At 34.8% G+C, this 144,179-nt stretch overlaps 1 protein-coding gene across 1 annotated transcript; it reads left to right on the top strand.

Moving 5' to 3' along the window:
• The first annotated feature begins 38,285 nt into the window (after nt 1-38,285).
• LOC140155391 (uncharacterized) lies at nt 38,286-143,714 on the top strand. The gene is made up of 3 exons (XM_072178220.1): nt 38,286-38,718; nt 133,347-133,432; nt 140,018-143,714. Exons 2-3 carry the CDS (start codon nt 133,349-133,351, stop codon nt 140,837-140,839), a joined length of 906 nt encoding a protein of 301 aa, XP_072034321.1. The 5' UTR covers nt 38,286-38,718; nt 133,347-133,348; the 3' UTR covers nt 140,840-143,714.
• The last annotated feature ends 465 nt before the right edge of the window (nt 143,715-144,179 follow it).

Below are 144,179 nucleotides of genomic sequence, written 5' to 3'. Positions count from 1 at the left end.
TAATTTGACCCTAAAAAGACATCAATAGCTCACCAAATACTGAGCAAATGGTCAAAATACTGATTTTTAGAATTTTACTTTAAAATGGAGGTTTTTGGTAAAAAATGCATTTCTTACCTTTAAATTCACTATTTTTTTGAAAAATAGACATTTTTGTAATCAGAAGAATATTGTCTCTTAGGCTAAACACACAGAGTTGTATTTTAAGTCACATTAGAGATTTCAAAACATTTGAAAAGCGAAAAAGTATTAAAAATGATTAAAAAACATGATTTTTGCCCAAATTTTGTCTTTTTTCAACATTAATATTACCTTATATGAAAAAGATTTCAAATTGATTGTCAGGAACAGTTGCGTAGCTTTAATTTGACACCAAAAAGACATCAAAAGCTTACCAAATACTAATGAAATAATCAAAATACTGATTTTGAGGATTTTCCTATTAAAATGGGGGTTTTGGTAAAAAGTGAAATTTTCACCCCATGGCCAGCGCTTTGGCGAGTAAGAAATTGATTTTTGAATTTTGTGGAAAATTCTGAATAAGATAGACTCTGTCAGAATTTTGGAACCCGAGGGGTGATTAAATCGATGCTAGCTGAGGGACTATTACATTTTAGAACTGAAGAGGGCTCAATATTGTTTACAGGTTATATTGCGTAAGACAATAAAGGGCGTGAAATGTAAGAAGCAGGCTCGTGCTGTACAAAATTAACAAAGTATGGCATGTCAAACCTCAGTGTGTAACCAGCGAAGAGAGCGATTCATCATTAAGAAAGATTAATTAGAGGAAAGAAAAACAGTCAATGTAAATTTTTAAAACTAAAGAGTAAAGCTGATCTATAAAAGAACAAACATATTATAGCATACCGCAACTCGGGAAAAATCTCGGTAGAGTTCAATGTAATAGAAAGAAAGCATGCACTAAGTGTATGTGACAAATCCAATAAAGGCTAACATTACACAATTCAATACGATTACAATTGTAATTTGAATTGCCTACGGAAACATGATAGTTCGACTACTTTAATAATTAATGTCAAAACATTTTTGTCGCCGAACCAGGAACTGGGAAACGTACACTCGTGATAAAATTGCATCTCGGCTATTACACGTATTCCAGTCAGGTTAGCTCAATCAGTAAGGCATATAATTGCGGTACTTTTGGTTTTGACGTCGCGAGTTCAAGTTTCGTCATAGTCCCTGTTTGTTCTCGTCAATATTTGAGCTACCTTGGATGGGCACGAAACTAACTGCTTATCTATCTCGGTTACCCGTATGAGAAATCGGGGAGCTAATCCTGTGATGGTTTATTGTGGTATGTATATGGTGTGCGCTTCTTAGCTGCAAAATCTTGATTGTTGCTTAATGATTATATGGTGTGTCTTGGGCCACAGTCAGTATTCTTCGACTATATTAATTTTATAATACGTATTTATAAATACGCACGTGACCCATGGGCACGACATACCAAGACCAGCAAGCATGACCAAATCCCTATGCCACTGACAAGGAAAGAAACTCTTTAGATAAATATCATCAAATTTAAATATTGATTGAATAACAAAATTATTACACATGAGGGAATTCGAATTTGTAATATATTATTTAAAACAACACTTTGAAAGTATTTGCCGACGGAAAAATATTTACCGACAGAAACGTTTACAATATAATGCAATTTTGCTACATAGTCAGTCTCACGTTGTTTAGATTCAAAATTATGTACAGGAAGACGACCCGTTATATAGAAGGTCACTTAAAGACTTACTGTCTACAAACTGTTATGGCAGCGCGGAGGTTGTCACATGCGTATTTATAAACACATATTTATAAATATAGTTGAAGCATGACAGTGCTCAGCGAATTCGTGTCAAATGTGTGGATTTATGCCTGTGCTCACCAACAGGCAAACAGACGAACAATCACGAAATCGATGGTTGAGAGCCAGAAAACTGTGACTCTCAACCCTCAAAATGATCAAATCATTAAGACAAAAATTTATCAAAATGACCGTATTAAAATGCGAAACAAGTTTATTTTTACCATTTTTGTTCAAAAGCAATGAGCTTAGTCTCGTCACACATGTTTCTTCTGGTTTTTTATAATTATTTAATGAAAGCAAATAATTCCATGTCCTTCTAGTCAATTTTAGTTAACTCACATCACTATCATTTCCCACAACTGCGTTTCTTGTGAAGTAGTTTTTTTAACAAGCGATATTTTTGTAGTGCAATCCCCAATGCGCGATAAAGCTGATACCTTTATCACGGACGGGTTTACCGTGAGGGAAATAACACTGCGGATAATAGAGGATCAATATCTATTCACGCGGGGCAGTTGTCTTACGCCTAACACCTCATGGGAGTAGGATTGTAAATTAACTCTTTACTACCCAGGACAATTTAACTCGTATTCTATTAGGTGTTTTCAATTAATTTAGATTTTCAATTTGAAAACTTACCACCTAACTTAAAGCTAATCAATCATGAAATTCTCTTGGTATTGTTTGACATAAACTGCTTTCCAGGGAGGAATTCTACATTTAAAGACTTACATTGGAATCTGTTCAAATCAATCCAATTTTGAAAGTAAGCTTTACAGTATTGCGTTTGTTATCTATATGTCCCTGAGAGCCCTGTTCCCCCCGTTCGTCATTACCAGCTTAAATGGGTGAAATTTAATTCAAAGGTTGTTGAGAATATAATTTATGATATCCTACGAACAAACCCCGACAAAACTCAATTTTTTTCATGTTAAATTAACTACAAGGAAACTCTCAATGAAATAATAGTTAATTGTACTTAATTGAACACACAATTTGGTGGCTTGCACTCAATCATATGTTAAAGCATGAGTTTATAGTTTGTTACGTAAAAGATAAAATTATAGACGGTGTGAATTCCTTTTATACCGTATTCTGTTAAACCTTTTTTGTTGTCTATTTGTTGGTAATTGTTTATTAAGTTGTAATTTTCGAGGAATAGAACTATAAATCCTTTGCCGAATTTGGGCAATAATGATAACTTTAATTCTAACACCCTTAAGGGCTGGGGTATGAACGTTTGGACAGTATTTATTGTGGGACATTAGAGCACAGTAGACATATCGAATTGCATTCTGAATACGAAGAATGTCATTCTGATATCAAATAATTTTGATTTTTGAAATTCGAAATTTAATACACATTTTATGGCAAATCATTAAAATTGATATTTTTGATATTTAACAGTACTTGAAGTAAACTTTATAAATCTGATGATTTATACTTAAAGTGTATGTAGGTGAGATGAAAAGCCGACGATCAATTGAAAATGTTGACCAAAACACCAAAACACCACTTTTGGGGAAAAAATCCATATCTTCAATATGAAAGGTCAAAATTTTCAATTGACCGTCGGCTTTTCCTCCCTGCTACATACACTTTAAGAATATGTCATTAGATTTATATAATTTACTTCGAGGACTGTTATATATCAAAAATTGAAAAATATCAAATTTTTATAATTTGTCATAAAATTTGTATTATATTGTGATTTTCAAAAATTATTTGATATCAAAAAGACATGCTTCGTATTCAGAATGCAATTCGATATGTCTGAGGTGGTCTCATGTCACACAAAAAATACTGTCGAAACGCAATAAACGCTCATTTTAGATCCCTTAATTACTGATTGTCCTTGTACATTTATCAAACACACAAGTATTTCTGATGCTGCAAATATTAGTATTGTATGGTTCATTTCATTGTTCATACACTGTTAGATAGCGAGAACCAATCAGAGCAAGCGTTAGAAAAATCCAAACCATGCATTGATTGTGTCTAATTCACAGAGGAGTAAGATAAGACAGAGCGCGTACCACCAGTCAAAGTCCCCGTGTATTGTATGCTACCAGTTCTCGCATATTCATGATTGTTCGATCGTGCTGTGTCTAACAATCACGCCAGCGCTGCGTGCCTTCGCGTATACGCGATAGAGCGTTGCGTGCATTCGCGATTACGCAATAGACCATGAAAATACGCGATAATTGCGTAGCAGTCTCGCCTGTCGCATTTCATGGAACAATCGGCCCTCATTATCGGATGAGGCGGAGACTTTGACTGCTGGTACGCTCTCTGTCTTATCTTACTCCTCTGTGGTCTACGCGCAGTGTTTTCACGCGCGTTCGCGTCTCGTAAGCTTGATTCATTTTTCGGGCGGGTTGATGCATTTATATTTGGTTCTATTTTCCAATATTTTTAGTGATAATTTTGTTATAAAAACAGCAAATATCACGTGTTTGTTTTCTTCTCGTGTATGAAATAGGTTACTGAACTTGTATTACTTGTTGCTTGAGAAATTAGACAAAATAATGCACTTGCGCTGATGTTGATGCGTCTAATGCAAGAGCCCCGTAATCAACCGTATCATTGCGTATTTCTGATGCTGCAAATATTAGTATTGTATGGTTCATCTCATTGTTCATACACTCTTAGATAGCGAGAACCAATCAGAGCAAGCGTTACAAAAATCCAAACCATGCATTGATTGTTGATGCATTTATATTTGGTTCTATTTTGCAATATTTTCAGTGATAATTTTGTTATAAAAACAGCAAATATCACGTGTTTGTTTTCTTCTCGTGTATGAAATAGGTTAATCAACTTTTATTACTTGTTGCTTGAAAAATTAGACAAAATAATGCACTTGCGCTGATGTTGATGCGTCTAATGCACTCCCCCTTCGGGGCTCGTGCATTAGACGCATTAACATCAGCGCGCGTGCATTATTTCATGTCTAAAAGGTACATCATGTCGAACCTTTAACAGGAACCAATGAAGAGAGAAACTTATCATAAAGAAATGATAACCGAACATATTAAAAACTAAAGAGCCAAGCTGATCTATTAAGAATGAAAAGATTAACATCACGGTAGTACAAAAAAACCATATAAGTTTATGTAACATTTGAGGCAAACATTAATCCAGAACGATTACAATGGTACTTTACCTTGCCTGCAGAAAGGTACCTACACAATGATTTGCCTACTTTAAGTATTAATATAGTCGTCGAACCAGGAGCTGGAAAACCTACACTCATGGTGTTTGTCGGTTTATAAGATATTACAAAATCGAGCTGAGATAAACATCGTCTGCGATACGTTTCATTTTTGGAGCCAACATGAGTTCGTCCGATATTAAGCTATAACCAAAACGTGTATTTTCTTATGAAGTAACTTATTTGCACAACCAGCTACCTTCGACTATATTTACAAATACGTATTTATAAATATGCATGTGACCCATGGGCACGACATACCAAGACCAACAAGCGTGACCAAATCCTTATGCCAAAGTTGAAAACAGACAATTTTGCTGCACAGTCTTGCATTGTTTACCGCTTTTGCATTAAAATGTACAGGAAGACCACTCGCTATGTAGAAGGTGACTTCAAGACTTACTGTCTATAAGCTGTTTATGACAGCGCAGAGGTGGTCACGTGCGTATTTATAAATAGTCGAAGCCTACTGACAACACTTACGATCATTAGTTTACCTTTAGTTGCAAATGAATTTGTTGGGATAGAGATACTTTTCTATTAAGGGAAGGGTGACGGCTCTAATTAGCGCTTGTCATGTACTATTGTGTGCAAAACTATTTTAGTGTATTTTGCCGCGTCTTAAACAGTATTTCAGGTGTATTTTATACAAAACAATCAATAAATCAGTGGTACAAATCGAAGCCGTGCGGTAATTGTGGTAACATATCAAACATAACAGTCAAGTCATTAACTACTCCCACTTTCATGATTTTATCAATCGCGTTCAAAGTATTTTATGGGGTAAAAACAAATCGTAATTGTTCCCTAATTTAAGTGGATCGTTAGTATGCATGTGTATTTTGTTGTCTATTTGTGCGTTGGTTGGCAATTGTTTACTCATAGCTCCAAGTTATAATTATTCAGAAATAGAGCTGCAAATTGGCAATAAGGAGAAAACAGGCTGACACCCTTAGTTATGGGTTGTCCCTATACATTAATCAAACACACATTTACAAACATCAGAATGTGTTCACATAATCGACCCTATTATTGCATGCTGCGTGTTTTCCTGTATAGTGCAAATATTAGTATTGTATGGTTCATTTATATATTATTACTAATTATCTATATAAACATTTCGATTCAATTGTTTTGAAACCGTGCTCGATAATTAAATCATTTAATTACATTAAATGTCATATTTTGCTTTGTATCACAATATAAATATTTATTGCGAGTCAAACGTGTTATTACAGGACCAATAAATTATATAGTTTGAACGATTATACGAAATTTCGCTCATGTTTAGAAAAGGAAATGAAAGCAATTTTTGTTTCTACCACATGTGTTCGTTAAGCTTACGATGTAACTTTATTTGGTGCAAATTGGCTGTTACGATCAAATGTTTTCGGTAAATCCCATAAGCCTTTGTGAGTAGACCCGAGATGTCGTCATTTGACGTTACACCGATTCGTACTAGTTCAGTTTTATGTGGAACTGACAGAACATCGCGGGTATTTTGCTTGGCGTATCCCAAATTATGCGACAAAATGAGCGTAATATGTCCCATACAGGATGCACAGTAAGTTTTTTCCACCATTGTACATTTAACCAATCATACGGTGTGAAGCATTGTAATGTCATACCTTATAACATGGAAAAATAAACCTGTGATTGTAAGACAATGTATTTTATACCTTCAGTGTTAGAATCCGGGGCTCAATTTTATGTTTTACCAGGTATTGCCAGGGTTACTAATTCAAGTCAACTATCATCATGCTAATGTGATTTTGTCATAATCTTGAATATTCTTTGCATCCCATCGATACGCCGTGTAATTGTTTTTAAAAAGGATTTAAATATTTGATGTTCGTATTAGTCAAAGTTTAATATTGCAAGTGTGTCTATAGACTTGTGTAACTATATATACTCAAGATTTTTATTATTGTATTATTCATTACGACATAACACTAGAACTTTAGAAGCACAACACTGAAACTTCTTCTTGGTAAGCTGTTTAAGACACACAAGGTCGTGAAGTGCCATATGGCTTCAAGCGCTATTAAACAGATGTCTAATTAATACAAATTTACAAATCACATTGCATGTATAAAATATACATCATGTCAAATCTTTAAGACGACCAAACGAAGACAGACATTTATAATTAAGGAAGAATAAAGATAATGAAAAACATACGATATTTAGAAAGAGAGAGCCAAGCCGATCTGTTTAGAATGAAAAGATTAGCAACACGGTAGACTTCAATGGAGTACAGAGAAAACATGCACTAAATTTATGTAACAAATCTAAAACAAGGCTAACATTGCACAATTCAATACGATTAAAAGTGTTATCTGTCTTGCCTACGGTTTTACTACTTTATTAATTGTTAATGGTTATTGTCGAATCATATTCTTCGGTGAATCAGGAGCTGAAAACCGTACACTCGTGATGTAATTGCATCTCAACTGATACACATTCTATATTTCGATCGGTCTATATTAAAATATTCCAAAATCAAGCAAAGATAAACATCGTCCTCGATACGTATCAAGTTTGGAGCCAGCATACGTTGGTCCGCTAACATGCTATAAACAAGACGGGTATTTTATCATATGTAACTCATTTGTACAACCCTTAAGATAACCAATTTAGCTTTAGTTGTAAGTGTTGATTTGTTGGGATAGAGATACAGCTCCAATTAGTGTTTGTCACGTCCTATTGTGTGCATTACTAGATTTTGTAGTACACAAGACTAGATCTTGTGTAATTTCCCACGTCTTATCCAGTACTTTCACGCCTACTTTATATTTCTGTACTGCCACTGGCATCCTATGATTGCAAAAATAATGACGTACTTTTTTATCCAGACAATCGGAGATTTGGTTATTATACGATCATGACAGGGAAAGGTACTTCAAAATAATTGATTCCTTCGAATCGTTCCGAAGGAAAACTAGGTGCAATTAAACATATAGATTCCTGAGGTTTACCTCAAAATATATAGAGATATGTATACCAGGAAATACCTACATTATGTGAGTAAAAGAAAAAGTATATAAAACAGGTAGATTTTTCCCAGGATTATTATGAAACTTCGCATTTCAAGAATTGACAATGCGTGTTTTAAATTAGTAGGATAACATCATAATTATTGTGCATGAAACAAAATGTAACATACGTGAGTATCCTATTCCACTTCATCTTTAAAAAAAAAAGGTATTTCAAAGAAATCAAAGTATTCTTTTGTGTTAAGATACATTGAAGCTTCAATTTTATTGTAGCACAAAATAAGTTAAATAATAATACAATCCTACGGTAAAACAAGGTGATGCAATGTGAATGTTTTGCAATAAGTCTCTCGTTAAGTTTTGTTTAAGATGGAATTTGTATAGATGAAATATCAAGTTTATGTATATAATTGGATGCTCTCGACTTATGTTTCCTAAGACTCATTTTTCACACGTCCTTGTGTGCAGAAATATATCTACATTTCACTAATTGCGAGTTCAATATTTCCACGGCGTCCCTTTATGAGCTGACATTATATATTGGTATCTTTTATTCTGTTCCCTTTGGGCTTATGGTCACCATACCTACTAACCCGCAAAGTGTGGTTGCTCCATTGGTTCGAGAAAGGTATAGTTAAAAAATGATTAATTATAGAAAAACTGTGCGAATATTATATCAGAAAACTTTGCTGGAAAGTGATAAGAAAAACACATGAATGTGTGTATGTTATAACGCACTTGGACCCTCAAGATACAATCATGATAAGACTATGATTAGATCTTCCGTCGTTATTGCGTAAGTAAATTATGCAATGCTAGTAAATGAAGGTCATTGAAGACCATAGATTAATACAGGTGACTTTGTGCTCAAGTGATACTGAAATGCCCATTTGGATGAGAAACGAGAAACAGTGGGTTAAATGATGAGAACCCTTTTTATTCATGCATGTCTGCTTTTTAGTTTGTGTTTGAAGGTTTTGTGTTGGGTTGGGTTCAACTGTGTCTGTTTGTGCGTGAGATGTGAGATTACGCCAATTGGGCGCATTTGGGGAAAAGTACCCTTAAAAGCTCCCAATTTGGATAAACTTGCGTGCAATTTGATATTGGTATACTGATGGGTTGCAAAAACAGCAAAAGGTAGGTATAGAGAAAATCAGCATCCAAAGGACTGCGTGACACATCCCCGTACAACATTTTTGAAGAGGCCTCAATCTAAGATACAAAACGGAACATGAAAAATCGGAGCACGCCTCTTTCATACGATTGGTGAACAAAAGAGAAATATTCTACCGGGCAGAATTTAAGAAACATGATACGTTTATTAAAAAAAATATGGATTAGCCTACTATTTGCAAGAATATACATTCAATTTGTTATTAAATCACGTGAATAAATGCAATAAGTTAACTAGCTTCGCCGTGGATTCACTAGCGTCAAGTCTCCGGTGTATTTACACGGATCCGTAGTTTGTCTGAAATTCCGTAGTTGTGTTGACTGATGCTTAGCGTCAGTTGTCTTTAGCAAATAGCCGTTAGAGAACAGGAAAAGTTGTGTTAACCATCCCCCTTAATTTCCCGTGTGGGTGCAAATCATTGAAGGTTAAACGATGTTAAACTTATTTCATACAAACTAACAAGAGTCCTGCTTGCAACATCCCCAAGACACACGTAATATTTACATTTTCTATTCCAAAACATTCAAAAGTTTTTATTTTATCTCCCAATTAATACGCATTATACCTCTTCGCGAATGAATGTTTATATATGAAACCAATAATACTATTGAGAATATAAAATTGGGACACTACCGTATTTCAAAAAACGTTAACTGTTTTAAAAAACGTTAACCAATGTATATGACAGCTTTGGACAATATCCGATTGAATCAGCTTAAATGATCTAGGAAACCAATAGATGTCTACCCAGAATCCTTAATAAACCCGAAGTTGAGATTTAAAAAAATATAGTATGTGTACTGCTTTGCAGAATTTTTAGGATGGATATCTAATTGCTTTATAGTCGTCCGCTGGGAAAGATGGTAAGCTGTTGATTTGCTCTCTATGGTAGATTGCACACTAATATATATTATCATATACTGCATAGACTGACGAGTTGAATAGAAGGTAGCAGAAAAGAGCATTACGACCATGTGACAGATTCACTCTAACGCCCCGCTCTTGTTGAGGGAAGGTTGTTCAGCTAGTACCCACACTGCTTATTTGACTCCCGTTTAATCCAACGGGGTTCGAACAACCGTCCCTCAACAGGAGCGGGGGCGTGATGAATGCAAGTATACACCGTGTTACTAAAGGGTAACATTGCACAATCCAATACGATTACAACTGTAATTTGCCTTGATGGTTTAACTGCTTGTTAATTAACTAATTGGTAATGTCAAAACATTTTCCACGGCGAACCATGAACTGGAAAACAGCTACTAAACAATGGCTATTGTACATTATAAAAACCAGGTAAGATCAACATCGTCCGCGATATACTCGTACAAATCATAATTGGAGTCAGCATACGTTCGTCCGCTAATGTGCTATTATACAAAACGTGTATTTTCACATATGTAACTCATTTGTATGACCCTTAAGATAACCAATTTAGCTTAACTGTTGTGGTGAATTTGTTGGGATAGAGACGCTGTTCTATTAAGGGAATGTAGGCCTGGTGACAGCCCCAATTAGTACTTGTCACGTATTTTGTGTGCAAAACTAGATTCAGTGTATTTTGCCGCGTCTTTACCAGTATTTTACGTCTATTTTATATCATTTGTACTGCCACTGAGCATCCTATGATTGTAAAAATAATGACATACTTTTTGATTCAGACAATCGGAGATTGAGCTATAATGCGGTCATGACAGGAAAGAGTACTTTAAAATGACTGATTCCTTCAAATCGTTCCGATGGAAAACTTGGTGCAATCAAACATATAGATTCCTGAGGTTTCCCTCAAAATATATCGAAACTGCGCCACTTTCAAGAATTGATAACGCGTGTTTTAAATTAGTAGTATAACATCATAATTGTTGTGCATAAGACAAAATGTAACATACGTAAGTATCCTATTTCCCTGTATCTTTGAGTATTTCAAACGGAAATCAAAGACACATTGAAACTTCAATTTATACAAGGTAGGATAAGGTGACGCTGGTGTGATTTGTTTTGTTTCAAAATTCTCGCAATTCTGTTTTCTGAAACATGGACTTTTTTACAGATAAAGATCAAGTTTTTAATTGAATGCTCTCAGCTGGATGTTGTGTGCAGAAGGAAATCAGCATTTAACAATTTGGATGCTCTTTGAGATACTACTTTCAGAAGGAAGAAAAGTGTAATGTTACCACCCTAGCCATGACACTTCAATATGATTACCCTTCATGAATTGATATTGTTCGCACCGACCCAAGGCCAAACACACTTCAGAATGCACAACAAAACACACTGTTTGTATTAGTTAACAACATTTGAATCTTTAATGAAAGTTATGGTATGATTAGACAACATTCTTGCGTATACTATAAACAATAATAAAGGCTAACATTGCACAATTCAATACGATTATAATTGTAACTTGCCTTGCCTACGGACACAAATGATGGTTAACTACTTGTTAAAATGTACACTCGTGATATAATTGCATCTCGGCTGTTATACATTTTATTTTTATCTGTCTATAATAAGATATTCAAAAACCCAGGTAAGATAAACATCGTCCTCGATACACTCGTACATATCATAATTGGAGTCACATACGTTCATCCGCTAATAAGCTACAAACGAAACGTGTGTTTTCTCATTTGTAACTCATTTTGTACAACCCTTAAGATAACCAACTTAGCTTTAGATGATAATGTTGGGGTGAATTTGTTGGGATAGAGATGCTGTACTATTAAGGGAATGTAGGCCTGGTGACAGCTCCAATTAGTACATGTCACGTATTATTGTGTGCAAAACTAGATTTAGTGTATTTTGCCGCGTCTTTACCAATATTTCACCTCTATTTTATGTTTCTGTACTGCCACTGGGCATCCTATGATTGTAAAAATAATGACATACTTTTTGATTCAGACAATCGGAGATTGAGCTATAATGCGGTCATGACAGGAAAGAGTACTTTAAAATGATTGATTCCTTCAAATCGTTCCTACGGAAAACTAGGTGCAATCTAACATATAGATTCCTGAGGTTTCCCTCAGAATATATATGATGTTCTGTATACCAGGAAATACCTCCATTATAGGAATAAAAGTAAAATTACATAAAACGGGTAGATTTGCCAGGATTATGTCGAAACTGCGCCACATTCAAGAATTGATAATGTGTGTTTTAAATTAGTAGGATAACATCATAATTGTTGTGGATGAGACAAAATGTAACATACGTAAGTTTCCTATTTCCCTGCATCATTGAGTATTTCAAACGGAAATCAAAGCATTCTTTTGTGTTTTACACAATTGAAACTTCAATATATTATAGCATAAAATACTTAAAGTTACATAATAATACAAGGTAGGAAAAGGTGATGCTGGTGTGATTTTTTTTGTTGCAAAATTCTCAATTCTGTTCTCTCAAACATGGAATTTTTTATAGATAAAGATCAAGTTTAGATAATTGGATGCTCTCTCTGGATGTTGTGTGCCCGGGTTGTGTGTAGAAGGAGAAGCATTTAACCATTTGGATGCTGTAAGAAGGAGGAGAATGGAGCATGGCCATCAAAAGCCAAGACATTTCGATATGATTACCCGTCAAGTGTTGATAGTGTTACGGATACCAACGACCCAAGGCCAAAAATCGCGTTCATTTTTCTTGCGGGAGGATGCATTTATATTTGCTTGCATTTTCCAACATTTTTAGTGACTCACTAAATAGATTCATCAGGTTTGTAGATATACAGTAAAATAATTTTCTTTTGCACAAAACCAAAATATTTTACTCACTTGACGGTTCCGCCTATCATGGTCGATAGGCATCATCAGAATGATGTTGGATGATCCTTTCTTCCGGTAGGACGTATCCCGACTGTAGAGGGTGTATTTACAGCCAGGAGAGGATCATACACGTGACTCGGTTTCCCCGGTGGTGGCTAATTTATATTTAGAGTTCTTAGAACAGCATGCCTTAGCCACAGCTCCGCTAGATTGTAGACCTAGACTCTGGAAAAGATACGTCGACGACATATTGGAAATTGTTAAGGAAGACCAGGTCGATAACCTTACCAGTCACCTAAACCAGAGCGATCCAACAGGTAGCATAAAATTCACGTATGAAAAAGAGCACGAGGGCACCATTCCATATTTGGACACTCTAATAGTCAAAAAAGCAGATGGCTCGGTCAAGCTGTTAGTCTATAGAAAGGTCACCCACACTGACCAATACCTAAATTTCGACTCGCACCATCCCATACACCACAAACTAGGTGTAATTCGCACTCTGTTAGACAGAATGAACAGTGTTGTAACGGAAGACGAGGACAGAAAACAAGAAGAAGAGAAGATCAAGCAGGCGCTCGGGCGTTGTGGCTATCCTAATTGGTCCTTTAAGAAAGTGAAAGAAAAAATGGTTAACAAACAGAGCAAGCCCAACACCAAGAAATATAGTAGCGATCGGACCAAGGGATTTGTCGTGATCCCGTACGTAGAGGGACTCGCAGACAAAGCCAATAGGATCTTCCGAAAACACGGAATTGCCACTGCTATGAAACCTAACACCACGCTCCGAAAAATGCTGGTTCATCCCAAAGACAAAATAGACCCACTTAGCACAACTGACTGCGTTTATGAAATACCATGCGCAAATTGTAATCACTCATAATGTTGGTGAAACGGGAAGAAAATTTGAGACTCGTCTAAAAGAACACCAGAAAGAGACAGACAGGGTGTCAAAAACCAAATCAAATTACACCCGGCAAACCCGAAAACAATCAGCAAGTGAACAATCCAAGTCAGCTATAACAGACCACGCAGTGCAACAAAATCATATCATCAATTGGGACAATGCCAAAATTCTTAGCAAGGAGTGTGATGCAAATGCCAGATATGTCAAAGAATCAATATGGATCAGGAGACGAGGACCCAATGTCATGAATAGAGACGAGGGGCCCACTACCTTAGTCACGTGTATGATCCTCTCCTGGCTGTAAATACACCCTCTACAGTCGGGATACGTCCTACCGGAAGTAAGGATCATCCAACATCATTCTGATGATGCCTATCGACCATGATAGGCGAAACCGTCAAGTGAGTAAAATATTTTGGTTTTGTGCAAAAGAAAATTATTTTACTATTTTTAGTGACTATTTTGTCATAAAAATAGCAAAAATCGCGGGGATTTTAGTCGTGTATGAAATAGGTTAATAAATGCGTATCACTTGTTGCTCGAGAAATTGTACAAAATAATACACTTGTACTGCATGTTGATGCGTCTAATGCACTCCCCCCCCCCCAATTAATGAGTTGATAGTGATACGGATCCCAACGACCCAAAGCCAAAAAACATTTCAGAATGAACAACAAGGCACACTGTTTGTATAAGTTAACAACATTTGAATCTTTAATGAAAATTATGGTATGATTGGACAATATTCTTGAATATACAAAAGATGAATGCATATCAATAAATCTCAATGATAATTTTACTATTTAAGCTTATCCGGCAATCTTCTTTTTGTTGTTGATTACAAAGTTCTCGTGCACTCAATGTTCTGGACGACTGATGTATAGCCTGATTCAAACTTCTCCTGAGAAGACCACTGTTCAGCGAAGTTCACTGTTGAGATGACAATTTCCAAAATGGTGCTACTTTTACCAATCACTCACTATCTTTAGGCTTTGTTCCACCTGCACCACTTACATTGACAGATGTGTTTTTTTCATAAAGTCGACAGCAGAATATATTCCCCTTTTGGGAAGAGAATAGCACTTCTTTATACTCGAAATCTCCTTTGGTAAGTATTGCTGGATTAATAGCACGTTATTGGCTATGCAAATTGACTGGCGCTCAGGTACCTTTCTTTAAACACATTAGAAAGCCTACACAACTTTCTTGATAAAATCTGCTACCAATATCTTTTGCTTTTCTCTTTTATACCAAACTAGCAAAACTGTAAAAATCCATTCTAACAAAAGCTCATTCTATCACATTCACCTTCGCCCCTTAAGACACAATCATGACAAGACATAATCATTCTGCAATATGCTGGAAAACAAAGGTCATTGGAGGCAATATGGATTATACAAACTAGAACGGTTCTCGGCTTTCGCGGTTCTCAGCATTCGCGGTTCTCAGCATTCGCGGTTCTCGGTGGGTTTGTGGTATAGGGTAGGGGAACCTTGTGTGATCCTGGATGGTGTGTTTTATTGATTGGTTTATGTCTTTGTGCTGTTTTGGCCCGTATGTGTTGTTTCTGTTCAGAACCTTGTGTGATCCGAATGTGTATTGTTTTCTTTGTGGTATTTGATGTGTTTAAATCTATAGGCCCTGTTTGTCTGCCTGTGTGTCATGATCAATCCAATTGATCAATAGCTCCGCTTATCTAGCGTTTTTAATCGCGCCATTTGTTGCGTGGTCTTTCAGCGTCCCGCGTGTCTAAGCAAGCGAGACGCGACTCTTTATTGTCTAAGTATTGGATAATGACACCTCATTGACTCCCTCTCCAAGCCTAAACCTCGAACCAAATTATCACACTGTGCAATTAGACTAACCAATGCAAGAAACATCATATAAAGTCTGCACAAAAAGTAACTCAGCTGTTATAAATACGCATATAGATTCAGAACTAATAATTGTTTTCACAATATTTTAACATAGAAAGAAGGATGATTTATTTACACGCATTTTGATACCCAATTCGTCAAATGTCGTTCAATATTAACAACACAGTAGTGCTTTTACAGAAAACTACCCGAATTTAAAAGTTGCAGTTTACAGCGATCAATGGTTATAATGCCAGCACTGTAAACACGTAAAGCCCGCCATTATCTTCGCGCTTACTTCAAATCAATACAAATAACTGCAACTTTTAAATTGGGGTATTTTTCTTTCAAAACACTGCTGTATTGAACAAAATTGGACAAATGGGGTATCAAAATGCGCGTAAATAAATCATCCTTCTTCTTAATCCTATAATTTTACTGCCTTCGCGGTCATAGCATATAGCAGTCAATATTCGATATTTTTTATTCCTATATAACTTTGACAAGAGTTTGAAGTACTAAATTTTAACTCTTGGTATACCCTCTAATGATCACAGAACCATCAAGAAATGTTTTCAAAATTTAAAAAAATAGAAATTACGGTAATAAAGTTATGACTCAATTTAAAAATAATACAAATTAATTAATTAATAGAAAATATCTCAGCTTCCTCGACATCTTTTTCAAAATTTTAATAAATAGAAATAAAGTTATAACTGAATTTTATAAATAAAAAATAATTTAATGCGGCCTCAAAAAGGAAGCGGACGGGGACCAGTAACATGTTTTATTTTTTTATTAGGCCTTGTCGTCTCAAAAAAGGAAGCAGGAGGGGATGAGAAACATGTTTTATTTTTTACTCGGCCTTATTATATTTACCGATGCTATTAACAACAGCATGAGACATGGAATTGTTTGTATTTGTGAATAGACAAAATATTTTTAAGGGTAGGCCTGGTATAGCTGTTGCATCAATTGACACTTCTATCGCGTGTTGCCTTTCCAGAGTTTCTGTTTGTTTGTACACAACCATTAACATTCATGCACCCTTAAGGGCTGGGGTATGAACGTTTGGACAGTATTTATTATAGGACATTAGAGCACATCAGACATATCGAATTGCATTCTGAATACGAAGAATGTCATTCTGATATCAAATAATTTTGATTTTTGAGATTAGCAATTTAATACACATTTTATGGCAAATCATTAAAAATTGATATTTTTGATATTTAACAGTACTTGAAGTGAACTTTATAAATCTGATGATTTATACTTAAAGTGTATGTAGGTGGGATGAAAAGCCGACGAACAATTGAAAATTTTGACCTTTCGTATTGAAGATATGGATTTTTTTCCCAAAACACCAACAAAAATTAGGTCTTTTGGGAAAAAAACCCATATCTTCAATATGAAAGGTCAAAATTTTCAATTGACCGTCGGCTTTTCCTCCCTGCTACATACACTTTAAGAATATGTCATTAGATTTATATAATTTACTTCGAGGACTGTTATATATCAAAAATAAAATTTGTATTATATTGTGATTTTCAAAAATGAAAATTATTTGATATCAGAAAGACATGCTTCGTATTCAGAATGCAATTCGATAGGTCTAAGGTGCTCTCATGTCCCACAAAAAATACTGTCGAAACGCAATAAACGCTCATTTTAGATCCCTTAACCCAGCGCAAACATTGTAAACTTTATCAAGTGGTAATGGTGGTGTGTTTACTTTTAGAGCCAGCACTAGTAGCTGCTAGTCTCCTACAAAGCCAGTTTCTGTCGGTCCTAACAATCGTCGTTCCTACCAAACATGTTTGTTCGGGATAGCCACACACAGTCTGGCCCGAGACTAAGCCATCACAAGGAATGATAAATTGCCTAAACGATAAATAAGCAAATAGCCTAAACCCTTCCAATTTCGATTTGTGAAGCCGTGTTTTGAAAACCAAATAATGATGCGTAAAAATCCACTCGTGTCATGACTGATCTGCTTCTCTTTTTTGGCGTTTTTCTCATTAAATTAGGGTCCCGTTTAAATTCAAAATAAACTGGTGTCTAGATGTAATCACAGTTAACACACCAGGAAAATTATAGAATATACAACAACCTAGTTACGCCTGTTCAGTGCGAACAAGCATGACCTGGTCGTATCGCTTAGATGTGATTTTCCTCACGGATCACACCAATAATGTAGTGCTCAAATGATCAACAGGATATGAAACGAGCCTTCGATTTATTTGGTTAAATACTTCGTTAAATGATTAGACCTTTTCAAATTCTTAAACAAAAAGATATACACTTGTGTGCTTTATTGTACGTTTATGTCATTGCCTTGTTATGCCAACATTCGTGTGGCAATTATGAACTGAAGCTATTTCTTTGAAAATAAATCTGGTTCTTATTTTGATGTCTCCCAAATCTTAAAAGTTTTTATCTAATGTGTATAAGACATGAGCCATTGTATGGAAAGTTAGGTTAGCCATACAAATTAACTTGGCATACCATATTAGACGAACACAGGAGCCAGAAACTAACAAGAAATGATAGAATTATTAAGACAGCTATTCGTTAAAATTTACCATCTAAAAGATCAAAGTAATATTAGTTATTATTTGTTGTATTCATGTAATTTTCTTACATATTTAATATTGTATTGTAAATGTTATCCAAATTATACTCACCGTTCCTCAGATATGTATATTTTCATGTTACAAATACATTGAAAAGCCAAAACGTTTGATACTTCTTTTTGCCATTTTTTGTTTGTTTAAAAGCAACATGTTTCTTCTGATTATTTTACTTTTAAAACCAAATAATTCTACGTCCTTCTAGCTAATTTTGGTTAACTCACATCACTTTTATTTCGCACAACTACGTTTCTTGCGAAATAGTTTTTAACAAGCGATATTTTTGTAGTGCAATCCCCAATGCGCGATAAAGCTGATACCTTTATCACGGACGGGTTTACCGTAAGGGAAATAACACTGCGGATAATAGAGGATCAATATCTATTGACGCGGGGCGGTTGTCTTACACCTCACATCTCATGGGAGTAGGATTGTAAATTAACTCTTTACTACCCAAGACGATTTAACTCGTATTATATTGGGTGTTTTCAATTAATTTAGATTTACAATTTGAAAACTTACCACCTAACTTAAAGCTAATCAATCATGAAATTCTCTTGGTATTTTTTGACATAAACTGCTTTCCAGGGAGGAATTCTACATTTAAAGACTTACATTAAAATCTGTTCAAATCCGATTTTTAAAGTAATCTTTACAGAATTGCGTTTGTTATCTATATGTCCCTGAGAGCCCTGTTTCCCCCGTTCGTCATTACCAGCTTAAGTGGGTGAAATTTAATTCAAAGGTTGTTGAGAACATACTTTATGATATCCTACGAATAAACCCGGCAAAACTCAATTTTTTCATGTTAAATTAACTACAAGGAAACTCTCAATGAAATTATAATTAATTGTACTTAATTGAACACACAATTTGGTGGCTTGCACTCAATCATATGTTAAAGCATGAGTTTATAGTTTGTTAACTTGTGAAAAAAGATAAAATTATAGACTTATAAAATTATAAGTTGTAATATTTGAAGAATAGAACTATAAATCGTTTGATATTGATGAGAAAGTAAAATCCTGAAAATTTGAGTTTCATACTCTATTTCGTTTTCTCGTGGCATCAATTTGAAATTTAGGGGGGTCAGCGTAAAAAATGTGTCACAACGCAAAAGACGATGTTTGGAGGTCCATAAATGTATAAAGGGAACCCCCAACAACTTTGAAAAGTATGTATCCTGGGGTACTTTTTTTGTGTAGAATTCACATCTGGCATCAGAAAACGTGTAACTCCTTTACTTTAAAAGATATAGGGCCCTCCAAATGCAACTTCGTCCATCCAGGACCAACTTCAGGGGGTCAGTAAATAATTTTACTGTCCATTTTTGGCCAGTCAGAGCCCTTTGGTAGGACAATACTCTTATCTCATATTGAGCCCATTAGAATACTTTTAGCTGAGATATTACCCATGCAAATCTCCAATTGTACTGTATTGTCAGGATTACTTCAGGTCTAATTTCTAATCTTTGATACCATTTGCAAGCTGCATCCCCTGGATACACCATGTATGTTTGGATGTCACATTGTGTCTATAAACATGTATACTAAAAATAATTATCATTTTCTTATTCATTACAACATATTTTGTTTATTATTATACCGTCATTATGTAGCTCATTGTACAAATTGAGTAACCAATATTTTGTACTGAGCAATTAGCATACCACTGCAACTTCTTGGTAAGCATTGTAAGACATGCAGAATTCCAGAAGCCTGCAAGTGCTTAAAAAAGTATATCTTATTAATACAAATTTACAAAGCACATTCCATCTCTAAAAGGTACATCATGTCGAACCTTTAATAGGAACCAATGAAGAGAGGAACTTATCATAAAGAAATGATAACCGAACATATTTTAATATGTTTTAGTTTTTTAAAAAACTAAACAGCCAAGCTGATCTATTTAAGAATGAAAAGATTAACATCACGGTAGTACAAAGAAAACATCTAAGTTTATGTAACATTTGAGGCAAACATTAATCCAGAAAGATTTCAATGGTAATTTGCCTTGCCTGCAGAAATGTACCTAGGCAATGATTTGCCTACTTTAAGTATTAATATCGTCGTCGAACCAGGAGCTGGAAAACCTACACTCATGGTGTTTGTCGGTTTATAATAAGATATTGCAAAATCGAGCTAAGATAAACATCGTCTGCGACACGTTTCATTTTTGGAGCCAACATGAGTTCGTCCGATATTAAGGTATAAACAAAACGTGTATTTTCTTATGAAGTAACTTATTTGCACAACCAGCTACCTTCGACTATATTTACAAATACGTATTTATAAATATGCATGTGACCCATGGGCACGACATACCAAGACCAACAAGCGTGACCATATCCTTATGCCATTGAAAATGAGAGGCACCCTTTACATAAATTCATCAAATTTAAGTATTACTTGAATAACAAAATATGAGGGTTTCGAATTTGTAATTATGTTATCAAAAACAACATTTTATTCTTACAAGTATTTATCGACGGAAAAATATTTATCGACGGAAACGTTTACAATATAATCACAAAGTTGAAAAACAGACAATTATTTTGCTGCACAGTCTTGCATTGTATACCGCCTTTGCATTAAACTGTACAAGAAGACCACTCGTTATGCAGATGGTCACTTCAAGACTTACTGTCTATAAGCTGTTATGACAGCGCAGAGGTGGTCACGTGCGTATTTATAAATACGTATTTATAAATATAGTCGAAGCCTACTGACAACCCTTACGATCATTAGTTTACCTTTAGTTGATAGAGATACTTTTCTATTAAGGGAAGGGTGACGGCTCTAATTAGCGCTTGTCATGTACTATTGTGTGCAAAACTATTTTAGTGTATTTTGCCGCGTCTTAAACAGTATTTCGGGAGTGTTTTATATTTTTGTGCTGCCACTGGGCATCCTATGATTACAAAAATAGCGACATATATTTTGATTCAGACAATAGGAGATTGGGCTATAATTCGATCATGACAGGAAAAAGTACTTTAAAATGATTGATTCTTTCAATTCCTTTCTGAAGGAAAGTAGGTTCAATCAGACATATAGATAAATACGGTTTTTCTCAAAATATATAGTGTTCTCTATACCAAGAAATACATCCATTAGGCTGCGATCACATAGAAGTATACTATTCGGGTATACGGTGCACGTTTTACAGGTGCACGCGTATACACCTATCCGACTTCGCCATTACTGCGGTGTCCCCGATGTAAAACTGCGGTGTCCCGAGGTCGGGGGTTCCATCCATTATTTATTGTGTGCTATACAGAATTGTACCCGGAATTGTACACAACAGTGATATTCAATACACAATCATGAGTATTGAATTACGAATTAAATCGCCCGCTCTGGTACATCTGTGTTGCCGTCAATAGAGGGCCAAATACAGTAAACGCTTCTCGGATTGGTGTATATAGTTAAATCGAGCAAGGCAATTTCATAGTACCGGGTCACATAAGTCTACGATCGCATAGAAGTATACTATTCGGGTATACGATGCACGTTTTGTAGGTGCACGCGTATAGATTAAATCGAGCAAGGTAATTTCATAGTACCGGGTCACATAAGAGCTATTCGAAAAGGCCGTATACCTGCGTATAGTATAGTATAGTGGGAATCGCGCGTGTTCGATTTTAGTGCAGCGTATACCGTCCAAATTTTAAAAACCTAAACCATATGTGGGCAAATTCATTTTTTTAATAGATGCACTATCTAATTCTGCACATTATGACACCTCATTGAATGCAATGTGACCTCAAGAAGTAAAGTTACAAGCATTTGATAAGACGAAGAAAATGGGTAAACTGACATACTCGCTATTCGCTATACGAAATACGCTCATTCGATCAGGCTGAGTTCACATAGTATACTCCTATATGAACTCAGCCTGATCGAATGAGCGTATTTCGTATAGCGAATACCGTATACCGTATACTTCTATGTGAACTCAGCCTTATGCGAGTTAAAATAAAATTACCCAAAACAATCAATAAATCAGTGGTACAAATCGAAGCCGTGCGGTAATTGTGGTAACATATCAAACATAACAGTCAAGTCATTACTACTCCCACTTTCATGATTTTATCAATCGCATTCAAAGTATTTTATGGGGTAAAAAACAAATCGTAATTGTTCCCTAATTTAAGTGGATCGTTAGTATGCATGTGTATTTTGTTGTCTATTTGTGCGTAGGTTGGCAATTGTTTACTCATAGCTCCCAGTTATAATTATTCAGAAATAGAGCTGCAAATTGACGAATTTTGGCAATAAGGAGAAATACAGTCTAACACCCGTAGTTATCGGTTGTCCCTATACATTAATCAAACACACATTTACAAACATCCCATTATTGCTCGGTGCGTGTTTTCCTGTATTAGTATTGTATGGTTCATTTATATGTTATTACTATTTATCTATACAAACATTTCGATTCAATTGTTTTGAATCCGTGCTCTGTAATTAAATCATTTAATTACATTAAATGTCATATTTTGCTTTGTATCACAATATAAATATTTATTGCGAGTCAAACGTGTTATTACAGGACCAATAAATTATATAGTTTGAACGATTATACGAAATTTCGCTCATGTTTAGAAAAGGAAATGAAAGCAATTTTTGTTTCTACCACATGTGTTCGTTAAGCTTACGATGTAACTTTATTTGGTGCAAATTGGCTGTTACGATCACAAATTTTCGGTAAATCCCATAAGCCTTTGTGAGTAGACCTGAGATGTCGTCATTTGACGTTACACCGATGCGTACATCGTTTTTCAGTTTTATGTGCAACTGACAGAACATCGCGGGTATTTTGCTTGGCGTATTCCAAATTATACGACAAAATGAGCGTACTATGTCCCATACAGGATGTGCACAGTAAGTTTTTTCCACCTTTGTACATTTTACAAATCATACGGTGTGAAGCATTGTATTGTCATACCTTATAACATGGAAAAATAAACCTGTTATTGTAAGACAATGTATTTTATACCTTCAGTGTTAGAATCCGGGGCTCAATTTTATGTTTTACCAGGTATTGCCAGGATTACTAATTCAAGTCAACTATCATCATGCTAATGTGATTTTGTCATAATCTTGAATATTCTTTGCATCCCATCGATACGCCGTGTAATTGTTTTTAAAAAGGATTTAAATATTTGATGTTCGTATTAGTCAAAGTTTAATATTGCAAGTGTGTCTATAGACTTGTGTAACTATATATACTCAAGATTTTTATTATTGTATTATTCATTACGACATAACACTAGAACTTTAGAAGCACAACACTGAAACTTCTTCTTGGTAAGCTGTTTAAGACACACAAGGTCGTGAAGTGCCATATGGCTTCAAGCGCTATTAAACAGATGTCTAATTAATACAAATTTACAAATCACATTGCATGTATAAAATGTACATCATGTCAAATCTTTAAGACGAACAAACGAAGACAGACATTTATAATTAAGGAAGAATAAAGATAATGAAAAACATACGATATTTAGAAAGAAAGAGCGAAGCCGATCTGTTTAGAATGAAAAATTAGCAACACGGTAGACTTCAATGGAGTACAGGGAAAACATTCACTAAATTTATGTAACAAATCTAAAACAAGTCTAACATTGCACAATTCAATACGATTCAAATGATTATTTGTCTTGCCTACGGTTTTACTACTTTAATCATTAATTGTTAATTGTTATTGTCGAATCATATTCTTCAGCGAATCAGGAGCTGGAAACCGTAAACTTGTGATATAATTGCATCTCAGCTGATACCCATTCTATATTTCGATCGGTCTATATTAAGATATTCCAAAATCAAGCAAAGATAAACATCGTCCTCGATACGTATCAAGTTTGGAGCCAGCATACGTTGGTCCGCTAACATGCTATAAACAAGACGGGTATTTTATCATATGTAACTCATTTGAACAACCCTTAAGATAACCAATTTAGCTTTAGTTGTAAATGTTGATTTGTTAGGATAGAGACGCTGTTCTATTAAGGGAATGTAGGCCTAGTGACAGCTCCAATTAGTGTTTGTCACGTACTATTGTGTGCATTACCAGATTTTGTAGTACACAAGACTAGATTTTGTGTAATTTCCCGCGTCTGATCCAGTACTTTCATGTCTATTTTATATTTCTGTACTGCCACTGGCATCGTATGATTGCAAAAATAATGGCATACTTTTTTATCCAGACAATCGAAGATTTGGTTATAATGCGATCATGACAGGAAAAGGTACTTTAAAATACTTGATTCCTTCCAATCGTTTCGAAGGAAAACTAGGTGCAATTAAACATATAGATTCCAGAGGTTTACCTCAAAATATAATATAGTGTTCTGTATACCAGGAAATACCTATATTATGTAAGTAAAAGAAAAATTACATAAAACAAGTAGATTTGCCAGGATTATATCAAAACTTCACACTTTCAAGAATTGACAATGTGTGTTTTAAATTAGTAGGATAACATTATAATTATTGTGCATGATACAAAAGCGTAAAAATACGTGAGTATCCTATTTCCCTCCATCTTAAGGTATTTGAAATGGAAATCAAAGTATTCTTTTGTGTAAAAAGTAAAAACACGTTGAAAATTGGTTTTTTTTTAGCACAAAATATTAAAATAATAATACAATCTTAAGGTAAAACAAAATGATGCTGGTATGAATGCCTGGCAAGAAGACTCTTGCAAAGTTTTATATAACATGGAATTTGTATAGCTAAAATATCAAGTTTATGTAATTGGATGCTCTCAACTGGATGATTCCTAAGACTCATGTTTCGCACGTCCTTGTGTGCAGAAATATATCTACATTTCACAATTTGGTTACTAATTGATATTTCAATATTTCCATGGCGTCCCTTCATGAGCTGATAGTATATACTGGTATCTTTTATTCTGTTCCCTTTGGGCTTATGGTCACCATACCTGCTAACCCGCACAGAGTGGTTGCTCCATTGGTTCGAGAAAGGTGTAGTTAAATAATGATGAATTATAGAAAAACTGCGCGAATTTTATATTAGAAATCTTTGCCGGAAAGTGATGAGAAAACAAATCCTGTGTGCCTGTCGATATCTAGAATAGGCGCTTGGGCCCTGAAGATACAATGCATGATAAGACTGTGATTAGATCTTCCTTCGTTATTGTGTAAAAAAATATACATTGCTAGAAAACGTAGGTCATTGAAGGCCATAGATTAATACAGGTGTCTTAGTGCTTTAAGTGATACTGAAATGACCAATTGGATGTAAAACGATGAATAGTGGGTTAAATGATGAGACTTTTTCAAATTCCTGAACAATAAAGATAAAATACACATGCATGACTGCTTTTTAGTTTGTGTTAGAGCATGCGAAGATTTAAAAATCCAATACTAATTTTTCCCCGGCTCACATTCAGTCACAATAAGTTTGAGATGCTCGGGACTTGAAATATTTTCACTGATAATCGCGCCATGCATCAACATTCTTATAACATAGTTTTACAATATGTTTTTTAAATGGAACAAAAAGGTAAAGATTTTGGGGTACTTTTCAGCGATTTTAGTATATCGATGGGTGGGTTTTCAGTGAAGAATTGGGCGCATTTGGGGGAAAGGTACCCTTAAAAGCTCCCAATTTGGTTACATTTGCGTGCAATTTGATATTGGTATACTGATGAGTTGCAAAAACAGCAAAAAGTAGGTATAAAGAAAATCAGCATCCAAAAGTCTGCGTGACACATCCCCGTACAACATTTTTTGAAGACCCCCCCCCCTCCCCGGTTTTAATGGTAAGCCTCAATCTAAGATACAAAGCAGAATATGGAAAATCGAAGCACGCCTCTTTAATACGATCGGTGACCAAAAGAGAAATATTCCATTGGCAGAATGTAAGAAACATGATACGTTTACAACAAATATGGATTAGCCTACTTACTTGAAAATATTTGCAAGAATATACATTCAATTTGTTATCAAATCAACGTGAATAAATGCAATAAGTTAGCTAGCTTAGCCGTGAAGTCACTAGCGCCAAGTCTCCGGTGTATTTACACGGATCCGTAGTTTGTCTGAAATCCCGTAGTTGTGTTGACTGATGCTTAGCGTCAATTGTCTTTAGCAAATAGCCGTTAGAGAACAGGAAAAGTTGTGTTAACCATCCCCCTTAATTTCCCGTGTGGGTGCAAATCATTGAAGGTTAAACGCTGTTCAGAGTCTTATTTCATACAAACTAACAATGGTTCTGTAGGCAACATTCCCAAAGCACACTCAATATTTACATATTCTATTCCAAAACTTTCTTTTTATTTTGAAAAAAAACACTGAAATAATTATACCTCTACGTGAATGAATGTTCATTTATGAGTCCAAATTATACTATTGAGAATATAATGTATATAACAGATTTGAAAAATATCCGATCGAATCAGCTTAAATGATCTAAAGAACCAACAGATGCCTTTCCAGAATGCATAATAAACCGGAAGTTTGTTTTTTTGGATGAATATCTTATTTCATACAAACTAACAAGAGTTCTGCATGTGACATTCCCATGACACACTCAATATTTACATATTCTATTCCAAAACTTTCTTTTTATTTTGAAAAAAAAACCTGAAATAATTATACCTCTACGTGAATGAATGTTCATTTATGAGTCCAAATTATACTATTGAGAATATAATGTATATAACAGATTTGAACAATATCCGATCGAATCAGCTTAAATGATCTAAAGAACCAATAGATGCCTTTCCAGAATGCATAATAAACCGGAAGTTTGTTTTTTTGGATGAATATCTATAATTAAAGACAGAGATAAAAAGAATTTATCGCGTCTGATGTCACTGTCAATTACGATCCTTGATTGGTAGACACATGTTAATCAGCGCGTAAAGGAAGACCGATCTATCTGGTGCTGATCGGAGAAAAGGAATAGCAGCAAATGGCGAAAAATTACGCACTTTTACAAGGCAAAAAGCAGCTTTTTTATGCATTATGGACATGGTGCCTTCGGTTAAGAAAGTTTCCTACTATAAAGACCTAACTTTTGAGATGGTTTGCATGTCGAAAGGTGCAAAATTAACAATAAGGCGCCCGGTTTTACATCAGCGTTCAGCAAGTCATCATCACGACACTTGTAAACAAACCGTGCTCGAGTTTGATTGACAGATGACGTCAGACGCGATAAATTCTCTTTATCTTTGTCTTTCATTATAATTGGTTTATAGTGGACGCACCAAATCGTCCGCTGGGAAATATGGTAATCTGCTGATTTGCTCTCTGTGGTTGATTGCACACTAATATTATCATAGACTGACGAGTTGAATAGAAGGTAGCTGAAAAGAGCATTACGACTTTTGGACATCACCAGGTTGTACAGTAAGTTCAAGAATTAAAGATATGCAAGGGCGTGGAGGGTCAGAAGTCTACAAGCGTTTAATTAATACAAATTTACATAGCACATTGGATGTCACAACACAGTGTCATCGCCCCGATATCTCCATGGTAGAAATCGCCATGGTAGGTTGAATCCACAGCCACGAAAGGTCATTTTATTCCGACCTTATGAGACGCATACAATTAGCCAAGTGACCTGACTAAGGCTACTGTCAATAGCCGGGGTAATTGACTTCTCGCTGTGTGAGTAAGCTTGTATACGACATTGCGGTCAATTGTTATACTGACTCCACTGGAGTAGTGCCTGCGCGCTGTAGTCCATACAAGACCAACGCAATATAAAATTAGCGATTTTGGTCAGATTTTGAGTTCAAGACTCACGGCCGTTTCTCAAAGCGCAAACTAACGACTATCATATCTGTTCAACACGTATTTTCAAGTGTATGACACCAGATCTGGTTTCTTGAGACGAAATCATTTACGGGAGATATTCATCATTTTCTAACCCGGTATCCGAAGATTTTCGTCTGATATCAAAATCGTGCATTCACGTGTATCGATCCCGTGTATTCATTTTAGTGTCTCTACTGCACCAAATAATTATTAGCCAGGCGATGTCGGTGTGTGTCACAAAGGTACATCACGCTGAACCTGAAGTAAGAATCAACGGAGAGAGAAATTAAACATTACGGAAGATTAAACAGGTTATTACAGTCAATGTAATCGTTATTGAGGACAAAATAGTCAAATGAGACAATAATTGAGAATGAAAAGATTAGCATACCATAACTCGGAAAAAATTAGAGAATAACCGAATATAATGAAAACATGCTCTATGTTTATGTTACAAGTGCTAAAGGCTAACATTGCACAATCTAATACGATTACAATTGTAATTTGCCTTGCCTTCGAAAACATGTTGGTTTAACTACTTGTTAATTAACTAATTGTTAATGTCAATTGTTAATGTCAAAACATTTTCCTCGACGAACTAGGAACCGGAAAACGTACACCAGTGATATAATTGTATCTCAGATTATATTTTTATCGGTCTATAATGAGATATTAAAAATCCCAGGTATTAAAGATAAACACCGTCCGCGATATACTCGTACATATCATAATCGGAGTAGCATACGTTCGTTCGCTAATATGCTAAAAACAAAACATGTGTTCTCTCATATGTAACTCATTTGTACAACTCTTAAGATAACCAATTTAGCTTAACTTTTGGGGTGAATTTGTTGGGATATAGACGCTGTTCTATAAAGGGAATGTAGGCCTGGTGACAGCCCCGATTAGTACTTGTCACGTATTATTGTGTGCAAAACTAGATTCAGTGTATTTTGCCGCGTCTTTACCAATATTTCACGTCTATTTTATGTTTCTGTACTGCCACTGGGCATCCTATGATTGTAAAAATAATGACATACTTTTTGATTCAGACAATCGGAGATTGAGCTATAATGCGGTCATGACAGGAAAGAGTACTTTAAAATGATTGATTCCTTCAAATCGTTCCGATGGAAATCTAGATGTAATCAAACATATAGATTCTTCAGGTTTTCCTCAAAATATATGTGGTGTTTTGTATACCAGGAAATACCTCCATTATGCAAGTAAAGTAAAATTACATAAAACAAGTAGATTTGCCAGGATTATATCGAAACTGCGCCACTTTCAAGAATTGATAATGCGTGTTTTAAATTAGTAGGATAACATCATAATGGTTGTGCACGAGACAAAATGTAACATACGTAAGTATCCTATTTCCCTGCATCTTTGTGGATTTTAAACGGAAATCAAAGCATTCTTTTGTGTTAAGACACATTGAAATGTCAATTTATTCAAGCATAAAATACTTGTTACATAATAATACAAGGTAGGATAAGGTGGTGCTGGTGTGATTTGTTTTTGTTGAAAAACTCTCAATTCTGTTTTCTCAAACATTTGTTTAGGTAATTGGATGCTCTCAACTGGATGTGGTGTGTAGAAGGAGAAGCATGAGGAGAACGGAAAATGGCCATCAAAAGCCAAGGCATTTCGATATGATTACCCTTCATGAGTTGAGAGTGTTACGGATCCTAACGATCCAAGGCCAAAAACACTTCAGAATGCACAACAAAACACACTGTTTGATTAAGTTAACAACATTTGAATCTTTAATGAAAATTATGGTATGATTGGACAATATTCTTGCATATACAAAATATTAATAAATCTCAATGATAATTTTACTATTTACTTATCCGGCAGTCTTCATGTTGTTGTTGATAACAAAGGTCTCGTGCACTCAATGTTCTGGACAACTGATGTGTATCCTGATTCAAACTTGTCCTGAGAAGACCACTGTTCAGCGAAATCCACTGTTGTGATGACAATTTCCAAAATGGTGCTACTTTTACCAATCACTCACTTTCATTAGGCTTTGTTCCACCTGTACCACTTACAATGACAGATGTGTGGTTTTTTTTCATAAAGTCGACAGCAGAATATATCCCCTTTTGGGAAGAGAAGAGCAATTCTTTATACTCGAAATCTCCTTTGGTAAGTATTGCTGGATTAATAGCACGTTATTGGCTATGCAAATTGACTGGCTTACAGGTACCTTTCTTTAAACACATTAGAAAGCCTACACAACTTTCTTGATAAAATCTGCCACGAATATCTTTTGCTTTTCTCTTTTATACTAAACTAGCAAAACTGTAAAGATCCATTCTAACAAAAGCTCATTCTATCACATTCACCTTCGCCCCTTAAAGACACAATCATGACAAGACATAATCATTCTGCAATATGCTGGAAAACAAATGTCGATTTATTTGGTTAAATCATTCGTTAAATGATTAGACCTTTTCAAAATTAATTGTGTGCTTTGTAGTGTACGTTTTTGTCATTGCCTTGTTATTGCCAACATTCGTGTGGCAATTATGAACTGAAGTTATTTCTTTGAATATAAATCTGGTTCTTGACGCTGTATTTTGATGTCTCCCAAATCTTTAAAGTTTTTATCTAATGTGTATAAGAAATGAGCCATTGTATGGAAAGTTAAGTTAGCCATGTCATACAAATTAACTTGACATACCATATTAGGCGAACACAGGAGCCAGAAACAAAATGATAGAATCATTAAGACAACTATTCATCCAAATTTACCACTGACCTTCAAATTATGTGGTATAATCTAAAAGATCAAAGTAATATATTAGTTATTATTTGTTGTATTCATGTAATTTTCTTACACATTTAATAGTGTATTGTAAATGTTATCCAAATTATACTTACCGTTCCTCAGATATGTATACTTTCATGTTACAAATACATTGAAAAGCCAAAACATTTGATACTTCATTTTGCCATGTTTTGTTTGCTTAAAAGCAATATGTTTCTTCTGATTGTTTTACTTAATAAAATCCAATAATTAAATGTCCTTCTAGCCAATTTTGGTTAACTCACATCACTATCATTTCGCACAACTACGTTTCTTGTGAAGTAGTTTTTAACAAGCGATATTTTTGTAGTGTAATCCCCAATGCGCGATAAAGCTGATACCTTTATCACGGACGGGTTTACCGTGAGGGAAATAACACTGCGGATAATAGAGGATCAATATCTATTGACGCGGGGCAGTTGTCTTACACCTCACATCTCATGGGAGTAGGATTGTAAATTAACTCTTTACTACACAGGACGATTTAACTCGTAATATATTAGGTGTTTTCAATTAACTTAGACTTTCAATTAACTTAACATTTAGTTTCATCGTTTATTTGAAAACTTACCACTTAAGGGGGTACTACACCCCTGGCCAATTTTGTGCCTATTTTTGCATTTTTCTCAAAAATTATAGCGCATTGGTGACAGGTGAGATATGCATATTATAGGGGCAAAGACTACAACTACTGCACTGAAAATTCAGCAACTCAAGGCAAGTAGTTATTGATTTATTGATCAAATATTGGTTTTCCCTCATTTTTGACTGTAACTCCACAACAGTTGTCTGTGCTGAAATAAAATTTCCAGTGCAGTAGTTGTAGTCCTTGCCCCTATAATATACATATCTTACTTGTCACCAATGCGCTATAATTTTGGAGAAAAATGCAAAAATAGGCACAAATTTGGGCAGGGGTGTAGTACCCCCTTAAAGCTAATCAATCATGAAAGTCTCTTGATAATTTTTGCCTTAAACTGCTTTCCAGGGAGGAATTCTACATTTAAAGACTTACATTGAAATCTGTTCAATTCAGACCGATTTTTAAAGTAAACTCTACAGTATTGCGTTTGTTATCTGTAGGTCCCTGAGCCCCGTTTTCACTCCTTTGTTATTACCAGCTAAAGTGGGTGAAATTAAATTCAAAGGTTGTTGAGAACATAATTAATAATATTCTACGAACAAAACCACCAAAAAATTCTTCTTTTTTTTCATGTTACTTTAAATACAAGCAAACTCGCAATGAAATAATTAAAACTTAGTGCCGTACTTAATTGAACAGACAATTTGGTGGCTTGCACTCGATCATATGTGACGTGTCATGTCAAAAGGAGACACGTTTGGGCAGGTTATCAATGTTGAGGTTTTTACATATCTTAAATATAGAGATATTTTGCTCCACAACGCCGTTTTCTCCAATGAAATCGGACATTCCAAAGCAAAGATATTGAGTCCGTAAGTTATAGTATTATAAAATTAGAAATTGAGATATCGGCCTTTAAAAATATTATTGACACTGTTGAGAGTAGGAATTACCTTCAAAATGTCTTATAAAATACAAGATGCCAGTTATATTCCGGTTTGAAACTATCAGACAATGTTTTAAACATAAATAACATCACAAATTCGCAACAAACCCAAATTGTGAAAAAATCACCCCGGGTAGATTTTTGGCTATTTCTCCATTTACGATCCTGGTTCTATTTGTGCTGAGGTTGGCAATTGTTCATTCATTGCTCAAAGGTGTAATTTTTGAGGAATTGAACTCTATAAATCGTTTGCCAAATTCGGGCAATAATGAGAAATATAATCTGACACCCTTAATTACTGATTGTCCTTGTACATTAAAATTATAAACATCACAAATTAATTGACCCTATTATTACTTGTTGCATGTTTTCCTGTATAGTACAAATATAAGGATTGTATGGTTCATTTCATTGTTATTACTATTTATCTATATAAACATTTCGATTCAATTGTTTGAAACCATGCTCTGTAATGAGGTAATTGCATTACACGACATATTTCGCTTTGTAGAATATATTGTCACAGGTTATTACAAAACAATATGACTGTCCCGATCAATTTTACAAGCTATATGATTATAGATTAAGATTTTTTGTTTGTTTTAACCCATGTATCAAGTAACAATTGTTTAAGCTTACGATATAACTTAATTTGTTTCATATGGGCTGTTGGTATAAAAAAAAAAGATTATGACGACTACAAGACGATCCTTCAAAATCGTATGTGTACACTAAAAGCTACTAAAACGCTCAAATAAACGTTCAAATGGCTTATCGTAAGTGCATCCTTTGCACTCATTTTAGTAAAGAAATGTTTGACCTCCCACCTTACCCGGGGTAGGATGGCCAAGGATATGATTTTGAAGAGGCCCGTTTATTTTCATTTTTGCTCGTTTAAAAAACAATTCCGAGTGTTGGACACCTAAAAAGAAGAAAAGCAGATTTCTGGAAACTGGAACGCTTTTGGAGAGGCCCATCTCTGCCAATCGAAACAAAAATCAAGCTGTTTGAGACCATCTGTGTCATGGGTAATCACCAAGGATATGGAAAACAAGATTTTGCAACGAATAAAAATATTCAATATTTGTTTTATATAACTCATATAAAAATTCTTTTTCTTCCACTTAATTTTATAAATCACTAGAAAAACAAAATAAATTTTAAAAATATTACAAACTGTATTTATTTTAGAAGCGACACCCATACCTATAATTGGCGGATCGGGTAGTCTCCGTGCGCGATATACAGTCACGTCTATGGCAAGCTAAGCGGCTCAGAACGTGGGACTAGCTACGCGTAGCTTCTTTCTCGTTACGTGCAGCTTATCAACCAATCAGATTCGCGGTTTTAAACACGTGGAGCTGATGTAAACATCCTCTCTCACAAATATTACGTTGTTAATTTTTGTAAATGAAAATATCTGTAGTATATCAGCAAAAAATGTTATAGGTGCTATTAAAGTAATATCTGAACAGAATGATGATTGTTCTATATTTAGGGGCTATCATTTTCTTCGGAAGGGATCCCAAATATAGGGGTCATACTTTTTGGAAAGAAAAATAAGGGGGATTAAAGTAATATCTGAACAGAATGATGATTGTTCTATATTTAGGGGCTATCATTTTCTTCGGAAGGGATCCCAAATATAGGGGGTCATACTTTTTTGGAAAGAAAAATAAGGGGGAGGGGGGTCATAAATATTGATAATGACAAAATGTAGGGAGTCACAAGATGACTACAGATAGTGTGTTTATTGTATTCAAAAAGACTGATTTCAATATAATTTTAGCCTGTCTAGGGGGTAAGGTGTATCGGTGGTGGGAGTCGGGGGTCATAACATTTTGATGCCGAAATAGTGAGGGCTGCAATTTATTGACGCCGAATTTTTGTAAATTTAGGACCCCCCCCCCGTTCCGAAAAAAATGATGACCCATTTTACTCTCTCCATATTTACACAGTGGCATGTGATATCGCTTTCCCTGCAATATCTTTACACAGCGCTTTACATCAGTAGTAGTTGTTGTTTGACCTTCATATCCCCTGCACCGCTAATACAGCCCGAGTATAAAGTTACTTGCTATTAAACACGGTGTAAACTTGGAAACACTAAATAAATATGCTTTGTGTCATTTTAGCCAGGCATTAGCAACATGTTCTCTTGACACGTGCTGTGATTTGGCCTCCTTTACCCGTTCGTTATCTGTGCTAATTCCGTAAATTAATTACAAGATAATAATTGTGAAAGAGGATACCTATAACTATACTACGCGCAGCTAACGACCCAACCACGTGATTAAATTTGACTATTTTGATTGGTCAAACAGCTGCTCGTAACGAGAAAGAAGCTACGCGTAGCTGTTCCACGCTTTTGGCCCCCTTGGCTTGCCATACACGTCTGTCATGGGTGCCATGGTAGCTGCGCGTGAGTGCAGTGGAAAAAGGACTATTGCACGCCGGCGCGGAGTGCAATAGTCTTTTCTATTAGTAATTGACCAATCAAATGATAAGAATTTTTGTATTTTGTATGAGTTATATAATTCATATTTAAGCAGAAAGATGATATCACCTTTATCGTCATTCAAAATGAGAAAACGTGACTGTATCGTTTTTATTGGAACATTATCCTCTGCTGCAAACTGTCACGCGTTAGAGAACATCCCGTTTCTGTCTTCAGGCAATGTTCTCTTTTAAAGATTATTTTAGACTAGAATCGCTTAACCGGAGCGATTCCCATATCGCTTGGTAAATGTATCATTAGCAATTTTCAAATAAATCGCAAGAGTTGTCACAACATGAACATGATGAAGCGGAACAGATGATTTTAACCATTTATTTTACATTAATAATTAATATTTTGTAATATAAGTTATATATGTATATGACGTTATCATGGTTATTTCACTTGTTTCGTTCTTTAAACGGTGTTAATTCATACAGACGAAAATAATACTTTCTTATATCTTTGATAATAATAGACTAGTCTGGTCTTTATTCTGTCCAATAGCAGGAGAAAACCCACGATTGTTTCCAATTAAGGCAGACCTATAGATTTGTTTATCTGATTAATTTTTCAGATGATAATAATGGGCTATAATAAGTATAAGCTAACGGCAAAGTATTAATTGACAAAAAAAAGTCACGGTTCAGGTGACAATTTGTATTAAACGTGTGAAAATGTTGTTACGTAAATTACGTTGTTACGTTACTAACACATATAATATGCATCATAAGGTGCCAGATTCATTTCGTAATAATAATATAATGCCTGTAATTTGTTGGTGTAAAAAAAAGGGTAATTCATAAAATATGTTGTCACTTCCTGTTTCTTTTGTTTCTTATTTAATAAGGATTCATAATTATGACGAACCGTCCTACTAAATCATGTACGCGTGATAATCGATGACATAATTGTCTTCTTAAGGCAGGACCCTTTTCCTTAAATCCGCCACTGCAACTTTAAGAACGAAATTAAAACAAAAATAGGAAGAAAAGGGACAGAAAGGGAAATAATGAAAGAAAACTAGAAGGACAAAAAGGACATTTGATTCCCTCTATGATTATACCGCAGGGGATGATGGTATTCATCTATTATTTAAATACGTATTGCAACCATTCCTGTAAAGTTGTATTCTATAGGATGATAAATAAATAAACTTAATTATAAGTTATTCATTTGATGTCCATTTCGGGTCAAACCACGAAGCAGTGTATTGAATCTACGATCTGTTTTTGATGACATTAAGGCGATTTATTTCTGCATTGTCCACTTGGACTTATTTACTGTTTATCGTAATAATAATATCGTGTTATAAGTAATAATTCATGTAAGTAAAGATATCATATAAAAATTAGAAATATTTGTCACCTGAATTTACAATTGGGTGTGAAAAAACACAGTTTTGATAGTCCTGCCGGGAGAAAATGTAAGATAGAAGAGGGTTAAGGGGGTACTACACCCCTCTGGTAAATTTGAGACTATTTTTGCGTTTTTCTCAAAAAATAATAACACACTGGTAACAAAAGTTACTTTTATTATTGTTATATTATTGGGGCTGAAGTTGGGGCTGAAGTTCAGTGACTCAAGACAAGCGGTTCAGTATATATGATAGGAAATGAGGTACATCCTAGCGGTACCTTATTTTTATCATAAATAACGAACCTCTTGTCTTGGGTCACTGAAATTCCAGTGTTGTAATTGGATTCCTTGCTATTCCTTCCTATCATATACATAAATTTTGTTACCACTGTGTTATTAGTTTTCGAGAAAAATGCAAAAATAGACACAAATTTATCTAGGGGTGTAGTACCCCCTTAACAGAATTACATATTGTACAAACTAGAAAATTGTATTCCAACTGACCAGCAGGGAACCAAAGGATGGATCCAAAAGGATAGTTACACTAACAAAGGGTCAATGTAAAAGCAGCAAAGAAGTGACACAACATACAATGGGGTAAAAACAAATAAATACACAAAATTAAAAACCCAACGTTTCGAAAAGACTAAACCTTTTTTTGTCATCGTTGTTAAACTTGAAATGTGACTCGAAATGATTTGTCCTGTCTTGTAATCCTAATAAAGATATAATCTGATAGAATTTGGAACCCGTTGGTTGACCACTTATGTTTCTACTGGTGACCCACCAACTATTTATAGGTTAATAACTGCGCATTAGTTATTTGGAGGGCATTGTGAAAAATCTAAACATTTTGCCTTTGGAACGGAGGGATATTCCGAGGCTGATGCAAAGTTATTAACCGCATTCATAACCGTCATTTTTAACTCATCACTCAACCAAATCTCAAGATTTTATTCTCTGAAATTTGTTGAAATAAACAATTTTTATCAAAACGTATATTTCGCCCTTCAAAAAGTCGAACAGGCTAAAACGGAATTACCAATTACAGCACTGCGCAATCACGCTATGTGCAAATATGGTAATTGCGTGCGCGTGAAGTGTTCCGGCGCAACAGATGCACACACGCGGAAGTCATTTTACCGCGTAAAACATACGCGGAGGTCATTGATGGATGTCAATAACCTCCGTTCCAAAGGCAAAATGTTTAGATTTTTCACAATGCCCTCCAAATAACCGATGCGCAGTTATTAACCTCTTAGTAGAAACACGGAGAGAAGAGAGGGTAGCGAGTTTACAGGGTAGTACAACGTGGTAAGACGGATGTCCTGCCTATGCACAATTACTTACAATGATTAAATAGTCAAACAATCGGATTTTTAAAATGTGGAGGTAGTCCTCGTGACTCGTGATGTCATTGAAGCAAGCTAATTGCTCACGCACATATCAATGACGTCAAACTTACGTCACATGCCTACAACGCATCAAGTCTTATCGTCCTTGTGGTGTAAGGTGCGCACCCCGTGGGCTTATATCCTATCAGCTTCCTTTACGCAACATTACACATACAATTGCACTTGCTATTAGTTGCTTGCCTTGACTCATTTTGGTGTGCTCAAAACTTGTCCAGTATTAAATAAAACATGTTGACTTAGATGTTAAAAATAAACGTCACCCCACCCCGTCTCTCAGCTGTCAAATTCTATTTTCATCCGAGGTTATACTTAGACACTAATAACATGAACAAACTGGTTCAAATAATATTAACTCAAGATTTACAATGCTTTACGTCACCGTTTAATGCAATACCATTTTGGATGATATTGGAATTTTACAGACAAAAAAAGACACTCAAAGAGGGCGCTCATTCAATTTTCACGATAGAAAAGTCTGAGTATATAATACTCGTATTTGGCATGCCAGTTTCAGCAGCATGATTGACCATTTTGAGTAACGGCTTTCAATCCATCATATTATACGCCGCCCCCATGCCCAACTTAATCCAACCACAAGCATCCAAGTTATCCAAAACCTCATGCCTAATGGTATTTTATAGCAAAAGTCATTTGGACGTTGAATGCGCTGGGCATAACGTAATCCAGTGATTGAGTGCTAACATCAGTTGCATCAGTGTATGGTTGCTTCAAGTGGCAGTGCACACTCCCAAGACGCCGCGCATGGTTTGGGACTAAACACCAACAAGTGATTATTTTTTTCCTTTTTTTTTTGGATACTATTGTGTGTGTGTCTTTTATTATTTCGATTGCGAGCACACACACGACTGAAGAGCACTGTGTGGACATTAATATCAAATTGGAACTAAGAGGCTTGGCGGCCAGGTGACGAACGCGGAACTAAGGTACGTCCAATAAAACAAAAGGTAGTCATATCTTAGGTGGTAATTGTTGCAGATTTTGTTGCTGGTTCTTTATCACATTTTCGTACATGGGTCAGTGAGTATCGGAATGAATGTCAAAATTAATGTTTGGCTCAATGTGCTTTCATATTTTGAATAATTATTGGGTTTAACATGTTGGTCACATTGAAGGCTTCACAACGCCACGTTCCACTCCTTGTAGTACTCTTTTGTTTATTTTAGAATCGTTACCGAAAAATGAATTGCAATTAGACGTAGATCGATTTTCATATTTCGTTTCAATATTCTGGCAATCTATAGTACATTTATCAATCCATTAGTACATCTATAGGACATTTTCATTGTCGTTCCAAAGAGGATGACAAGCTTTTGCACTACTTTTTGCCCGTGTCACTTGTTCTACTCGTTCCAACAATTCATCTATTATTCTTTATCAAACATAATAATTGCTTCACCCAAAATATAAGACAATTTCTAAACACATTGCTCCCAATGTATTGTAGTAACTAACGAAAATTATCATCAGATATGATAAAAATTGGAATAGTTCAACCCTGCCATGCATATCAGTCACCTGCCTGTTCCGACGTGTGTGGTAATGGAAGTAACTGTTCGTTCACCAAGCAGCATTAATACAGTGTAAAAGTTCGATTTTCCAACTCATCAAAGTCATACATATTAACTTTAGTATTGATATATCATTTGCAGGTCAAGGTGGTGTTTCATGCACAAACTTAGATATAAAAAAAACGCAAATAAATAAAAACGAAAATTTATCATTCAGTAGAACTGAATAATGTTAGTTCATTGGTTAATAGCTAAATAATCTAATTTCGCATTATTCAGGTTTCATATAATTACCGTACAATATTATATAGCCGTGTTCATCAGTTCTTGATCAGTTGGTTTTAAGATAACTAATACTATTAAAGGCCCATTCAGTGATTTGCTCATCCGGACGATCGTAAAAATCATCAAAATTCAGATGTTGGTACCTTTGTCATTGTCATGGATGTGCTAACATAGCCTGCGAGTAGTTCAACCGAAAGCCGTAATTTAGATACTGACAGTATCTAAATTAGATAAATGTATTTGAATGGGGCTTCAACTTCGTCAGTATTGCTGTTTTCTTCGTTTTTTGCCAAATTTGTCATTTCAAAAATACCAAATGACAATTTGAATGACTTATTCTTCACTTTTAAGCAATTTATAAACAATTTTAATTTTTTCACACTTGCGCTGGGATCACTGAATGGGTCTTTAAGTACAAGCTATATCACAGTGTATCAAAGATACAAATGCGTACAAATTAAAATATGGAAATGGCATACTTTTAGATGTCTTAGTCATTTTTTTTCAAAGGTTCCCTTGTCATTTTGGTATAGCTTTGCACTATAATGGATGCATGAATGTTTTTTATGTAATCCTTCGACATTGCTTTTCAAGACTGGTGAGTACAATTATTTTTAGCTCAAATCATACCTTACGGCACTTTTCAAAAGTGATACACTCAGATTAACTATTCTATTCTTGAAAATCTTTACATAATATCAAATGGGGTAATTGGTACCGCCACTTGATATAAGTGGACCAATTAATTACAACCATCCATCGATACTCAGAAGTCGAATCGAAAACTACACTTACATGAAAACTAAGTAACTACTGTTAATCTACTCAATTCTAAATATCTCAAGGCCATTTTGATTTATGAAATCGAATACTTTAACGATACTACGATTGCCACGTAATTAAGATATCTGTAGCTTATTTCGACGCATTAGCACCCGAAGGTCACACACTACATCAGTCACACCAAACGGATCGCACACCATTAGACGTGATCATAGAGGAATAGATTTACTTACTGAATAATAAAATAGCAAAATAGCAAAGTACTACTTACTCAGAAGTGTTTAGGAAAATGCAAGAAACGTGCAAAATTGATTAACTTGAATATTAAAAAGCACCTAATAAGAAACCCAGTTAGTATAATGAATGTCGTCTTTACATGCGACGGGGCTCTAGACAGCAACGAAATCGTTATTTCTCGTTTAATATAATTATCGTCAGCAATTAACCCATTTAATGGATAGAATAAATCTTCTTACATTTCTTACATCTTTGAGGAAATTTGCCATTCGCATTTTGGATTACGATATCCGGAGTAATATTTCACGTGAACGCAGATAAGTTTACATTTTTAACTCATTTTACTAGCAAATTCAGGGGCTATGAAAATAGCTATATAAGCCTTACACTATATACTATATAAAAGTGACTTCTTCAATCTTAATAAGCAATTTGATAACGTCTTCTCGTAGTAATCAAGTTTGTAATAAAATCAAAAGTAAATATTCACTTCATGAGTTAAAGTTAAACAATATGTACAAAACATAAGCAGTACTTGAGCTACGGTTTTTACTTTTCAAGTAGACAATAAATTTGAAAGCAATATAACCTGTTGCTTATGAATTAATTATATATGCGGTAGACCATGAAACCTGAGGAATTGCATTTGCCGTGTTCAGAAGCGTTAAATGTTGTCAATTTTGTAAATGGTAATCGCTGATATAGGTCATTTATCTATAATATAATATTGTAAGCACTATTTTGCTAAGCACTGAAGATTAATGTTGTGTGATATTCATTTGAATCGATGATGTTCATGAATGGGAGCCGCATTTTATGATTTTATGATCTGGTGCACATTTAATAGCAACATTTGGACGCTTTCTTTCTCGTTCTTCTTTATCTATTTATTTCTCTTTCTTTCTTTCTTTCTTTCTTTCTTTCTTTCTTTTTTTCTCTTTTTTTCTTTCTTTCTTTCTATGTTTCTTTCTTTCATTGGTTTTTGTTTGTTTGTTTCTTTCTTTCTTTCGTTTCTAGTTTATTATTTATCTATCTATTTATTCATTCATTTCGTTAGTTTAGTTTAGTTTTCGTTAGAAAAATGTTCAACTCTCCTCTAAATCCGAAATTATTATTATCATTTATTCATTACACAACAACCAACCAAAACCGTCCAAACCTGTAATAAACCTGGATAAATAATTTCGAGTCAAATAAAACTACAATACTGGTAATGAATATCCAAAGCCCAATTATACAGTAGATTGATGAAGAATTAGTTGGTAAATATCAGCGGCAAACTGAGTCTAAACAGATTATTTAGAAATAACATTTAACAACGAGGACAGGAAAGAAAATAATATATCTGTCACCGATTTATACTTTTTTGTTGCCAAATAGTTTCTGCCAAAACGTCACAACAAGCTAGCAACTAGGAGTATGAGCCAGATCTAAACTCGCTTGAAGCGACTGCGCTGGAAATTGATTTTAATCTCGAGTGTTCAAATCCAATCATTATTATAGCAGGTGAATGTGATGAGTCTAAGCGTAATGATAGGAATCGACTAGCTGTGACTTTAGTTAGGGTCATACCTTCTTCATTGTTGTTGCACGTAGCTTAGATCATTTTAAATCGTGCAGTCAAATAGTAAAACTGTGTTAAACAACCCACCAGTATTGAGTTCCACCTTAAGGTTTGACACTATTATAAAGTGTTGCGATCTGGTAGTTCACAGCATCTTGCGAATGGTAGTCAGCTTTGGCAAAAATCGCATTGCTCATTTCATAGCGAGTGTGTAGAAGAATTCAAATATCACAGATATACTTTTGTAACACTTACATAAACGTACATAACTCGTTAACAACGATAAATCAAGCAAGGTTTGAAAGTATATGGTTTGTAGAATGAACTTTTGCAAAACATCAAAGTGTTATTTGTCAATAATATATTGATTTACATAATGAAAATTGATATTTTTTGGCTGCTTCGACCAACAGTACCTTGTCTACCCTTAACATGTTTATTTCAACTTGTCTTTAAAGGAAAAAGTGAAAAAATGAAAATATAACCAACCCTCCAGAAACTAAACCCTTACCAATAATTACCCTTACGGAATATTTGACCCATCGCACCACTAAATCTTAATTAAAAGATAATGGTAAAAACATGTATGAAAATGTGTTCTGATCATATCAAATTACTATTTTAAATCCGCAATCAAACGACACTTCAAACATGTTAAAGCATAAAAGCAGCTTTATAACGTTTATTAAGAAATGCGGATGTTCATTTTGTGAGACAACTGGTGTATTTTTTATTCATTGAGTCTCATCTTCTCTGGATTTATAATAACATAATAATATCTGTCATTCTTATATATCATTCTTGTCGCTATAGAAGCTACAGATATGATTTAGAATATTGTGCTTATTTTTTTCATCTACGGTATTATGCTTTGCAAGCTTAATCTAGATATTCGTAGATCAGAAACTGTTGAATAATATTTTTGCATTCAATGGCCAAGTTGCGGATTTATCTTTTTTTTTACTTTCAAAGATCATAGTTATTAATCCAAATGTGGGCATTCCCAGCAAACACAAAAACGTTTTAAAAACATTTTAAATAAGTTATATTTTGGATTTTGGTTTAGGTAAAAACGTTTTAATAACATTAAAATGTCGGGTTATATAAAGGTCATGATAACGTTTTAAAACGTTTTGTATGAAAACACACTACAACAATATTTTTAAATGTTTTCAAAAATGTTATTGTAAACTATTTTTGCAAACGTTTTTGCCAAATATTGTGTCAATACTTAAATAACATTATGTTAAAATATTTGAACCCAGCAAACACAGAAATGTTCTTAAAATGGTTTTTTCAAAACCTTTTAATAACATTTAAATGTCGGGTTGTATAAAGGTCATGAAAACGTTTTTAAAACGTTATTGAAAATATTTTGGGCAAACATTTTTTGCAAAATATTTTTTCAACCCCAAAATAACATTCTGTTTACAATGTTTTGTATCAAGTTTTCAAGAATGTTTTTGGAATGTTATTAAAACGTTTTATAACCTTTATATAACCCGACATTTAAACGTTTTCTGACAACCTTTTATAACCTTTTGCGAATGATGTCGAAAACGTTTTGTGTTTGCTGGGTTTGCTGGGTTTGTTGTTTAGCTGATCATATTCAACTTCCTTCGAACTGCAAGTGAAAAGAAACATGACTGATATTGCAGCTGTGTATCAACTGTTAAGAAAGAGGATTAAAGAATATAACCATTGCCATTGTCATGATTATGTGAGCCACATTTTCTCTCAAATCTTTGATAAACTATGATGAACAGTAAAAGTGCCCACATTTGAGCTAAATTTATACTCTTCGTCTAACAAAAGGGGATGTAGATGCTACCACTATAATACTCCTCCAGATTTTCTTCCAGACGCCGTAAAACGCTTAAACAAAGGGCCAAACGCCTCAATGTAATTGTTCGACCATCGTTACGAAGATTCTAACATATTTACTTTGAGCGCAAGTTGAGAAAACAAACTTTTAACAGGTTGCTTTGAACTTTGAAGCGAAATCAATACGACACCCGTATTTGCTGTAGAGAAAGCAAAGTATATAATTGCTATATTGAATATCTATTCAGTGATTTGCTCATCTGGAGATGAAAATGAAAATTCATATTTTATTACATTTGTTAGTGCCATAGATGTGCTAACATAGCCTGTCAGTGGTTAGACCAAAACCCATTAAAGACAAAATAAGTAGATTAGAGAAATTAGATACATATGCATTTGAATGGGGATTTAACTTAGTCAATACTGCTGTTTACCTCGTTTTTTTTGCCAAAGTTTTCATTTTCAAAAATTCCTGACAATTTTAATGACTTTACTTCACATAAAAAATATAAATAAAATATTATTTTTCACATTTTCGCTTGGATCACTTAATAAGCATTTAAACTATTAAATGACTGAACATATAAGTATTCATTCTGTAACTCATAGTTGTCTTTAATGGTTTGCAATATGAAATTTAACAAAAATGAATAATGTAGTCAAGAGATCTTATTCAAAAATGCAGAAGTATTATACCGCAAAGAGGGAAAGTGTAGAATATACGGATTGTTTACATATTTTGATTCGAGTAAAATGATACCACTACCAGTAATTCTAGCGTTTTCATCATGAATCTACGCAGACCCTCCGGTCATTCTCAGATGTACAAAGAAATTATCAAACAAATCATGTTCAAAATCAATTTGTGGCAACTTTCATTAAATAAAAAGGAAAGCGTTATTCAAACATTTAAGTTCATTGACTACCTATCAAAAAGTTATATCTTTAAATAAAACTATAACAATCTCCGACAAATGTATTTTGATCTTTTTTGTTGTAATTTTGATTGCCGAGTTTGATTGGTACTGAGTATGTCGCTCTTTGGGGTCGGGAAAGAAAGCAGGGGACGAATTGTGGGGAAAAATCGTTAGACGTATTATGGATACTCTGTTATGTGAAGCGTTGTTTGGCTTTTAGAGACATGTGGCTAAATTAACGATGATATAACTCGATACATCTTGACAGCTAGTTTGCATTATTAAAACCACGAGCATAATATACTACAAGCAAAAGGTACTTGTGAGGTATCGATGATCAAATTATATGTGAACGGTCATTTTGTCATTTTATAGTAATAGATTCACGGATTTTGTTCAAATTAAAATTGTGGACAAATAGGACGGTCTTGAGGCAAATTCTTACAGCATCCTGGTTGTGATACACGATGAGTAAAAGGGAAGATGACCAAGAGCAAAACGTGACAGTCAAGATTGGATTAAGAATTTTCTCTCGCGTGGCCCAAAGGATGAAAGTAAACTACGGTATACACTTTAGTGACGTTCTTTAGTTTAGTTTATATTTCTTCAAATCTGTTTCTGACTTAATCCTTCTTTCCATATATAACTGGATAGTTATAAAAAGCGTCTTTTAAGCCTGCCTTTATCGGGCTTAAGCAATTTGTTGGAGCAAGGTCCAAACTATACACAGCTCACTTTGCTTTGTCCCGCTCTTTACGTAACAAGACAGGATATTGTGAATATTGTCTGCTCCAATTTCAAAGGGCAACAATAGCTTAAAACACAAAAGGTAATAGTTATATATAACTGCTGTTGACAAGCAACATTGTCACAAATTGTCATCAAGAAAATGTCATCATGGTTTATAAGTTCAACTAAATTAGTAGTTAGACGTACAATTGACAACATAGTGGTCTAGGTAATGGTCCAAGATCTGCTTGAACATGTTTGTACTCTGTTACCAAGAATAGTTGCGAACACTATCACAAGAGTCACATACCAAATACTATATAGACAAACCTTAATGTATGCAAATGTTTTTAATAAAACTCCCCATTATTGCAAATGTTTTTCATAAAATGGTAATTCCCACTGCGTTCCATATTACCAGGAATTAATCCATAAACAACACCACACTGACCAACCAAAAAGTTACCAATGATTTTTTTAATAAAAATATTTTTTTAAAGAGGGATTATATTGCAGGTACATATCACTTGATATAATTGGGATAAATATGTTACAAAATATCACAAATTGTAATGTATGAGTATGGTATGGCATTAAGACTTTGCATCGGGACTTGAGATTGGAATTCCAATTTCCTTTCTCACGAAGTATAAAGGGCTACGAGTAAAATTGTACAAATGCGCTTGGGAGTGGCTTTTCTCCTTTCTCCTTTTCCTTGCATATTCTTCCATTTCTTGCTTTGTTTATCAAAGCTATCTGGGCCAGCATGCATCTTATTAGCCTACACTGGCTGTCCAGGCTTGTGCATTTTTATTGTATGAGCTTGGAACGGTCCATGTATTAGTATGTGTCCCTTACGGACCAACCTGGGTAAACAAACAAATAAACAAGTGTTAATTCACCTAGATATCTAACCAATTTAAATTAAGAAGCGTTATATTGTAATAAGCTGTAGACAAGATTTTTCTATAGCCAAAGGTCGTGCAATGTTACAATGATTGTTATTTATAATACGCATTCAAACCGATTTTACTCAAGTATGTTTAAATTACGAGGAATAAATAAAAATAACAATATTACCATGATGGGAATTTAAGCACAGTTAAATAATAATGATAAGTCGAAAACAGTTCACGTAATATGCATATTATAAAAATGTAAAGTGATATTTTTGTTCCACATATTTCCCTTTAAATTTCCCTTTGTATGTAACAAAACTTCAGAACAAAGCTGTTGCTATGTTTGGTTGTTTTATTGATACCATTCCTACCAGTATTCTAATTGATGAGCAAAAGGGCAGATAACCCGCAGCAGCACAAAACGTGACAGTCAAGATTGGATTAAGAATTTTCACTCTCTTGACCGAAAGGTAGAAAGTAAACTGTTCACTGTAGTGACGTTCTTTAGTTTAGTCCATATTTTATCAAATCTGTTTCTCACTTAATCCTTCTTTCCATATATAAGTGGATAGTTATAAAAAGCTTATTTAAACCTGCCTTTATCGGGCTTAAGCAATTTGCTGGAGCAAGGTCCAAACTATAAACAGCACACTTTAGTTTTCAGCTCTTTGTGTATAACAGGACATTGTGAATATTGTCTGCTACAATTTCAAAGGGCAACAATAGCTTAAAATGCAAAAGGTAGTAGTTATAATTATATAACTGCTATTGACAAGCAACATTGTCACAAATTGTCATCAAGAAAATGTCATCATGGTTTATAAGTTCAGGAAAATTTGTAGTTAGACGTACAATTGACAACATAATGGTCCAAGATCTGCTTGAACATGTTTGAACCCTTTTACCAAGCACAGTTACGAACACTTTCACAGGAGTCACACACCAAATACTATATTGACAAGCCTTAATGAATGCAAACGTTTTTCATAAATCTCCCCATTTATTCTGAATTTATTTGACAATGTTCAACATTGGTAATTCCCACTGCGTTCCATATTCCTAGGAATTAATTCATAAACAACACCACACTGACCAATCAAAGGTTACCAAAGATTTTTTTTAATAAAAAGATTTTTAAAAAGAGGGATTATATTGCAGGTACGTATCACTTGATATAATTGGGATCAATATGTTATAAAATAGTGGCACAAATTGTAATGTATAAGTGTGGTACGGCATATAGTGTTTCATTCACCTAGATATCTAACCAATTTAAATCAAAAGCATTTTATTCTAACGTTATATTGTGATAAGCTGTAAACAAGATTTTTTGTAAGCGAAAGGTCGTGAAAAGTTACAATGATTGTAATTTATAATGACCATTCAAACCGATTTTACTAATTTATGTTTAAATTGCGAGGAATAAAATAAATGACGGAAATTTAAGCACAGTTAAATAATAACAAGTCAATCAGTTCACGTAATATGCATATAACACCTATTTTTCCATTATAAAACTTGAAAGTGACATTTTTTTTCCACATATTTCCCTTTAAGCTGTATGTAACAAAACTTGTGATACAATTGATGAGCAAAAGGGCATGACCCACAGCAAAACGTGACAGTCAAGATTGGATTAAGAATTTTCACTCTCTTGACCGAAAGGTAGAAAGTAAACTGTTCACTGTAGTGACGTTCTTTAGTTTAGTCCATATTTCATCAAATCTGTTTCTCACTTAATCCTTCTTTCCATATATAAGTGGATAGTTATAAAAAGCTTATTTAAACCTGCCTTTATCGGGCTTAAGCAATTTGCTGGGGCAAGGTCCAAACTATAAACAGCACACTTTAGTTTTCAGCTCTTTGCGTATTAATAAGACATGACATTGTGAATATTGTCTGCAACTATTTCAAAGGGCAACAATAGCTTAAAATGCAAAAGATAATAGTTATATATAACTGCTATTGACAAGCAACATTGTCACAAATTGTCATCAAGAAAATGTTATCATGGTTTATAAGTTCAGCAAAACTGTAGTTTGACGTACAATTGACAACATAATGGTCTTATAATGGTCCGAGATCGTCTTTAACATGTTTGCACCCTGTGACCAAGCACAGTCGCGAACCACAAGAGCCACACTCCCAATGCTATAGACACATTTTAATGTATGCAAAACCCCCATTATTCTTACGGGGAAAGCCTTTCCCTATAAATTAAGAGAACAATTGTACTGTCAGCCTTTTGGTGGTGAGAAAAGAAATCCTAAATCCAATCTAAAATGCCACTGAGGCTGCTTATATCAATTTTTCACCTGAATTTCACCTATTGTGTTAGGATAACTCTGTAGTCGTCATAAAGCTTCTACCAATAACTAATGTACATCACGTACAGTTCTCCTGAAAGCTTACATTTTACCAAAATATTTCATTAAACCAAAAGTCATCTTGATGCCTTAAAATTGTCTTATAATATATGACAAAAAAAGAATTTTCATACGATTTCGAGTTTGGAAATATTTCGTAATGCAAACCTTTCACACGAGAATTGCAGAATATGAGATAAAATCACCAGCTGTGCCTGAATGCATGACGATAATGTCAAGAAGCTGGGCTCATATTTAATTAACTTTTTTGCCGTTGCAATCTCCCAATTTTAAATGATACAAATCAAACCGGAACAAAAGAGATCAAGAAAAAGAACGGGAAACATTTAGCATTATATTGCTATCGCACCTTAAGGGTAGACGATGTATTTTTGGTCAAAACAACCAAAAAAAATTGATTTTCAATACCTAGATTAATATATTATTGAAAAATAACACATTGATGTTTTGCAAAAGTTCATTCTACCAATCATATACTTTGAAGACTTGCTTGATTTATTGTTGTTAATGAGTTATGTACGTTTTACAAAAGTGTTGTTGTTTCAGCCCTCTTTACAACATAACTCAAGAACCACAAGAACTCCAAAAGTATGTTTATGATATTTGAATTCTTCTACACTCTCGCTAAGAAATGAACAATGAAGTTTTTGCCAAAGCTCACTACCATTCGCAAGATGCTGTGAACTACCAAATCGCAACAGTTTAAAATAGTTGCTAACCTTAATGTCCTGACATTCTGTACGCATTCGCTACCACTTGGGAACAAATTTCGGGACAGGTTTTTTCTTCCTGATTATTGTATGCAGGTTTATTACCACGTTTTCTTACATTCTGTATCGCAAAGAGAAGAATTACTGTCATTCAAATACTCGCAATATCAATAAAGTCAACTGACACAATATTCTTTAATAAACAGGCCTAGATGCGTAGGAGAATTTGCGCAGATTCTTGCAACAAAGTATTTTCTGAAATTGTTTGAATTTTCCATGTGGCCATTATTTATCTATGTATAATTCTTTTTTGCCATGAGTGCATTTTGGGCTATATAGTGTAACTTTACCTTGGTTTCTAAAAAGAAATATTTATACATAACCAAAGTTGTACTTTTTGGTTTATAATATTCAAAGTTTTAAAGTTTGGTGGTTCTGAAAACAGCCGATCATTCTGTGGTTAGAAAACCTTTTTCTGTCTCTTTTTTAGAAACTTGACGGCTCTGAAAAGAGCCTTGTAAACAATTAAACAATGACCACTCGTAAATAATGACAATTTTGATTGATTATCACACGTTTTGACCTCCTCAATATTCATAAAACAAAAGGAATAATCCAAGGGGAGCCGAAAACATTTCCTTCCATGGACACTGAATACAGGCCAAAATGATTTTGCTGCAACTTTGAAATCTTGGGTTACTGTCATTCAAATGTACGCTGTGACATCAATATTGCGATCGTTGCAACAACTGAGGTGCCATAATGCGCATAAATAAATACTGCTTCGAATGCATATCACAAATTATTTTTGGTATGTGTTTATATAACACCATTTCATTTAAATTACCTGATGCGGCACGTGCTTAGAAAATACAACTCAAAAGTAAATGGAACTATATGTTTATATTGATAACTCGCGTAAGTTTTAACGAATTAAGTAATCGTGTATTGCTGTAAAGTAGACTGATCATCAGTGCATTTGCCACAGGCCATTCCTTTTATTTATTCAATACTTGAGCGCGTCAGTTTAGAAAACCATGTTTTATGTCATTGTATTATGATTAATTATTACATTTTGGTTTTTCACATTCCGATATATCTACATACCACAGCTCATGCAAATCTTTTAAGATACCATTTGTTATGCTAAGTAAAACATCTTCCTAATCTTTGTCAATCGAGACAAACGAATTCTTTTTTCCTCTGTGAAATGTAGTATTTTCAAAATTTTGCACATCAAACAAAGCTTATACCTTCTTGAAGAGTTGAAAGATATTGATTACTTATTACACATTTGAATATCATATTAAAAACATATGCATCTCAAGGACACAGCATAATGTCGTATAAATGATAACTAACAACAGTTTGCTGTATCCCTGCTTACAAGATTATACAACAGTTTGAGTTGAATCTTTGATTTACAATATAGTATGTAACGCGCAGACAGAGAAAAATCAGGCCTTTGAGTATCATAAACAACATTCTGACACTATGGTAGCGTATGGTTCTCCTTTTTAGACATATTGGTCTCTTTCTTACATAAAGCCTGACCCCAACTTACAGCCCCAGGCATTTGGTGCGTCTCTGACCAAAATGGTCAATTTATATATGACACCAATTGTTAATCTGTCATAACAAGACATTCATTTTACAATCTTTTACTTTTTGGTGTTATTCGGGTACATAAGCGTCAATGTGTTAATTTGACTTGGCATAATCGAGACATTGAATGCGGTAGCACGACCCAATAGGAGTATATCATTGCATCCCATAATGCAATGCCTGATATCAGCTGTAAGCGAACATCGATTTTTACCTGGTCAAGTTTAAATCTACGTAGAATACTAACTGAGGACCTGATTTGGAAGGAAACTCCTGAGGAAACCCCCATCAAAATGTGTTTATAAACTGGAGTATGAGTAGCAAAATTATGGTATTGGGAACAAAAAATCTTCAAACCTGCCATTAAATCAATTTATCTCGCGTGCAGTCAATAGCATTATTAACAGTCTCCATCGAAGAGAATTTTGTGCTCTCAGCCTCCGTGCAAACATAGCGTTGAGACCATTCTAGGGCTTAAAAAACGCAGTGTCAGACAAATCGCCATATTACGGTGACATTTTATTTAATGTAGTGCCTGTGTAAGAGACTAGTAGTTATTTAGATTTAATACCGTTCTGACACGCTATAATCCAGCAGGTGTAAGGGCCGCTACAGACCTTTTAGCAGGGACGAAGGAAGAGCCTCGGGGGCCCATGGATAAAGCAGCAGTGCGGACCGTTTCTTTCTTTCTTTCTCTTTTCTCCCTTATTTCATTTTCGCTTTTGCTTCGGGCCCTGAACCCTCGGGGCCCCTGGACTTTCACCCTGTCCACCCACTTGCTACTCTCCTCGCCTTTTATGCTGATTTCATACTTTCTGATGCTTATCGCTGAGCGGCGTAACGCTTCATCAACGCAGAAAGTATTAAAGCCAATGTTGCATGGCATGGCCAAAATTCGTTTCCTGTTCTTATGTATACGTCAGAGCGGCGCCGCTCCCGAGTTGACTTGAATTAAACTCCTAGCGATCTGCCGCATTGGGCAAAGCGCTGGAGTGATCGATATATCAGCTTGCCGCTGGTCACCGCTAGCATTTCTGGTGCGACTGAGCAGTAAAGCAAAATCGACATTACATTAGTTTAATTTATTCTCATTCTATTTCCAGTAATACTTAACTTCTATGATAGATTTCCACCAGCCAGCAAGTTCAACCTTACTTTTAATAGAACGGGAATAGAAAAGATTGATCTACATGGACTCGCACATTTATACGTGTCAATATTAGTAAGCGACTATACAATTACGAGGGTCGGTAAACATTAATTTTGTATGACAAACGATGATAAATAACAAAGACCTGGTCATTACCACATTCAATAGGGTTAGTGTTTAGAACAGTTATGAATTAGGGTTAGAGTTAGGGTTATTGTAGAGCGTATCGAACAAGATGAGTAGAAGTAGTGATATAACAGGATTAATTACTTTTAGCGATAGCAATTTTTGAATGTATTGCCTTACGCTGTAACTCTACATCAAAGAATGTGCATAAAGACCTTGATCCTAATTCTATGTAAATTCCACATTATGCTGAGTCAATGTACGATTCACTCGTATCTCTACGATTAGTGTCTTGAAAAGATCGGTTTTGTATTCAATCTATGATTGCACATATACACAGATATGACATGTGATGAATGCAATTATATTACAGGGCAGTACAGGGCAATACATTCAAAAATCGTTTTCACCTATCGCTATTGTAATAAGCCTTTTTGAAATATGGCGGGCACAAAAGGAGAGTGCGTACTTTGAAGTGAGTAATCTTTTGTATGCTTCTCAGCTGACATAAGATTACTCACTTCAAAGTACACCCTCTCCTTTTGTGCCCGTCATATTTCAAAAAGGCTTATTAATCCTGTTACATCACTACTTCTACGGCAAACAGGTATATGTCCGCTAGTGTAGTATTCTGTAGTGGTTGATCTGTTGATCGATCCGAGTGGGTACAATGGTACGTGTAACGCAGTGTATTGTGGGATGTAGTGAACAGCTTCTTTGGGCACGAAAGTTCTGTACTCTCATCACTCAAGAGTCATGATTGAAATGTAGTAACATCACGTAAATGTGTATCACTACCATGCGTGCCCAAGGCTCAATGCTTTTTTTGTTGGTAGAACAGAGTGGTCCAAAATAAATGTTAATTTTCTTCCAAATATTATGTTAAGCCCCAGAACCACTACATACATTATTACGTATATGTCTGTATTCGTTTGATAATATATAGTTTCGAAATGTGTTTATAAAAATGTTCAAATCTCCTTTTTGAAGTTGAAATTTGCTGCAATTTAACGACAATATTTGACATTCAAAGTTCAGTAATAATACAGAGTTTGTGATGTTCTTGTAAATGTCTTATGGTGAAACTTTGAAAACAGTGTATTTCTACTTTAAAATATCGCAATATAGGTTTTTTCGTAAACAAAATTGAAATTTTTCAGAGCAATGGACAGTTGTTCACGATCATGAAATATTGACTGTCTGGCGGTCATGGTCATATACAATAAGCAGATTGCGTGACTGGGTAGCAGATAACAACAATCATTGCCCTGCTCGGACCCAAAAGGTGATTCGCTGTCGAAGTAACATAATATTCAGATTAACTACTACAGCAATAGATGAAAACAATTTTTGAATAGATCGGCCTTTACTACCTGTGCAATAGATCGAATGCAATACCCGGATACAATACCGCTCTTTTCAACGATACTAATCTTACAGGTGCGAGTGATCAGCATTTCTTTGACATCCATGGTTCAATGCATAGGAACCGCGTGAACGTTGTAGTGCAGGGCGATCTATTCAAAATTTGTATTCATCTATAGATCACGTGTCACGGTTACAAAAATGGCGCGAAATTCACTGCGCAGTCATCTTTATCCGTTAATCCGACAATGTCCTTGTCCCGGCCCTTGCATTGGCCTATTGCCCTTTGGCAGCTTTTAAGTTGCCAAAAGCCAATTAAAATTGAGAAAGCGTAGATGTAGATGAAGAAAAATTGAACACTGCACATAAAATCCGACATTTGAACGCAGACATGAGAATATTCGCCACCGGAAGTACACTTGTGCATTTTGGGATAGGTGAAAAGGCCCGTACTACACTAGTCAACTTTTAACGCACCCTTAAGACAATTTGTTTTGCCTGATTAGGAAGCAAATCATTCAATCTTTCCCTATATCAAATTTGTCTATCAAGTCATCAAGCAATCATTTCTTCGCTGTGCATTATGTTAACAAATTTTGCCGCAAATGTTGATCAGATAAGAGGACTATCAAAGTATCAACGATGCTCTAATTATTTCTCCTGGGAACCTTTTTGTTTTTATACTTAATAGAATGTCTCGACGCACTAACTCATTGCTAATAACCTCTATATCATTGATCTCAGTTTTGAATTGGCGATTACTGTACAAATCACGACAAAATCTTAAATTTCCGTCTTTTCTTTACCTACGCAGAGCCCGCGTGAAATAGATTTACCCTATTAAACTGTCCCCGAGCGATTTTGTTCATGTTTTATACCTTACATGCGCAGCAAATGGGGTTAAGGACCATTATGAAGTGCTAGTGATGTAAGTACATAAGTAAAACAGGATATTTGAATATAATAAATAATGACTTGAACGAAGGCACTTTCATGACTTCTCTCTAGTCCGAAGAGTCGCTAGTCCGAAAACCAAATTTAGTTCGCTAATCCGAAGGCTCTCTAGACCGAATATAGAATAAGGGTTATGGTTAGGGTTAGTGGTAAGGTTAGTGTTAGGGTTAGAGTTAGGGTTAGGGTTATGGTTAGCGAGCCTTATTCTATATTCGGACTAGATAACCTTATTTATTATTCGGATTAGCGAACCCTCGGACTAGAGAACCCGATATTCGGACTAGCGAATGGTAAATTACGTGTTCGGACTAGTGAATCTTCGGAGTAAGGAGCCTTCGGAATAGGGAATCTTCGGACTAGAGAGTTGTCACCGTTTTGCCTAGGTCGCTACTTGCACTCCGAATCGTATAAAGAACTACGTGTTAGATAGAGACGGTTTCGACGATTTGTAGTAATAGTTATAAGCTTTAAAAGTTACCTTTAAAGAGTCACCTGACCACCCGGTGGGTGATCAAGTGACAGAAGATCGTCATAGATGGCGGGCAGGTCATATCCGGCATCCCTGTTGAGTGTGGGTCTTTGGGTCTTGATCTCTAAGGCTTCTCTGATTTTTCGGTTCCAAAAGGTATCCTCCCTGCCAATAACATCTACATTGTCCAAACTGATATTGTGTTTGTGACTGGATGTATGTTCACCGACTGCTGTCAGCGGGGCAGTGACTCTAGTATGTTCCTTGAACCTGGAGGAGTGTAATCACTACGCTGAACGAAGACGCCGTGATGGCGTCGTAAACTACGTCTTTGCTCAACTCAGACTCTGAAAAGGTAACTTTTTAAGCTTATGTCAATATGATAGAGTCCAATATCAGTCTACATGCTGCTAGTAATGATTATGATAAATTTTGGCAACATGTCTTCTAGAGTACTGCTGATAAGTGATTATGAGAAACAGTTGAATACCCAAGCAGCGCTTGGATGGATTGGTACAACTAATGGTTAACACCCTACTCTTTTCAAAACTGTCTGTGCGCAACATTTACAGGTATGGCTCTCTGAACACTCTCTTTAATGGTGTGTTGTTCATGGTCGTTTTATACGGATGATGTTGTTGTTCACGAATGAATGTTCTTATACATGTTTATGAAAGGCAAAGCATTTAAAACTGTTCAACAACATTTACTTTTGTATGATGTTGTCCTTGCTCCTAGTATTACCTAGTTGGTTTCTAACACCTTGGGCTGGAGCGGATATTAATTTAGAAGAGCTGCGAATGCACTTGCATTACTTACATTCCAGATGTCAAATCTACATCATACGTAAACAACAAAGAGGCGTTTTATTTGATGGCCGTTTTTCTATACTAGTATATGATGTTTGGAGAGTGAAACCGTTGAGGGCGCTATAGGCTCCATTTTTAGTTATATTAAAATCAATTTCCTAAAAATGCCACAAATTTTCACAATATGCAATAGTCTGCTCTTTCAATAAGATATGGTAAATATGGCCCTACTAAAACCAGAACCAGCATGTAAAATTCACAATAAGCAACCAAATGTTAAATAAGGTAAGGCGTCATTCGTGCAATGAAGGTCTCATTAAATACGATTAGGGTTCATTTTTAGGGTTACGATAGACTGCTTTGAAGGTTCATACGTTCCGGTAGTTAAAATAACCAAGAAAAATTTTCAACGGCAACGAAAGGCAAATAAATAAATATTTACATGCTAATATTTCCGATAACTAACTGTTACCATCATCAGGCAGTAATGACTGGCTGGCTGTCTTCTTCCCACTTTGATGATTTAGGTATTTCTAGAAGACAGTCGTAAATTCTTGGCAGATCTCGGTCCCCGCATCTGTTTAGCCTGACATGTTTCTCCAGTCTGATGGGTATGGATTCCTTTATCTTCCGATTGAGGAATTTGTTTTCCTTATTCACAATCCTTATTGAGGAATCCAATTTCTGACCAGTGTTCTTGAGATGTTCTGCGGCGTATGTTCTTTTCCTCTGTGATGTATGTTCTTTCAAACGATCTCCCAGAGCCCGTGCAGTCTTACCGATTTACACAAACTTTCACAGTACGAGCACGGAATACGGTTTAGCACACCTGACTGATCTAGTGGCTTTATCCTTGGAAGCAACAAACTGTTGGCGGCGTGTGCTAAACGGTTTGAAAACAGTGTGGAAAGGAGCAACACCTGGTTGCTGGATTTGCTAATACATTACGATTGTCTTCCAGAAACACCTAAATTGTCCAAGTATAAAGAAGACAGTCAGTTAGTTATTACTGCCTGAGTATGGTAACAGTTAGTTAAACGAGCATACTAGTAACTGCCTTCAGTTTCCATATTCCATAAAAAGTTATAAAAATGTTCTTGGTTATGATAGAGGTTAGAGCTTAACAGGTGGATTCCGGTCATCATTGATGTTGACAGTTGGTTACGGTTTACATTTAACTAGGACACGAGGTGGTGTCCCGTCTATAGCCCCTATAACGAAATAATGAATAATTGACAATTTATTTCCGGTCAAACCATACTCGGGAAATGGGAATCGTTAGAAGAAGAAAAAACGTTTTTCTCGGTTTAATCACCTCGACGAAACTTGAGCACCTTGCCTTCGGTTTGATGAAATCCAATACCTTCTACACCTCGGAAGTCAAGTCGTCTTGACAGAAACAGCTTTATGCTCTGCATGCTGGCCATAGGATTCAAAATAAAAAGTCCAAGTTTTGAGATATTTTCTCAAAATATCAAGAGCTATCTTAAGAACCACTGGACTAATACTAGGCTCGATTGTACTCATTCTAATGCATTTTCCATGCTAATTCTAAATATGGTCATGAAAATTTACAATTCTTAATTTTTTGATTTAAAAAAAAAAGTTGAAACTTGTCGTCTGCATTCAACACCCGCGTGAAGAGAGTTAACTTTATTAATCCGTCTTGGCAATGTCGTCAAGGTCAATTCTGTCTCTAGAAAGGTGATTCAAATATGGTTAGTTATGAGAATCTTTAATTTAGTTACATGATATGATAGTTATTTGGCATAATGCGATCAAGCACAATGCGTCAGATGGTGTGTCCCATTCAAATCATATAAAACACGGAGACAAAATGGCGTAATTGCCAATGACATAAACATGAACCAAAAAGTAATTACCCCCTTTATTACGAGACAAAACTCAAAATATCTGCATCAAATTAAAAAAAAACATACATAGCAAAAACAAACCCAGGTTAATTCTGCAAATTTTTATACTTGTCAACATTTGTAGCAATGGTGACTCCTTCATACGTTACCCTAAAAAGCTACTCAAGTCAGTGTACCATTACATTGGATGACCGGCAGTGATCATGATCAGAGACTGCCAGGCATTGCTATTTCAGTTTTAAAAATTTGATGCATAGATGTTGAGTTATTATCTCATAATAAAGGGGGTAATTACTTCTTGGTAGATGTTTAGTTCAACTTATACATTCACCAACAATAGGCCAAAGGTAGAGTTTTTGTACCCAATACATTAATGACATTCAACTGTCGTTCTATGTATGTGTAACTATACAAAGTGTAACAAACAAGTCCCAACAAATGCGGCGATATTGAAAATCTGTTTACAACAATCCGTCAGTGTTTACATGTATGAAAGCTACATCTTTTAGCCATAATTTGCAGGAAAACATAGTTCATTTGATAAAACAGTTATAAAGATATCACCACGAATGTTTAAATGGTTGTGAGACCAATTATGTAAGTTTTGTACAGGCCACGTGCGTCCTGCGACCGTTTTGACATCCGAGAACATATAATTTAAACTGCTTCATAAAATGAGCTCTTATCTGCTTTTTTACACATTGTAGCAAATCAATGTGGCTTTTACGTTATGTAAACACTGAATTTTATCTCCATTTTGTTAGAGTCTGTTGTATGGGACACCCTATGAAAGGGTTAAGGCGTGGTGCTAAGGTTTTCATCCGAGACACTAAAACGTTCGTGTTTACCCAAATGACTTAAACTTATCGTAGATCCACCACCTGTTTTCCCGTTTTGCGGGGGCGCACTCACTTTATAACGTCATAGCGATCTTACATGGATTATGTTTGACTTTTATTGTCACTGGATAGAGGAGACTATGGTGGCAAATATAACATCAAATGATATTGAATATATACAAATATTGAATGTATATAAGCACAATCATGACAATGGTAAGAATATTTTTATGAGGTGAAATATGCACTGTTCCATTCACCGAGGCTTTGCCGAGTTGAATGGAACAGTTCATATTCCACCGAATGAAAATATTCTTTCCATTGGATGAAGAAAAACATTCAATATTTGTTTTATATAACTCATAATAAACTACCAGGTAAAATAAAATAAATTAAAAGCATATATAAAGTGTATAGTTTTAGAAGCGACACTCACATCTATAATCGGCGAGTCGAGGTGGTGACCGTGCGCGCTATACACCCGCGTTAGTTAGCGTTGCTAAGGTAGCTGCGAGTTAATGCAATGGTAAATGGACTATTGCACTCACGCGGAGTGCAATAGTCTTTTTCTGAAAATGGCAAATATAATCAATGGTAATTGACCGATCAAATGATAAGAATCTTTGTGTGAGTTATATAAAGAAAAATATCAAGGGTCGCAACAATAAAATATCAATTTGTTGTAGAAACTCACACAGAAATTGGATATTTGGTGCACCATTATACCTCCTGTATCCATCAAGACTTTAAATACTACAATATATTTAATCTAAAAAACATATTAGGTCTACTACTCCCTTTTAGTGATAAAATAACAAGTGTAGAACAGACATGAAAGTAAAAGAACAGAAACTGTAAAGAGTTTTATTCCGTTTCAAAAATAAATTATTTGTATAACAACTTGCGACACCAGGAAATACATTAACGTGCCATGTAGAACAGTATTACAATAACATAATGTAATGCTGTAAGCAAAAAATGAATTGAAAAACAAAACACGATTCTCTTTTTGTATCAACGTTACCTTTAACCTAATACAGTAAGTTAACCTTCGCTTTAGTTAGTGATTATGTGATACAAATCACAAGCTACAAAGTGATTTTAACGAATGAGTAAAACAAGAGTAATTTAAGCAAAATAGAAAATGAGAATTCTATAACGGAAAAGTATATACTACTTGTACTTATTCATCTAAGTTTTTAAGACAGAATCTGTCAATTTTTGTAAGATATAAACTTTTGCTAATCTTTCACCATCTTGCGGTAACATTTGGAAATGATAAGATATTCTGTTGTATGCGTTGCTCATGTAATCCGATTATCTCTACGTATTAGCCCTAATCCCATTTGAGTGTACTCCAATAGCGTGCTTTTAAAAACTATTCGTAGCTATAAATAACAACATGTATTACCTGTAAAGCCCGCGCTTTCACTCACAAATCGCTTGGAGTTTAAATTTTAAACCCACACAAATTTATCAAAAGATAACAAAATATTAAATATCTCGGTTTAGATAAGCTTACCATGCTGTGCCAGCAGTTTTATGAATATGAGAGTATATCATAAAAATAACGTTTGATATTACGACGTGACTCTTTGGTACAATTTAAATGATTTCAAAAGTATTTTTACAGATACGCATGTATGGGGATGAATTGATTAATTTCACATACCATACTCATTTAACAATTACTCGGAAGTTGTAATCAGTTGCTACAGGCTTATATTAGTACACGTATCAACCAAGCAACGCGTCGGTTTTATAAGGGGATGTGCGATGATTATGAGCCCTGTGGAAGGGTAAAATGTGGGGCAAGGATTTTTGACAGGCCCAGAGGGGGCAAACAAATTTCGGCGGGCCGAGAGGGGGGGGGGGGCCAATTTTTGGCGAGTCACTTGAAAATTTACCGCCCCGGCTCGTAATTATTGCACAGCCCTAATGACTGCAAATCGAATCAAATTTCAACTTCCCAAAATATACAAAACGCTCATATTTTGAAAGTACATAATTTTGACAAATCAATGATTTTTCGGGATCGAGCTTTCAGAATTACAAACTCTATGATGTTTTGCTTTAATTTGGGACATGACTGTCTAATAAGCCTTAGTCTACTTATTGGCGACGCCGTTGTATCAGACATTAATGATCTGTATAGGAAAACATGAATGTAAATGACTCATTTAAATGAACATTGGTCATGAATTATATATCATAAACTATACATGTATATTTAGTACACTGTTATAATCTCAATGTGTAGCCAAAGTATCACGACAGCTATCATGCAAAGCCTTTTTATTTACAAACGCCCACATGAAGACTATCGTTTTTAACTATTGTGTCACAAGAAAGGTAGTCTTTTCTCAAAGTATAAGAATAAAGACATTGGGGAAATAAACGTTTTCTTCCCTTTAAAATCCATGGTGTCTAGTATATCAAAACTACTATTGCCAATTGTGTGTAACTAAACCTCCTATCCAACTCTTTCAGTCAGTTACGATACTTTCCATATTCAGCGTATTAGAAATAAACATCTCAAAAAAGGAATTACACCCCCCCCTGCCTCCATTAAATAATGGCCATTATTCAAAAACGGGCTATTGTATTACAAATCTGTAAAATGCGTTGGAAGCTGAATTTATGTCTGCGAATTTTGACACCTCGTTTGATACAATAGCCCAGAAAACAATAAAACACCGGTCAATTTAATGTAGTGAGGTCCAGATTTGAAAGTTGCACTTACAACAATACAAAACACTTAGATATCATTACACAGATTTCCTTCCATTATACTGAATATAAATCAATAGAATTTACAGCAACTTTCAAATATTGGGTTATATTGATTTAAATGTACGCTGTAACGTCAATATTTAGTCAATTGCTACAAGTGAGGTGTATAAATGTGCAGAAATAATTTTTTGCTTCCAACGCAATTTACAGATTTGTAATACAATAGCCCGTGGTTTAATAATGGCCATTATTTAAAGGGGATAATTACTTTTCTTGAGATGTGTACTACGAAATGTAACAAGTAGCAAACGCCGATGTGTCATGGCATGGCTTGATTTCATGAAAAAATCAGGGCCCACCTCCTCCTTTATATATCTCATTGGCAGAACAAGAATATACTGAAGTTTTGTGATGGTGATTTTGAATTTTGAATCGTGAATTGATTTTAAGGGATGGGTTTATGGGTCAAAACATCAAGTCACAAGAATATCCACGAATAGAATCGGAAGTCGATCGGAATTTTCAATTCGGTGATCCAGAGATTGATATTCGGGCTTTCGGACATTGGTCAGTGCACTTCTATTTTATTTTGAGACTGTTTGCGTGATGTAACGCACGTGCAGTGATTGTAAAGGCCAATTTTTGAACTTGAAAGGACTATAGACGAAGTGTAATGGACTAGGAAGAATTGTAATATCTAGAAAAAACTTTATCCGACTAGAAAGAACTGTGAAGGACAAGGCAAAAATGTAAAAAGACAAGAATGGTCCAGAAGTAACTAGAAGGGAATGAAAAGGGTTAAGAAGATCCGTAACGAACTTAGGATGATTGTAAAGACATAAACTAAGTATAAATACATAGTATGATGTATCAGTGCACTTCGGTTATATTTAATATAAAATGCGCTTTTATAAATACGCACGTGAATCATGGGCACGACATACCAAGACCAGCAAGCGTGACCAAATCCCCATGGATTGACTACTACTATACAGAAAAGCATTTAGGAATTCTGTAGATAAATATCATCAAATTTAAGTATTAGGCCTAATTGAATTATTGAATTATTTCCGAATTTGTAAAATGTTATCAAAAACAACATTTTGAAAGTATTTGACGACAGGAAAAAATTCAACAACGGAAACGTTTACAATATAATCACAAAGTTGAACAAAATAGACAATTTTGCTGTACAGTTGTTCCGCCTTTGCATTCAAATGTATAGGAAGACCACCCGCTATGTAGAAGGTCATTTCGAGACTTACTATCTATAAGCTGTTAGTGTTATAGCAGCGCGGAGATGGTCACGTGCGTATTTATAAAAGCGTATTTATAAATATAACCGAAGTACACTGAGTATGATGTAAGTATGTCAGTCTAAATATCCTAATGTAAATCTCAATATGAATGTCAATCTCCGTCCGGGATCACCGAACTGCGATTTTCACTATTGTAGCTTGTTAAAACACACATTTATCTCCGCGAGTCACTTATGTGGCTTTTATCGAGCGAATAAAGGTATCCACCTGAGCAATCCTCAGGCCTTTCACGCACCTCACAACTTTACAATATGAATCAGATGTAAAATGTTCTATAAATACTATCTTGCTAGTCCTAAAATTAACAATTTTAATCTCGAGTACGTGCAAAGAATACAATAAAAGTACAAGAATGTAAGATCTGATTAAATATATTTGACTGTAGAACTATTGCTTTTATGGTAAACCGCTATTGTATCAATATTCATAGAGGAAATACCCGAGGACCAACTTTCTTTAACAGCTATAGTTTACACGTAGGTGGAGATACGCAGCTATGACCATAGTCTGAGACATTATCTACGTAAAAAACAATCTAAAATTGTTTTTTTATCAAATTATCACAACTTCGTCTTGATCAAAGATTACTCTGGTTTATATTAACTATTTTAAGTCGGCGTTCTTTATTTTTCACTTAGCACCATTTTCAGTAAACTGGGTCAATAACAACAAACAGTGCCTATATACTAATGCTACGATAATAATCAATAGTCGTCATATTTTAATCTGCTGCCAAAATATCGCAAATGTTACAACATGTTTAGAATAACAGCAGTGCTTGAAACATATCCTGTTTATCACAACAAGCCAGTATGACAATTCTGTATGAGAACTTGCGACTGGCTGTTTATGATAGCTCACAATAAAAAATACATTTTGTTTTTAAAGTGTCATATCAAATAACATAAAACCCATATTAAGCAGTGACCGCATCCAAATGTTTGATATTGCGTAATATTGCGACTATGAAAACATAAACTGCCATAAGGGCAGATTCTATTCAAACAGCAATGACTGTAGACTTTGCAAATTACACTTCCTTAAGGTGAGTTGGAGCCTTCAGGTCATATTTTTTTACAGTTGAATAATACCGTAATGAGTCAAGAAAACCATTGTTCACATTTATATTTTCATAATGTAGTGCACTTATTGAGTTATAAAAAATAGAAATTTAAAAATTTAACCTCTTGTATTGAAGATATACAAAAACCAATTTGTGTCTCCAATACGAAAGGTCTACATTTTCAAATAATACAAGTTTACTTCGAGGACTGTTAAATGTCTAAAAATCAATTTTTGATAATTTGAAATTAAAAAAAGGTATTATATCGCGAATTAAAAACAATTATTTGATATCAGAAGGACATTCCTCGTATTCAGAATGCAATTTGGTGTGTCTGATGTGCTCTCGGGTCCCACAAAAATTTGTGGTTATTGTGGACGTAAATCACTTCAATCAATTCTCTTTAGTCAATCATTCGGTCAATCACTAATATCTATGCTTATAATGTGTTTAGCACTAATTTGTGAAGCTCTTTAAAACCCTAAATTATGAAGAGCAAACCTGAATCGTGAGCAGGGCCGTAAACGTGAGCTTACATGAAATCTGAGCAATCGTCCATCGCAATGATGATAACACTCGGCAATTTCAGTCCACAAAATAGAACGCCTTCCTCTCGTCAACCAAAAATTTGACTTCCCTGCCATACTTCCGTTTCCGGTGGGGTTTTTTCCTTCATCTTTTTTGCTTATTGGATATAAACTGCAATGTAGACAATTTTGAAATTTTCCTTCAAGCAAGGTCGTGTGTTTGTGTTTAACATGTTTATATGAAAGGAAAATGCGAACACACAAAAGGCGCAGAAAGGATGTAGAGCGGCAACCATAACTAATAAACTGCTCCTCGAAATCTTTTTAGCATCGGTTTTTGTTGTTGTTGTTGTTGTTGTTGTTGTTGTTGTTTTTTAAACAATCGTGCCCCATTGCGTTTATATGGTCTTTGGTAGGATGCGTAGTCCCGTTACCTATACTTAATTTGTATATTGCCGGTGTGACGATTAAGCATTGATCAGTTATGATCTCCTGTAATAACGTCTTTCTATTACATGTAGTATATATTTTCACCGCCGTTTATTAGTGGAAGCTGGTGGACTAATGGAGAGGACATTCCACTAGGAAATCGAAGGTCGGGGGGTTCGAGTCCCGTGTCTGTACATTACCTTGGGTTTTTTTCAGTTGTGATGTGCACCGGTTGGGTTTATGTTGTTGTCTAATTAAATTATAACACCTTGGTAAATTATTACCTGGTAAATAAGGCACCAGTTTTTTAATATAATCTTACAACCAAAGTAAGGGTAGACTTCGAAAATCAGGGTGAACATAATGTGCGCAAGGGTGTTCTCTTTCAGTATTAGATAAGGGGCGGTGAACATACCGTTACCAGAATTGCTTACTTGTTTGCTTGCTTAGGTCGACTCTTGTAATGGCTCTCCAAACTGCTCTGTCTAGCAAACACTTTTTGATGTTTGGTCCTGTTAGTCCGTCCTGTATCCTCTGCCAACATCTTGACGGGTGTGTTGTTCAGGATTGGTGAGATGTTAGCTTGACGGGGTCTCAACCTCAAAAGCAACTAACATTGCAGTAATTTTTCGAAAAATAAACCAATTAAGCGCGGAAGAAATATTAAACCTGCTCCTTCTTTTTCGTGTTTGATATATGCATATGAGCCTTCACTTATATGGAAGACTATTATCAAAATTATTCTCAAGGTCAGTCTTGCATATTTTATACAAGAGTAAAATTAATATATCTGAGTGAAATATTTGAGCAAATTTTGAACAATTTAAAATTGTTACTTATTGATAATCTGATAATGCTTATTTCTTTATTCCTATGTCCTTGATCAATTTTAAATACATTGTAACATAGTGAATCAATAACGTACTGATTAGTACTGGTACCTAAATAGTACAAAAATGGAATTATTAAAATGCAAGAATTGCATCGTCATTGAATGAGAAGAGAATTGGTAGGCTACTATGGATATTGTACAACAAGGAAACACAAAAAGTACTTCCTATTATGTGTCGGAGCCCGTTCCGCTCGGCCACCGTGCTCCCAAATTATTTATATTGCTTTAAATGATTTGTGAGCGTACACTACAAATGAGCCGTAAAGTCGGCAAATTGTATTCTGAGTTACAGTGTAAAATCTGCGTGAAGGTACCTCAATTTGTGCGACAAGTTTCTCATTTGATAGCGTTTACACCAATCAATAATCCTATTGCTGAAGAGGATAATAATCTTCTACCTATTTCTATAGAATCCTTAAATAGTTCTGGTCTTTGTTTGCTTTGGTTAAATCCTGTTCAAGTGGTGGTTTACAAAGCATTGTATTTTGTGTAGGTATGTATAACCAATTAACAATGAGAGGACATTCCTTAACCTCGTTGACTTGGGGATGATTTGAAATGACCGCAAATTATTACTGTATGATTTTTATTATCAGTAATGTGGAAAAAGAGACACATCCAAAACCGACAATAGGTACCATTTTGTTGAAGAAGCAGAGTTTAACAAACCATAACCCCGCTTCTGGTTTCGTTTGAAGTCAAATAATATACCACTTTAAAGCTTATGATATCTATTTTCTAAACACAAAATAAAACAAAATTGACCGGGGCCGACTTTACGGCTTATTCGTAGTCCGGTCACATTCGTGAAAATGATGTCCACTCGGTAGTGAGTTTCTTATTTGATACATTTACAATGTTAACCAATGTTAATATTGCTCTATATTGGCAGAATGTATGTTATTATTACATTGCTTTATACACAATCTTTGTTAAACTTCATATGTAATCTTTATTAAAAATAAAACATGGTATTGTTATTTGATTTAAGGTCTCGCTTATTTGATTACCCTATATTAATGGGAACTACACTCATGCGCAGAATGTTTGATTATTACTCCGGTCCATTCAATATAGGAAAGTAACAACACACCTATTCAGCATTACAAATTTATTCCACAAAAATAATATTACTATTAGGTCTAATAAAATAATTTTTAATATGACAAATGATGAAACTGTTTTTCTATGTACATGGTGTAGGCAACAAAATATTGTTTCGTTAGAGCGTGTTTGTTTCTATTTTATAATCTTCTAAAGATATCGCTGGGTAAGAGAAAAAAGGCCCTATCTGTAATAGCTGCGCTATAGAGTGTATGCAATAAACCAACCGGAACGTTATAACAATGCGGTCGATTCACACTACGATGCGCCTCCAGCGTTTGCTGGAGAGAGGTCAAAATACGCAGTGCATAATGGGAAAATGTCGACATCCAAAGCCCGCGTAATACGAATACAACACTGGAACATAATGTTATTGTGTGCTTAAATGTCAATTTAATGATATTACACACGAATGCGCATATCTATTTTCTTCTATTGATCACACGGAATCCTTCGTGGAGCTATTTTCAACATTATTATAATCACACTCTCCTGAAAATCCAATGGTGGTTAGAATGGCGATGTCGACCCTGAAGGTCAAAAATTGGACTAGCAAGAGCAACGATGTCATGAGTGACGTCGTATTGCATACACTCTATACAAACATTTCTGCATTCTATATTACATGTACTATTCATCAATTATGACTCACTTCAATATATAAATATGAACACGAATTTCCCTGAGAAAAATCGATTAAATTGAAACAAAGATATTTTTAGATATAATTTATTATTAAGAATATAATGAGGCTGCGGCATTAATTACATTTTCCTTGTTTTGTTTTTTTAATATTAAAATCTCTACAACCAGCTAATTTGACATCATTTGATATTCATATTCATTAATCAAGACAACGCATAGTGAATAATATTGCTAATTATGCTCTAATTGGCTGAGCACTCATTCAATTAATTGATCTCAAAGGACGTATACCTTCAAGAGTTCACTCCATCATTTATTCTCTAATGCTTTTGTCTGTCTTCTGCACTTTTATCATTTTCATTTTTTTTTCATCTTCTTAACAGTAAACCATGTATTTGATCATGGTATTTGATGCATTCTTTTTATATGAAATTGTTATTTTAACCTGTATAACATTTCACAGACATGTCGAAGAACATTGTTTTATTTTTATGTTGAGCATGGATATCATAATTAAATAAGGAATATTTGATAGTATAATTGGAATACTTGATCATAATGAGCATTCATAGCATCGATACATTAGCAAAAAGTCTGGGCCTGCCTGCGTCTTGTTAGTCTACTGTAGTACACCATTTTAATTTATCATCTTCTAATCCCTCTGACCATGGAAAATCCACCAATCCTGTTCTGATCCAACAGTTAGCTATCCATCTTTTTTTCTCTGAACAGGGCAGTCACTTGTGAATGTGTTATGTTTTATGCATGGAATGGTATTAATTGTTTAAAAAGGGAATGCAGAGCAGTCTAGCATCTTGTATCAAACATCACACATTAAAGTGACAGGGTTTTATTTGGATAGTTAAGTGGCTTTAAGCTGCTTCCTATTCAATTGCTACGTATATTATGTGACGCCATTCAGCAAAACCAGTCAATTGTCGAACTTAAAATGTTCTTTTTCTTTTTCTTTTCATTCTATATTGTACTTTGTTCCTCTCGTATGATTGGTCTTATCTTGTATGAAACTTAACAATGCAAAATCAACGCTTAACACAATATGGTCCAATCAGGTTAAATGAGGCTATGTTTAAAATTTATCTATTGTCGTCATCAACTTCCCCGGTACTAATCGTAATATTGATGAAATACTGACATTTCCATCATACTTGGTTCCAAAATAATGAGCTTTGTAATGATATTTGCCTGTATTTATAGCTTTTTGCTTTCATATTTTTTCGTATATCTCAATTGTGATATTGTCGCATTTGGCCTGATAGGATCAGATCGCGACAAGTGACCCATTCTGCCTGACATTATTCTTGACTGCGTATTAAAGAAACAATTAATTGCTTAGACAATGGTCACCACATACGGTTCATGGGAATAGACAGCTTGGTTTGCCACCGCAATTTAAAAACACTGTCAGTAATTCGCCAAAATTCCACACAAATTCGCCAAATTTTCGAAATAAAGAGTCTAGAAAGAAATAAGAGTAACATATTCTACAGGGTATAAGTCCAAATGCGACATGCTATTCCATTTAAAATCAACACTGCCCCTGTGGGAAGATTTTGGAAATATTTGCCATAGAGGAAGTATGAATATCAAATGGAGTGTAATGAGCACATTTGGCAGCATCATTTGAATTTCATACACCTGAGAAAGATTCATGCTGAATCTTTCCTTGTGGGAGATCGAGAGTGAGTTTCAAATGGAGTCGCTAATTTTGTTAATTCATCTGAAATTCATACTCCTTCTGTGGAAGATATTTCCAAAATCGTCCACAGGGGTAGTGTGGATTTTAAATGGAATAGCCAATTAATTTATGGTTATTTGACATTTTATAGTCAATTTTGGAGGAGTCCTTACGGATTTAATTTACAGTATTAACACGCAATAATATTGAAGTGAGCTTCACCATCTTCATATTTTATGGTGTGCCACTGCCACATTTTTTTCCTTTTTGACAATTATTCATAGGAAAAATATACCTGATGAGAATTGTATAGACCTATCCTTCACTTAAGGAATGGGATATTAACATTTAGCGACGTTTCCGCGTATTTTTGAGAGTACACCAGACATATCGAATTGCATTCTGGATACGAAGATTGTCCTTCTGATACCAAAATATTTTGACTTTTTGGCATTGGCGATATAATACACATTTTATGACAAATCATTAAAAATTGATATTTTTTTTCATTTTTCATATTTAACAGTCCTCAAAGTAAAATGTGTGTACTACACCTCCTGTTAAATTTTGTGACTAATTTTGTATTTTTCTCAAAAAAACTACACACTGGTGACAAAGGGTATGTATATTATAGGGGCAAGGGATCCAATTACTTCACTGAAATTTCAGTGATTCAAGACAAGTGGTTCATTATGTATGATAAGAAATGAGGCACATTCTACTGGTACCTCTTTTCTTATCATAAATAACGTATCGCTTGTCTAGCGTCACTGAAATTCCAGTGTAGTAACTGGATTGCTTTCCCCTATAATATACATAACTTTTGTTACCAGCGTTTTGTTATTTTTTGAGAAAAATGCAAAAATAGTCACAAATTTATCAAAGGGTGTAGTACCACCTTAAAGTGTATGTAGCTGGGAGGAAAATCCGACGATCATTTGAAAATGTTGACCTTTTGTATTGAAGATACATTTTTTTCCCAAAAGATCTAAATATTTTAGGTCTTTTTGCTACATAAGGAAATATCATTAGATTTATCAAATTTACTTCGAGGACTGTTAAATGTCAAAAATATCCATTTTTAATAATTTGCCATAAAATGTGTATTATATCGCAAATTTAAAAAAAAACATTTTGATATCAGAAGGACATTCTTCGTATTCAGAATGCAATTCGATATGTCTGATGTGCTCTAATTTCCCACAAAAAATACTATCCAAACGTTCATATCCCATCCCTTAAGGCATTCCTACAAATGTCAAATATTTGTACGAGTAGTAGTGCCCTTAATTGTCTTGAAAATTGTTGTAGATGTTTCATTTCGATTTTTTAATCATTTAATACTTATTTTATTTATTTATTTTCCAACATTTTTAAGGTCGTAGCTGTAATTTAATTGCAGTTTGAACTTGATTAAATTCTTTTTATAATAACCTATCAGAAAGCAAGTCAACAACCCCGACCGAGTGGTTCTTTAATTAGTTCTTTTGTCTGTGATGGAACACAAACTAATAAAGGCTACTTTATTAATAATAAATAATCACTTTTAGGTAATATATTAAAAATTATTGAGCCTCTTCTTATTTAAAAGTATTTTCCAAAAATAAACTCTTAATTAAACATCATATATCAAGCAGTATAGCAAATGTTCAGTATTTTGGTTAAGAAAACACGAGACTCCGGGCGTAGACTATATTTTGATTACAAAGTTCTTTCACATATCGCATATTATTTGAATATCGTTCAAGGCTGTTTTATGTTTTTCAATAATAATATCAAAAATTTGTTGAACTTGTTTGACAAAAGCATTATTAATAGTTACACATCTAGTTTTACTATCTTCTACTTTTATCGTTTTCCAAATAAAAGAAGCAAACTATTTCTATTGCTACGTAATTTAGGAACTTGTTTCTATTATCATAATCACTTGTTATATTATTATCTTAAGATCTCGTTTTATTAACGATGTTACATGTGGATTTATGCGGAATAGAAATTAAGAACGAATTTGTGATTCTATTTTTAAAAATTGTTCAATCGGCGTTCAATATTGTATATTTATTGTATTTATTGTATATTGAACTTCGATTTAATTATTTCTCGTTTTAGATGCTTCATACAACTGTCACAAAGTAAAATGTTAGCATGGTTAGTTTAATCAAATTTTCTGGATTGCATCTTTTGTATAGCATATATTGTTATCAATTTTGATAAGGCATCTCATGTAGTTAAAGTTGTCTTTTTAAACTTGTTTTAATATATTGTTTTGTATGTTTTAAGATTGTAAATTTAAATATTGTTCATATATCTTGTTGTATGATTTTTGTGAAATGTAATTGCAATCGCATTCCAAGAGTTTTTTGTTTCCGTGCGCTGTGTTTACTTGTGAATGCGTATTGCGGTAACATTTCTCTTATTTAATTTTTGCATATTATACATGTTGCATGGCTTCTTGGTTTTTTTTGATCTCGAAATTGCTGTTACATTTATGTTGTGCAATATGTATTGTGTGCATTGTTTGCTATTTGTCGTTTTATAATGTATATTTCACAGTCAATTGCATTTTGTTCGATCTTGCCTTTTTAGGCTCATGCTGTGCAATATCTTGCTTGTCTTTTTCAAACTGGTTTATAATATTTTGGTTTGCTTGCTTATATCGAAGGGTTTCCTCAAACTATTTGTATGTTTTTAAAATTGTAAATTCAAATATTGTTCTCATATTTTACAAATGTATGTGCTTTTAATTTCATGTTTTGTAAAGCGCCTTGAGTTCTTTTGATGTAATTGCGCTATATAAGAAATAAATATTATTATTATTATTATTATTAGTATGTAATTTTTGTGGAAGTAATCTCTGTAAAATGGTAGGATGTTTGTGGTCACCTTAGTCACGAATTCATAAATATGTGTTTTCATTTCTTCTTTTTTCAGTACATAAACAACACAATCTTGACTTTGATTTTGCACAGTTTTGCCTCGTACTGCATTTTAGAGAATGATATATGCATCGGGTTTAGGAAAATAATGACATACTCAGGTATAATTTATCTCTGTTGTGTGGAACTGGAAAAGAGACAGTTAGCTGATTTCTGTCGGTCCTAACAAACCTGTATCGCAATTGAGTCACATACAGTCTGGGTCAGAGACTAAGAAGATATGGAGTATTCAAACATTACTTGGTACCATGTAAAGATTAATTTTAATGTTATTAGGAAAATATTAAAAGTGGCAGAAGAATCTCACATGTGTAAAATTAAATATGGTTTATCACTATATTCTACAAAAACATGAGAGAAATAATATAAATAAATTAAATCTTTGTTAGTTTAGAAAAAATCAAGATATAACTGAAAATCTAGTGGAGTTCTCGCCAAACGCGTAGCCCTTTGCATCATGCTTAATTCACAATTTTCGTTACTAGGATAACCTATTAACTAGGAAGCTTTATGTCCCTGCCCACACAACTGACATCTGTCTGGCGTCCTTAAAGCATTGCGCGATAATACCCATTGATATCAAACATTCAAATGATCACCCTTCATTGAGAACCAACTCTATATGTCAATGCTACACACTTACAAAAAAGAACTTTTAGTTTATCTATGTGCCAAAGGTCGCAAATATTTTTAACAGTTATCTGATTGAAACATTCATGTCAATACCTTACAGTGAAGAGTGAAGAAGAGTTAGTCAATAAGGTGTTTATATCACATATCACTTCTCTGCTGAAACCATTTTGTATGCAACGAATAGCGAAAAAAATGAGAGCGATTGAATGTAGTGCACTGTATACAATCAATTCCCATGGGGACTAGGCACAGAATTTCACAAAATTTCTGAATATTTTATTAAAAATTCTCATTATTATTTCCCGTGATGTATTTTGTTACGATTAAAAAACTATACTATTTCGTCGTTGGCGAGTAAACTATGAAATTATCTTTAGATTGACTGACAGCAACAGGTGATCGTGATGCCTATGGTGCACACTATAGTTGTATCTAAACAATATTGGACTCTGACCTGATACGCACTCTCTATCTTGAATGTGTCCCAGTCCCATTTCCATAGTTCCTGGTACGTTCGAGCAGTAAGTTTAACCCTTCGTCATCAACATGATCAAGAGATGTATGCTTTCAAGTTTATTCTTTGCTGAAAACGTCGCAAATATTGAAACCTGAATGACATCAGAAATAGGAGTAAATTTCGTATGAAAATATCCATTTCGGCTTCAAACTCAGGACACCTGTTATAACATTGAGTGCAAATAATTACAAACAAAAGCATATTCAATAATTCATGATACGAAGAGAATATAAAATACGCTCGTAGTAGCGGAATCACGCCCCCGCCATCCGGGCCACCACCCTATCAAGAATCAAAATATTGAAACCTGAATCACATCAGAAATATGAGTAAATTTCGTATAAAAACATCCATTTCGGCTTTAAACTCAGGACACCTGTTATAACATTGAGTACAAATAATTACAAAAAAAGCATATTCAATAATTCATGATACGAAGGGAATATCAAGTAGTATCTGGATCACGCCCCTGCCATCCGGGCCACCGCCCCAACCAGAATCAAAATATTTTGAAACCTGAATCACATCAGAAATATGAGTAAATTTTGTATAAAAATATCCATTTCGGTTGTAAATTCAGGACATCTGTTATAACATTCAGTACAAATAATTACAAACAAAATCATATTCACTTATTCATGACACGAAGGGAATATCAAATAGTAGCGGAATCACGCCCCTGCCATTCGGGCCACCAACCCAACCAGAATCAAAATATTTTGAAACCTGAATCACATCAGAAATATGAGTAAATTTTGTATAAAAATATCCATTTCGGTTGTAAACTAAGGACACCTGTTATAACATTCAGTAAACAAAAAAGTCTATTCATGGTACGTAAGGAATATATTAAATAGTAGCCGAATAACCTGAATCACATAAGAAATATGAGTAAATTTCGTATAAAATATCCATAACGGCTGTAAACTCATGACACCTGTTCTAACAAATAATTACAAACAAAAGCACATTTATGATAGGAAGGGAATATCGGCTTCTACATTGTTCTTAAGTAACTCGAAGTTTATCTGAAATAGTAGAAACATCTGCTTAGCCTTTAAACGTATCATTGAAGTCAGATATGAAACCATTTTTGTCGGACAATAGTAGTTAGTTTTTATCTATTTGGATCATAAATTTTTTTGGATGAAACTTTAGTCGATTGCTGATACTTGCACTTTTGTCAAAATGACCAAGAAACGAGACTTAGAGCTTGTCCTATAAATATTATTGTCTTCCTGGATTGTCAATTTTCATTTTCACTTAATATTTGTTATCAATAGTTGGCTGCAATGTGTTGGAATTTTTTGTAACACGTTTAACGAAGAGAGTGGGACAGGGTAGTTGCAACCCCACCTCTGGATTTTCGCTATAAAACTTCCGATTGTCATGATTTTCTACGATGATGGTCCCAAAGGATAGATGTGGGCCACGTCTTTTAATTGATACCAAAAACTGTATAGAACAAACATCCCCAGAATCATTTTCAGTCAAATTTTTAAATGCTAAAATGAGCGCGACGGATTGTCGGACAATTACACAGTGCTATTTGGCGGTTTGGCGGCAACAGAAAAATAATTAGAATGGGATAAAATATACCCCCACACACACCTTTCGTTATATGAGCGTTACCAAATGAATTTGAAAACTTCTTTCGCCATATCTCAAATGCTATTGTAGCTACAAATTACGCATCTTACTTGGTCATGTGACATTCTTTCTCGGTTGTTATCAAATTGTTCTAATATAACACGAATATACACATTCAAATAAATTCGTTTTAGGTTTTTAATGTAAAATATGACTGAAAGTTAATGTTATACCTGAAATACAATAGCTGGTAATTTATCTTTCATTCAATACAATAGCTTACATAACCACTCGAGCAAGCATTGGCTTGTCGTTAACTTCCCTTTAATTACATCATTCAACATAAAATAACATTACCTTAAACAACGTTATTTGTGATAAGTAACATTAAGTTTGATAAATGACATGAACACCAATCTTGCTTCAATTGTTCGTAGGCTATGTTTCTTTGAATCGTAATTCAAGCTAAGTTATAAATGGACCATAGAAAGCACACAGATAGTCAAACAAAATGTATACGTCTCAGGTTACACCTGATGTATCTTGCCATTATATTCCTCCTCCTTCCTGACGTCCCCTCGGGGGATGTCTTCCACAACTTACCCAAAAGCCACATAATGATATACCTGAATACGGCTTACTTTATGTTTGTGTGTACAAGACTTACAAAATCTTCACAAAATATCCAAAATCTAATAAACCAATGTTATTATTTGCTTAAAGATTAATTTACACTAAGAAAGATTTGAATATTTTGGTAATTTACCAAACATGGTACAATATTTACGTGAGCAGTTAATTCAAGCATTGAAAGCATTTTATTGCTTTCATATAGTCGTATAACACAATGAGTAAGTACATTAAGTTTATGGTCAGAATTACCTGGTTTTCATTTAAATGGCGATATTGTATCGTTGTTGTCGTTGTATGTGTAACAGAATATGTCATGCGGGATAATGAGTTAGATGTGGATCAGTCAGGTTACAAACTAAACATGTACTAGTATATACCAGTAAATAATAACGCAGATAGAGGCAAATATTTTTGATGTTCTTGAGTCAACCTGCTTCCAAATGTCAAAGTATACTTTGATCAGCTCGTAATCGGTGGGCCTTGTAACATCGCGTATTAATATCAATATATTTTATTTCGAGAATTATCTGACGACACCCCGCAAAGAAGCATCACAAATCATTAATCAAAGTCCTATAATTATGTTTGTCTACTTTCTTTAACACACAAATTGTAGACCAGACATGTAATCACTCTTAATGCGGATTTACTTTTCGGCGTAATTATAAAAGCCTAACAATTCCCGCCGATTACGAGCTGATCAAAACTATAGTATCTGCTCACAATTAACACAGTAAATATTGTATTTGTCCTTAGGAAGGCCGATATTTAATTTTGACTTTCATTGAGTAATCACACATTATAAATGCTTTATTATACTAAACCTGTCAAACCATTATATCATTTGTTTCTAGGATAGGAACCCTTAAAGATCTTGTTTGAGTAACAGTAAAAAAACTTACCAGATTTATTTTTGCTGTATATTCAAATTTTCCATATTGATTTCGTTTTGCTTAAAAGTTACCATTGAAAGAAAAGAAGCATTTATTGTTATATATTATGATTTTTTTTAAAGGCTCGTTGCTTACAGGTGAATATTGTGGCTGCAATATGTGTGCACACAGATTAATAAAGATGGGCCGAGTATTTTAAGCAGTGGACGCAGATTGTGGTAATGCAATGTTACGTGCTTTGGTTGCGTAAAGATTGCAGACAATGCCATACTATATAGAGTATGTCTTTAAGTATTATCTATGCTGGTAGTTAGGATTTTAACATACACGTATTTAAACCCATGTTAAACCAAATGTTGATATTGAAAATCTACATTCCTTTCGTTTTTCTTAAAGATATATATAAAAAGGCGGGGATTGACAGTTGTGTAAAATATTGCTTAAAGATGGCAACCAACTGCCCGTGTACTGACGAAAAACGCGTTTTCCTCTATAATAGAAATCAGCTAAATCGAGATGACGCAAATGATTTTTATTATTTCCTTGTCAATATGCAAGTTGATATTTTTTCCTGGGGTGAAAGTAAACAACGTAGGCTATCAACTGGTTTACATTACAAGCTTTTAATTGGGCGATGGCTATTTACCGAAATTAGCCAACTTCGGCATATTAGTGTCACTTTGCATGCTCGACCAAGTCCGACGTCCAAAGCACGCGCACTGTAGAATTAACGTCAGTGAGATTAAAACAAATGAATAAAATATTCTAACATGGCGTAATGGCATTAGGCATTTCCGGGGGCATTTCCCGTTGGTATTGCTGTAGATTTAAACTGACTTTATACTCCTATCGCTAGCGACGAACAAATTGTTTTGACCAATGGAGTAACACTTTCCTAAGAAACAATTAACGATCCAACTCATCAATAAAATATCAATCTCTCATCGCTAGCAACAAGAGTATAAATATAACTTGAGTGTCGACTCAAATGATCCCTATAAGCATGAAAAGGCACTTAATGGACTAATGTGAAATACTTTTAAGGGGTAGACAAAAATATATAAATAAAGATCTGGAAATAGTGGTCAAGCTGGCCGTGGGTAGTCCTAAAAATAGGCATTGGTTTTATTCTGTCACACGTCACATAAAACAGATAAAAGAAGTGGAACTTATAAATCAACGAGAACCGCATGGTCATGAGAAGATCTAGAAGCATTAGAAGAATACAAAGGAAAACGTCATTACATTATATAATATTACATTATAATATTACATTTTTAGTTGCTAGTTTAGCAAAAATTATTCGGTACGGCATAATTATTTTTATCAATTTTTATACCTCATCTCTTCAAAATTAATTATTAAACTTGAATAACACTTACGGGAAGTTTTTGGTCACCTTTGTCACGATTTGCTGCAAGTGCATCGCTTAATATACGGCAAAGTATGTTGCGCTTCTGCGTTTTCTTTATTTTTCTTTTTTTCTTTCTTCCCATTTTTACATAACAGCCTAATCTTGACTTTGATTTTGCACAGTATTGTCTCGTCCTATATATTCTATTAAATAATGATAAATAGGGCTTAGGAAAATAATTGAAAACTCAGTTGTCCATCAGAAGAACATGCTAAGAAGTTAACCTTGATCAGGTCGTTCTTCCGTCCTACATATTTGTCCATATAATAAAACCGGTCTACGGTGTAGCGTATCGATGAGTAGGCCAATAGGGAATTCCCGTCATTTTCTAAATAGCTACCAGTTGTTGACTCAATTTAAATACCAAGATGTATATATATCGACCCAAAGTTGGTAGCATTATCTTTCCGTCACCAAGAACGCAGTATGGCAATCTTTCAAAGACCCTGTCCAAACTCAATTCATAGCATCATTGAACTTAGAATAGACTGGGTACATAAACTCATACCCAATAACACAAGGTCGGTTACTATTACCTCTGTTGCATTGAGGTTAGTGAGCTATGTCCCAGGAAATGAGACACTTAAGTTCGTAATTCAAGGACATCTGAAAGGCTACTGGAAATGAAATTAATAAAATGAAATTCAATCTTAAGTATCAAACAATTACTTGTTACCATGGTAACATAAACGTGGTAACAAAGATTGATTTCTATATTAGAAAAACATAAAAATGACGAAAGTGTCAAAAGAATCGCAAATGTGTAAAGTTAAGTGTGTTTTTACGTTAAGTTCTTGGGGCTATAAGTTGATAAAGATTTATGATGTCACTTAAAAATTCTGTATAAAAAAATGAAACCTTCAGAAAATTTGACATTCATAAATTCTAAAGACATATGAAAAAACATAGAATTGTGTGGTAATATATAGATTTTAATGTTACAGAGCACACAGTTAACTTATTGCGGTAATTTGTTTTGTTGAGATTTCCTTAAACTTTTTCACATTTTTCACAGATTCCGATCAGTCATGTGGGTTATGGCATTATTTCATTCCAACAATCTGTATACTAAGTTCCCACCAACCGCACCCTGTTTAATTCACACCTGCCGTTTCTCGTATGACCTGTTAGAAACTATACACACACATTATTTTTAACGTGAATTCCTTAAAGTGGGTCACCTTTTTCCGCGGCTTTTCGTTAACAGATTCCGATCACTCAGTTAAATTCCTTACTTCATTTCTGCCGAAATTATGTATAGTTGATGTATGTATCTTTGTAAGTTTAATAAATAATAAGATATAAATGAAGTCTTAAGTATCAAACGCGTAACCCTTTGCATCATCTTTAATGCACATTTTCCGTTACTGGGATAACCAGCCTATTGACTAAGAAGCTTATAATGTCCCTGCCCACACAACTGACATCTGTCTGGCGTCCTTAAAGCATTGCGCGATAATACCCATTGATATCAAATGATCACCCTTCATTGAAAACCAACTCTTATTATGTCAATGCTACATACTTACAAAAAAAGAACTTTTAGTTTATCTATGTGCCAAAGGTCGCAAATATTTTTAACAGTTACCTGATTGAAACATTCATGCCAATGCCTTATAGTGAAGAAGAGTTAGTCAATATTAAAGTGTTGTATATCACCTATCATCTTGCTTCTCTTGTGAAACCTTTTGTGTGCATCATCCTGAGAAAAGCGCGCATAAAGAGAAAGCGGTTGAATATGGTACACTGTATACGCAATTCCCATAGGGACTAGGCACACTCAATGATTGATCCGAATTACATAGAATTTCTGAATATATATTAAAATTACAAATTCCGTGACCCATTTTGTTACTATTATTACGACATTATGTACATCATGTACATGAAGACTATATGTAATACCCATTGGCATCCATTAAAGGCTTAATGTACGATTTCCTTCAAATTTTAAATTTGTCATTATATACTCAAAATGCTGAAATAATACTAGTAATAATGATCGGGAATGGTTTCTGTCCATTTTGAGCTGAAATAACGAGGTAACGTGAAAGAAACACTGCTTGTTATTTTGGCCGTTTAACACACAGTTCTATGGGCGGACATAAAGTCATAATTTCTTGAATTATGACTTTATGTCGAACTTTGCTCTGTTTACCTACAAACACAACAAATTTGGCTGATTCCATTTAGGTGCAAGTTGTGACATGTGTAAACATTACAAATATGCCAAAAAATCAGGTTTGAAAAAAATTAACCAAATTCATATTATAAGATCGTACATTATGACTTTAAAAGACGTTAAATGCAATCAAGTTCTCTACCATTCACTTTTTCGTCACTGGCGAGTAAACTATAAAATTTTCTTTAGATTGACTGTCAGCAACAGGTGTTGATCGTGATGCCTGTAGTTCACATTAAACAATATGGACTCTGACCTAATACACATTCTCTATCTTGAATATGTCCCAGTCCCATTTCCATAGTTCCTGGTGTATTCGGCGCAATCAAATGAATACGTTGTATACTGAAAAAAATTTCTTTCAAGTTAATTCCTCGCTGAAGACCAGTGGCGTAGCGTCATAGGGGCACGGGGGAGCACGTTCCCCTCAATTCGATTGCAAAATTGAGAAAATCCCATAGGAAAATGGCCAAAAAAGGTTTGTGCCCCACATCAGACCCGGTGACGCCCCTCCCCCCTCATGGTTGGTGCCCCACGCAACACCACTGTTGAATACGTCATAAAAAAGGACTTTAATACAAAAGCTTATAACGCAAATTACAATTGGACTTAATTGTACTTCCAATTAATTTTTGCCACAAGTCACCTATTTTTGTTATTCTGATGGTACATACCACTGCATAGTGAGAGTGAATGGAATACGCTGGCGAAGTGACATAATAATCGGATTAACTGCCATAGCAATAGGGGAAAATAATTTTTGAATATACCGCACTTCATGTTCACGTGGTACTTCTGCATTGAACCATATCATGCTGATCACTCGCACCTGTAAGATTAGTATCTTTGAAAAGACCGGTATTGTATTCAATGTAAGATCGCAGACATACACAGGTGATGAGTGCAACCTGCTTGCAGTGCAGCGCGATATATTCAAAATTGTTTTCACCTATTGCTGTGGTAGTTAATCCGATTTATTTCCTCACTTGGCCAGCGTATACATTGTAATATGCGAACGTCAAATACTTTAATAACTTTAGTTGCGTGTTAATTAGATTAACATGTATAGAAGTGAAAACATTCAATCCAACTGTTCTAGATCTATTTTGAGCTGGAATAATTAAGTTACGCAAGGATTTTATGGAAGAAATAGTCATTATATACATTCGTCGCTTTTAATAACCCTTAAGGGCTTTTTAAGCGAATCAAAGTTTTTTTTCATAGCCATCTCGATAGTATAAAATATGTTTCATTATAAAAGTCAGTTTTCAATAATATAAAATATGTTTCATTATAAAAGTCAGTTTAAAAGACAAGTTTTAACTTCAAATATTAATATTATTTTCATTTCACGAAAGAACAACAATTATTAATAGCGTTACATTAATAATACATTAAAATACCTGTTATATAATTTATAACTGCGATTCGTTTTTGACATATTCAAGTTCTGTCATTACCTTCAAATTTAATAAATTGACGAGTTGCAACTTTATTAGATATTTAAAACAAATTTAAGTTTATATTCACATCTCTTAATTTTAAGAAAATGTAAAATAAGTCGTGATGTAAGCACTTTTTTTTATAAACAGTTGATGCCGAACCACTGTTAAATTCAAACGTCAACATTCAATATATTGACGCTGCTTTCAATAAGTAAATTCTGTTAAAAAGCGACGACATTATGTTGCTGTGTCTCTTGCTTTGTTTTAGCTTCTCGCCTCTCTCATATAGGGTATACCAATTATTTAAATAAAATCAAACTCTTTACTACTAGGGCAGTTTCTCACTACTATTGACCCTATTGTATAGGTATTCGCCCTTGTTGAGATCGTTGATTTGTTTGATAACCACGTGACATCTATTAGTTCTAAAGATCATTATGTTTAAAATACGTTTTCTGGGACCAATTCAGAAAGTAATCCATTTGTTTGAACCCTCTTTTTCACTCAGAACTTTATGATACCTTTTCTGAAATCCCAGCCTTCCACAAAAATGAAATGACGATTAGATCAGATTCTAAATTGTATTAACGGTTTTTAAACTTAAACTTAAACTTAAACTTAAACTTAAACTTAAAAGTTTTCGTTAGCATTTCTCTTAACATTAGGCAACAGAATGTCTAGATATGTGACAAAATGCTTGAATGAGCTAGACTCATTGGTATTAAATGTTAACATGTCAACCCAAAGAGTGCGGAGCGTGATAGATTTGCGCGTATAATTTCTTCATATGTTTGTATAAATTTTTCATAAGGTAAAGGTACTAATAACAAGTCTGAAGTGGATAGAAAGGGAACAAGGTATTATTTCCAAATTCGTTACTGTAGCGGCAACGCGATGTTATTTATTTCAAACAAAGAAATTGTGGATTCTTTCTTATGTCATTTCGCAATTCTGACCAGGATAAGAAATTACAATTTTTAAGTAAATGGCTGAAATAAATATGTTGCCATCTTCCTCTTCTCTCACATTCATACTACATACACGCATATTTAGGGTAATACAGTAAGCCAAAAAATTAAGGTACCAGTTGTGTTCACCCCTGTATATCATCTATAAAGACAAATGTGTGAAAATCAAAAGTTGCACTTTTGTGTTCTAATCAATGAAAGCATGACGCTAGTTTTAACGTGCTAATCAATGGAAGCACGGCGCTAGTTCCCTTGTTTGCGAACGCTTTGTGTACAAATCAATAGCGCATGCAATGGAAGAAACTGCAACTTTTAAATTGGCACCTTCCTTGGGGTTTTGGATCGCCGTGTCTTTATTTCTTGAACAATTTCAACGAATGAGGTCTTAAATTCGAGCTAAAAGATGCAGCTATTGGCTGCTGGTTCCAATTATGACATATCTGTCTTTGTATAGGATATACATGGGGTAAACATAACTGGTACCTTAATATTTTGGCTTACTGTATATACAGTCCGCTGAGAATCACGCACGTAACTTTTAACATAAGAAACCAACCATGCGTATCCATTTCGAGTTACAGGGATTCTAAGACTTTGTGCTATTCGCTACTTGCATTTCCGCCATTATGCACTATGTGCGGGAGAGCCTCGAACTGGCAGCATACATGAATGGGAATTGAACTAGTCATAACGTTCTGTGTAAGGTTACATAATTCTTCCTTTCATGTATGCTGCCAGTTCGAGGCTCTCCCCGCACATAGTGCATAATGGCGGAACCGTGCCAGTAGCGAATTATTACGACAAATAGACTCGCTAATAGTAACCAAATCACACCTCCAACCCCACCACCAAAAGAATCAAAATATTGAAATCTGAATCACATCAAAAGTAGGAGTAATATTCCTATGAAAATATCCATCTCGGCTGTAAAACTCATGACACCTGTTAGAACATTCAAAACAAATAATTGCAGAGAGGAGCACCATGCAACGTCTAGACTATGCCATAGTCGATTTTTGTAAATAATAAGCAGAAAAAGGCAGATATTTTTCATGTTCTTGAATCAGCCTGCTTCCAATGGTAAAACAGTATCTGCTCATAATTAACATAGGAAATACTGACTTTTTTTTCTTTTCCTAAAATTGTCATAAAATAATGTCGTTTGTGATGTGATCAAACAAAATTAGTCTGAAGTCGGAAATATTCAACTTTCAGGTTTTTATAGGAATGTAAAAAGTATTTGCAAAGCTACATTTTGCAGGAAACGCCATTGGAATTGAACAACCAGTTCTAAAGATATGAGCATTTAAAACGTTTCTGAAAGAATAGTAAACAAAAGGAAATAAGTTTTGTTTTGCTATATCTCAATATCAATATTTCCGACATCCGACTGAGTTTGCTTGATCACATTACATTTGTGTCTAGTATAAGAGCCTTAAAGTTTTGTTAACGTTTGAATAACAGTAAATAACACAAACAACTACTTTATTTGGCTGTATATCAACCGATTTCCCGACGTTGACATTGTTTTGCTTAAAAGTTGCCATTGAAAGAAGCGTTTATTCTTATATAGCGCGAACAAAAATTATGTTTGAAAACCCATTGCTTGAAGGTGAATATTGTAGTTGCAATAGGTGTGCAGACAAATTAATAAAGATGGGCCGTGTATTTTAAGCAGTGGACGCAGATTGTGGTAAATCAGCGTTACGTGCTTCGGTTGCTTAAAGATTGCAGACAATTCCATACTACAGAGTATAGTATTATAACAGGTAAAACGAGCTCAATCCATGATTTCAATACAGATGTATTTAAATTGTGTAACTTGTTGATATTAAAAAGTCTATGTTCCTTTCGTTTTCTTAAAGATATATGATAAAAAGGAGTTAAATGACAATTGTGTGTAAAACCATCAGTCGAAAGAGAATTATTATCAACAAGTGCGTCAGTTGCTTAGAAATTGCAACAAACTGCCCCAATTATGAACAGTGCGTATTCCCCATAAAAATCAATTAAAATGGGTTGACGTAAATTATTTGTTTTTGCGCAGACTGTGTAGATCTTATGATGAAATTAAAAATATATTCCTTATCTAACTGAGATACCGTATTGTTGTAATAATCTAACGAAGGTGTAGTACGATGTATATGATGCCAATAGGTAGGTATGGGTCCACTCTTTCCATTGATACCAGCAACGTATGACGTAACATTCACCTGCAACTTCGGATTCTTATCAATGTTTGATCCTAATCGTCCTAGCGATGCCGCTTGTGCTCTATTTTAAGTAAGACAGTGTGTCAATGATCTGCAAACGTAGATGTACAATAATAAGCCGAAGCTCAATCAAGATAAGATTCTGTTGCCTCCTCTGCTCATCACTACAAATCCCTTCAACATCTCTTTCTTCATCTTAGTCAACAGGAAATTCCCTCTTCCCTTACCATCCGTAACCTGGGTTCCATTTTTGATCACTCTATGACAATAACTGATCACATTACCAATTTGTCCCGTTCCATCAATTTGAATCGAATAAGGAAATATCTGCATTTGTTTAATATATTACGTACTCATTTTATCCAAGTTAGATTACTGTAACTCTCTCATGAATGGCATTGACAAAAACTGATAACCCAAAAGCATTTATACTTCCCCTATCATCCAGTCTCTTAACCTGTTGCCTGTTGCTCAACGAATTCAATAAGACTCTCCTTTACACACACCAAGCTTTCCATCGTTCATGTCTATATATCATCTTACTTTCAGATTTCACCAGTGGCTTAACGTGGGTAATTATATTGGGGGCCACCGACCATGATTGGGGAGGGGGGCACCGCCGGGTCTGATGGGGGGGGGGCACAAGCCGTTTTTTGCTACGTCACTGGTTCACAGGAATTCTTACGCTTCTCGTTCTGACTCCGCTGTTATTTTTGATGTCCCACGTTCCAAGACCTTGGCTGATAACCAGGCCTTTTCTATTACTTTCCCACGCCTGTGGAACGAATAAATTTCACCTTTTTCAGATTGTAGTTTTCTCTCTTTCTCTGCTATTTTTGCTGAACCATGAAATGGTCTCAGTCTATATTAGTCTTTGTTACTTCCTTATACTTACTTCCTTACTCAGCAAACATTTGGACTTAAATAGACATATCTCCAAATGCCAAGAAGGTATGACCTCCAGAGTGGTGTCATATGAAAGAGAAAAGAGTAAAGAATATAATAAAAAATATTTCCCCACCCGGGGTAACACTCCTCATGAAACCCGGGTCGATATTCATATGGGTCCTTTTCATATCTCGAAATGCTAAGAAGGTATGACACCCAAATGGTATCAAATAATAGGGAACAAAGTAAAGAATATCATGAAAATAATTTCCCCACCGGGGTTAATACTCCTCAGAAGACCAATATACATATTTTGGGTCCCTTTTAATGTATATCTCGAAATACCAAGAAGGTATGACCCCCCCCCCCCCCGAGTGGTGTCAAATAAAAGAGAAAGAAGTAAAGAAGGTATTAAAATTATTTTCCCCACCGGGGGTGACACTCCTCCTATAACCCGGGTCAATATTCATATTTTGGGTCCTTTTCATATCTCGAAATGCCATATCTCGAATGCCAATGTTTTTGTGTATGTTTATCACTGGAAATAACAGGAAACTATTATTATAACATAAGCCTACAGGGTGTATCAAAATGATTGGTACCGACGACTTTTCATTTTTTGCCGAATTATTTTACTATTTTGTGTACCAGTTTGGGGTTAATTGTTTAAATATTTGTAATTATAATAGTTTTATCTTCTCTAAGAATTTTAGATCATAAAGATAGCACATTCTTGTCAGAAGTTACGTGATTCTAAAGGAAAGTAGGTGTTTTTACACTTTTCATCGCAACGCTGGATCAGTAGCGCACCATTTTCAAAGCTCTATTTTGCTACAGATAGCTTGTGTGAATGATAATGTTGAAAATCATGGAAATGTTTTTTCCCTTACCTATTTCTTCATTTATAATATTATGTAAATGTTCTAATCATTGGTTGAGAGTAATATTATTGACTTGAATAATTTAGGTGGGGTAAAAGAAGTTTGTGTATCAACGGCTTCCAGGGCGGTAATTTAAATTGTAGTATTGAGGTTACTAAGTAGATGGTGTGGCAGAATGGCTATAGACTGTAGACAGTGTAGGTTAGGTTAGACCTGGTAAAAGTTATTGGAATGGCTCCACAGTATTCCACACTTCTTCAGCATGCTTTCATAGTAAAGAATCACTGGTTGACACGATGCTATGGAGGAGTGCAGAGAAGATTTAGAAGACAGTTTCCAAGAGCAAGGAGTATCCCATGCAAACTTGCTATAATTTGCAATGTTTCAAAGTTTGATATGGGCAGTTACAGAATGGATCCATCCCAGGTGTTAAGTTCATTCAAGCTTCACCTCACACTGCATGCCAGAGTCGTAAGGGAGGGACTTCAGGAACTGTCTTTCTAAAAGCATGTGTAAAGCAATTTTATGTTATGTAGACTAAGATATTGAAGAGCATGAATGCAATAAATTGTTCAAGCAGTGAACCTATTCATTTTGTGTTGTGTAAGTAAAACCATGATTACGTCGATCTTCGTTTAAATGACAATAGCACCCAGATGCATCAACCTGTCATCTTCATATTATTAGATCGATAAGTTAACATATGATCCTTTCTATTTATTGTAAAAAAACTATATTAATTAGCAATTTTATATTTTTGATATATTTTTGAAAAAGTCACATAGCCCGGTACCAATCATTTTGATACACCCTGTATGTATTGTATATGGCCACACAATTACATTGAGCCGTTTGACGGTTTCTCTGAGCGTTTTACGGCGTCCAGGACACAAATTCGATGGTGGGGTTGCACCTTTTACTTGTTATATGAGGGACATTTCTTTCCGGTTATAGTACAGCTTTTTATTTTCTTCCTTGTCATGATACAGATTGTTATACCAGTGATACCACTTTTCCTGATTTATCAGGAATTCCAGATTTTTGCCATTTTTAGCCAAAAAGAAATCAGGATTAGTTTTGGCAATGAATGAGTGGCTACGTTTCGCAACTTCCTGATTTTTTTCAACAAGCAAGTGGCATCTCTGTTATACATATAGCACACACGGTCACTTTTTAATACTTATTGGTAGTTTTGTTTAACAAAATATAAGCTGATTAATTTATTCATCAGATGAGACCAATTGACGTATGTATATACACTCAACTAGTTTACATTATAAGCTTTTAATTGGCAATTGGTCATTTGCAATCCTGTAATGACACACAATTGCGTTTAATAAAAAATAACGTAGTTTTAATCAAATTCCGGTAAATAATAGGTCAGTTGGCAAATGATGTATATACGTGCTTATATGTGGTGTGATCAAGCAAAATCAGTCTGAAGTCAGAAATATTCAATTTTCAGGTTCTTATAGGATTGTAAAAAGCATTTGCAAAGCTATATTTTGCAGAAAACCCCATTGGAATTGGACAACCAGTTCTAAAGATAGAAGCAGTTGAAGCGTTTCCGGAACAATAGTAAACAGAAGGAAATATATCTTTTGTTTGGGTATTTCTCAAAATCAATATTTCCGACTTCCAACTGATTTTGCTTGATCAAATCACATATTTAGAATCTTGCAAATAGCGTCAGTGAGATTAAAACAAATGAATAAAATGGTAATCTTTTGACATGGCGTAATGGCATTAGGCATTTCCCGTTGGTATTGCTGTAGATTTAAGCTGACTTTACACTTCCATCGCTAGCGACGAACGAACAGTTTTGACCAATGGTATGGATTACCCTTACCGATGAACGATCCAATTCATCAATCAAATATCAGCCCCTCGTCGCTAGGGACAAGAGTATAAATGCAGCTTGAGTGTCGACTCAAATGATCCATATAAGCATGATAGGGCACTTAATGGTCCGATGTGAAATACTTTTGAAGGGGTAGACAAAAATATATAAATACAGATCCGAAAATAGTGGTCAAGCTGGCCGTGGATAGTCCTAAAAATAGGACTTGGTTTGTATTGTTTTTGCTACACGTCCCAAGAAACACAAAATTGGAACTTAAAAATCAACGAGAAAAGCACGGCCAATTGGGATGGTGCAGGAGTACTGCCGAAGAGAATGCAAAGGAAAATATGATTACATTACATAACATTACACAACATTGCATTGCATTGCATTGCATTACATTACATTACATTACATTACATTACATTTACATTACATTACATTACATTACATTACATTACATTACATTACATTACATTATATTACATTACATTACATTACATTATATTACATTACATTACATTACATTACATTACATTACACAACATTACATTACATTATAATACATTACATTACATTTCACTGGTCTTAGTATTGATTCTCGCGCGTGACGTTAATCGCGTAGCGAGTACACGCACGCATATAAGTGCGGTTTGTCGACACGAACTTGAAGTGAACCTAGGTTTAGCCAAACTAAAGAGTGATACACTCTATGAGATGGAATATTTTCTCCGAACCCTTTCATTAAGCTTAAACACTGTGCACAAATAACTAATGTTTCGTAGCATCCGTAATTATGTTTCAGACTATTTCAGCCATTTTAAATTATGTTGGCAATGAATTATCAAACGTACTGCATTATCCACATTTGAAATATATAGTCAACGTGTATAAACATGTTTATAGATTAAGTTAAGTTCCTACAATTTTCCTAAAATATCCCAAACTAAGATTGCATTATCATGTTAAAGAAATTTCATGGGCGCTCTATTAAATGTATCACAAATAAAAATGAAATAATTCACTTACGATTCTATACCCGTATACTGTGATAAATCAAAATACATTCAGAAAATAGTCAACTCTGCTTTAATGCCTTCCATCATTTTTCATAAAGACACAAATTGTTAACATTTTAGAAATATTAAAAGCTTTCAATGCTATGTTTCGGTTATATTTAGGGTGCATTAGCGAAACTTTCTACGGATCTTCAGGGGATATTGATGACCTGGTACGAGAGAAAGGTTTTCCTTACAACATTGCTATAATATGAGGTAACATTCACCTGTATCTCGCGGTATGAATATTTTATTTTCAGGCTATTTTCAAAATGACCTTGAACCTTTCTTTTGAAAATAATAAAATGTGGACGTGACCGAGCAAACTGATTACCTTGTAAACTAAAGTAAGTTTTCATTTTTATCACGTAACATTCTTACGTATCTAATAAGCCACTTATTGATAATCTTGTAAAAAACAAATTGTACTCATGAAATATGCTTATTGTAAGGGCAAATATAAAAAACCTTACTTCGGAATTTTGACAGCTTATATGATTATATGAACGGCTAAACCTCAATATTCATTTAACCCCAACAAGAAAACTTTGTCTTTTCTTGTACTGAAATTCCGCAGGGACAAGTTTTACGCACCGCGTATTTGACTCTTTGGTTGGATAACGGCGCTTTACTTAGTGTTAGGTTAAAACAATTTGAATATATCGCCCTAGAATTAGCATATTTATATGAAATTGAGGTTCCTACTTATATCACATTTTATTATAGATATCCAGATAGAATTCCCTCCATTGCACTACAAACATGTTGCACTCATCACCTGTGTATGTCTGCAATCATAGATTGAATACAATACCGCACTTTTCAGAGATATTTTCAGAATATTATATAGAATTACGATCCAGATCCTTATCACTGTTCTTTGACATACATGGTTCAATGTAGCGATACCTCGTGAATGCACAAGTGCAGTGCGATTTATTGAAAAATTGTTTTAACCTATTGCTATGGTAGTTAATCCTGTTATATCATCACTTCTACGGCGAATAGAATGATAAAAGAACTCAACACAGACCATTCGCCGTAGCCTTGTAAGGGCTGCCTGTCGCAGTACTCTGTACTCAACTCTTGCCATAAAGCCGAATGAAACATGAGAACGGATGACTTTTAAAAACAATTCAAGCTAAAGAGAATTGTTTTCTTTCAAATGTATATTTCATGACCTTTATATCACCCACTTGACCTAATTTGTCTGCCGACATAGACTACTAGACTATATTTATATGAAATTGAGGTTCCTACTTATATCATATTTTATTATAGACAGTCAGATAGAATTTCCTCCATTGTCAATAATAACTAGTTTATTGAGGGAAAGATGGAATATGCTGTTATACATCCATTGACCTCTACTTTACTGCCTCTGTAATTCGAGAAGATTCAAGCGTAAAGGATGTAACCAGTCAAATGTGATGCGATCAAGCAAAAAGAGCCATTTGTCGCGGGTTTTGACATTCTTTCTTAAAGGCCCATGCAGTGATCCCAGCGAAGGTGTAAAAAAATTAAAACTGCTTATACATTGCCTAAAAGTGAAGGATAAGTCATTAGGTATTTCGGACACGAAAAATTTGGCCAAAAATTCAAATACATGTAGCTAATTTCTCTACTTAAGTAGAGAAATTACAGATTCATGTAAAATGTCTTATTTTGTCTTTAATATACCGCTTTTGGTTTAACTGCTAGCAGGCTATGTTAGCACATCTATGACACTATCAAAGATGCTAAAATCTGAATTTTGAGGATTTTTACGATCATCCAGGCCGGATGAGCAAATTACTGAATGGGCCTGGAACATTCTGATTCTAGTTCACCTACCAGACTGCAATATGATGTAAATTCCTGCGACTGGAGTCTTGGTTCTTGAAGTGTAATTTTCTTATATTTTGCTGAAAACAAACTACTATAATTTAAACTTTTCCTTTGACCATAATCAAAATCAGCTTTAGCCACACGCGTTCCTTTATGCGTTATCATGGCACAAAATGTCGTTAGATTCCACCTGTATCCATTCTCTATTACGTAATTGAGATATCTAATATGACTTGAACTTAAATCGATTCAGGAAGCATTTGATAAAATACAGACCAATGAAGATATTTTAGCTAGCGAATAAAATGAACCCCGTGTGCTAGTTCTAAAGTTACTGTTATTGATTGCAATGTCCTGGAATGTTTCGATCTAGACAACTAGATGGTATGAATTTCATTTGGACATATCACTAAATGTGGATACAAAATGCTATTTGAAATCGATAAGTCGATGGAGCGAAATCAGCCACTTGTCGCTCCAATTGATTTTTGTAGATGTGACCGACAAAAAGGAGTGTTCAGTTTACTTTTTTGTGTCTTTTTTCTGGTCAACCAAAATATTCAAGGCAGGTTTTATATACCTTGACAGACTTTCTACTTAGCTACTTGACATTTTGACAAAATTTGTCCAGTGATACCAATATTACGCACGCCCGCAGTTCTGTAAGTGTTGTGGCTCCCGTTATAAAACCAAGAGTGCCAGTGTGATTTGATTTTCTTTTCTTTTCAGCTACCTTCGACTACATTATTTATAAATACGCACGTGACCCATGGGCACGACATACAAAGACCAGCAAGCGTGACCAACTCATCATGCTATTGAAAAGGATAGGAACTCTTTAGATAAATATCATCATATTGTAATATGTTATCAAAAACAATATTTTGAAAGTATTTTCCGACGGAAAATATTTATCGACGGAAACGTCTACAATATAATCACAAAGTTGAACAAAATAGATATTGAGTTTAATTCATATTTAGCACAAAATTATAAGAAAATCGCATAGTTGTACGATTTTTGAGCCAATTTATGGATTATGTTATGTGCGAGGGTGCGCTCACATTATGACATCATACTGCCATTATGTAGAACATGTTGGTACTTATTTTAGTATCACTGGATAGAGAAGATCAAAATACGTCAGCTAGACAAAAAATGTCAAAAATGGACTTACCCATTAGCGTAATCTGAATTGGATTGTTGCTTGACAGATAACCCAATTCGCTTGATGGTGTACGACTAATCAATTTCACTGCCTTGGAATACACCTAGAGATCACATACTAAGACCAATATAGCAACGGAAAACTAGTACACTTGTCTGGTATTAAATGTTAAGTTAAAGTATTAGTCTACGAATTCCCTTGATCTGGCCCATCAAGATGATTAACAGATTGCGGTTTGCCAATATGCCTTATGCCTTACGTCTTACGATCATTAATTCTTTTGAAACTCACTCTGCCGTAACTTTCATGTTGTAAGCCACAAAGTATAAGCCATTCTTTCATTAACCACTCGTGTCATAACTTTTTGTAATATTGGCAATGAAAGTTTCTATATTAACTTGTCGTTCCTATTAAAGTGTTAAAGGAAAGTGTTAAAGGAAAATATGTGACCGGATTGCCATGTTCTGTTCTCACAACGAGAGACGGCTTTGCGTTTATAAAATCGAGATATCTCCGGGGATATCTGACCACAGATGTAGCCCGGTTTTAGCGGGAGGGGGCTGGGACACAAAGTTCTCAGGCATATTATCGACGTATTCATATAGTTTTACTCACACAACAAAAGTTATATAACTTTACTGTTCAAAATAGTTTTGCATAGGTGCTCTCAATCACTATCTCGCTTCCTTTAAAAGCATGTAACATCTGAATGTAATATGCTATCTTTATGACCTAAAATTAAACTACTATAATTTCAAATATTTAAACAAATTGAGCCTAAACTGGTATATAACATAGTGAAAAGAATTTTGTATGGACTTTCAGTACACACCGCTCCAGGACCGTCGTGCAATGCGACGTGCAATGCACAGTGTCATCGCCCCGATATCTTCATGGCAGAAATCCCCATGATAGTAGGTCGAATCTACAAGTTCTTCAACAGCCACGCATGTTCCGACCTGTTTAATAGTTTTGAGACTATGGGCCGAGGGACCACCGACTCATTTTTTTGTTGTTCTGCGCATATAAATACAAATTTTTAATACGCAATACTGATTTCAATACGCAGGCTTGGTTTACAGTACGCAGACTCAAGATTACAATGTTCTTTCAACACGTATATTCAAGTGCATGCCTTACAATTAGTTTTTATAGAAACCAAAAATAACGGAAGATATTCATCATTTTCTACCCCGGTATACAAAGATCTATCGTCTGAATATAGCAGATACATCACACTACGCCTTGCACAACTCGGCTACTCGGCAACAAGGGCGAGCGGTCACTTCAAATCAATCGAAATCATCTCATTGCAACAACCATGTGGTATAATTGTTCAGGAATTCGACAGGGACAGTGAGACACTGCTTCTTTTATTGTTCCTCAACAATAGGATTTTTATTTTGTTTGGTCGTTACTAACAATAGGGTAGTTTTTGTAACTGGCAATTAGTGGTGTGATAGCACATGTGATTCGATGCAGGGCGTATTTCTATTGTTAAGTTTCCCGCCTGTGCTAAAATCAATATTTACCTGGTGTTGACATTGTGAAATGTACCAACTAGGTTCATGGAGGCTCAAGCCACCCCCCCCCCCCTCCCTTCTCCCTCCACTGGCTATACAACTTCACGAAAACGTCACAAGCAGGTAATCGAGCAGGACAATGCAACAAGTCAAACCGCAAACTTGGTATAGACGTGACGTCATAACCGGGTAATATGAAGATAACCCGCTTATAGATTACTGTACAATTGATGTCATGATCCGATACATTAGCTAGGGAATTGGTTACAATTATATTAATCCATTGACGTCATAGTACTTATACAGACCATTATTGTCATGATAGTGTAACAAAGACATTTTTACTTTAAATCTTACTTGCTTCACTAATGTTAGATAGCTTCTATGATGATCTTCTAACGTTAACATTTTGCCCTCAGGCAGACAATCGTATTCTATGTATCGTCTTAGGTCGCGTCGGGTGGTTACACTTACACATACCTGATGAAACTTTAACCTGTCGCGCTGGAGTAAGCCACTCCGTAGAGACGTTTACATAGTGAAACATTTTGACCACAATTTGCACCGTAATGTATCACTTTTCCCGTCATAATTACATCCGCATAATTTGAGTCATGTAAGACACGTATTACACCAAGCTCCACAAATCTGTACGAAATGAAACGCTATTAGTTCTCGAGAATAGGTAGGTCTTTCATTAATCGTTGGCTTAAAGTAACATAGAAGACCAGTAATTGAAGCGTGACTTAGTATGGATGTGATATGCACTTTTTCACCATGTTGCTAGAATCTTTCACAAAGTACAGGATGTCCTGTTGTTAAATGTGCTGGCTAATCATCTGATGGTTACTGTTGAAGAAGCATTAATACTTCCGATGGCATTGTGTCGTTTTTACCACATAGTAACGAACTACTGACAGAATTGATTGGCCGGGGATATGCGGACTCAGTTTTTAATTCCTACAGCATTAGAAAACGTTACAGCCTGTAGACTTTAAGCATGTGACAATCAGCTAACTGATATGAGCCTCCTCTAAGACATAACTATTTTTATATCGCCCCGTCACGGCAGTTTGGTTCACCCTTTTTTATATTACCTCCTTCGCACTACTTTCAAATTATTTACTAAGATGTTTTTTACTATTATTTCATCATCTACCATTTTTGGTGAATGGTTTTCCAACACGATACTAAAGACCATTAGTACTCCACTAGATTTTATTTATCTTTTGTTCTTGTGAGGCAATTTGCCTATTATTATGCGGCGGTAATATCTTTAATATACTCTCTGCGGATGTTTTTGGTATCATATAAGCAAGACAATTAAACAAACGCGTACAAAATGAACTTCTCTGCTTGTCTATTGTAATTTCTTGGTTTTCAATCAAAATCTTGAGTTATTACACGGACATCAATTATATTGACATTTCAATATGACTGATTGAATGACATAACTAGTTTGACACACGCGTTCAATCAGAGTAGAACTAATTGAATAAGAGCAGATTATTTCCCCTAATGCACATATGTGACTGAACACCATGAATCAGCCGTAAAGTCGGCCCGGCCCCCGGTCAATTTGTTTTATTTTGTGTTTAGAAACTATATATCATAAGCTTTAAAATGGTATATCATTTGACTTCAAACGATATCCAGAAGCGGGGTTATGGTTTGTTGAACTCTGTTCCTTTTTTCGGTTCTACATGTGTCTCTTTTTCCACATGTCTGGTAATTAATATCAAACAGTCATAATTGGCGGTGATTTCAAATCATCCCCAAATCAACGAGGTTCAGGAATGTCCTCTCATTGTTAATTGTTGGTTATACATACCTAGACAAAATACAATGCTTTGTTATCCACCACTTGAACAGGATTTGGCCCAAGCAAAGAAAGACAAGAACTATTTAAGGATTCTAAAGAAGTAGGAAGCTTATTATCCTCTTCAGTAATAGGATTATTGATTGGTTTAAACAGTGTTTGATGAGATACTTATCGCACCAAATTGAGGTAGCTATGAGTACGACCTTCACGCACATTTTACACTGTAACTCAGAATACAATTTGCCGACTTTACGACTCATTCGTAGTGTCCAGTCACATATCTTCTAGTGACAACCTGCAAAAATATACAACTAATCAGAAAATTGAATTCTTAAAAAGAGACTCAATTATCATTCATATTGCAAATGAGGAGAACAAACGCAATTAATTTACGATAGGAGCTGATAGGGCAACAAACAAAGAACAAAACAAACAAGAAATGTCTTTAAAAAAGACAATGCCTCCAAGATACCAGTGGGCACATTTTGTTATTAGTTAAGGAGACACTTATAATGCTAGCTTTAAGGTAACGCTATTGGATATAGATTTTTGTCTGATTGAAATATGTGAGTCCATTCTCTCCTGATTACAAGACTGAAAATTTTATTTTAATCGGATATTCGGTTACCAAAATATGGCCTGTCAAAATGGCGCGAAACCAAGAAGTTGGCAACAAATTTATTTTATTTTTGTTATGCAATGTTGTCAGGTAGGCCTTATTTTCTAATTATATATGCAAGAACAAAGTAAAATGTTCAGATCGGTTACAAAATAAGATATAAAACCCATGGATGCTTTTGGCAAATTTCCATTTGCATAATTAATTAGGGCCCTAATCAACTTTTCTAATAAGTGGCCCTAATTAATTATGCAAATTGAAATTTGCAAAACGCAACCGTAATTTTGTAGTAGGCCTATAGTGTGTGTTCTACCCATGTACCATGCCTCAGTACCATAGCTCTTTTAATTGTATCTGAAATCTTTACTTTGCATATTTCATGCATGTAATTAGAAAATCATCTGGCAACTGGACTTGTCAAAAATATAGAAAATAAAAAGAAAGTTGTTGCCAATTTTTTGTTTTGGTTTCGCGCCATTTTGACAGGCCATATCCCAAGAACCGAATGTAATCTACAGGGCATAAGCTTTAACATATTATTTAAATAGAAAAAAATCTAAATTTGTGCATTAGCCAATAGGGCCACGGTCACCTAAAGCCATCTTGCAATCTTGCAGATTATTCTGATGCATGAAATAAGACCTTCAAACTTTCAGATATGAAGAGTTCCGGATGCAGGCAGCCGTTTCTGTTTTTTAAATATAGGCCTAAGTTGTATCAAGAGTCATTTCTCGTGGATTTTTTGACTGAAAATTACGATTGTAACGTTTCAGAGTAACAAATTTTCGTATCAGATTCTTTTATGCTTGTTTATTATATTTTGTATTCAGGACTAAAATAATATTAATATTATTATATTTAGGGGGGGTCTTTTCATAGGCCATTACTTTTTTTGTATGTGTAATTGAATAAAAAATCAAAAACATCATTGTTTTGTTTTGTTTCCTTCATTTGTGCTTTGTCTTGCATCGAAAGGGCCAATATCAACACCTTGTTTGTAAGAAGTATTGTGTGGGGAAAGATGATTCTTGCATTTTATTTTTATTTTTATCTTAACAAACAAAAAGCAAATTTCTCAGTCAGTCTTGAAACGGTCATGGGTATGCATGCAAAAATATTGCAACAGTACTCAGTAGAATGTAAAAAACTGACATACATACCACCAACATGACCAACCACGCATGGGAATTGGGCAAGCAAATACTTTAAAACGAATTATTCCGAATTATATCAACGCAATAAAATTGCAATACTTTAGTACATGTATTTGAACAGCAATGAAGCCGGCCATAGGCGCGGCTAGGCGTATCATATCATACATTACAGTTCAAATGCATCATGATCATGATTGTGGCCTAGTCGAGCTAGGCCTGCATGCCAGTCGGTCTGCTGACTCGCCGCGGCACAAAAATACCTCCAATTTTGCACAAAACAATCCATGATGTCAAATTATCACATCCAAAGTGTCGCCATGAACGTCAGCTTCAACTTCTCCAGCCAAAGTTTTTGCATTGATAATCAGGTTTCATGTAATCATGAAATTAAACCTAGTTTGATGTGTATTCCCATTGCCACAGCATAACGGTTTTCCAACTTGTCTTCTACGATAAAGCTGCTGATGAGCGCTGAGGCTACAATCTATAATTAAAGACCGAATTAAAAAAAGACTAGTTTGCGTCTGACGTCATGACAAAGGCGCGCCGTGATTGGTTGCTGACCTGCGCAGTATGGCATTTTTGGTCTGGTTGACAGGACGGCATACGCAAGCTAGTCTTTTAATTCGGTCTTCAATTATACAACATATGAGTTTGAAAATATTCTAATGCATAATTCATGAACTTGATAGACCCACGCCATTGGCGCCACGTGCTAGGTGTTTCTAGAATCCCTATAGAATAAGATTAATTTTAATGCTAATTTATTGCACGTGCTGAGGAAGCCTGATTACCTTATTGAACATTCGGAAATGGCGATAGGCGAATTTATGTATGGCGTAGAGAGGTGGGGGATATAAATTGGGCTCTCAATATTGGGCGGAAATTAGAGTACTTGTCAGAATATAAATTTGTACAATCGGCCTACATGCCGCGCAATGTGTGGCATTTTAGGTGTCAATTTCAAAGCAAACTACCTCCTGCGGAGGCAGAAAAATAAGTACGAATTTCAAACAAACTTCGAATTTATGTAAATTTTGACCTAAATTGCCATTTAGGAATTTGTCACATTTGAGAACTTTTCAGCATGGAAGTTTCAAAACTTTAGTCGAAAGTAAAAGTCGAAACTTTCCGAAGAAGTCCAATGGATGTGGGACAACATATAAATACTGTAGGTCAGAAATGCACGAAAAGTCGTGGTTTAATGGCGTTGAATGGTCCTAACAAAACTGGCAGTCCGGCTCACATGGATTCATTGGCTATTGAATAGACTACTCTTGTTGTAATTCATATCAACAGCTATCTATTATTTCTGGGTAGGGTGGGGCCAATGACATAAAGAAAGCCTGCACGATGTTGCGTTGCATGTAATTAGTAAATGAGACTACCTGGTCTACGTGCTGTTCTCGAGTCTAATACCCATCCAATGACAATACCTGCTATTAAGTTATTAAAAACTGCTTTCTTTCCAAATGAACTTAAGATTAAAGTTTATCTGAATGAAAAGTCTTAATATTTAACTTAACTTTCCGTAATATTTGTGACGTCATCTGTGAAAACATCATGACTAAAATGATAACGTCACATTTTTAATGGAGGGGTTAATTAAATCACAATGGTCTATGATTAAATAAATTGCTTCGTCAGGTGGTTGAAACAAAATGATGAATAGTATCCGATGTATTGCGTTGACATATTGACATTACGCAATGTTTTAACAATGTTCTACATTACAATATCCTTAGGAATATTATCTCTTGCAGCCAGACTGTATTAGTGGGTTTGAATAGAGAGTTTACTAAGACCGGTCTTAGCTGCATTATATGGCTTTGATCTTTTGTTGTATGTAATAGTGGAACCAGCCTTTGAGCCCATTATATTGCCGTAACATTACAATGCCACAGTTGCAGAATGCAGGATAAAAACAACATGAAGTGTCTGTCACTCCTTAAATTCATACGAGGAGTAATAGTATATTATTAAACTGAATTTCTTGATTTTTCCCTAATGTAAATTTGGAAAATAGCTCACATTGACCGACAATGTCTTTAACAAACAAAGAATGCAATCTAAATTTTTCACACAGATAGACCTTGAGGCATAGGCTGTATCCCATTGTCCACACGAGCCACTATTCTAAATGGACATTTTCGCCACGGCATTCGCGCTCGAATGAACATCTTACTCTTGCGCAGCCGTCATATTTTAAAACACGTGAACGAGGATGAGAATATGTAACACGATACGACATAAAAAATAACTCGCAGGCTACCAAGCAACATTATTACCCTGAAAGAACTATAAACATGATAGAAACAAGTTTTGCTGCTTTAAAATGACCAATTCCTGATCAAGTTTTGGTGCAGACAGTCTAATCTAGTTACGATTAACTAGCCTTATCTGTGACATGTACTTTTCTGGATTCCGTGCCCTTAAGATAGAATTAAGCATGATTGAGGTCTCTTCAAACACCAAACTCCAATCTGTAAGTAAAGATGTGTAAATGGATTTTTGTCTACTCTTGAAAGATAACTTATCACACACTGCTTATTTATTATCATAAAATTGCATAAATTTGAAGAAAATAGAGCCAAGTCAATCAATACACACACAAATTTTACAAGGGCCATTTTGAATTCTTTGATTTACACAGCTAAATATTCGCACACCCGGTATTTTGAACAAAAATCTGTCAATTAAAATGACGTAAACGATGGGAAATTAAATAGAACATTAAAAGAAGTCTCCGGCAATCACAACATTACGCTCCACATAATATAGGTTGTCCGATTTATAAATTTCTCAACGAGGAAAGTAAATTAAAGACAAGACAAAACGACGTCCTTCAAATAGTACTTGTAAAGAAGAATGGAATAGAGCGTTTCATAATTATCCATTCAATCTAAAACGCTAGAGAAAACAGCTTCCAAGTCCAACTAAGGTTTAAAAACAAATTGTAAATCGAAATATGCAAGTTGAAGGTAAAATTGTCCCGAACATAGGGCCTACTAACTGGTCGCCACAAGACACTGTGTATTCCAGAACCATTATTATTTTGATGTCATTGATGTATTGTTTAGCATCGACAAAGAGTGCAGAAATAATAGATTGAAGCATTCCTGGCCCGTTTGATATGACAACAGGAGTGTTCCAGGATGATCCTAATGATTCTATTGTGGACCACCTGGTGGTAAATACATGGTGTTTTGTGGTCGCTTGGATGTAATTGGTCTACGTGCTGTTCCCGAGTCTAATACCCGTCCAATGACAGTTCCTGCTATTAAGTTATTAATAAACTGATTTCTTCCAAAATGATCTTAAAATTAAAGTTATTTTAATGGAAACTCTTAATATAAAATTAACTTTCCGTAATATTTGTGACGTCATCCGTGATCAATGAGTCAAATGAAGTCACATCAGCTCCACATAGTAGGTTGTCCGATTTATAAATTTCTCAATGAGGAAAGTAAATTAAAGACAAGTCAAAAAGACGTCCTTCAAATAGTTCTTTGCAAAGAAGAATGGAATAGCGTTTCATACTTATCTGTTTAATCTAAAACGCTAGAGAAAACAGCTTGCCAGTCCAAGGTTTAAAAACATTGTAAATCGAAATCCGCAAGGTGAAGGTAAAATTGTGTAATGAACATACTGACTGGTGCTCCAGTCACTTTAGACATTGTGGATTCCAGAACCATTGTTTGATGTCATTGATGTATTGTTTTGGCATCGGCAAAGTGTGCAACAGGAGTGTTCCAGGATGATCCTAATGATTCTATTGTGGACCACCTGATGGTAAATACAGGGTGTTTTGTTGTCGCTTGGATGTAATTGGTAAATGATGCTACCTTGTGTACGTGCTGTCCCTGAGTCTAATACCCATCCAATGACAGTTCCTGCTATTGAGTTATTAAAGAACTGTTTTCTTCCCAAATGATCTTAAGATTAAAGTTTATCTTAATGGAAACTATTAATAGTTGTTAACCTTAAGCATTGTTGTATCTATCAACTGTAACGTTATTCGTATTACCATTTGTTCATTAATACTATCATCCTATCAATGATATTTAATCTGAACCTATTTTTAAGTTTTATCAAAACAATAATAACTGTAGATCAACACAACCTTGACATCCTTTTATTTCTAGACAAATTTGTCATCTTTATACGAGCACTTTCATCTTAAATAAATTCCATACATTGGGCATATTAGTTGACTTAATGGACCACGCTGTCAGAAAAAAAATCAATTCTTAGTATAATTGTATCAGTTGTATCATTTAATTGTTTTGTTAATCTGTATAATGTATTTAATTCAGTCATTAGCTGGTAAGTGCATTTTTCTAATAAACCTTGAATACATTATTTACAACATGTAATTATTTAGCGATCGATATGATCCAGTTTGTACTGACATACATTTTGATATCCGACTGATATTTAACGTCATTCCATAATAGTTAAACTTTAAAGTTTATGGCAATTATTTTAAACTGTTGCGATTTGGTAGTTTATAGCATTGCGAATGGTAGTGAGCTTTGGCAAATACTGCATAGATCATTTCATAGCGAGTGTGTAGAAGAATTCAAATATCACAGATATACTTTTGTAGGTCCTGTGTTTCTTGAATTGTGTTGTAAAGAGGACTGAAACAACAACACTTTTCTCAAACGTACATAACTCATTAACAACAACATGATTTGTAGAATGAACTTTTGCAAAACATCAAAGTGTTATTTTTCATTAATATATTGATTACGATAATGGAAATCGATTTTTTTTTCGGCTGCTTCGACCAACAATATCTAGTCTACCCTTAAAGTGATCAAATTCTTTCAAACATCTATTAAAATAACCTTACCGTATATAAAATGCATGATTTAAGGTTATATTCAAGGTTTATTAAAGAAAATGCACTTAGCTAATGGCCACATTAAGTTTAGTTAAAACAATGGTTTGTACCAAGGCTAATAAAATTAATGGTAAAAGGTAATAACATTTCAATATTTTCCATAATGTCTCAGCTTATGTTTACGCAAACTAGCAACATACAGCTACACATAGTAAAATCACCTCAAAATAAACAAAGTGGACTTAGTAAAAAATGTTTTGACTCTAAACCGAAACTTCCAAATCATGTAATAAAACTCCTGGTATCTTTTTTACCAAGAAATACTTTAAGCCATGCTGTTGCTAGTTTGTTGGATAAAGAGAGAGAGATTGAGACTAATTTTATTTCCAAATGTTTTAAACAAACTACAACGTAAGTTTAGCAGTTATTTCAACGTTGATATCTATTTTTAAACTTAAGACAACTCTACCGACCAGATAAAATAAAGCGGATTGGAAACGCCTCCGTAATCTTTAGCTGCATCTACATATTAAGGCATTAGTGTGAGAAGGTCTCATCTGTAATAGCTGCCGGTTGTCATATTATTCGATGTGGGTAATTACTTCAATGTAATTTTACACGAAATTAGGGTTCCGATTAGGGTTGTGATTATGGTTATAATCAAGAATAGGGTTACGGTTATGATTAGAGTTAGGGTTAGGATTATGGTTAGGGCTAGGATAAAGCTTATGGTTATGGTTAGTGTTAAGGTTAGCTTACACGAAATAATTATATGAAGGCTCCATTATAGAACGTCTACATGGGAGCTATTGCCGATAAGACATTCTTCCCTTCGATATAACGTTGTTCGCTTAAGAACTCCTCTAAGCAGTTCAAGAACACATAACAGGTAACAATTGGTCTTGAAAGGGTCGCAAGCTGAAATTGCATATAAACTATGACACTAATTGTAACAGGGAACAACATGTTGTATGAACAATCTGTTTCGTAAATGAGCCTTGTTTGTTTGTGTTTTGCCTATTCAGCAATGTCACTTAGGGGGCGTAGTATATATTAGTGCGTTAATTGATTAAGGAATAATCGATTGTAGCAACATTTTAACATCATCTTATTCATTACCGAGTATCATTTGGAATGAATGCTACAACTCATTTGTTAGCCTAAGTATGCCCTCCAACATTGTAGAGACTCAAGTAATATTATATTAATTTAGTTTAAATTTTAAGGATTTTTTATAGATAAAACACCCGCTTAAGTATGTTAAGTGGGTAGAATTGTATTAAATACACAATAGGTACTTCTTAGATATTCAAGATGTACTTTCCTCTGGTCTAATGGAATAGTGCCAAAATCTATTACACCAGACATAATGTAAAATTATACCTACCTTATAGTACCTTCATACACAATAAAATATAATGTGAATAATCTTAAGCTAATAAACAACACTGACAATGAAACCTTTTACCAAAATGACGCTTTCTTCTTTAAAATGTTGCTGTTCATGAAATTGATACAAAGAATGTTCTTCTGCTTTTACATTTTCTTCAAGGAAATTACAATGTCATAACATTCATATGCTTCGGGCATTTTGTAGCCTTAACATTAGAATTTGTATAAAAAACGGGATGTGGAGCTTGAATTATCTTCCGATACTTAGCTTTTTACTTCAAGAAACCTGTCAACAGCTTTTCGGCTGGATTAAAAGTCACCAAGTCCTTTGCTATAATAGTAGTATATGTTCTCTTGATTATTTTACCTGGTGGGTTCTGTAAGCAAAAAAAGTTACAATTGATCTAATGTATGATACAAAAGGCTAACGCTTAATTATATCCAACTTATATTTTTTGTGAAACGGGCTAGAACAGAGATAACTTAAACATGGGATGCAAAGTTGTTGGTAGCCTGTTGGTAAGATACGCTTTTGTTTGATACGTCAGGAAACATATTGACAACTATAGAGATGCTATAGTTTCCAGTATATACCAGGGTTTAATGTGCATCCCCACAGGACTCTACCAAATCAACTTTTTAAACTTCCTTTTATGGTCCTATAACATATTCAAGATGTTATCCTAAAATAAAAACCGGCACTTCGGCCATATTCAAGGTTAAAGGTCAACACATTGGTCACATTTCAAAGTTGCTTAAATCTGGTTAACAAGCACACCAAATTGTTCCTCCCATTGCAAGGATTGAATAAAAGCATAGTTTGACCAAAAAACTGACCACTTCCAAGATTTGACCTTTTTGCTTGCAACTCAAGAACGGTATGTCGCAGGTATATGAAACTAAACTTTTTCTGAATCCTTGCAATGACCTCAACCATTTCCCGAAATATGGAACAGAATTAGTAAAGGTAGAACTGATTTCTTCATAACGATAAACGAAGCCATATAACTCAGTATAGTATGGATTTAATGAGGCCATCAATTACAAAACACCTGTACAAAAATACAGGTTTATTGTGAAATAAGTATTTGGAGTATTTTGGTGATAATGGATGTAAAACAATTGGTTAAACTGAAAGTACTTCGAAGTATACAGGAAATGGTTTTGTACTATGTAATAATTCAAATGCTTGAATTAGTTTGGTTATTTGTAATTCCATTGAATGTGCTTGGCAGCTTACGTAAGACATGATTAACCTTATTTTGTCTCAGGTCTTAGGAAAACTGCCAAACATTCAAAAAGGAATACTGTTCAGAATAACAAATTTACAAAATATTCCTTATTGCGTCTCAGGTCTTAGGAAAACTGCCAAGCACATTCAAAAAGGAATACTGTTCAGAATAACAAATTTACAAAATATTCCTTATTGCGTCTCAGGTCTTAGGAAAGCTGCCAAGCACATTCAAAAAGGAATACTGTTCAGAATAACAAATTTACAAAATATTCCTTATTGCGTCTCAGGTCTTAGGAAAACTGCCAAGCACATTCAAAAGGAATACTGTTCAGAATAACAAATTTACAAAATATTCCTTATTGCGTCTCAGGTCTTAGGAAAGCTGCCAAGCACATTCAAAAAGGAATACTGTTCAGAATAACAAATTTACAAAATATTCCTTATTGCGTCTCAGGTCTTAGGAAAACTGCCAAGCACATTCAAAAAGGAATACTGTTCAGAATAACAAATTTACAAAATATTCCTTATTGCGTCTCAGGTCTTAGGAAAGCTGCCAAGCACATTCAATGGAATCCTGTTCAGATTAAGACATTTACAAACAATTTTGGACGACACTTCTGTAAATCATGTCAGCAATCACATTGTTGACGTCGTAGATTTACTAATCTAGTCAGGAATTTGTAACAGACCCACTCCAAACAATAGACGAATCCAATTTCACGCATTCCTACACCTCAATAGCAGCCATAGCCGCAACGGGGACCCAGCTATCTCATCTAAAATGTGAAATGATGCGGCCTTGAAGGGTATTTTAAACTGCATTCTATCACCCGTGTTACACGTAAACAAAAGAATGATGACAGTTTACAACACAAAAGAATCTAACATCGAATTTTAAGCGGGTTTAATCCACCCAATTGGGCACTCACAACACATGTTTGGTGCATGCGGAAAACTCATAATGGCCGACCAAATCCTGACCATGACTTGGCTCGTTGGATTCGTCTATAGCCAGAAGTTTTGTTCGTGGATGAAAGCTGTGACATAACCAGCTACATTCCACTATATAAATACGTATTTATAAATACGTACGTGACCCATGGGCAGGACATACCAAGACCAGCAAGCGTGACCAAATCCTCATGTCATTGAAAAGGATAGGAGCTCTTTAGATTAATATCATCCAAAATTATTACACATGAGGGGATTCCGAATTCGTAATATGTTATCAAAAACAACATTTTGAAAGTATTTGACGACGGACAGAATATTTATCGACGGAAACGTTTGCAATATAATCACAAAGTTGAATAAAATAGACGATTATGCTGTACAGTAGTCTCGCGTTGTTTACTGCCTTTGCATTCAATGTACAGAAAGACCACTCGCTATGTAGAAGGTTACTTCGAGACTTACTGTCTACAAGCTGTTATGGCAGCGCAGATGTAGTCAAGTTGCGTATTTATAAATGCGTATTTAGTCGAAGCATAATATGCAAACCGTGTGCGAGTGGATTGGACAAAAATGCATCAGTAACAGTACCATGAAATGAATGGAATTACAACAAATGACATAAACGTTATTTTTCTGCGGGTTACAATTTGTAAATCAGACACTTGAGAAGTCCTAATGCCCATAGATTGACTATATTGTGCGGCGAATCCTGCCCAATACCCATGTTCTATCGAAATTGTGCGCACATTGTAGTTATTGCACAGATCCAGTCGTAAGGAAGAGTGAAGCATGTGAAGAATTGGGTGCCTATATGTTGAGCCATGTTGGTGCCTCAAGTATGACAACAGTGTGAAGCAATTTTATGAATAGGAAGTCGCACTTTAAATTTAGATTACAGAGTAATAAGCGAAAATAATTTCAACCTGATGGCTCTAGAAATATTGGACACTTTCTGTCCTATTAATGTGAAGATGAAGTTCCTCTTGTGTGTATTGCCTTCGGTGTGAACGTGACGGGTTAAACGCACGTTAACGTTACCATGATCGAATTCACAAAGGCAAAGGTCAAATTTTGACCTCAAGTTGCGGAACATGAGTTTTTGTACCCATCACGTAATATAGGTTATTCTTTGAGTGTAGAAGCATATTGGGGTTAACGAACTGTGTCCAGACAGATGAGAATGTTTGACATCCTAGTATTACGCACCCACAATAGCATTAAGAACTTCTGATGAAGACTGTCAATTACGGCAGAATGTGTTCGTACATCTCTTGCGCTACGAGCTTGTGTATAAACTGTGCTTGCATTCAGATATTCAACACCTTTTAATTTGATTTCTTTGAAAATCGCTTGAAGCTCAAGAAAAAGTCCACTTTTTAAAAGCCTCGTTAAAGGCAATCCTATAGAGACCTCTTTTTGTGAAGAATAACGCCCGAGACCTTTAGATTTAGCTCTCTGTCGAATTTGCTTTCAAATTCTAACAAATCTTACGTTTTTGTAAAGATATACTAAAGATATACTAGTTGTGTAAAGGGTGAGTGTAATAAGTCAGTGTTGCTCTGGGCATGTAATTGTTAAAGGGGGTAATCGAAAGAAGTCGGGAATGGGTTTATATCAATGAACGGCCGTGCACTCTGTAAGTAAAGGGCAAAAGTAAACACAAATGGTTACAATTTATTTTATCGCTGATTCAAGAAACCAACATTATTTTTAACTTGATGTTGTTAATATACATCTTACATATTCTAGTTTGTAAATAGCAATCGAAGTTAATGTAATATACAAATTAATTCAAATTCGTTTATATAGCTATAACCATATGATCTTACTTTGACTTTATAAACTTAACCGCAGAACCAACTTTGATATGAAAAGCAAACTGCATGTAACGTACACTATTTGGTTATTTGAACTCGTCATTACAAAAGCTTAGAAAATCCCACTTACCGAAAATTTTAATTGAATAATTTTGTTAATGATGAATATCTTTTACCAACTTCGTCATATGTTATGAAATAACATTCGGTTGTATCTTTCTGATATAGAATACACTTCCTTCCAGTTAAATATCTACTATTACATATTTAAAGTTTAAACATTTGGTAGTTATAGGTATTACTGAATATTCTCTATTATTATATTCCCTTTCGTGCACTCACTCGGGTCTCTGACCCCTATCTGAATGATATGGACCGTATTGATTAGGCAATTTACGCGCTACTTACTTACATTCAATCGAAAATTTAAAATCGGTCGTATGATTCATAACGAAGATTTCCTGTAAAATAAATAGTTCGTTTGAATTTTGCATGTAAGAACAACTTATTAAGATCATCAATATCTGTAAGGTAGGAGGAATAGTGAATAAATAACAGACATCATAACCTCATAAGGGGGGTCTGGGTCAAATTTTGACAAGCCATATTTTGCTGAGCGCTAATTTTTTTTTACGTGTTCATTATTCCCCTAGAGATTTAGTAGAAATGATTTTCAGCAAAGTCTGAGTAGTGGCCTGTCACCCCATTGGGTTGATTTAGCATGGAATTACCCTATTTTTAACCATGTGCAACAGGCACTGTAAATTATTCTTGTTTTTTGATAACTCAAAAACGGATTCACATCATGTTTCAAAAGTTATAGCAAGTATTTGAACTATTACCGAATGGATCTGTGTGTGTGACAGATTACTACACAATAATTAATGTATTTTTGCTAAATCAGTGAAAACAAAACCTATAAGAATGAGAGATATCGCCTGCGATCTCTCCAAAGGTGAATGTACAGATGCTTGGCATCGATTTTCATCGCTATAAAAATCAATGTCGAAAGTAGATTCCTGAGATTTACACTCCCACCATCTTTTTATAGTGTCTATATGAATATATGTGATTGGACACCACTAATCAGCCGTAATGTCGGTCCCGGTCAATTTTGTTTTATTTCGTGTTTAGAAAATATATATCATGAGCTTTAAAAAAGCGGGGTAATGGTTTTGTCGAACTCTGTTCCTTCAACAAAATTGTACTTTTTTTCGGTTCTACATGTCAACGAGGTTCAGGATTATCATAATGTTTTGATCTCCTCCAAATTCACAAAAAAGAAAAGAAATGTGCAGCAATAAATTGTGCTTCCAATGCTTTTTACAACTTTGGTATACGATAACCCGTTTTGAAATACTGGTCATCCATTAATGGGTAGTTACTTGTTATATCAGGACACATAACATTAGATATGGTTTGTTGAACAATAACACAGGAAATGAAAAATATGGTCTGTTTAATTTATTTCCATCGGTAAATAACATGTATTACGACAAGCATAGGGTTAATATAATAGCAATAATTCAGGGAACGTTCATTATACCTCAATTAATTTATAGGATGAATTTGTTAAACATGAAGTCAGTGTGTGACTTATCGTTAAGAACATCCATCATTTTGTGACATAAAAAAGTTGTAAATCGAAATATCAAAAACTTGTGACACCTACATTTGTCTAATCATGAATTTTGATCAATATTACAGGTACTATTTTTATTACCTTCATGACTAATTGCCTGCCATATTATATTATTTCAATTCTTTTAACAAAATTTAAAGTATCTGACATGAAATATATGCAGCATTACACATTTGAAGACCTGAGCGCAAGAAGACCGTAAGTCCACTTGGCCCCTCAAATTTTTCAATTTTTTTATTATAATTATCATATACCTTCAAAAATCTGGAGGCTTATTATAGAACCCAACGGCTGATACATAATTATTTGGTGTGAATGCGTGACCTTTTAATATTTCTTACAATTAGCAGGTTATATGAATCCATTTTCAACTCTAATTATCATGATTATGGAGCCAAATATGACGATTGAGTTGCGCATACACGTGTCCAAAACACGACTCCTTCACCACGTATTTCGTTTCATTCGCCACGATTTTATTAGTAAAACAAGACAAATATACACAAGTAAGGGGAATTGAAATATTAACCCGCCAAGAATGTGCCCATTTTTATATTTCAACACACAAGAAAAATCTAAATGTTGCACTGTTCTTTATACCATGCTAACTATGTTCGTAAAATAGATTCAATCGAGATCTTACTTTGGTCTTGAGAGAAAAGCCTTAGATTAGAATTTTTGATGGGATTTTAGCAAGGTTTTATACTGTAAAAAGGCAAAGAGTGTATAGAAGCATCGCAATCCCATCAATTGAATTCTATTATACGCAGCCCAAGATATCAATTTCACACTTATTGTTCAAATATCTAAAGGACCTTTATGTTATTTTTAAATTACGTTTGACAGAAAAGATTGGGGGCTGATGGAAATGTGCTCAATAGCTGGAAAAGGGTAATGATACATGTAGGGATGTGAAACATTTAATACTTGTTGCTTCATATTTGATTGTTCATTTTGTGACAATCTCATAACAGTAGGCTATTTCCACATACCAAAAGAATGGTTTGTCAAGAACATCACTTTGCATGTTTCCATTTTCTGTGTAACATGTTACTTACACAAACGCGCAGACAATGAACCTTGGATTTTATGTTTTTTATTTTCATCGATATTATATACTTAACTAATGACAAAGAAGATTATGTTTTGTTTCACGAAGATATCGTATTAATTGTATGACAAATATTGTGTCATATCATCTTTTAGTACAGGCATGAGCAGCAAGCCAATGCCAAGATCTGTGAGTGTACAGATTATTTCAAGTTAAGAATTTTTGCAGAAAAGAGCGAGTAAAATTGTCCTGCCAAAATCAGTAGGGCAAAATGCGCTGAAGAGTTGTGTAAGGTTACAGCTTGAGCTTGAGCCTCTCATACAGGAGAGTGAATCATGCATTGACTTGTATAAAGTTTGTCGTTGTGCCTTTTATGTACCACCAACATGAATATATTCAATTGATGTTCTTACCCTGCATGCCAGAGATGGGTGTCATGCTCGCATCATTAGTGGAATAGTTTAGTAACAATAAAGAAATGCCGTTTATTTTACCCAAAACGTTTCAATTGCGGTATTCCCACCTCATGTTCAATAATGAAGAAGTTGCTTTCTTTTTTCAAATGAAACTGTTTCATTCAACCTCTCGTTCTAGTTTAACAAGTATGCGTTTCACTGAGCACATTTTCGTTTCTTATCCTCGTCTCAAAACGGCATTGCACCGATGCAATTTAAACAACGTCTATGGCAAGCCAAGGGGGCCAAAAGCGTGGAACAGCTACGCGTAGCTTCTTTCTCGTTACGAGCAGCTGTTTGACCAATCAAAATAGTCAAATTTAATCACGTGGTTGGGTCGTTAGCTGCGCGTAGTATAGTTATAGGTATCCTCTTTCACAATTATTATCTTGTAATTAATTTACGGAATTAGCATAGATAACGAACGGGTAAAGGAGGCCAAATCACAGCACGTGTCAAGAGAACATGTTGCTAATGCCTGGCTAAAATGACACAAAGCATATTTATTTAGTGTTTCCAAGTTTACACCGTGTTTAATAGCAAGTAACTTTATACTCGAGCTGTATTAGCGGTGCAGGGGATATGAAGGTCAAACAACAACAACTACTGATTTAAAGCGCTGTGTAAAGATATTGCAGGGAAAGCGATATCACATGCCACTGTGTAAATATGGAGAGAGTAAAATGGGTCATCAATTTTTTCGGAACGGGGGGGTTCCTAAATTTACAAAAAGTCGGCGTCAATAAATTGCGGCCCTCACTATTTCGGCATCAAAATGTTATGACCCCGACACCCACCACCGATACACCGTACCCCCTAGACAGGCTAAAATTGTATTGAAATCAGTCTTTTTGAATACAATAAACACACTATCTGTAGTCATCTTGTGACTCCCTACATTTTGTCATTATCAATTTATGACCCCCCTCCCCCTTATTTTTCTTTTTTTTTTAAGTATGACCCCCTATATTTGGGATTCCTTCCGAAGAAAATGATAGCCCTCTAAATATAGAACAATCATCATTCTGTTCAGATATTACTTTAATAGCACCTATACCATTTTTTGCTGATATACTACAGATATTTTCATTTAACAAAAACTAACAACGTAATATTTGTGAGAGAGGATGTTTACATCAGCTCCACGTGTTTAAAACCGCGAATCTGATTGGTTAATAAGCTGCACGTAACGAGAAAGAAGCTGCGCGTAGCTAGTCCCACGTTCTGAGCCGCTTAGCTTGCCATAAACGTCACCTTCATCGTTCGGGGTACAGAGGCACTGCTTATAGTAATCTGAGATTCGTCACTATGAACAAAACACGACAACAGAATACACATTAACGGCTTTTATAACAAAGGCTTTTCGTGCTCCTTTAATGCAGAGCAAGTTCTATGTTCCAAGTTGATCGATTAAGTATTATAGACCTTGTCATTTAAATAAAGTAATATATGCTCAATTATGGGTAATATTATCACCATGATCACTACATTGACAGATCGGGGCAGCGACTTTAACTTTTATTCTGTAATATTATCTTAATACAAGTCTTTATTCAACAACAGACTTTGAGGACCCATTCAAACGTCTTGGATTAATAATCCTAATTAATATGTATTTTGTAATTTCAGAGCAATTAATCACGCACTGCTCATATTCATGTTAATCGGTAATATGTGTGACATTAACAAAGTCTGGAGGTTGTAGGTGTATGGGTATGATGAAGGCCATTAGATGCATCGTTAATGAAATACACGATATCAGCAATACTACTGGATGCATGTCATTCCATCATACCATAGTTTATTTGCATCAATGGTACCGCTAATATCGATTCAACAGAATGGATAATAACTTCACGTAACAATGGATTATGTACACGAATAGACAACTTCGACTGTATGGAGACAACACAACGAATTTTTTTACATAACTGATGCATCATTTCTTATTTTATTCCTGTCCACGGTTGTTTGATGGCATGTAAAACATTTTAAAGAAAAGTTGTACAATGATGGCGCTCTTTAACTTAAACCTTGTTTGCATCTTTACGTCAAGGGGTAGACACTTGTATAATGATATTAGAACATCAGCAAAAGACTAACAAATGACAACGGATTTTCAAAAAAGTTTTTATCATGAAATGTAAGGTATAACTCATTTTATTTGGCTAGTTTAATATTCAAAATATATGTAAATAGCGCCCTCAATTTACACACAAATGTACAGTTTATAGAATTACCACAAAAAAGCAGAACAAGATTAACAATTTGACATAGAAACGAAAGTTTGTGCTTAAAAATTGCTACAAAATATATGCGTATATACAGTTTATTAGTGTCATTGCTGTTGGTATTATTCAGGTCTAGAATTGAATATTATATAATGTTTTGTTAGATAAATAATCAAATAACCGTGTGTCACCGTAAACCGGCTGAAATAGACCTCCAAACGGCTTAATGTAATCGACCGACCAAAGAACGCGACTGCCCTTGATTTTCATTATAAAAATGGGACTATTTTCTACATTTTTCAAGGTTTAATATAAGCCATTAAACGTTTATGGTTTTATACCTATTGTTGTTTGATGGTAAAGATGTTTTACTATTCCCAGGCCTGTGAATGTGTGCGGATATAGATAGGTGAGTGACAAGGGGGTAGAGAGTGTGCGAGTGAGAGATACTTAAGTTACGGAGTGTATGAGGGTACAAGAATGTAATAAGGGTAGCTGTGTTCATCATAAGATTCCTCTTGTATCGCTCCTCAAAGTGTCAAGTGTATTGTTATATTTTATATTGTTATATTTTGCTGCATATTATTATTTTTATTTTTCTATATTTTCTTATATTTACCAATACTTAGCGGCCTCAACAGATATTATAACTGTTATAATATTAACACTGTCATTAGCGCAAATGTGTAAGCTTATGCAGCGACAATATTGTCGGAAAGGCATTTTTAGATGTTAAGCTTGGTAGAAGTTAGTTGATCTTTATGGCAGTTTGGATTCGATTAAGATAATTTACTTTTTTAATTTACTTAATATATTTTAAGGACAGTCCTTTGTTTTAGTTATTACCTTCTATTCTATTTCTTAAGGCATGATGTATAAGTAAAATATTTTTGTCTAAATTCATGATCTCATAGCAAATAACCAATTAAGAATGATACAGATTGTGTACCTGGCGGTGTGAGCTAATAGCAATGTCAACGTGTGTCTCATTTATCACAATGACTAATGGGAGTTCCGATTAACTATTACACAAAAGTACATCGGTTATAAAAGTGACAGCTCTGCCCGAATAACGACACAAAGAGTCTATATTTACGTCAGAAATATGATAAATGGTTATAATTATTTCATTTCATTCATTTCATCTGTTCTGGTTGTATACAATTACCATCTGCCGTCATATATTTCATATAATAACTAATATTATATTAACCCATAAAGGTTCCTAACCCAATACTACAAAATACTACTTTTCAAAGCAACTGCAACACATAGCATCCCACCTGATTGCGTATCAGGACAACGTTCACACTCGTGGCTTGCAATCCCCGGTCTTCTGCTCGGCAACCGACTGGTCGGTGGTTAAAAACCGGGGAGGAAAAACAACTTTTCTCTTCATCTTCTTTCTTTGTTCGTTCCTATTCCTTCGCCAAAAACAGATGGGGGTTAGGGATAACGTGAGCAACTTTTTCTTACGCTTTGACTGTATCTCACTTTAAAATAATTTGGCTATTGTTATTCCATTGTCCCAAGATTGTTTGAATAAGGCGCCCACCAATAGTGCACCGAACCCTTTCATACTTGCATAGCAATTATTATTAATAGCCACTAAACAACACCTGATTACGACACATGATAGAATGAAAAACGACAAAATTGTGCCGAAACTTGCACACACAATATTAGTAGTAGTAAGAGTATGAGCGGCGTGAGCCGCGAATATTCTTACAAACTAGTAGCACCCACCAAAATGCTCTTATAAGTAGGAGGTGTGCTCTTATAACCAACTGTCCTGGTCTCAAACTTGTCATCAACTCCAATTTGTTTATCTATAAACCTGTCACCAATTCCAATTCCTTTACCTTTGACAAGAGTTGATCTATATGTAGGGACAAGGCAGATAATTGGGGAAATCATTTCATGGGTCTGAAGGAGCAAGGTAGATGGTCATTGTATGCGTCTGGATTTAATAGACTGGTTTAGACAGTTTGTTAATGTGTGACAGCCTTGATTCCTTCCTATACATTTTTGCCTGCTTTCTTACCTTCTTCCTTTTTCCTTTCTTCATTATTTTCTTTCTTGCTGTTATACTTTCATTCCTCTTATGCATTTCTTTCTTTCTTTCCTTTCATCCTTCCTTTATGTTTTCATTTTTTTCTTTTGTTACTTCTTTTTTCCTTCCTTTCATTTTTCTTTCTTTCTTTCCTTCCTCCTTTTTTCTTTCTTTCTTTCTTTCTTTCTTTCTTTCTTTCTTTAGGCCTTCATATTGTGATATTTCAAACATAAGTCGAATATGGTACATGTCTGTTGTCACTAATGTACTACTAATTGAAAGGTGGTCTCTTAGCAAGAATGATCTGGTTAGTTTTATATGTGAGGTGAAGGTCACAGTAGTTGTATTTGCAAATCCAAAATAAGAGTATTGGTTTTACACCCACCTAGATGTTTACAACATCAATCTGTCTCAAAAATCTGTTATCGGTCAAGTATGTCACATATCTGTTATCACTTACTACTATTTAATTGAAAGTGTTCTCCTATAGAAAGTTCTCTTCCAAAAAGACAATGCACAGTTCATATTGCATTGTACAATTTTAATATGGGAAATTAGCACATGGTACCCTTTTACAGCAGTGCTATAATTTCCCATATTAAAATTGTACAATGCAATATGAACTGTGCATTGTCTTTTTGGAAGAGAACCCAAAGACAATGCACAGTTCATATTGCATTGTACAATTTTAATATGGGAAATTATAGCACTGCTGTAAAAGGGTACGGTGTGCTACTAATTGTGATATCGAAGGCCCACTCAACTATACAATACACACATGTGTATGATTTCAAAGGGTTCCCCTGTATAGAAACACCCATTCTACTTGAAAATCTAACATGCAGTTCTCCTAATTACTCACGTTTACAGTATTTGGTCTCTTTTTGACATACGATTTAAACAAAAATCAGTAAAATACTAGCAAGTGTTGCATAGGTGTTCTGCGTCTTGTTTTCCTCTCTTCAGATATTGCAAATGTTGCAAATCATGATTCGCCATGTTAGATCAGTCTTAACAATAACACCCTATGTACAATTGCTTTATTGTTGTCAAAATATGTGGTATTATTGCTTGGTATTATTTCTAAGGACGGTCCGTGTTTTGAAAGTATTACGTAGGTATACACCAAATAACTTGCAATATCGACGGAAATGGAAACAATTCACATATCCCAAGATACATTGCATCAACAATGGAAGTTTAGAACAACAAGTCATTGTTATCGTGAATGTCAAGATTCATATTGAAATATTATGGCTGAAGCCCCATTGAGTAACACAAAGCAACCATATGCCTCAGGCGAAATAACAAACATACAAATGCTATTTGATACAATGTTATTTCAGCCAAAGAGAAACGTCGTGTACGATTACAAGTAAAATCGATTATGCTAGCATGTTGGTAAAATAATCTAGAAAATGTCAAGTTAGAAATTGTTGTTTGAAATTAAACCTCAAGAATAAACCTAATACGTGTCAAACAGGAATATTGGCACGCTGTGATATGACAGAGCTAAATGGGTGATGTGGGAGATCGTACTGGGACGAGGTGATCTAATGGTGTACCGTCTAAGGCATTGGTCCATTGTGCAGAACTGTGCACGGGGACCGTGGTTCGAAACCCCATCATGATCGGGCGATAGATTTATGGTTTTATGTGTTTTCTTAAGCTTATTTCGGCTCGTCAAATAGAAAAATATACTAAATGAACGAATGGAATGATGACTCTTGATCTAGTCACTTTTCTTGATATACCAGTAGTTGGTGATTGTGTATATTTAATTTGAAATGTATTCGATTGCTTAAAATACTATATATGTGCCTATTGCATGTATATGGTCGAATCCAACGAAAAGTGTACACGGCATGTTCAGGGCCATAACTTAAAAGTATTAATCAATTGGCATTCGTTTTTGTATTGTGTTTATTCGCCTTGATCATACGCTTCGCGCCATATATAATAAGACAAAAAAAAAAAAAAACTTAGGCACAGAGACCCCAAAAGATGCTATTTTTACCCATTTTTTCAAAATATTTCTTAAAGTATTTTTAAAAACATCTAAATCAGTTATGAAAAGAAGTCATTGGATTGAATCTAAATTGATTTCCTTAAAGGTGTGTATTCAAAGATTGCCTGTTTAATTTTTCACATATTTGTACATAATTATGAATTTTTTGTGATAATATTTTGAGTGGTATTTTTTACATTACCTACGAATACAATTTTTCATAGCACTAGATATATCTTTAAAAAATGGAAATCACTAATAAATGCGCAATTGATACAAGCTTTGATATGTCCAATACTGAAATGCATTGCATTCGGACATCTTTATTATTGTGTTTAGCTGCCAGAAATTCTAAATGGCACAAAAGGTAGGTTTGGTAAAAATATGCATTACCTCCGAATACATGTTAAAAGCTGTGCCATTTCCACAAAGTGAGAGAATAGTAAACAATAGTATAAGCAATAGGTGTAGGGTAATACACTCTTTATTTCTACCAAGTTTCAATAACCTGCGTTTAAATATTTCTGAGATGTCAACAATAAAAGCAAGTATTCGTAGGTAAATTTCGGTAACCGAATGTTACCTACGAATACACTTTGACTTCATGACAGTATTGTGAAACACCGCCATTCATGTCAATGCCCATATTGGTACATAACGAAGGCCTGTATGTTTGCTATCAAATCATAATGTCAATGAAAGTTGCGAATTCACATACATGCCCACCATGCAAAACTGAATACGGCTTAATTGGTGAAAAATATGTACTGAAATAGACGACGGTCTGCTCATTTGAAAGAAAAATCAGATTCAAAGAAGATTAGAAGGATAAATACTTGGATTTGTCAACTGTCATGTGTGCTTCATTTTAAATGTTTACCGACCTTCTGGTTTCTGAGTAATTTGTGTCCAAATTGATTTATTCGAAGGTAACTTTTGACGTTTTCGCTAAGGTTACCTACGAATAGCATGGAAAAAACGACTGTTCTCATTGTCTTATGATCTAGACAACACATTGATGGACCCTGGTATAAAGCTAATTGTAGTTGCCCTCAAACGAAAGGCCACAAGACGTAACTGACTCCAAGATGGACTTCACAAGTCTGCAATAACGGTTTTAAGCGATTTGTGTGCAATTAAGCAAATTAAAGTCACTTTAGTGCCTTTGTTTCTTACTTCAATCCTCTTTCAACCGCTGTGAACCGACATTATTAATACATAATATGGTCTTAAGTATCAATAAACGCACATAAAGAAAATAATACATTCATAGTTCTTTATAAAATGAAGTTTTGATTGCGATATCCACCAAAAGTCTAATTCTTACCTACAAATACTGAAATGTTACTTACGAATACAGCATAATACATGACATGTGTAATGAAGTGTCCCTACCAATGGAAATTAATTGTCAAAACTTTAAGCGGTACCCCAGGGCACTATTATTACCCATATACGGATTCATTCAACAATTATTTATTATGTAAAATTGCTGATTAACTACTTGTATATCAAAATGAAGTGGTCAAAATCTTGCTAAAAGCATCAAAAATTTTGATCTAAGGTAATAGCATTTATTCATTTGGACGTACCATCTGAAAGAGATCTAAAACTACCATTTTATTAATTCATTACCATAATAGCAAAATTTAAACCTATAAACTCAATATAGATATTGTTAAATCGCTCATGTTACCTACGAATACCCGGGTTTCTTCACCTTTTCATTGTATAAAGCGTTAGGTGTATGCGTATAATTCCTAATATTCTTGAAAACATATATCAAACTCGTTCTTATACAGTGTGTAAATTGATTCATACTCATTTGATAAATGAAATACAGAAACTGACCTAAACTTCATTTTCAAAAATAAACTAGCATAAATTGACTAAGATCATATTGATCGCGTTATAAAAATAAAACAAATATTTTCTGGTTGAGCTAGCATTTTCCTGACACCCTGTGGTCTACACTACACGAAAAAAAGCGTTAATGGGAATATTCCATTTGTTTTAGGTTGATTAGTATTGCGATAGTGAAAGCATCCTAGTGGTATTCGTAGGTAACATTGGGTTTTGATATCACATTTACTATCACACGTCCTGGATTTATTTGTCAAGATTAGTAATGGCACTTTTGGTTCCTATAAGGCCAATGTGTCATCAATCAATGGTCAAAAGGAAAAAATTGTGGAGACATTTTTATTTCGGACTTTTATTTTTGGCCCATGGACACTTTTGGTTGGATTCGACCATATAGTCATTGTAAACCAGATTCTCAGTTTCTTACTGTATTAATGAGTATTTATACCGTGAAAAATAAATAAATAAATAAATAAATAAATAAATAAATAAATAAATAAATAAATAAATAAATAAATAAATAAATAAATAAAATAATAAATAAAATATGATCGTGTTACGACTACAACAAATTTAATCAAACAATCAATCAACAACGTCAGAAATATTATATTTAATTCTGCAAGTATAATTTGATAATTATTCGATATGAAATGTATAGTTCTTTTTTATTATATACAAGCAACAAAACGAACCTGACATTTGTTAATTTCCTGATAAGTCATAATCTGGAAAATGAAACACAGTAATAACTCTACTAATATGAAGTGTTATGTTTACAAAGGTCACATTAGCTCTTTATTAGAATTAAAAACACGTTTTCTGTTCTAAGTAATAATAATCAAACTAATATTGAACTCAAGTGTTCAATAAGAAATTGTTCTCTTGAAGTGAGTGAACCCTGGAACTCTAACCACCTGTAGATATATACTGCGCCAATAAAGTATCCTTACACTTAGAAAAATAATCACAACTTCCAAACTGAACAATATTGGGGTAAATTTGGTTGTTTTTAATAGATGCCCTAATCCTGCACATTATGACACCACATTGAATCCAATGTGACTTCAAGAAGTAAAGTTACAAGCATTTGATTAGGCGAAGGTCCAGTTTTAAAATTGACAAACTGGCCTATTCACAACTCCACAGACTAGACATCTGGTTTGAGAGTGGTGAATGGCTAATTTATGCGTTTGGCTTTAATTAAGAACAAAAGGAACAAAAGAAAACTGAAACAAAAGAACTGACAAATAAAATGAAAGTTATGAAAAGTAAAGAGAAGCAAAAACTGAAATAAAAACTGCTTTAAATAACGCTTCATTGAAGAAGCTGTGTTGTCTCTTTGTTTCGCTTGTTGGAATCTTTTTGCGCCTTGTATAGGCCACTTTGTCACTTTTAAAACTGTACCTTTGTCTATTCAATTGCTTGTAACTTTACTTCTTGAGGTCACATTGGATTTAATGTGGTGTCATAATGTGCAGGATTAGATAGTGCATCTATTAAAAAAACAAATTTACACTAATATTGTTCAGTTTTGAAATTGTGATTATTTTTCCAAGTGTAAGGATACTTTATTGGCGCAGTATATTAATATGCATACTGTATGAAATGAAATACACAACAAACAAAGTTTAAAATCAATGGAAACAAACCTCACCCTATGCATAATTTACGAGTGATGTCTTATGGGTCCTTTGTAAAGGATATGTTATATAAAGTGTTGAAACCAAATAAAGTCATAGGTTAATAAGACACGGTCAATGGTGTTTTTGTGATCAACTTGATGTTTTGGATGTAAATGTGACCGTACAGCACGAATGAGCCGTAAATGTCCTCAATTGTATTCTGAGTTACAGTGTAAAATGGGCATGAAGGCCGTATTCATAGGTACCTCAATTTGGCGCTACGTGTACCTCATTTACCCGAGATACACGTAGCACCAAATTGAAATACCTATGAATATGACCTTCATGCCCATTTTACTGTAACTCAGAATACAATTGAGGACATTTACGGCTCATTCGTGCTGTACGGTCAAAATTAGTGAATATATTGGTTGATCTTTTCCTCATTATATTCATCTTTAATCAGGCATACCGTAAAAACATGAAAAGTCCCATCCACAAATGGGTAAAGGGTTTTGAGCAAATCATCGATACACATAGTTATATACGAACAAGTAAACCTGCAAATTTGTATCTCAACTCCATTAGCTCAGTTGGTAAAGCGCCGGACTATGGTACAATTTCATGTTTTCAAAAGCGCTTGATAGTAAGCATATGTGCTAACTATCGAGTTTTTACGGTATTCAACTGATATTTTTTAACCAAGAAAATTTTAAAACTTTCAACGGAAACTGAAGGCAAATAAATAAATATTTACCTGCTAATATTTTCGGTAACTAGCAGTTACCATCCTCAGGCAGTAATGACTATGTTTTATTCGGAAAATGAAGGATACATTTTCCTCGTCTTAAACCTCTGCATATTGAGGTTCCTAAAAACCTCCTGCTGTTGTTATATGTGTGTGAACACATGAAGTAACACGAATGTATTGAAGACCTGTTGAGCCAGTCACGATAAGCATGATAAATAACCTGTCGTAATGTAATACTGTTAGTCCTTTGAATGCGGTTTAGTTTGACGTTACTCATTGGAAATTAAAGGAGTAGGGTCCGGTTAGTAGACATCTCTAATTTGCACCAACAATAAAAAAAATGAAAGTTTACTTCCATAAAAGAAATAAATGTCCCATTTACAAAGTATAAAGGAAAATGTCCCATTTAATTTTTTATGGCAGTCAATCGATAAGGCGCTCGAACCCTGGCGGTGCCTAGTACGCTCTCGTGGAAAAATTGAGTTAGCTTGAAATTCCCCTGGACAAGGAACTTACTGCTAATTTGTCTCGTTGTAACCCGTACGAAACTCGGGGAGCTGATCCTGGTTGCGAAGGTTATTTGTGGAATGTCTAGGGTGTACGCTCTTGAAGCAACAAAGTCCCTCAATTGTTGTTTAATGGTTTATGGGATGATGTGGACCATAGTGGTCAGCGACAACCTGTAAAGTGTGCTGAGGCTTGTGGGTCAACGTCTAGGCGTTTTGCCTCTGCGTAGCGCATTATAAATCACTGATCTTTTTTTTTCAATAATATAAGGCAACAATATGCTCAAAATCGGTAAAACCTGTTATAAAGGATCTAGTATAGGGAACTTGTACCGTTGGTTATGTTTTTCTTAATCTGACTGTAGTAGGTCTAGCTGTCACCAACGGTATAGGCTAATCCTTTGAGGCCAATACGTATTGAGACAGTGTAATCCGTATACAGATCAGTGTAGCCACACAATTGAATAAATGCTTAACGAAAACATTCCGGGTAATCTCTCTGTCCAGTCGTGACACTTGAAAAAATGTGTCTGGCCTTACATGGGACCCACGCTGACAGTGCATTCAAATGCGTAAACGACTCTCATAAAATTATCATTTTCATTATTCTAATTAAATTTTACCGAAAAATCCGCGTCTACACTCTCTTGCAAACTTAAATATCATCCCGTCTGATTTGCCCGGTTTTCAAAGTTTGCCACTGTGAACTATAATAAAATAGGACATTCAAATGCACATCATAATTGTATGAATAAAAAAAGATGGACACCTGATGTTTAGGAGTGGGAGTCAATGTTATTCAACCGCAGAATATGATAAATCGAACCCATCTCCTTTGACAAGTACTATACGCGACGTAAAGTATCTGTTAAGATTTAATTTTCCTTCCAGCTTGTATAATGTAGGCTACATTTTGCAATGTCAACGCAAGATGTCATTGTCAATGTCTTGTAATGATTATCCGGTCGTTTCCCTTGCGGCTGTCTGATAAAATAGGTATTGTTTAGTTTAGATAGATGGTATGGTGGTCAATGACCATGGTCATTGATGCTAGTTGGTATTCGAGATGATAGTTGATGAGGTTGGGTTAAAACAGCAAATCGAAGGTCCTCTTAGACACTTGATGTAGTCATCGACACGAATCAGTAATAACTGCACTAGTATTACGACGCATAGTCAGCTGGTCTTTCTCCCACTCAATAACCACCATTACCACTTGCGAATGCCGCTCACAAATGTAAGGCTATACTTAACACTAAAAATCTTTATTGAAACTTCTGAACTAATGCTCCTCGAAAATAGATAATATGGATAAAAATATGCCTTATTCATAGAAAATGGTAGATGTACATTGTGAGATTATCGAATGCAATTGAACTTATTTCTATAATAAAGAATCAGACAAATATACTTATTGAGAGTGTAGAGATGTATACGTGTTGGTAGTAGACATCAAAGAGAAGTTTTAAACTAGTCAACAACACTCGCGTTTTTTGTCCGAATAATTTCAGAGTAACCATACTCCGTCATCAGCGGTGTGATACTGGTGAATGACTGATGTATGACCTTTACTTCTTGCCGACACCGCCTCAAATACATCAGCAATAGTAGAGCACCACAAGCGCAAAGGACATGATGCTGACACTGACAACGTCAAAGTGCTCTGCAGAGAAGTAAAACTATTGCCACGAAAAGTGAGAGAAGCGATTTTCATTAAGAAAGAGACCAGCCCCTGCCCGTAGGGACGGGGCCGAGAACTTTCCAAAATCTATGACATTTTGCTTCTAGAAACACCTTCCAAAAGGTGAAAAAGGTCATACATGAGTCATTCACCAGTATTACATCGCCGATGACGGAGTATGGTTACTCTGAAATTATTCGGACAAAAACATGAGTGGTGTTGATTAGTTTTAAACTTCTCTTCTCAAAAATACAAGAAAATGTATTGTAAATGAATTAAATGCATCACAAACGTTATACCCTTTTGAAATAATAACACTATATGAACTCCAAAAGGTGTTTGCCGGCCGGCCTCGCCATGAAAGCCCTGCTCTTGTCAAGCTTTTGTGGTGATATAATCACTCACTATTGGCAGACATAACAAACCGTGTTATCATTGTAGATACTACGTGAAACAAGACAACTCTTAAGTGTGTTAATACTTAGGTAAAGAGGCATTAACCTGTGTAATGGATGCCCTACATCACGTCAAATTAAGTTCAATATATACTCTAGTCGCTCGCAATCAGCGACTCGCTAGCGATTAGCGAATAAATGTAACCTTTCAGCTGGATTGGTTTTGGAGCTGCGATCCATTAGCCCGGTTTAATCAAAATAAGCAACCTTGTATAATAATGCAATTGTCTTGTTACAGGAAGAATGCAATTCATTTATTGTGCGTTATTTACTACTCGGAAGTCATTATTGCTATATTAATAGTCATTTAATATGGATATTTGAAAAATAACTAACATTAACTTGCTACTGTGGTGTTACAATCATATATATTATTTTGAGAAACACCTGTATATTTGAAGTGTACTGGTGCTTAAGTATGTCATGTGTGTACGAGTACTCAAAATTCTAATAAAGTACTTGAACTTGTCATATCTGCATAAATGGATTTATAAAAATAAATCTTAATACTTTTCGCAAGTTTTGTGACAATACAAGAATATAATATAAATTCTCCAACAGAGGGGAAAAAGGAGAAAAGACAAAACGCAAACTCCAAACAGCCTTTGTATCGGGACTTGAGATTGTAATTCCCATTTCCTTTCTCACGAAGTAAGGGCTAAGAGTAAAATTGTATAATTGTGTTTGGGATGGCCTTCTCTCCTTTCTCCTTTTCCTTGCTATATTCTTCCATTTCTTGCTTTGTTTATCAAAGCTATGTGGACCAGCATGCATCTTATTAGCCTACACTGGATATCCAGGCTTGTGCATTTTTATTGTATGAGCTTGTAACGGTCCATGGATTTCCCATGGATTAGCATGTGTCCCTCACGGACCAACCTGGGTAAACAAACAAACAAATAAACAAACAAATGCAAAAGCGACAGCAACGTAGTTTTACCACATTCCGCAATACCCCTGAATTCCCGTGTCTCTAACATTCTCGTGAGGGAACACAAGGAAACATACCAATTAAGCATACCCACCCACTACACGCACTCCACATACATACCCCTACATAAACACCCCCATATACATATCCCTACATACAAACACCCACACACACATCCAAATTACGCAGTAACGTACTATTTTCTCATCCCACCTGTACGTAGTAGGTTATAATCTGACTATGCAGTCCAGAGGAAAACCAACCAACAAACAAACTACGAAAACAACTTCTACAAATCACAATACGACAAAGATCTATTTACAGTTTGTTATAATACTAGGGAAGGAATTATTAACGCTAAAGCTTAAAGTTAAGTTAAAGGTGGCGAAGGGGGTTGCTGTTAATTGTGATATTGCATTTGAAATCCGTATATGGGAGGCAGGCCTTAATCTTTAACACAGCGAATGTGAATTTCAAATGGGTTTACATAAATGGATGACTCCATTTGAAATCTACACTCCCTGTGCTGGGGATTAAGGTCATTCTTTTCCATAAGGGTGTGTAACAGCCATTGTTACATGTCTCACGAACAGCAGTTGATAACTTGTCTTTGTCGTGGACAAGATTTCTCAAGCCTCTGCAATAAACAAGGACACTGTCTGGCGGGTTGATGTAAGGTTGAAATAGTGCATTTTACAGCGAAAGACACATCAGTCTATTTGAATTTTTGAATACTTAACTGAAATATAGTGAAGAGGTCCAGTAAAATGAGGCCGATGTCAACTATTTAATTTGATATGTGAACGAGAAAAGTGTTCATTGTGTGTATGTTTTTCATCCTTTACAGCAATACAAACATATTCATAACTCAAGAACTGTGGAATAGCATATCAAATTTATTTTGCCCTGAACAATAACAACAAATGATTTCCCCGGTAAAGGACTCTGTTTTGTGTGATTGCTTCACAATTGCTCATTGATTCAACTTTCCAGATGTACGCTCGTTTCTGCAAAACGACTTATCTCACTAATTTACCAATGTGAACATATGTCATCTACAGAGGAGAAACTTGAAACATGTTATATTTTGTCAGGGTACGATATAAATGCCATTGGACTGTTCCATTAATTAGTTGCATTTAAAAGATGGCTAAGTTATGCACCAAATTCCCCTTTCCAAATTATAGCTATGTTTAAAACCCACAAAAATGCCTATTTTACCTGACGAAGATAATGTATAATTATAGGTCTATTGCCATTTGGTCTAATACCATTTCGTCTAATTCCCGTTTAGTCTATATTCAATTGGTCTATTACCAGAAAGTCTAATTGCCACTTAGTCTAATAATCATATAGTCTAATGCCCATTTAGTCTAATATTGTTTGGTCTAATAACCAGTATGTCTACTAACCATATAGTCTAATAACCATTTGGTCTAATATTTCTTTAATAACCATTCGGTCTAATAACCGTTTGATCTAATAACCGTTAGGTCTAATATTCGTATGGTCTAATAACCAGTTAGTCTAATACCAGTTCGTCTATTTATTAATAAACTAAATGCTTGTAAGACTAAATGGTGTGTAGACCAAATGGGTATTAGACCAAATGGCTATTAGACCTATTGGTTATAGACCAAATGAGTATTAGACTAAATGGTTGTTAGACTAAATGATTTTAGACTTATTGGTTATTAGACTAAATGGTTATCGGACCAAATGGGTATCGGACCAAATGGTTAAAGGACCAAATGATTATTGGACGTAGTGCATATAGACCTAATGGGTTTAGACGACATGGATGTAGACGAAATGGATATTAGACCAAATGGTATTAGACCAAATGGCAAATCCCCTATTTATATCTACACATTGATCATTCACATATTCACCAAACACACTGTTTGTTCCTTACGGATTAATGTGTGTCTCAAGGTTGTACAAGAATCCATAATTAGCTCCACAGGGCATACCCAAATGGGACCACAAACCTTACAAATGTTTAAGAAGACTTAACACTCCACAGGGTAATATACCCACTGGATACCTTTATGTTATTGCTGCAATCGCTTTACAGCTATTTTTGATGTACTATGTTGAATATTTCCTTATGGAACAATTAGTTTTGTGTCTCCGCAAGGCTGTGTGTCTCCATAAGGTTATTTCAAAATCCATAATTCTTTCCACAGGGCATTATAGTAGAAATTTAATTTGAATGAACACAGCTGCCAACAACTGTACACGATTCGACTGTGATCGTATCTATGCGTATTTCAAAATACAACGCGAACGCATGACCTTGGATACTTAATGAAAATACTAACCAATCACAAGTGAGTTGGCATAGTTGGATTCACTTCCGCGTCACGCACGCGCGGTTGTTAATCACGCTGTTGACAGCTGTGTTCATTCAAATGAAATTTCCACTAAAGACCCCATCCTATGCGCACCTCTTACCCATCTAATGTCGTTTTACCGATGTGTCATTATTTTCTGAAATAGCTCATTTGTCACGTTGGATTCATCAATTTATAAAACTAATATCAACCCATCTCGATCTCCTTATCAGCCTTGGACTGAATATGTCTGCAATATATAAACATCTTGACAGAACAGGTGATATTCTGCTACTGTTTGATATTGTCATAAGTGGGTGCACTTGAGGAAACCTGTACAAATGTGATCAGCGGAATTTCGTCACCGACATGCAAACTTTTCAGTGTCTATTCGTTTACGAGCAGTATTTTACACTTGGCCTTTTATCCAGAATTATTAAGAACATGTTTCTTTTTTATTACTAGTAATGGAGAAAACATGTAAAGCAGTAAATGTGATGGAGGATGTTGAAGTAATTCAATGGTACTTACCGATGGCATGTCGTATCAGTCACTCAATATAACTTAAGCGGGTACTACACCTCTACCCAATTTTGTGCCTATTTTTGGATTTTTCTCAAAAATTATAGCGCATTGGTGACAAGTACGATATGTATATTATAAGGACAAGGACTACAACTACTGCACTGGAAATTTTATTTCAGCACGGACAACAGTTCAACAGTCAAAAATGAGGGAAAACCAATATTTTATCAATAAATCAATAACTACTTGCCTTGAATTGCTGAATTTCCAGTGCAGTAGTTGTAGTCCTTGTCCCTATAATATACATATCTTACTTGTCACCAATGCGCTATAATTTTTGAGAAAAATGCAATAATAAGCACAAAATTGACCAGGGGTGTAGTACCCCTTTAACATCATGCAATCCTAGTTGTTATAATTCTATTATTAACCATTCATTGAAAAATTATGACAATAATTTGGCCTGATTTGTATTTCACCCATGTATTTGACCCATTTTTACTAAGACGCATATTTCTACTAGCGATTCCTCTTGGTATTGTGAGTACAATACTAATGGGTTGGCTGAAGAGATGAACACTCAACAGTGCAACCTATGTCTGTAAAGACGACTCGTATGATCAGAGATGACCACTGATTACATTGGGTTTAACAATGCACCACTAATATTAGCCTACTCCTCAGGTATAAGTCATGTAAGGAGTAGCAACAACAGCACTGTCGGATGGCAATCAATTTAAAATGAACACTAGCCAGAGGCATGGGTCGGTGTCCAACTGCATTATTAACCAACCACGTGTAGTGATCATATCACAGATATACAATTTACTCACTTACATGCCCGTCCTTCCCATCTGTAACAAGCAGCATTAACCATACACGAACTTTCTTAGTTTTGAAATCAAGATGCAGAGATTCGTGGTTGCTATATTAATCCAGAATTGACAGTGTTATTGAGCTGTGATGGGCTCATGCGCGATCACTAATTCCATCAATACAAAATGTACCGTTAAAATTGTCTCCAAGAAAGGCACACGTACCCCAAGGTAAAAAAACAACAATTCAAACATTGAAATTGCACCTGACCTTCTCAATTGTAATTCTAAATGACAACATCCTCTCACCTCACTAATCACATTAAATAGAACATTAAAAAAATTATATAAAATATCAGTACCTCAAAAAACAGTGACCGCGAAAGACGGTGACCGCGAAAGACGGGTGACTGCTAGTTGTGAAAAATTCACGTAAAATATCACAAATGCGTATTAAACTTTATCCACTTGATTCTTGAGTTCATTTCCTTTGAGAGAAATAAATGATCTAACAAAGGGTTTCTTCTTTTATTCATACCCTTGAAATAGAAAAAAGGTGAAGAGTAAATGTGATAAAGAGTTATACTATGATCAGCTTGTAATAGACGATAATTAATCGGTTTTTATTACTGCGCGCGTCAATAAAGTCCTATCTTACGCCTGCGTAAATTAACAGAGTCAAACAATACGCATAGTGCAATTCGCGTAGGTGGTGCGCCAAGCTCTTTGTACGCTATTCTATATTCAACAACTCTTCCTATACCTTTGTACAGGAGCGACCCTTGTTAATCCGTGATGAATCCACACTTTTACTGTAGCGTATACGTGAACGCAAGCGCGGCTCCGCGTTACGCGAGAGCTCGTAAAATTAAAAGGTACCGGCTAAACATTACCGTTTTATTTTTTTTTCTTTTATTGCTGCTATCTAAGGCTAAGTGGCAATGATTAACTGGCATTATTTGCCGATGTCATTAATATATCCAATAAGTTCAGGTAATCCAAACAATAATAGTTCCCTCATATCATGCATATTATTCAGCCATACCTAGCCATTTCAAAACAGATCATTTTAACTTAAACTTATTATGTAAAACTTGGACTGATTTGCTTGTTTGCTTAGGGTTGTTTAATTTATAAAGTTCACCCCTGCTAGCTAAGATACATTAACATACGTATGCGGTAAATGCACAATTCCTTGTTCATGTGGGTAAAATACTTACGCTTTACTAAACAACGGGAGACTCAACTTTATATACTCGTATATATATATTTACTGACCGGATGATGATGTCCACTTCTTATATTGCTGACAATGTTCCACTATTGAGTACTCAGGAAGACAAGTAGTAGTAACAGCGGCACTGTATGACGGCAATCGATTTAAAGTGAACACCAGCTAGAGGCATAGTCAGTGTCCAACTGCATCATTAACCAACAACGTAAAGTGATCATTATCATAGATATGTACAATTAACTTACATAATGAATGGACGCGAAATCTTAGGTTTGAAATCAAGATGCAGGAATTCATGGTTGCTATACCCAGAGTTGCTATATTAAACAAGGAAAGACGGTGTTACTGTTGTGTGATCAATAATTCGATCTTTAAAATGTACCGTTAAAATTGTTTGAAAGATAGGCAAAAGACAAATTTGCGTAAAACGTCAACAGATGCATATTAAACTCTATCCACATGACTTTTAAGTACTTTGAAAGAAAGAAATTTAATAAGAAAGTGATTCTTCTTTTATTAATACTCGTGCAATAGAAAAACCGTGAGCAGTAAATGTGATGCAGAGTTATAAAGATCCATTATTTACCGATGTTATTACATATTCACACAATATCGACAATATCCAGTAAGATCGGAATCCAAAAAATGATAGTTCAACCATACCATGCATATTATCCAACCACATACAACCCGTCCATTCAAAGCAGATCATTTACCTTAAACGTATTATGAAACATGTACAATTAAACAGGAAGCCCTGCTTGGCCAGTTCTCCACAGAAGAACTGACTTACACCTGTTACTTTGATGACAGACAGAACAGAATTTACATGGATACATTTTAACCTTGACTAATTCCCTAAGAAACTTAGACCAAAAGTGAGGCTTCATCTTTAACTTACATGAATGAACGGGAAATCTTAGGTTTGAAATCAAGATGCAGAGATTCATGGTTGCTATACCCAGAGTTGCTATATTAAACAAAAAATTATGGTGTTACTGTTGTGTGATCAATAATTCGATCTTCATTTAAAATGTACAGTTAAAATTGTCTGCAAGAAAGGCAAAAATTCTGACAAAATCACGTAAAACAGATGCATATTAAACTCTATCCACTTGACTTTTGAGTTAATTTCCTTGAGAGAAATCAATTTTCTAAGAGAGTGTTTAATAAAACAGCAGTAAATGTGATGCAGAGTTATTAAGATCCATTATGATGTCATTACATATTCACACAATATCCCGAAAGATTGAATTCAGGCAATAATAGTTCACCCATATCATGCATATTATTCAAGCACACAACCATACCAAGTCATTTCAAAACAGATTATTAACCTTAAAATAATATGAAAAACTTAGACTGATTTGCTTGATTTTTTAATTTGCTTACCCCTGCTAACTAAGATACATTACCATACGTATGCGGTAAATGCACAATTCCTTGCTCATGTGGGCAAAATACTTCAAAATATCTTACGCTTTACTAAAAAACGGGAAACTCAATTTTATATCCCTGTAAAAATATATTTACTGACCGGATGGTGATGTCCAATTCTTATATTGCTGACAATGTTGCATTAATGAGTACTCGGGAAGATAAGTAGTAGCAACAGCAGCACTGTCGAATGGCAATCAATTTAAAGTGAACACTAGCCAGAGGCATGGTCGGTGTCCAAATGCATTATTTTACTCAGCCACGTGTCGTGATCATACAATTTACTTACTTACATGCCCTTCACACATGCAACAATCAGCATTAAAAAATAGCGAAATGTATTTGCTTTGAAATCAAGATGCTACAATTATACTAAAGCAAATGGCAGTGTATACTGCTTGCGGGCCCGGCCAGGTGAAACCGGACTTAGTTTGAAAGATTTTTTTATTATTTTTCTGCGAATTACCATAGCTTAGTGTGTGACTCAACGTGGCACGAATCATATTTTCATATTGTGGGAGAGGCTTTTACGACGGGAATTCATAACAATTAGTGGGTTTTTAGCGGGTTCGCCGTCGGACAAGTTTAGAACTGTCAAGCTTTCGTCAGGAGTAACTCTGACTTCTTCAGGACAAAGTACCTAAGAATGAGACATGTAGACCGCCCCTTGTCTACTGATGACTCTGACAAGAGTATTTTCATATTGTTTACAACAAGATCACGTCAATCCCCAATATTTAACTTTTTTCAAATTGGCCCCTCGGGCTCTTTAAAAAAACCAATAATATGGTTAAAATGTATGACAATATTCATAAATTCTGTTTTTAATACTAGATTGTGGAACAATGCTGAAACTACATATATCACAAATACATTATTTTATGCCTTTTAGAGTTCGACATATTAGATATGTTGGCCATACATTAGAAAAAAGCGTATATTTATTCAAATGTACTTTAAAAAGCAAACTATCATTCAAAATTCTTGAAGAAAACCGATCCTTTTCGATGTATAGGACTGTTTTTTATTTTGTATAAGCGTTCTTTTTTATCAGTTATAACAATAGCACCAAGTAACAAATACTCCCACGAGCGAGTAGAATGTAGATAAATGGAGATCGAATATTGTAACTCTGAAGCAACGTAATTGTGATATTATAGGAAACATAATATCTCGCTGTGATTTTGATTTGTTGTTGTTTTGATTTTGTCTGTGATATCATGTTTCTATTGCCTGAAGGAGAGGACATACCTTATTGTAAGTGGCCCACACTCCCATTTCATTCCTTACTATAATGAGAAAGTCTCTACTGATTCGTCAATGCGGATGGACACAGATTTATCACTGATAACAGCAACGAATATAGTATATACTTTGTATTTCTGTAACACTTTGGGCATAGATAGGTAATAATTCATTCAAAAGATGTTGACCGAAGCGTTATCTGTGATTGGTCCAGTTATCATTGGCTTAAAGGTAGACAAGGTATTGTTGGTCGCATCAGCCAAAAAAAATTATTATCTAAATCAATATATTATTGAAAAATATCACTTTGATGTTTGCACAAGTTCATTGTACAAATCATATACTTTGAAAACGTGCTTGATTTATTGTTGTTAATGCGTTATGTACGTTTTACAAAGGTGCTGTTGTTTCAGCCCTCTTTACAACATAACTCAAGAACCACAGGACCTACAAAAGTATATCTTCTACACACTCGCTATGAAATGATCAATGCAATTTTTGCCAAAGCTCACTACCATTCGCAAGATGCTGTGAACTTCCAAATGACAACAGTTTATAATAGTTGCTAACCTTAATGTAACGCTATTTGGAGAGACAAATTCTCGCACCCCAGATCAAAATTGCAACATAAATCCATTATACTGACGTGTATTCGTCATTTCGTGTCTTTTCTTACAGAAATGGCAAGTTATGAACCATATTTGTTTAAAAACATTGACGTGTTTTCTTTACCTCTCTTCATAGTTGCCTCTTACTGGTGGCCTTTTGCTAACGATAATAACATTTCTTCTTTTTTTTCTATTTTCCTGTAGAGATGGCGCGAGTACGGAATGTAGTACTACTCTTTGCAACCCTTTGCTGTTATGCATCAATATCATCCGGAGATGTATCCGGGGATGTAAGTAATTTGGCGGGAATAATGTGGGAACAGCGGGTGGGTTGGTAATCATACATCTATAGACGAATCCAACGAGCCAAGTCATGGTCAGGATTTGGTCGGCCATTATTGGTTCCCCGCATGCACCAAACAGGTGTTGTGAGTGCCCAATTGGGTGGATTAAACCCGCTTAAAATTCGATGTTAGATTCTTTTGTGTTGTAAACTGTCATCATTCTTTTGTCTACGTGTAACACGGGTGATAGAATGCAGTTTAAAATACCCTTCAAGGCCGCATCATTTCACATTTAGGTGAGATAGCTGGGTCCCCGTAGCGGGCTATGGCTGCCATTGAGGTGTAGGAATGCGTGAAATTGGATTCGTCTATAGGAGGAGTAGGTGATCGGATTATGTGATAATACTCGAAATTAAATACTACAAAATAATAATGTCTTTGCAATTTGCAAAAAATGTAAAAATATTGGTTACATGACTGACATTTTGCCATTACCACTTTTGACAATTTCCAGTGTTTCTTGGGTTTAACAAAAAAACCAGAAGGAGTCTTTGGGTGAGAGAGAATGTATTGAAAGTTAAACAATTCGTATACATGAGACTGATACGGCGTCTGATATACGCGTTTCCAAAAATTAATACTTAACAATTTATATGATACAAAATGAAACAAAATGATGAAATAAACAAGATTGTTCAATTGCATTACGTTGTTCGCTGAGAAGTTAACGTCAAATTTAGTCTCAAAAATTTGATCTAAATTGCTCAACATGGTAATTCGGCATGTTGCTGCGTTGGTAATCTAATCTTGATGACTTTCTCGTTGTTGGCATAATTGAAGCACAATTTCATGAAAGTAGGGTCGACACCGTGACTGTACTCTCTCCAGTAACACATTACAAACGCGCCATTATTGATCTTGTATCATTGTCATGGTAACACACTTTTAATTTGAACTAACAAAATCAGATGAAATTTCAAACGTATTTTTCCGACCAAGTGATGAAATGTAACAGCCGAGGCACATTTTATCAATGCAACCATACAGTTACAAAAGTTGGCTCCGCTCTATCTTAAACGATCATATCGTAATACTTATAAAACGAGAAAATATAACCCGTACGGCAAGAAAATCATATTCATTTGCATTTCATATTTACATATGATATTATTGCATTTTCCAAAAGAAAAACAAAAGCCTTTATAGTGGAATAGGCTGAATAAAAGCGTTTTGGATGTAAATATTTCTGTAATATACTTACTTATGATGCATCTACATGTAAATTTAAAAGTTCTCACCAACAGACCGATATTCAAGTCTATAACATGAAGTAGAAAATGACGAAATTTTACAATACTACATTTTTAGGAAGGTACCGCGTCGTCTTGCTAATGTCTTTCTTGCCTAAAGCACATGAAACGGCTAAAAGCAAGTTTCCATCGATAAAAATGACGTCAGGATGACGTCACTATAAAGCGAATATGGTGCAAAGATAACGCGCTACAGAAGAAACACCATAAACTCGTGTCAACTGCTTGAAGGTAAAGGTGAACTGGTAAAGCAGTTTATCGAGAGCGATATTCCATACAATGTTATATGGCGGGTAGATTTTACTCTTCCGATTTTAAACATATAATTTTACTACTGGGTCAGTCCATGTCGAAACAGATTGAGTGTACACCCACCCTCTTGGATTTTGCTCTCCTTTGGCTCAGGGGTACCTTTCATGGATCCCTAGGTGAGGTCACAAGAAAAAATTCAAATTCCATTTCGTTTGCGAATGGCGGGCAATCAAAGTTTGGCGACCTCGACCAAAATTGTGAATTTAAGGGGTCCAAATGACAAAGTGCTCTCTTTGAGGGCACTTTCTTCTTAATTGAATCAGTTGTGATCCTCTTTTTGAATGTGGTCACTCACTGGCTGTGTCTGAAATACCTAATGCCAAAAAAGATAGATTTCGGAATTTCGTTGGGATTTCAGAGGGGTTCAAAATCAGCACTTCGTACTGTTCAATCAAATTATCTTGATTTTGAAGGACCCATGATAATGTCACAGTGCACTTATAGGTCCTAATTATGTTCAGAATGGATTAACCATATGCCAATGTCTATGAGCAATTAAAAAAAGAGAAATTTCTAGACCCCTACAGAATTTTAGGCCACCCCTAAAGTGGTTCAGCCACAAATGGCACTTAAAGTCGGCAAATTTTGACCCCTAATAACTTTAGGTGTACACCAGATATGAATTTCTAGTCTTTTGCATCTGAAAGAATGTAGTTTAATGTTATTAGGAACATAAGATTTGTTTTGTATTTTTGTGTTTTAGTATTAAGTTGACGCTTTCAAAAATAGTCATTTTTGCCTAACATACCATGCATACAGGATACGGTACAAAATGCCAATTTTAGTATGATATTTTTTTATATTTTTGATCACTTTATAGCGATTTGTATTATTTATCCTGATATTTCAAGTTGCTCTTGAGTCAAGTAATAAGAAAAAACTACTTTCTAATCCTCTGTATGGATTTTTAAGGGGGTCAAAAATGCACTTCCTGGCAACGATGCACATGCAAAGTACAGGTTATGGGGTCAAATTTTCAGAATGCTCCCAATTATGTCAAGTAATATATCAAATTACTCGTATGGTTATGAGGTTTCCAAAAATGTATAGGTTGTTATGTTTCAGACCTTTCAGGAGGGCGCTATGACGAAAAATGTTCATAGGTCAACGACCTTTTGAAAGTATCAAAACACAAAAATACAAAACAAATCTTATGTTCCTAGTAACATTAGACTACATTCTTTCAGATGCAAAAGACTAGAAATTCATATCTGGTGTACACCTAAAGTTATTAGGTGTCAAAATTTGCCGATTTTAAGCGCCATTTGTGGCTGAACCACTTTAGGGGGCCTAAAATTCTGTAGGGGGTCTAGAAATTTCTCTTTTTGAATTGCTCATAGACATTGGCACATGGTTAATCCATTCTGAACATAATTAGGACCTATAAGTGCACTGTGGCATTATCATGGGTCTTTCAAAATCAAAGATAATTTGATTGAACAGTATGAAGTGCTGATTTTGACCCCCTCTGAAATCCCAACGAAATTCCGAAATCAATCTTTTTTGGCATTAGGCATTTCAGACACAGCCAGTGAGTGACCACATTCAAAAAGAGGGTCACAACTGATTTAATTAAGAAGAAAATGCCTCTCAAAGAGAGCGCTTTGTCATTTGGACACCTTAAATTCCCAATTTTGATCAAGGTCGCCAAACTTAGATGGCCCGCCATTCGGAAACGAAATCGAATTTGAATTTTTTTCTTGTGACCTCACCTAGGGGTCCATGAAAGGTACCCCTGAGCCAAAGGAGAGCATAATCCAAGAGGGTGGGTGTACACTCAGTCTGTTTTGACATGGACTGACCCTACTGTGGTATTAAAGGCGAACAAGAAACCGACAGAAATTAAACCAATAAACTTATTTCGAAATCATCAGTTGTATGGATAATGCGTAGGTAAAACGTCACACTGAAGAACAAATAGACATATTATAGTCATTTTAATGACAACCAGAATGTGGAATGCGCGCCTTTATAGTAGTTTGTAAAACATGCCGGTACAAGGTTTATCGAAATCAAAATGGTTCGACAAAGTAGGTGAATCGATCGGTGACGACTTATATTCAATTGATTAAAAAGAAAGGTATTGTTTTCTTCCTGAAGATACAGTGTCAATAAAACGAAACATGTGAAGTTATGAATGAAAACAGCATCCGCGTCATACATTATTGATTCTTTCTTTGCATAAATATTGTTGATATCAAATTTTGAAACTTAGAATCATTTTTTCTTCACGGGTATGTCCAGAAATTGATTTTTTTTTTAATCAGATGACATTTATGTTCTTTGTCTTGAAACTGCTCAGTGTGACGTGAAGTCCTTTAATTCTTAGTAAAAGTTAAATTGCATGTATGGTAATATTGAATACAGTATGAGAAATTTTGGTCTCCACTACTGTCCACAGGGGTAAACAAATCAAAAATGCTCCGATTTTGTTCAAAATGTTTTACCAAGCAGAACAATTTGAGACCACTTTGATCAAATTTGGAGCCTTTCTGATTTTTTTTACCCCTGTGGACAATGGTGGAGACCAAAATTTACATTTGACCTTGATGCCTATAACTCAAGAACTGTACATCGGAGATATGTCAAACTATCATAATAATGAGAGGAAAACATTGGTATGCATGTTACCCAGAATCGCCCTGCATACGCGGCCATTTTAGTTTTATGCAAATTAGCATTTTTCCCCTATTTCGTTTTGGGGATTTCTTTTAGAGATACTTGCAACAAAAATATTGATTTTCTAATTTTGTCTAGCTCAAAAGTACATTGAGTCGTCTATTGTTTTTTTTACAATGTTACATGGAATTTCTGATGTTAGTCATGCATCAGGATCCACATGAATAAATAATAGCACATGTGATGTGATCAAGCAAAATCAGTCGGAAGTCGGAAATATTGATTTTGAGATATAGCCAAACAAAGGAATTTTGGAAAACTATTTGTTCAATTTCAATGGGTTTTCTGCAAAATGCAGCTTTGTAAATGTATTTCACAATCCTTTTTTGCAGAAATATGATTTTGCAGAAATATGAGTGAAAAAATCAAATCTGGCGTGAAAAGGCAACGCGCAACTGCATTTTTACTTGGATTTCAAAAATAGCCACCGAGTCCTTATTAATGGTCACACGCCAGTGATTTTACAGTTATGGGAGGACAAGATGTTGATTCAGCTGTCAACTATAGCATTGGAGCCAAATACCGCAAACTTTTCAATCTATTGGCATTTTTCAACTTTATTTTGATACAAATTGTATGACCATTACAGTGATAAATGATTAGGATCTCTTGGTGAGAAAGGGGTGGAGATATTCAAGTCTTCATCAATTGTTCGAATAATATTATCTTCTTTGGATGTGAAACCCTGCACAACTGAAGAGGATAGTTTGCCTCACCTAAATCCAGGGCCTGCCTTAAGGGAAGGGGTATGAACGTTTGGACAGTATTATTGTGGAACATACATATTGTGGAATACGAAGAAATCATTAAAATTGATATTTTTGATATTTAACAGTACTCGAAGTAAACTTTATAAAGTGTATGTAGGTGGGATGAAAAACCGACGATCAATTGAAAATTTTGACCTTTCGTATTGAAGATATGGATTTTTTTCCCAAAACACACAAAAAAATTAGGTCTTTTTGGGAAAAATATCCATATCTTCAATATGAAAGGTCAAGATTTTCAATTGATCGTCGGCCTTTCCTCCCAGCTACATACACTTTAAGACTATATCATTAAATTTATAACATTTACTTCGGGGACTGTTATATCTCCAAAATGTGAAAAATATCAAATTGTAATAATTTGTCATAAAATTTGTATTATATCGTGAATTTCATAAATGAAAATTATTTGATATCAGAAAGACATTCTTCGTATTCAGAATGCAATTCGATAGGTCTGATGTGCTCTCATGTCCCACAAAAATGCTGTCGAAACGCTCAAAACGCTCATTCCAGTTCCCTTAATCCCCTAAACTTTGTGGATACTCGTGTTTGAAAGAATTGCCCTAATTAACTTCCATTAACGTTGACCTGTTGATCGCTAGTCAACATAAAATCCTAGATAAAAATCCTAAGGCAAGGTTACGTGGCTTTGCAGACTTTAGTCAAAGCGATGTGCATTTTATCAAGAAAAACATACGGTGTGCTTAAAGCAAAATGCTCAGAATACTTTACAGTCAATCCATTGAGCAAGTTTTGAAGAAGGTGTATTTTTGTTTTCAATTGCAAGAACAACAATCTAACAGGATATAAAAGACAATACAAACGGGACAAGCATTTGTCCGAGAGTTTCCTTTTGCCGATAGGAAGAATGAAAGAATCGAGTAAAGTGAAAAAGATAAACACACAGATAAAGAAAACTAAGGGTAAGGAAATCAAGTGGTATACACAACGGAAAGTCTGCAAAGCCATGCAACCTTGCCTTAGGATTTTTGTATCTAGGATTTTATGTTGACTAGCGATCAACAGGTCAACGTTAATGGAAGGAAATTATGGCAATTCTTTCAAACACGAATCACCACAAAGTTTAGGGATTAACGCAGGCCTTGTAGGCTTAGGTTTTAGGTGGGGCAAACTATCATCTTATTGTAGGCTTTTACAACCAGAGAAAGACAAAATTGTTCAAAACAATTGATGAAAACTTAAATATTTCCACCACGTAGTGGTCATATACAGGGTGTATCAAAATAAAGTATATTGTTGAAAAAAAAACCCAATATATTAAAACGTTTGCGGTATTTGATCTCAATGGTATTGTAGACAGCTGAATCAACAGACAAGCCCGCAAATGTTGAGGTTACCAATTATGAGTTGTCCGTTGCGACCTTTCCGCTAAAAGGAATGATAAACATTGTCACGGGCTTTGTTCTTCTTTTTGACATTTTTAACTATAATGAAATCATTTGGTTAGAAATTATTACCTCTAAACGTATCTTTTGTATTTTTTTCATTACTGTTCACAGGAAATTCAAGATAATAATCAGGAACAACTTGAAGAACTTGCCTATAAAATCGCAGAAATATTAAAAAGTAATTATGAGAATGATGAGGACCTTGTAAAATCACTGAGTAAGCGACAGGCCAATAACCGGCCTGGAAGCGGTCTTCCGATGAACGTTCCCGTTAAAATGTCCGGTTTTGCATTTGGTAAAAGAGATGGTCAACTTGTAAGAAGATCGGCGGGGGCCCAAGCCAAACCTGTCAAGTTAGCGGGATTTGCTTTTGGAAAACGTGGTCAACTTGTGAAGCGGTCGTCTGATGATAAGTTAATGGAAGATGAAGAAGCAGAAAAACGAGCTGCACTCGATGCATTTACCTATGGAAAACGGCGTGATCCATCTGGGCTTTCTGCTTTTAGCTTTGGTAAACGACGCGATCCTAGTGCGTTAAGTGCGCTGACCTTTGGCAAGCGAGGAACGAATCCATCAGGCTACAGTGCTTTCACTTTCGGCAAACGTGGACAAATGGACAATCTGCATGCTTTTAGTTTTGGTAAGCGCGGCATGGATCCTTCTAGTCTTGGCGCATTTAGCTTTGGTAAGCGAGGTCGTGATCCAAGTGCTTTAGGCGCTTTCAGCTTTGGTAAACGGATGGGAATGAATGCTTTTACATTTGGTAAACGGGAAGATTTAGAAGAGGACGGTGCCTTCGAGGATGAGAATGATGACGAAAAACGCGCTAAATTGAGCTCCCTCACGAGTTACACATTTGGTAAACGAGATACGCAAGAAGCTGCAGCTGAAGATAATAGATTAAATCAAGAAGAAACACTGAGAACCGATTAATAGAATAGAAACACCAGCTGCAATTCTAGTCTTTATTGCAATCTGGGAACATCAACATTTATTTTTATGAAAAAAATAGGAAAACTTTGAAGAAGATTAAAGTACAAATAATAATAATTTCATGTGCAGATAAAGTAAATATAGTGGGACAATAGAATCTTGCTGGAGATTCAATCAACACAAAGCACGCAGTCAATTTGCTTGTTACGTGATTAGGAATTCAACGATTTCACAGGTATAATATTTCAATAGGGTTGAAATTTGGGAGATATTTTGATCAATGCAGAAACATCTGGAAGGTTACGCAAAAACGATTCATTCTGGAATGACGTTACTGACTATTTAAAACGTCATATATTGCATTACCGTGACTGCAGTCTATTTGCCTAATATTCCAGAAGTAACTACATTCGTATGTAAGCTAGCTTATTTGTTTGTAGAATGCACATAGTATTTAGCAAAAATAATCCCATAATTTTTATAGCGTTGCCAGGGATGTTAGTTAATTGTAAATTTGATTACTAAGAAAATTTTTAAAAAATGTACTTGACAAATAACCGCATTATATCACCATGTGTTTCAGGCATGGTATTAGAAAACCCATGGTGGCGCTCTATTTTATCTATTTGCTCGTCAAAAGACGCAAAATCGATCAATGATTAAAAACTTAAGAATATGGTGTGGCTTGATTCCAATTCAAAATGTAACCAAAGAATTATTGACATCATTATTCAGGGCTAACAAGTATGTAAGTATGTAAGAATTTTCATGTATTATTATATCTGTAAACTCATTTTTATTTTTATTTCCATTTCTGCAGCTATGGGGAAATGGTAATTTAATATAGGTTATTCTATTTTTCTTTCACATAATTTGAAGCAAAATGCTGATTGCATTATCAATATATATACATAATTAAGTATTTCCTTAAGGAAATTGTGTGTGAAAGAATGGACTGGGCACTATTTGTGTCATGATATCAAAATAAACTAACAATCGATTTTTTCTCACCTGATAACACAATGGCATTATATTTTATTATGGGCCTACAGTGGTTTCCACCTGGCCTTGCCCAAGTATGTTTGAATGTGTCTCGAAAACGACGAATTTGTTTGGAATCATGGTAATAGTGTTAATTGCTATCTCGAGTGTAAGTATTTCTGACGCGAATGTTACATGCAATTTTCCGTGGCTTCTTCTCCTTGAATCTTAGGCGGAAAAACACAAATAAAAGTGGCTCATAGACAAAGCGGCTACAGCGCCAAGCCGACCTCTGTACTGCGCGGCCGATTTTTGCTGTTGTACCTTAGAATGGAAAAGTACTCAAAGCAAGGCACAAATCTCTACGTAAAAAAGCCAAATTAAAACAGTTTCTAAAATATACCTATCTTTTGTGCAACACTGCCATTTTAAACATTTGTCAGCTTCCGTGACATATCAGTGAGACAGCCGATGCTATGTAGGCTCAATTGCTGTTATATAAGTATTAATTGATTCTGACATAAAAGCCGTCGGCTGCTACTATACGTTCACATCACGTTTGAAATCATAATATCCCTTCCATTTTATATGAGCCACGTTTCGATACAGCAACACAATTAGCGTCTAAGTACTAATAAAGAGTAAAATAACTTCATTAGATATGTATAAGGTACCTATACGTGAGTGAGTGAATTAAATGTAAACCTATATTACGCCCATCACACGTATGTTGTTTTGGTTTTCAATACCACCTTTTGCCTTCGGATAAACTTATTTTAGATGTCAAACTTTAAATGCCAGTTTGGCTAAAATATCAGTTAATTGCATCTGATGATCATGTATCGTCGAATTTTTTGACTCTCCAGATTTCTTGTACAGTGCGGAACTTGTATGTTTTGACTTATGTAAATGTGAATGAAATGAAGTGTATGTTACTAACAAAGAATACAACTTACCAGCAGCGCCACCTATAGTTCGATCAAAAAACACATGTCTCTCTTTTGCTTGCCAAGATTTTTATTTAACCTGTTTCATACTTTTTATCGCAAATAGAAATTCTTAAAAATACAGGGCACATAAGTGGCTTAATCTGACTGAAACTGAGACACTAAAAACAGCATTATTAGTTTGTGATACAAATCTAGCTGATCATTTGTGCTAAAAGTAACAAGATGGATTTGAGAGAAAAGTCCAATATTAGCATATTATAATGTTGATATTTAGTGACCGACATCTGACATTCCATAATAGTACTAGGTATCTGCATCTTCATAGAAAAATTGTAATTAGTTAATTGACTAATCTGTCTGTTCTTAATTAACAGAAATTATACTAGGGTGTAGAAAATAGCGTGTATTTATGGATGGGATCATCAATGTAACATAGCAAAAAACCTTGTATATGTATTGAAACGTTATTGACAAGTAATTTTGTGTTATCTCTCTAATTCATGATAAAACATGTTCTTTCTGTGACATAAGGTAGTGTATTCAAGAGCGCTAACGCATTGCGGAGTTCAAATATATAAAGCCGGAAATTATTCCGGGTGATTTTCGTTACCTCCGTTTCACTGTGTAAGCAGAGAAACAACTGGGTATGGCCAGAAGACGGCGTCTTCTATTGCGCATGGGCAAACGTTTGCGTTCATGAATATCGCCTTATTGATTTATCACTTTGCACTTTTTATTCCAGGAAATGAATATTCATAAGATTTAATTCTTGCACAATTTTCCCATATTTATTTATATTTTATTTATATTGTGTGTTACAAAAACACGTTTTGACGTTAAAATGTATGATAATTAAATTAAGAGTAAATGACATAATCCAGAAATGGACAATGAATTGTACACTTATTTTTGGCAAATAAATCGAGATATTGTACTTTGGAGAATCGTTTTGGGTTTAGTTGTTTTATGTGTCGACTGGATTTACAGAGTCCCAGGCCTGTTAATGCCCTCCAGAATGGTTCAGCTAATTGTTCCATGTGGTGAATCCTTAGAAGAACAGCTCTCCTCTCTTGAAATGAAACAGAAGCAAAGGGTTCTTGACTTTTGCAGAAATTTTCTTTTTCTTTTTGTTCTTTGGTCCATTTTAGGAACACACATGGGATGGATTTTGATCCTTTTTGATTTTTAATGATAGTAAAGTAAAGTATAACTAATTAGTATTATTGATTTCAACTTTGATGATACCAATAAAAATAGTTTTAATATAGTTGATGTCGATTAAATTAAAATTGGCTCTTCTTACAACATCTTCTGTGAGTTAATTTATTTTGAACATTATTGGGCTAATCAGCTCATTCAACCCTAAAAGAGTTAACATAATATTACCAACCAAGACATAAATGTTCACC

This window comes from Amphiura filiformis, chromosome 6 (assembly GCF_039555335.1).
Source record: "Amphiura filiformis chromosome 6, Afil_fr2py, whole genome shotgun sequence".
Classification (NCBI taxonomy): Eukaryota; Metazoa; Echinodermata; class Ophiuroidea; order Amphilepidida; family Amphiuridae; genus Amphiura; species Amphiura filiformis.
This window is presented reverse-complemented; position numbering and strand designations above follow the sequence as displayed.

What these genes read in the sequence shown, in the direction of transcription:
- LOC140155391 (XM_072178220.1), top strand. Translation starts at nt 133,349, where the DNA reads ATGGCGCGAGTACGGAATGTAGTACTACTCTTTGCAACCCTTTGCTGT. An exon ending in CCGGAGATGTATCCGGGGAT is followed by an intron (nt 133,433 to 140,017) that starts GTAAGTAATTTG and finishes TACTGTTCACAG; the next exon opens with GAAATTCAAGATAATAATCA.